Here is a 144,179-nt window from a genome sequence, read left to right on the forward strand (position 1 = left end):
GGGGTGGGGGCGGCGGCCGAGGCTGGCCCGAGGGTCTGCGAGGAGCCGGGGAGCCCACCTGGTTCGCGGGCGTGGGGCGGGGCGGTTCCGCAGGGAGGGAGCTCCCCAAGCCACAGCGTGGAGTGAATCCGGGTAAGTGGGGAGCACGGGGGCCGAGAGGCGGCGTTGGGGACCGCGCGGGGACCCAGCTCCCGGCCCTTCGCCGCGCCTGCCGCCTGCAGACGCAGCCGCGCCGGGGTCTGTGGTTGCGACCTCGGCGTGGGCTTGGGATAGCGGGGAGGGTCCGCGTGGCAAGCTTCGCGGCGCAATGGCCGGGAAAACACGCCGTGGCCAACAGGAACACAGAGCTGAGGTGGGGACAGACAGCGGGGCTGGGAACGGGTTGCTTCACAAATAGAACAGCCTGAGCGCAAATCACCGAGCGCACGGATTTAAAAGGAAAAACAAGGCGCCTCCTGACGCCTCGAACGAGGGCTGCGAGCACGGACCTTTGCTCTCACACTGGCCGCGGAGGCTGCACGGACGGCCCAGACACGTACCTGTCTGCGGGGGGCAGCTAGCAGAGGTCTGACTTCACCTCCCCGCGAGCACTGACGGGGGCTGTCGTTTAATCTCTGCGGTCACAGCACTACACGTCGCGCGTGGCCACTGCTGCGATGGCCGGAGGGCGGGGCTGGGGGTCTTGGCGAGCGTGGGCACGCGGCGTGGGTGTGGGGCGTGGCGGCCCTCGCCGGGGCGGGGCGCGGTTAAGGGGCGCCAGCTGTGAGGCGGGGGCAGCTCGGAAGCAAAGCGAGCTGCCCCCAGGCGCGAGGCGGGGAGGTAGGGCTGGCTGGGGCTGCTGCACGCCTCCGGGCGGTCACCCGGCTGCTCCGCGGCGGCGCGGACCGGCCCCCGACGCTCACGCGCGGCGGGCAGAGGCTCCGGGCCGCCGCGACCCGGGAGGTGAGCTGGCGGCTTTTCCCGACGGGGGCAGCCGCAGGCCCGGCGGTGCGCGGACCGCGGCGCCTCTTCCCGCTCTTTAACCCCTTCTCAACTTCTGAAATGGTTCTCCGAGACCCCAGAGAGGGGTGGGTGTGGAAGGACTCCGAGCTCGCGGCTCGCACCCGCGCTGCGGAAGAGGACAGCACTGGCCACTGGCTCGCGGGGGGGGGGAGCGGGCGGGGTGCCGGACCCAGCGCGTCCGGAGCGGGCTGTGGGGTGGTAGGAGACTCGGAGGGAGGGAAGGGCATGGTGCATTTGTCCCTGAGCCCACTTCACTTTCTGGCTCTGGAATCTGCTAACTTTCCTGCCCTGACCCCCGCGCCAAGGGCTGTAGCCGGAAAAGGGACGCAGGGGTTTCAGCCAAACCATCCAGGACCTAGAAAACATGCAAATCCCCGAAATCCCAGTGCGGCCTGGGACTCATTGACTGGGGCTTGCGAAAGCAGTTGTTCATGTTCCCCCCAATTTTTCCTTTCTTCCAACCCCTCCTTACGACCCCGAGTGGGAGCTCTGAGAGGCTGTAGTCTTCCGTTTTGACTGAAGAACATCGCGCGGCCCCGCGCCTGCCCTCCGCTTTCCGGAGCGGGCTTCATCCAGATTAAAACCAACTCAGGCAAGGCTCCTTGAGGAGTCACTGTGCTTCGCCCCCGCGGGTTAACTGTTGCCGGCTGAGATTCTTTGGGAGCTGGGTGACCGGGGCTAAGAGGAGGGTGGGTACCTGCCCCGGGAGCGTTCGGGGGCGGGTGACGGGCGTTGCGGCGGAGCGGTGTAACCAGCCAGGGGGGAGGCGGGGGTTCCCGCGTTCAGGTGCGGCGGCGCCGCTCCTCCCCTGGGCTCCGCAGCCCCGCGCCGCGGCCAGGTTCGGGGCTCGGGACGCTCAGGAGGGTGAGCGCTCTCGGCGAGTAATGTGCTGCATCTTGATCTTCTAGAACCCGAGCCCTGCGGAGCTCCCGGCGGCCCGGCCCCAAGGCGCTGCGGCCGCGCCGCGCGGCCCTGTCTGCGCGCGCCATGAACACCATCGTCTTCAACAAGCTCAGCGGCGCCGTGCTTTTTGAGGACCGCGGGGCTCCGGAGCGGGAGCGCGGCGGCAGGCCCTACGGCAGCGTCCTGGACAGTACGCACGCTCGCCCCGAGGTGGGCATTACGGACGGCGCGCCCCTCAAGGACAACCTGGGCCTGAGACACCGGAGGACCGGGTATGCGCACCCTCCCGGGGCCCCCGCCCGCTCCGCGAGAGGTGGGGGCGGTGAGAGGCTTGGGCGTGCTGGTGACAACCGGGGCCTGCGCCTTAGGGCCCCCGACTTTTCCGGGAGGAGCGGTCTCCGCCTCCTGGGTTCGCGCATTCACATTTTAAGGGAGTAGTTGCTCAAAGTGTGGGGGGTCGATTCGTCAGAAGGGCTCCAAAGAGGCTCGTTGGAAACTGAGGACACCTGAAACCGCCTCTTAGTCCTCAGATGCCTGGACCTGGGGGCGGGGGTTACGTGCCTCTCTCCCGACCGCGGGTGCTGACGCGCGGCCGCTGGGGAGGCAGAAAGGGCTGAGCGGGATGCACGGGCGCAGAGCAGGGCCAAGCAGTCGGGGCTCCCCCCCCCGCCCCCTCAGGTCAGGCCAGCCCCGCCCCGTGGGCTTCCCCCCTTGTGTCACGACAGGGCCTTGCATCGGCCAAGGTGTTGGGAAGGTCGGCCCTCCGCAGGATGCCCCGGACGCGCGCGCGTCTCGGAGGGGCCCGCCGCGAGCCCGGAGGGGGGGGGGCGCGGGCCTGCCGGGCCGGGTTTCGGTTTAGCGACCTGAGGGGCTGCGGGGGTGGGGTGGGCGGGGGCGAGAGCTCGCGGGCCACCAGCGGCTCCGGCTGCGGAGGAGGGCCGCCTGTAGCCCCGCCACGTCCCGCGGCTCCGGGAGCGCCCCGCGGGGGGAGGGGCGGCCGTCCTGGCCGGTCCACCTGGAAGATTGCATCAGCTGCTTGTTGTTGCTGGTTAGGGAAATAAAGATTAGGTTTCGTCAAAATGTTACTACCAGTCCTCACGGACGGAATTGCATTTCAAAGTGTTTAAAGAGGCAGAAGTCCCGGAGGCTGCGGCGCAGGCGCGCGAGCCTCGCGGAGTGGCTGGGCGCGCGGGCGGCGGCGCGGCGACACCTCGCGGAGCCGCTGGGGAGCGCAGCGCCGAGGCCCGGCTCCCGGCTGCTTCCCGCCCTTCCTCGGAATATGCTTCTCCCGGGGTCTTTTTACGTTACCCCGTGGGACAGACCTTCCATACTTTTAAGCTCGCCCTTTTGTCGTGAAAAGCTCCCTACAGTGTTTTGGGTTTTTTCTTTCCGCTTTTTCGTGTGTGTTTTTGTTTTCGGTTCTGCATTTTTCCTCCACAAACCCCTTCTTGGAAAGCTTCCCCTTTACACGAGGATCAAAGGGTACAGGGGAGAGCTTGAAGAGAACCAGGGCAGCGGGGCGGCCATCACCCCTTGCTTTGATCCCAACGTCCAGTGGGCGACGGGAAGCCCCGAGCGGCGGGCATGAGTCCCTGAAAGAACATTCGAGAGCCGGCCGCAGCCACTACTCATCCCCTGAGGCCAGGGCCCCTGGAGGGCGCGGTGCAGGCGGGCGAGGGACCGTGCCGGCCCTGCTGCGCAGGTCTGTGGCTTGAATAACAAAAGAGCTTCCCTCAGGTCACCTAAACCTCTAACTTCTGGCTTCAGGATTTCCCTCTTTTCCATATAAACCTGGCGGCCTTCGCCGCCCCACGCCCGTCCTGTGCCACCCGGGCGGCCCCGCGCGCCCTGACCCTGTGCGCCTCCCACCCCTGCCTGGCCTCCGCGTCCGGGCGCGCGGGGCCGGGGTCGACCGGGCTGAGCGCGTGCGGACCCGGGGGCCCGGCGGGCGGCGCTCGGCCGGCGCGACTCACCGGGAACCCCTCCTCTCCCGGTGTCCCAGGGCCCGGCAGAATGGCGGGAAGGTGAGGCACAAGCGGCAGGCCCTGCAGGACATGGCGCGGCCCCTCAAGCAGTGGCTGTACAAGCACCGCGACAATCCGTACCCCACCAAGACGGAGAAGATTCTCCTGGCGCTCGGCTCGCAGATGACGCTAGTGCAGGTAATCGGGGCCCACGAGCCCCGACCCTCCCTCGGCGAGGCTGAGCGGCGGCTCTGCGCCTCCCGCCGCTGGGCACGGGTGGGCCGAGACCGGCCGTCCGGACGCTGCCGCCGCTCTGCCTGAGGCTGGTGCGGGGCGGGCCCAGGGCCGGAGCGGTGGTCTGGGGAGTTGCTGCGTCTCCGACCGTCTTCCGGAGGCGTGGCGCAGCAGGGGTCGTGTGGCGCTTGCTAAGGAGGGCAGGGCAAGGGCGAGCGCGGAGCTCATGCACGCGGCGGTGGCTCCAGCGGGCACTACCCCGCAGTGATTTGCGTCGGGGTCGCCCGAGGGCTCGTTAAAACACACGCTGCCGCCGCCCCCCACCCAGCCCGGAGTTCGCAGGCGGTCCTGGCCGGGGACGGTGCTTTGTATTTCTAACACGTTCTTGGGGTGATGCGTAAGCTGCTGGCCGCACCACACTTTGAAAACCAGGCAGAAGGGCACCCCACATTGGGGCCCCATGTTAAAGGTCAAGTTACAGGGTACCTTTCAAGTTGACCGCTCCTGACAGAGCTAGTAGGTGGGCTGGAAGGGCCAGAAGCGGGTTTGGGAGGTTTTTCCTTTTTAAGAGGCACCCTGGGCCTTAGCTAGACTCCACGCGGCTTTGCTGGCGGTATCTTTGTCCTTGGGTTAAGGGGCAGATCTCAGATGGCGGGTACCTGGTCAAGTGCATAGGGGCGGCCTAAGCTTGCTCCATTTCTAGCGAGCAGTCCTGCTGTGCACAGGTTTCCCTCCGTGGCGGCACCTGATGCTCGCAAAACCCGGTGAGGTAGAGCACGTGTTGTCAGCCTTTCGCAGGTGATGCAACCAAGGCAGGAGAAGGCTGTGTTGAGGGGTAGAGGTGGGCCTGGAAACGCCGCGGGTCCATACCACGTGCTCTGGCCGGCACACCAGTTTCCTTTCATAAATGCGGTGACGTGAACTTTCATGCGTGCAGGCAGAGCAGATTCACTCAGAAAGAGGAGAGGAGGTGCTACCTGAGCTGAGAAGTCGCGTCCGTTGCAGTAGCACTGCATCACTGCATTTGTGAAACTTTGGTCGTTCTATGACGGGTATAGTAAGTGAGAACCCCAAAGTAACAGGGAACGTTTAACTACTAGATAACATAAAAATTGCTTTCCAGAGTATTTAAGATTATCATTTTAGGAATTACTAGAAAGTTGGACGAAGCATGAAAATTGACTTGTACTCAGACTTATTAAAACTGTAATAAGCATTTCTCTGCTTGTTTTCAGAATACAGTTGTAGAGAAAAACAAACATCTCTTCTGCTTTATATTACGAGGCAATAGTATTAATGGTGATTTGCTGCGGCGCTGGAGGGGAAAATTAATTTAGTGTTCTTGGCTTAATATCTGTTTAACACAAAACTATGAACTTTCAGTGATTTTCACAGGTAGTTTTTAAATAAGTAATTTCAGCCAGAAAAACTTAAGAAAATAAATGCATACATTCAAATTTGACTTTAAACTGGTATGCTATTTATTTTCAAAATACACTAATTTATAGAGCTATTTAAATAGTTCACTTTGATGTCAACAGTAAAATATTAACTTATTGATTACATAGTTCCATGTTTAATACTTGCCATTCTTTCAGACAGAAAGCAACAAATGTTTATGGCATATTTAGGACATTTTTAGCTACGAAAAGTATTATTTGGCATTAGCAGAGACATTTAAATTTTCACCTGTGGTAGTTTTTCTGAGTTGCAATACAAGTAGCTGTCATCCTAATACAGAATGAAATTATTCTCTACCTGTAATGATAGTTCAAATACAAATAATTCTTTTTGCGTTAAGATCTTGGTAAGACTATTGCATTTTTCTAATTTACATGACGTTTTTGTTCATGTAATGAAAATCTTTCCCATTATATTTTCTCTCACACTAGTCTTCAAATAAAAATGCATGCAAATATGTAATTTTTAAATGGGGCAAAGAAAGGTAATCATTTATAATTATAATTGATACCTATTTAATGATTTCCAAGTTTTATAATAAATGAAGTTGGTTTCTGGAGCTTTAAAGTGATAAATGGAAAAAATCAAACGTATAGAATAACCAAGGGACCCTTATATACCATTCAGGTTGGGTCCACCTCTTCTCCATTAGGCACAACGGAATGTCTGTGTAAGAAAAAATATATATATTTATGAATATAAGGGGTTTGTATAAGTCAGACATTTACTAAACATCCAAAGCAAATTCTGACGCTGTGGAAACCAAATAAATTATGTCAATACATTTCACTTCTGGGGGAAAAATATCGAGCTGTGATCTGAATAAAGCTTTTGAGCCCTGCAAATTAGACCCCTGTTTCATGAATCAGGTTCTCCCAGTGAATAAATTTCTCCTGTGGAGTCAGCCTTCTTGAGAAGAGTGATCATGTCTTATTCATCTTCATCCTCCCGTTTCACCCCAGCCCAGTACTTTCCATATAGTAAACTCTTCATACATGTTTGCAGACTGAATAGGTTCTCACTGGGGAATACTACTGTAATCACCATGTGACTTCCCCAAACATATTGTGGAAAACTGGAGAATGTCTTGAAATCAGACTAAGATATTCTAGTTTTAAAATCCATCTCACTGTAGGGAGCACACAGAGGGCAGCTCGTTAACTTTAATGGTACATGTTCTACAGAACAAGCATATAACTCACCTTATTATTTTTAGTATATCTGGAAATATGTCATATTTTATGTCAATAGACAAATATGGAGGGTTTCCCATATTTCTAGCTCCAGTCTCTATTTCTTGTTTATTATAATACCTCTTGTCTCTGCTTCTCATAATTTATATTAATAAGTTGTCAGCGTAATTGTTTTGTTCCTTAACTACAAGAGTGTCTTTTATTTTTGAACATTTCTTTTGCCCTTCATATTTCCCTTTTGGTTGTGTGTCAAGCTATCAAACCTTTCATAAGCAGTACTTTTGCCTTATTTTGCTACTCTGAAGGGTGTAAAACTTGGTCAGCAATCTCCATTAAGCCTGGGAACAGAATGCTGAAGCTTTAATGAGGGAATTTTTTAGGACCACAGAAGTAACTTTTTCTGATAAACAGAAGATCTAAGGACATTAATCAACACTACATTTTGTTCATTCCTGAAAGATGAGGCAGAGAGAGGTATTTCTGCAGCTTTCTTTTTTTTCTACTCACTAGACTTAGCAACTTGTCTTAATTTATTATAACTGTTTGCATTATTAATCTGCCATCTTCCCACTAAGATATAAGCATTTTTATAAAATTAACAGGAAGATGATATGTGTGTGTGTGTGTTTTCACTTTAACCAACCGAAATACTCCATTTTGCTTGGTTTCTATGACTGACCGTTTTTCAAACATTATAAAAATATACTCTCTACTCTCAAAATATAACCAGAATAACAGTGTGGAATAACAGATATGCGACTGGGGCTTTGTATTACTGTAGGATATGGAGCTTACTCAGGGAATAATTGCCCCTGAAGAAGTTTTTTAAAAGAAGGGCAGATGGGGGCTGTACCTGGTTTCAATTTTTCCCATTGTTTATGTGTATATATTTAAAATATATTTATGTTTTTTTCTGGATTATAATAGTGGAATGATTATTTTTATGATCACATTACAGCGTGCAATGCAAGTGGAGTTTGAGACTACATTTTAGTGATTGGATGTTAATGCTCCCTTTTCTTACAGTAGAAGTTTCCAGTTCCTGTGATACAGCCATGTACCATTTGGTTAAATCTGGGGTGTTGCAAGATTTTGCCCCTGTGTTGACATAGCTTTTGCTTGGTATGGAGTGCTTCTGCTGAGATGTGTGTGTACTTATCAGCTGCAAGAATTATGGCTACTGTTAAATATTCAACAAAATCTCAGATTGGTCCTTCTACGTTATTCCCAGTGTCAAACTACATGGTGTAGAAGTGAGGTGTTCGATATTTCAGTTGAATGACTGAATCTGCGTTGTTAACTCTGTGTGTTCAAAGGTGGACAGATGCCAGAGTATCCCTTTGGGTTTACTATAATGATTGCTCTGCTAGTGTGATGAATGTAAACACGGCTGCGTAGGATGAAAGCTACTGAGCTTTCTCTTCCAGCTTCTAGATATTTCGTTCTCTAAGCTTTCGCTATAAAATGCAGTGTTTTTAAAGCTCTGAGTTTGACGTTAAAATGCTGTTGCAGAACCTGTCCTTGGTAAGGAGGCCTGTTTCATGTAAAATAGAATTTCAAAAGAATTTGAATGATAACCTGAAGGAATCCATAGTAAGTTAAAGGTAGAGAATTTGAGCTGGTGCTTTTTTACCTTCAGTGAAACGGATGGCATTTGCATCACTTCATCAGGAAAAAACTTGTGAGCTGATGCAGATTTGTTCACCAACTATTGTCTGCTGTTTGCATGACTTAACACGAGAAGATATTCAACACCCCTGACTATATCCAGCCCTTAGGTTGTACTGTAAGTTGCTGATAATAAAACACTGGCAGAGTAAATGTATTAGTAGGTTGGGTGCCGGTCAAACTTACGAAATCAGTTTAGAAATAGCCTGTTAGACACCATCAAACCTTTATGGAAAATCTTCTGATGTATAATTAATAAACTCTGTTAAGAACTATGAGTATACAAAACGTAAAAAATGATACGCCTCCTATATATGAAAAGCTAGTTAATGCCACCATGACATTTAAAGGTCCCTATTTTTGTATGTTAGAATTATAAGTATATTGATTGTTTTTAAAATTTGAAGTCCATCGCGTTTTAATAAAAATATGAAGAGTTTCATAAGAATTGGATTTTACACTATGTCGTACTGTGTGTTGCTTGTATTAAGAGTTAAGGTCAGGGACTTCCCTGGCGATCCAGTGGTTAAGACTTCGCCTTCCAATGCAGGGGGTGCGGGTTCGATACCTGGTGGCGGAGCTAAGATCCTACAGGCCTCGCGGCCACAAAACCGAAACATAAAACAGAAGCAATATTGTAACAAATTCAATAAAGACTTTAAAAAAAAGTGTTAAGGTCAGTTAAGATTTAAGATTAGCCTCTGAATTACATGATGTTTAGTAAAGAAAGTAACAAAAAAAGTTTGGGAGTTGGATTCTAATAAATATAAGTGACATAGGCATGGGGGAAGTTGCAGGCTGTCCTCTGTGTGCAAAAGGAACAGAGAAGGACATAAAACACCTCTCTGATTGCTGAAGGGAGTAGTGGTCAGGAGAAGATAGGTTGGTACCAACCATAAAGGAGATGAATGAACACTTTTTAGGGGAGCGTGGATGACATTCACAGATCTTAATTTTCAGAGTTGGCAAGGATGTCAGGAACCGTGAAGTTCTGAAAAGATGAATGAGTTATCTAAACTCACACAGCCTGTTTGGCTAAGTCAGAACAGGAAACCAGGTCTCTTTCCATTATGCCACAGTTAGAGGATGACAGGACATGCGTGAAGGTGTGAAGACGTTAAGTAAGTAATTAAATCATAACGGTGCCTCAACACTTGAATTTGACGATGGTTGTTAAGATCCATTCAAGTGGATAGAATGGAAGATAGGGAAGTTCGAAAAAATTCTGTTCTAAAATTCCCAGTTGGTACTCATGAGGACATGGGCGAACATTTTGGCCATGCCTTGGAGAATAGAGGGAGGTTTGAGAGGAAATGGGCCAGGCATTTCATGCTTCCATAGTGCAGGTTCACCCATGTATCATAGTTAATCACGTGTAGCTCTTCACTTTTAGTCCTTCTGTGTGTGCAGGGCACAAAGTTTATTCATTCCTAGCACTTAATATCATGGCTAAAGCACAGGAGCTACTCAGTATGTGTTTGTTGAATGAACAGTCCCAGAAGTTGTCTGTCTGTAGAGGTTGGAGGAGACAGAGAATTCAAAGTCAGACTAAACCCTAGTAATAATAGCACAGCTTGGCAGGAAGAGGGGTTGGTGGAGTCGAAGGCTTCTGAAGTGCCGTGCTGAGATATTACACCACTGCACATAAATTTGAGGACAGTTATCATTGCTTAAGACACAAAGGGAGGTAACACTGAATATATATTATATATGATATGGTTTGTGCATATATAAACTGGGGAAGACTACCATGTTTTACCCATGGGGAAAAAAAGAAAAAAATCATAGTTTTGGTTTTTTTTTAATGTAGGATTCACCACAGGTTCATTCAATAATTAAGGCTTGAGTAATGTGCAAAAGTTGTGTATTTATAGTATAAATTTAAAAAAGAAAAAATTCCAGTGCAAGCATCACCACACAAGCCATTAATGTACTGTGGAGTCACGTTACGGAAAAAATTGGTAGAAAAACGTAATCCTCTTTCCACTTTTCATCCTTTCCAAGGCAAGTATTGGCCTTTCATGTTTTTAATATATATATTCTGATGATAGCTTGATGTTTATAAAGAAATGTCAAGTGACATTTTAGCCTCTAGAAATCCAGTAGCACCTTAAACAAAAACAATGGAACTAACCTTGTTTTGCAGTGTTCATTTCTTTGCCATCACCTATTTGGAAGCACTAGATTTTTAGCTTAAAGCTGGGTATTATTTGGCTTTTTTCTCTCTCTCTGCTTGTCTGATTGCTCTGTCTCTGACTGTTTTGCCAGCTCCTACCTCCTTAATTGCTGGAGGTTTCCAGGGTTTGGTCCTTGGCCCTCTTTGCATTCTGTCTGCTCTCACAGCTTCAGCTCTCACCTTTGTGCATTTGGCCCAAATCTGATCTTCCTTGCCCTTAGATCTCAGATGCCGTTCTTATTTTCTTGCTGCACATTTCACCTGTATGCTTTTCTAGCATCTCAAACTAAACATTCCCAAACCAAAAGCATCATTTCACCCTCAAACAATTCTACTTTCTCAAATTGGCACTATCTTCTCTTCTTACACAAGTTTGATAACTCAAGGGCATCTCTTTCTTCCTTCTTAGTTACCTACCACAGTGTCTCGGGAATTTGACTTACATTTGTTCCCATGTCTTCTTTGTTGGAAACACACTTCCCTACCCATTATCCCTGACCTAGTCCTTCAAAATCTAGCTGAAATTCTTCATGAAGTCTTGAGTCGCATCAAAGTAACCCCTCCCTCGTTGCGCTCCTGTAACGTTATATTTTAATGCGTCTTGAGCCATTTATCACATTCTTTCCTAATTAGTTATTTGTTTCTTTATTGAAGTAAGTTGGTTTACAATGTGTTAGTTACTGCTGTACAGCAAAGTGATTCAGTTATACACACACACACACACACACACACACGCACACACACACGCACACACACACACACATAGATATTCTTTTTTGTTATATTTTCCATTATGGTTTATCACAGGATATTGCATATACTTCTCTGTGCTCTACAGTAGGACCTTGTTGTTTATCCATCCTGTATATAAAAACTCACATCGGCTCATCCCAAACTCCCAGTCCATCCCTCCCCCAAACCCCTGCCCCTTGGCAACCACCAGTCTGTTCCCCATTAGGTTCATTTGTGTTATATTTTTTATAGGTTATTTGTGTCATATTTTGGATTCCACATATAAATGATATCATATGGTATTTGTCTTTCTTTTTCTGACGTACTTCACTTAGTATGATAATCTCTAGGTCCATCATGTTGATGCAAATGGCATTATTTCATTCTTTTTTATGGCTGAGTAATATTCCATTGTATATATGTACCACATCTTCTTTATCTATTCATCTGTTGATGGACATTTAGCTTACTTTCATGTCTTGGCTGTTGTGAGTAGATACTAGAGTTATTTGTGTACTCTCTTACCTTTCTTACTAGACTGAAAATTTTATGGCAGAGCCCTTCAATATTTTTTTTGTTCCCAGAATACCGTTAGTGCTCATTCTGTGTAGTAAGTGCTCAGCACATTTGTTGAATGAATGAATGGATATAAATGTCCAATACTGTTATGTTAGGAAGATATGTAATGATCAGAGATTATGAGAGAGGCTTAGGTCCTTTCTGGGAAAGTAATTGTAGGATGGGTAATTTTTTTATGGTGTGTTAATTGAGAAATAAAACTTTTTTAGGTGTCAAATTGGTTTGCTAATGCAAGACGTCGGCTTAAGAATACTGTTCGACAGCCAGATTTAAGCTGGGCCTTAAGAATAAAGTTGTACAATAAGTATGTTCAAGGAAACGCTGAGCGGCTGAGTGTAAGCAGTGATGACTCATGTTCTGAAGGTTTGTTAGTATTTTTATCTTGCTTTCTTTGCTCTGCCTTTGTAAGGGGACATTCACTTCCATTGCTGTTTTTAAGGTTGATCCCACAAAACATGATGGTGCCGTAATGGTTCTTTTATTGCATGAGGTGGCTTTACTTTACCATACTGTAAATGAGCAGCCAGACTGGCTGCTTCCTCTTGTTCGTAGATTTATCATGTGTCAGAATAACATTTTTTGTGAAGTTCGCTAAAATTAACATACCAAAGGGAGAGATTATATAGATTCCTGCTTTCCTCTGCCTAAAAATTAATCTTAACTATCAAAGATAATTTTATACACTTTAAATATTCTTCCTATATTTTAAATCACTAAATGTAACAGTTGGGTGGCTGGGGAGAAGCATGTGTAAGTACTACCTGGTGATATTTTTCCCCCTTAGATGGAGAAAACCCTCCACGAAACCACATGAATGAAGAAGGCTATAATAATCCAGTTCACCATCCTGTGATTAAAAGTGAGAGCTCAGTCATAAAAGCTGGAGTGAGGCCAGAGTCACGGGCCAATGAGGACTACGTATCGCCCCCAAAATACAAGAGCAGCTTGTTGAATCGTTACCTTAACGACTCTTTGAGACACGTCATGGTCACAAATGCTGCCATGATGGGAAAGACAAGGCAGAGAAACCATTCAGGATCTTTTAGTTCCAATGAATTTGAGGAGGAATTGGTATCTCCTTCATCGTCAGAAACCGAAGGCAATTTCGTCTATCGCACAGGTAAGTCTGTGCTTTTCGTGATACCTTGTTTGAAACAGAATTAAAGCTGCAGCAGAGGGCTTTCTTTTGACAGGTGTAAAGGCATAATTTTTATTGCTTGTGCATCAGATTATGTACATATGGCCTATAATTCAGTTTGAAAGCTTTCATTTTGTTCTTAATTAGCAGATACGCTTGTTAGTAGATGATGGTTTACTGGGAAGTTTGCATCCTTAATAAAAATTTTTAATCTTAGTGATAAACATTCTTAGAGGAGATATGTATTGGCTTTATGAATAAAGCATAATGGAGGAATATCCCAGATTATAACCAGCCATGCAAATACTCTGTACTCCATCTTTTCTCTTAAGTTCTTTGCTTGCTTATAGTGATGGAAAATGAACACAGAGTAGCATGGGTGCCAAGACGTTTGTGAAGGAAATGTGGCTTAAATTGCTTTGGAAATTTTACTTTTATTCCTGAAACGCACAAGTAGGGCTGTAAGTAGCTTTGAAAGTTTTGCTTTTAGTCCGGAAAGAGTGAATTAATTTCTACGTGTCCACAACTTTCAGATGGAGTGGCAAGTTTGGTAAAATTTTCTGTCTTGACTTCAGTGCTTCGTTACAAAGGATTGTGTGCCCTACATCTGGTGTAGGTAGACTCCGGGTCCTGAAAATGCCAGGCAGTGAGATTTAGAAATGTTACCCCTGGAATTAGTAACTTCAGGGGGCATGCAGCTCAGCCACATTATGTCACAGATAAGAAAGCCCCGACCAAGGAGACGCAGCGAGTTACTCTTCTCCAGATTGGTGGTGGTGTAGCTGAGCCTGCACAAGAGGTTGGAGGAGCCTAACTACTGCCAGACAACTGTTACCGCTACTGTTACACATATTGCCACCAGTCATTTATTGAATAGTTGTGATATGCTAGGTTCTACGCAATACTACACAAGTACTGCTACATTTAGTCCTTATAACATCAAGGAGCTTGATATGTGAACAGTAGAGCTTTATAAAGAAATTTAAAGTTGGTCTGTTTAATATATCCTCAAGGTTATTTAGCCAGATATCTGATTTTTAAGTGTCTACAAATATGTACAAGATCTGTGAGGATTCAGAGGAAATCTCAATACATTTTGGACTTCATCTCATTTTCTGTTTGTATCTCCAACTCCAACAATGAAAACAACTCCAAACACTCAGAAATACATAGCCTTGTAAATAATAAATTGGGTCTAGAAAGGAGTAAAAGATGCAATAAAAGATAATTTAGCCAATAATGAAAAATTTAGAACTATCTACTAATACCTAACTGACAGAACTTGTAAGTAATTCAGAATGTTTTGAGAAAAAGGAAAATAAACCAAGTCATTCAAGTAGAGATAATTGAAAAAGAATAAACAGAAAACAAAAAGTGGTAAAATGGAAGCTGAAAAATAGATAAAAATCAAGAGTTGGCTCTTTGAAGTCAGTAGTAAAAACACTCAAGCAGGGGCTTCCCTGGTGGCGCAGTGGTTGGGAGTCCGCCTGCCGATGCAGGGGACGTGGGTTCGTGCCCCAGTCCGGGAGGATCCTGCGTGCCGCTCCCGTGAGCCATGGCCGCTGAGCCTGCGCGTCCGGAGCCTTGTGCTCTGCAATGGGAGAGGCCCGCGTATGGCAAAAAAAAAACCTCAAGCAAAAATAGACACAAATTGAAGTTGGAAATAAGAAAGGATATAGCAATCATTATATAGTTATTAAACAAAAAATATTTTTAAAAATTATGATAAAGTACTATGCACAATTGTTTGACAGTATACTGTATGCAAATGTATGGATGAAGTGAATTGCTATTATCCACACAAATTAAATTATTAATTCATAATAAGAAAAGGTTTAAATGACCACTAATGCAGGAAAAATTAAGGTTTTTAGTAAACTCAGTTCCCAAAACACTTGATAGATAACTTGGTAGATCCATTGGATTCTTTTCAAACTTTGAAGAAATAATTAATTCCTATGCTTTATACATTTTTCTGGAACATATAAAAGCATGGGAAGTATCCCAACTTTTAAAAATGTAAATGTTATCCTAATCCCAAACCAGATTAAGATAGCATAAAACTCAAAATTTTTATTTGTACTACTGATCCTGACTATGAAACAACATGGGAAATATTGTAAGTTTAAGTGAAAAAATTTTAATTGTGGATACACTGAGTATAATTATGACAAGTGTGTATGGACAAAAACAGGAAAGATAAAAACAATGAAAATTACAATTTGATGAGGGGGTGTAATTGAAGGACCGTTGTTTAAAATTTTTTTTCTTGTAAATTTATGTTGCCCAGTAAAAACAAGGTCACGTGCCTATGAAATTTCCCCAGTGTGTTGGGTCTTCTGAAAATCCATGCTCTTTTCCAAGGTGACAAAATGTAAAGTCAAAGAGGGACTAGCATGCCTGTATATTGATGCTTTTCGAAGTGAAGTAGCTTGGCCATGTATTTTTATTAAAGCATTCCAAATGCACTTGGTCCGTGTCATGGACTATTCACTTGCCAAATTCTAGTTTTAAATCAAACCTATCTTTTAGTTATGCAAGCAATGAGATGGCAGCCTAGACACGTAAACTTCTGGATTTGCGTGCATATGTATAAGCTTAAAAAGAACAGAATACAATTTGGGGGTTTGTGGATGGAGAATGAGGAAAGACTGGTTGGTCTCAAACTGGTCTACTAAATTTCAGACGAAGACAGGAAATGGCTGTCTTCTGTGGGAATTGAGTGACAATGCTGCTGCAGTTGTATCTGGGTTAGCAGTCATGCATAAGTGGTGGAACAGAGAATTTCAGGAAATACTTTCTGAACAACTGCTTTGGTTTTCTCTGGCATACAGGCTATTCTGAATCCCTTCAGTTCCTTCTGGTTGTATCTTATCTTCCTCATCCAAACAGCAACCTTCTAAGTCTGCTCTCAAACACCATCCCCTCCACCACCCTAGTTCTATAGTAGTACAAAGATTTCGGCTTAAAATTTTTTTTTTTTTTCAGAAGAGATCACCTTTAAGTACAAGTTATTGGTTTATCTGTGCTGAGAAATCGTATCTGTTTTTCCATCCATTTTTGTAAGACAGCTGCTATCACATGATGCATTTCCCTAAATATAGGGAGTCAAAAGGCCAAGTGAAAGAAAGAGTTGGTGTTTGGAAGGGTAATGTATCACTGAATTTCATTTCACTTGTTAAACTCTAGCAGGGAGAAGTCTGGTAGATTATAAAGCAGTAATCCTAATTGAAGATGTTATTAGACACCATCCAAGTAGGTACAGACATGTTTTTATTGATTTTATGTGGACATTAAATGTTTCTCTCTAATCTGCAGTCTCCCACAACATGCAGGAAAAAAAGAAAAGATGTTCTTTCTTCAGGGGCATGGTAGACTCTCAGTCAGCATTCTGACAGCAGCAATTATAACATTAGAATTGATCAGAATTATTAAGGTTATTGCTTCTAAATACAGTTAAGTAATACACAAGAACATCTAGTCACAGAGTGTCATCTGTTGAATGAAGTCACCTAAATTAAAATTACAATCCTCTTCGTCATGTTAGGTTAACGGATGGTAATTTTCAGATACTCGATGGAGGGGGTCTGCTCTCTGAGGTGTCAGGATGAGGACCCTAGCATCATACGTGCCTCCGCTCCTGTTGACTCAGTGTTCAAGTTCCCTAGATGGGGCCATCCGTGAAGGAGCCAGCCACCATCTGTAGCATCTTCCAGAGTGAGTCCTCACCAGAGGCTTTCCTAACTTGGATTTGAGTTTAATTTACCCTAAACCAAGCCTATTAAATTTCCTTCTTCAGTGAGGGAGAAAGGAGACATTTCTAAGAAGTATACTTGGTGAGGGGACTGTCAGGCAAGTCTTGAAACAGGAAGTGTGAACTTCCCTGCTCTGTTGCTGGCACGAGGACAAGTTCCTATTCTGTTCTTTCTTTTCGCAGCTCACAAATGACCAACTTATAAATGGCTAGTACACTCTAATGGTTACTCTCTGAGCCCCACTGCTTCCCCACTGCTTTATGAATTTATATAATTCATAAATTTACTCTGCTCCCACGAGGCTGAATGTTTCAACTTCATCTTGTTAAACTGCCTAAAATCCCTGTTAATTATACACATCTGGTATAGAAAAACCATATTGGCGGATAGAACTCTTTTCTATGTTAGTGTGAATTAATCAGATTAGCTTCCCCTCCACTTGACTGAGGGTGAATATCCCTGAAGAAATGGAGATTTTTTTTTTTTTTTTTTTTTTTTTTTTTTGCAGTATGCGGCCTCTCACCGTTGTGGCCTCTCCCATTGCGGAGCACAGGCTCCGGACGCACAGGCTCAGCGGCCATGGCTCACGGGCCCAGCCGCTCCACGGCATGTGGGATCCTCCCAGACCAGGGCACGAACCCGTGTCCCCTGCATCGGCAGGCGGACTCTCAACCACTGAGCCACCAGGGAAGCCCCAGAAATGGAGATTTTGATGGGCAGAAAAAAGTCATTTATTTGGTGCACAGGACTCTTTGGGAGGTGGAGTCCATTTGAATGGCCGGCAAAATGGGGCAAAATGAGGGAACTAGGGATTTTGGTTACTGGGGAAAGACAAACAAGGCAGTAGAAAGTAAATCTGGGAGAATGACAAAAAGCTAAATGCCATTTCCAAATGTTTTTTCTTGGCTAATGATGACCCCGGTGGGTGGTGGAGATGGTCTTTTTTCGTTCTCTTCCTGAACGCTTGTGTACTTTAGAATTTAAACTGGTACTATCAGTAGTAAAAGCCAGGGATGCTCATGAGTTCAGTAAACCATTGGATTAGCCTGGGATTTAACCCTAATTTATAGCACAGTTTCTTTGGCGAAATGGCGCTCTCCATTCTAAACTGCTGACTTCACAGTAAACTTCTGGGGCACAAGTCCTTCATGTACGAGGTTCCCTTTCATGCCTTCATACCGCAAACAAAAACGTTCTAGGCTCGCTGGAGCCCTGGGCCTTACTCATCAAAGAAATCGTAGTTTAAGTGAAGCAGAGGAAAGATTGAAAGAACTGCCTTGTCAGATCCTTTTGAACAGTGAATAACCATTCCTAATTTGTTTCATCAGTTTTAGGTGTTTGTGGGTAGCTTAAAGAAAGCTTCATGGTAGTTGACAGAAGGCTTTGTCAAGAGCCAGCTGTTAAGGATAGCATGGGTTTCTGTGTACATGCTAGTTTCTCTTTGGAATTTTGTTGACCAGTAAGTCGACTTTGGATACTTTCATCTTCTTTTATTTCCCTTTTTGTGTTTGTCACTTCCTTGTTTTTAGTGAAAGATTAAGCTTAGCCCTGCTGGATGATTCCAGACATTCTTTTCCTGGCATGCAAATGACTGTTGATGTACTCCAGCAGAGAATAGTAAAACCCTGTATCACCAGCCCAGTTTGTGACATTTGAAGGATACTTGAAAGGTTATCCAATTTTTTGTCCTGTGTCTTTACTGCAATAATACCTCACCTATCAGATACCATCTGGAAATGAGGTTTTCCACCTAAGTGAAATTTCCAGATAGAAATTTAAGGGCCGATTTTAAAAAGATAGAATTTTCTGCTCTCCTAGACTTACAGTGCGAAGCGCGGCATGTGAGGCGTGCCTGGGCACCGCCCCCTCCCCTAAACCCCCTGCTCCTGTTGCCTTTATGCTCCCACCCTTCGAATCAGTAACTCTAGATTAACCACAGCTGTAAACTTGCTCTCCTGATGCCTTTGAAGAAAGAACGATGTCTTTCTGACAGCCTTTTAAAAAGGGATCTTTCCTAATTACTTACTCCAAAGCAGTAACCTTCGAAATGAGGCTTACGGAAATTCTGAGCTTTGGGGAGGCTCGGGGTAGAATTATAAAAACTTAATAAGCATGATATTCTGAACACTATAGATTATTAAATGTTTATCAGTGATGATGATGGCAGAACATATTCACATGGATTATTTCTGAAATGCACATTAGCTTGGTCTTTGAAAGTACATTTTCTTTATGGATTCACTTGCAAAATTTAAATGAAACTGTGTAAGTGTAAGTGTTCCACCTACTGTTAAAAACTGAGAGATTCATGGCAGACAGAAATAGAAAAAGAGAACACATGTTGGCATAAGCAGTTTGCTGGCTCCTTCAGGGGTTAGTTTTTCATTCACTTTTCTTTGTTTGTTATTTGGTATCATGTGAGAGCCTGAGAAAGTCTATATGTAGAAGCTGAGACTTAACAGCGCCATTCAACAACCTGGCTTACAAACAGATCAAAAATATACGGCAGCCTAGCTTAGAAAAAGTACGCATTTTTAGGGCTGTGTTTGATCCTGAGTTTTTTGTCCCTTTATATTGTGTTCCCTCCATGTGGTGCCTTAGAATGACAGCAACACGTTTCAAATTTGTGTGAATATAGACAGATTGCGTCTGAAATGCAGCTGCATCCTATCTCTTCTTTCATGCACATACTCACTGCCTTGTGTGTATTACAAGCTCTCCGAGGCCCTGAAATGGTATTTTATTCATTTTTATAGTCCTCCTAGCACCTAATGGTGTCTTTCACGTATTTGCTCCGGAACTGTTTCTCAAGTCAACGAGTTAGTGTTTTCGTGATTTAGTCTGCCTCTTCAATCGTGCAAGACATTTTAATGTACATATGTATATGTTGATCTGTGTCTGCGAACATGACAAGGGAAAGGAAATGGTCCTGAATGAGTCGAAATGGGTGAAAAAAAAAAGGCAAATGCAAAAAAAGTTAAAACCAGTAGAAAAAAGTAAACAGAATGAAGCTTAAAACTGAGATGTTTAAGAGAGTTGAAATAAAAACTTAGAAAGTATAAAATGAAACTAAACCAATTTTCAAGTTAAAAGAGTGACTTTCGGGAAAATGCAAGGATGATAAATGGAAAAGTTTAGTTGGTTTAAAGAAAATCCACTGAAGAATAAAAAGTATAGCAGACAGGCAAATAAAAAGAAAGGGGACTTTTATGAACTTGACTTCACTAAGTAATGATACCTATTGTCTACTTATCTAGGTCACTGCCTTGTGGGTGAGATTTAAGAAACAAAGCACAGATTTAGATCCAATGATTTAAGCTCTTCTGCCCCATTCACTCTCGGGGTTGACATGACTACTGTGGCTTTTTAAGAATGACTATTTTTAATCCTACGATAGAATTGGAGAACATCGATGCAGAAATTTTACATTTTCTCTCTTCTCCACATGTAAGAATAAAGATCCCATACGTTTTACCTGTTTTTCTGTTAAAAACAAGTTTATCAACATGACATTTTGATTCTGCAGGGGTATCCCCTATATTTTGGCAGGACTGTCTCCTGGCATTCAGTCTGTTGTAACTGATTTTCCGACACTGCATTTCGACTGGCTGGAGTGGTCAGTCACACCTGGTGCAGTTTCGTAGAAATGCTGGTTCATGTCACTGTATTGAAGACTGTGTCAGTATTTCCATTAGAGACTTTTTTTCATTCCCTAGGGCTTCTAAATAAGTCATAAAAACTCAAGCCAAACTCAAAGCTGGCATAAAAGGACCTTTTTCCCCCTTCTCCTGTGTATAAGGAATATAAGCGCCTAACTCCCACTAATTCTAACTTCAGTCAGGTTTGTAAACTCTTTACACACTGACAAGACCAAATAAGACCCGTTGACACCTCTCCAGCCTGGGCCTGAAATGAATGTCAAAAAGTTGTTACTGTCTGTGAAAATAACAAGACATTCTATTTAATGAGCGTGGAAGTGGTTTCTTTTCTTTCTTTCTTTTTTGGTGCGTCACAGTTAGTTTTTCCCTTCTGCCTCCCAACTTTGTTTCTAAAATTAAACAGGTATTTTTCTATGTCAAAATTCGTCTTGTTGATGTAACAGAATTTTTACTCTGAATAAATATGTGTTTTCTTCTAGTCCTGAAGTTTGGTACTTTTAAATTTTGGAAGCTTGTGCTCTTGTTTTCTATTAGAAATTATATCATTTTATAATTGTGAGTTTTGAGGAAGAAAAATAATAATAATAATTTTCACTTGGTTTTTTTTCCCATTTGAATTTTTTCATGGTTTTCAGTTTAAATGAAGGATGGCATGTTTAAACAGCAGCTGCGTAATGAACCTTTCCTCTCTGTGTTCCCTAATTTATCTTATTTTCATTGTACTAAAGAGGAAAACAGGCAAGGATTTTTATAAATTCAGCATTAAACATTAAAGGATCTTCCAGTTCAATCCCTTAATTTGCAGATTAGGAAATTGCTTTGGGCTCTAGGCATTGAAATTGTTGGGTTTTTTGTATGCAAGGTTACTGGGCTGCTTGGAAATGCGATCCTGACCGTTGGTACAGTACGTCTACGGCTTTTGGCAATTTCACGTACTTAATTGACTTTTATTTTAAAAAGCTTGTCATTAGTGTTGAACTTCTTAGAATTTAGGATAAGTGAGTGTGTGCATTTTTTAAAAAAACTAATCTATTTTAATGGCTGCAGTGGAAAAGACTTCACATATGTTGGTAGATTATAGATTGTAATAGACATCTGGTCTTAACTGTGTTACTAAGGGAAAGAGGAATGGTTTGTAGAAGATCTCTAACAGTTAACTGCTGCTGGGCAAAAGTCTCTTAGTGTGTGTGTGTGTGTGTGTGTGTGTGTGTGTGTGTCTGTGTGTCTGTGTGTCTGTGTCTCTGTCTGTGTGTAGCAGTAGTAGTAGTAGAATTGAACATAGTTGGGAAAAGAAAGTGGCTTTTGAAAATGACCCGTGGTATCTTCCCCCTGCTGTGGGTCTACCCTGGAGACCTTGAGTCATTACCTGAAAGTGGTCTGAAAAAATGTGAGTCACACTAACAACCCAATTGGAAAGTGATTTGGGGAACAAGGTTGGGCTCAGCTTTAAGCACCGACATCACTCATCAGCTTCTCACAGTGTTGAGTCTTTTTCTCAGGCCAGTAAGGTGCTGCAGTGCAAGATAACACTGAGGTGCTTCGGGATCAGATTCACCTGTAGCATTTCCTCAGATCAGACACTTCACTAAATTGCTCTGTAGACGTCACCGTGCCACAGATTGGGCAGCGCCTTGCTGTGTGGCCAGATGGCTCTGTGGGCTTGTGTGGTGTCTTCCACAGTCACCCGACTGCGGATGGGGTTAGACACAGCCTCTTGCCCACTGACTCAGTGCTTTGATATAGTGACCAAGATGGACATCTTTGACGGAAAGCCTGTGTTCCCTTTTTCGTATCATTATATAAAGCAATTTTGCCTTTGATCAGGCTTTATTTAAATGAAGAGAAGAACGTTTGTTAGAATAGTGGTTTTGAGAGGACCAGTTTGGTGAGATGAAATTAAAATGGAAAAACAACGCAAGTGAAAAGGAAACCTTTTAAAGTGCTGAAAAGTAGTCAGACAACCATTCACAAAGTGGGATTTCCAAGAAACAGTTGCTGTTTAAGCTTCCACATAGTTGCCCCTGTATTTAAAATTTAGAACTGATAGCCCGTTGATCGAGCCAGACTCAGGTTACGATGGACAGAGCTCTCAGTATGGCAGAGACATTTGAAGTAAGAATGCCCTGTTCTGCCAGGACTGTCATTACGACACTAAAACGTACCCTTTTGCTGAGGCCAGAATTCAGAGTCGCTGCTTCCAGTTTCTGCACTGATTTAGACAGCAGATGTGTAAAAGGCAGAGTGGTATTCAGGATCACTTGTCACATGGCTTCGGGGCAAGAGGATGGGTATCTGGCAAGAACAGGAACCCGTAAATGTGACTGGGTCTTACATTTCTAAACGCAGAATCCCTGACCAGAAGTTGCTCGGTGCCAAGTGCCTTTGCTGTGATGTCTTCGCCCAGCACAGAGCTAAATGGCTGCTTGAGAAGCCACCAGCCTTCTCCAGTTTGCAGCCAGGCTGACTGTTATCATTGTTTTGCATTTTCTTTTATCGTCTTGGATTGCATTTAGTCTCGCTGTATTTTTTCCTTCTTTACTCCTCTTCTGGGCTGCTAACTCTATCCAGATGGATCAAGGAGTATTTTTACAACTTTGTCAGTAGTGCAGTTGGTCTTTAGTTTTTACTGTGTCTCCTGGGTTCCTTTACTTCAGACCTATTCAGAAATCATGGCACCAGTTCAGATTTACTCCCAACCCACGGGGCCTCCCGTTTATCTAACCTGTGTACTTTTTTCTTCCAGAAGATTTTTTTTTAATTTATATTTTGTTCTTAAAATGTCCTTTAAAAAGTATAAACATAAATCACCTGGAAGAGTAATTCTCCACTATCTTGAAAGGTGTTTGAGGACTATTTCACAGTTGCTATGATTGAAGCAGTAAAATTTTAGTTTATAGTTACAGTAACTTTCCTCTCATTAGGAAAATATTAAAAAGCTCAACTTCACAATTTCATGACATATTACCACCCCCCAAATACTGTTCGTAATCCCTGCCCCCTTACACATGCTCGCTGAAATGCTAATAGGAAGCTCAGAGAAGACACAGAAAAGTGAATGATCTATGTTTGACCTCATTCTCTCAGGTGCTTTAATTAACATGATAGTATAACGGTCTGGGTGGAGGCCCAGTGGAAGCATGACAAGTTTAATGTATATTTTACTATAGTTAAATATCTGCTGTGTTAAACCATCTGTGGTTTGGAAAAAGGACTTTCTGTATCCAGATTTCCTCTCCGTCCTCCCTCTTACCTGACCTGAAATTACCCACTTGTAGATTAAGCCCCAGGACGTTATACCATGGAAAGAGCAGAGAGCATTGCCTTATAAGTCAGGAGCTCTGTATTCAGCCAGAACTGCTAGCAACTGGGTATGTGTTCTAAGGCTGGTGCCTTTATTAACCAAGGCCTTGGTTCCATTAGCCATCACATGAGGGCTGTGATAAGATGGTCCATAAGCACCTTATTACCTCTGATAATCTGAGATTCTGTGAAATTTCTAGGGAGAGAAGGAAGCCCACAGCGTACTGAACGTCAGAGTTAAATACAGACCGTGTTATCTCTGTTAGAAGCAGAACTTGGGCTCTGAGCAACAGGAGAAACAGCTCTCAGGAGTGTTAGGAGCCCCTGGCGGCAGGTAGAGGGCCTGCCTGGGGCGTTGGGCCCTGAGATGGGGAAGGAGGCCAGGAAGGGAGGGGACCTTGGGTTAAACCTGCACGGGGTCTTTCTGTCCTGTGTCATGCTTCTGCATTTTCTTCTACTGCTCTTATTATTTTAATTGTGCACTTACATGCTCAGAATCTACCTGAAATGTTTCTATAAATGGTACGAGGTAGTGATCTGATTTTTTTTCCAGATTGGTAGCCAGCTGTCCTCACACAATGTCCTGAGTGCTTCCACCTTTCCCTACTGATTTGAAATGCTTCCCTTCATGTGTGTGTGTCTATTTCTAGACTGTACTGTATACCATCCAACTTAAAAGATACTCCTCTGTCAGCAGCGTGCTGTTTTCAGGACTGTAGCTTTGCTGTGCATGTTGGCATCTGGCAGGCTGTGCCTACTTTATTTTCACTCTTTTCAAAATGTTCACATCCAGACAATTGAGTACACTTCTCTAGCTGGACTTTGGAATAAGTTTGACAAATTCTATTTTAAAAGTTCCATTGGAAATTAATTGAGGATAGCACTGAGTTTAATATCCTTTTTATATCAGATCTTCCCACTCAGGAACAGTGTTTGTTTCTCCATTTATTATGATCACCTCTCATGATACTCAGCACATTTTTGTATTTTTCTTTACATAGGGTCTGCATGCTTCTCATAAGTTAATTACATCTTTTATTCTCTTGCTCTTATTGTTTCTATTGTGGATGACTTGTCTACTACATTTTGTACTAGCCATCACTAATATATAGAAATCTGTTGGGTTTTATATATTTTCCTTACATCCAGTTGGATTGTCAAAGGACGCACAAGCATATTAACTTCAAATAGTAACTGTTTTAGGCATTTATTCTCCTCTCTCTTTCCCTCCCTCTTTGTTTCCAGCTATTGCACTGCACTGACCAAGTTTTCCAAAACAATGTTGAATGATAGCAGTGATGACAGACATTAAAGGGAATTTTCCTCCTATTTTACCATCAAGTATAATTTTCACGGAAAGCTTCTGGTATAAACGCTTTGTCGAGTTAAGGGATTCTCTTTCCATTCCTAGATTATTTAATAAGGAGTCCCTCCACCCCCAAACACACATAACTAAATAGAGTTATTGCATTTATCAGATGCTGTTTCCACAGTTTTTAAGAGCATCATCTAGTCCTCTTTTAATCTCTCTAGAGTGAATTTCGTAGTGTTCACCTGGCCTTGAATTCTTGGGAGAAGTTCTATTCCATCATGATGTGTCATGCTTTTTGAGAAATTTCTGGATTCAGTTTATTGGCATTTTATTTAGTAATTGTATATCAAAATTCTCAAGTGAGATTTTTGTTTCTTCTCATGCTCTGCTTGCACAGTTTTGATGTTAAAGTTATACTGGTCTTGTGGAATGAGCTGGAAAGCATTTCGTCTTTTTCTACTCTAGAATAGTTTAAATGAAGTATGGATCCGCTCTTCCTGATACCTGAAGGTTTGAAAGAATTCGCATGTAAAGTGATCTTGGCCTGGGGATCCCTGGTCCTCTCCTTTTCCTCTTACATTTTTCATCTTTCTTCTTTATTTTATGAACGGTTTCCTCAACTTCTTCTCCCGGGTCACCAACTTAGTCTTCAGCTGTGCCACTCCCGTTCTGTTAATCAGCCTTTCTATTGCAGTTTTAATTGTGGTGTCTTGTTTTTATTTTCCAAGAACATCTCTTTTTCTTACTGCTCCTTCTTCATAGCAGCCATGATGCCTGTGGAGATGAGAAGTTACCTGAATCTCCGCTCTGCACGTCTTCATGGCCTTCATGCTAGAAGCCCTCTTTAGAGAGGTTTCCTAGGTTGTTTAAAGAACATTTGCAGAAGCTGTGTCCTGGGGCCAGATGACCCAGAGACACCCCACTGACCCAGGGCGGAAGCGTGGCCTCGCTCTCCCCCACTGACCCGGGACGGAAGCGTGGCCTCGCTCTCCCCCACTGACCCGGGACGGAAGCGTGGCCTCGCTCTCCCCCACTGACCCGGGACGGAAGCGTGGCCTCGCTCTCCCCCACTGACCCGGGACGGAAGCGTGGCCTCGCTCTCCCACTGACCCGGGAAGGAAGCGTGGCCTCGCTCTCCCGATGTCTGTCCCTTGACGGGCAACCCTCAGGAGTCCGTTGCTGGCCCACTTGTTCTCCAGCTGGAGTATCTTTTGTTCCTGCTGGGAGCAGCAGCTCGCCCTGTGCCATGGCCTTGCCCTCCTCCTGTTTTGTTTTTTTTTTTTTGGTGTGTTAGTTTCTGCTTTATAACAAAGTGAATCAGTTATACATATACATATGTTACCATATCTCTTCCCTCTTGCGTCTCCCTCCCTCCCACCCTCCCTGCCTCCTCCTGTTTTGAGTGTGGTTCTCTGTTTGGATTTCCCCACCAACTTGATGCTATATGCATTTCATCTTCCATGAATTCCTCAACTCTTCTGATTTGGTGATGGTACCCTTTATTGTTTTCGAGGACTGCTAGGCATTTATTTGTTTTTAATTTACAGTCTGTGATTTTAATGGTATTTTGAGAGAGAAGTAAGTAAAGCTTCTTCAGTATACCATCTTAAAGGGTACTCTGTAGTACAGACTTCCAGCAAATGATTTTATCATAAAAGGTGTTTCCTTTGTTTCTGGCCGTTTTCACTGGGAACTTGCACACATTCAGAATTAGGCATAGATTCTGAGTATCAAAGGAATAACAAAAATAGAGCTGTTATGTACAGAGTGGGATGTGGGAACTCCTGGAAAATTTCTGATGGGTGTCATGTACATAAACATGACACGTTATGATGGGTAAGACTTTCCAAACAGTAGTGCTTGAAATAGCTAAATATAATTTAGTTAAATAAAAAATGCCTCTAATTGTACCACTATGTTATGGTGGTACTTGGCAGCCATGCACCTAATAAATACAACACTTTTGAAATGTGATTAGAATCCAAGTGGGTTTTACTCTGCAGTGAGGCATGTGGCAGGACACGCTAGCACTGACTTTTCGTTTTGTCTTTCCAGTGGAAAACTGAACTTCTTTGTTTGAGTGAGTACTGTTGGGAATTTTTAAGTAAAAACAAGAAGCTAAGAATTCCATTCCTTTTTGCCAATCTTTCCTTCTAGCAAAATTATCAATTAACGGAGCATTAAATAATCATTTGCTTCATATTATTATTCTTACCCTTTCATACTGGGATTATTTTAATAACTTTTAGCTGGTGCTACAGATGTATTTAATTAAAGTTATGCATCAAAATAAAATAATGACATGGGAAGGAAAGGGTTATTATGTTTCAAAAATACATTAATAAAGTACATATTAAAATTTGGATATTCAGGTGATTTTGAAAATGTCAGAATATCTTGTCTTCCCCCAATATCTGTCTTCCTTCTTTCTCTCTCTCTCTCTCTCTCTTTCTTCTCTCCTTCCTTCCTTCCGTCCTCCCTCTCTCCCTCCTTCCCTTTTTCTGTCTCTTAACAATAAAGCCCCTTGTCTTGTTCAGGGCTCTGCTGTCCAGATTCTTTCTGGGTTTGTTTGACTGTGGCTCGTTTGACTGATATTTCACCGTATTTCTGGCTCTGGGCAGTGGTAGACTGACCACAGAATACTCTTCTATGAGTTTGCTTTCTTGCCTCAGGGATATGCTTGATTGTCTAGCTGTCAGCATGTGGACACTGTGCTGATTAAACATTAATGAATTTAAAATGGGCCACTGTTCCCATTATCATTCCTAGAGCAGCACCCTCTCTTGCTGGAGCACCTAACATTCCCAGAGTCCTCTGCTTACAGCGACTTTATCTGATATCTATAACATATCAGTATCTGTTAATCTGGGGAGGAGGGGTTCTTTCCCTGGATCCTGTAGCTGATGCTTTGGCACATCCTCTGAGGCACTAGAATCCTTCTGATGTGGATGAGGTCAAGAGCTTCACGTAGTATCGCTAGTTGATCTCGCCATCGGGCAGCTGCAGAGGCAGGAAGTACCCAAAGACAGTTCTCAGCCGGGCATGACATCATATCCCTTCACAGGGCTTCTCCTGGAATATAGGGATGTGAGGGGTTTTCTCTTCGGTGATCCTGCACACCCTGTTAGAGACGCTAAACGAGCAGCAGCAGCTCCAAGCACTTATTTTAAGACAATATTCAGTGAAGCCCCTGAAACAGAGACAGACAGACAGAGGCCAGAAGACCAGCTTGAGCTCATGGCAGGCACATCCACTGCCAGGAGCGGCAGCTTGTAAGTCGCAGTCAGGAATGGAGTATATGCTGTTTTTTAATTAATTAACCATGACAGGTTCAAAAGTGGTGACTGTGGTTATAAATCAAAGACTGGGTTTATGCTTATATTTTGGTTTTCTATTGCTGCATAACAAATCAGCACAAACTTAGCAACTTAAAACAATGGTAAATATTATCAGTGTTACCTCAGGTCAGCAGGCTGACACTGCACAGACGCACACTGTGCTCAGAGCCTCACTAGGCTGACATCAAGGTGCTGGTCACACTGGGTTCTTACCTGGTGGTACTGGGAAAGAACCCACTCACAAGCATATTTAGGCTGTTGGCAGAATTCATTTCCTTGTGGTCGTAGGACTGAGGTCCCCCTCCCCTTACGTCTCAGCTTCTGGTAGCTGACCCGTTCCTTCTCTCCGGTCCAGCAACAGCATGTTCAGTCCTCCTAGGCTTGAATTTCTCTGCCTTCCCCCTGTGGCCCCAACCAGGAAAAAGCTCTGTGTTTAAGGGGCTCACGTGATTACATTGAGCCCACCCTTCATTTAAGGTCAACTGATGGGTAATCTTAGTTCCATCTGCAGAGTCCCTTTTTAACATGTAACATAACACATTCACAGATGTGACACTAGGGGGGAAAGTTATGGGGGCAAAATTCTGCTTATCCCAGCAGAGATCACACAGCAGGAGGATTTGGATGAGGTTTTGCCCGTTCAACCTCAAATGTTTAGACGATAAGCGTGGTCGTTAGTGTGATCTGTCAGTTATGAAGTATAAGAAAGATGCTGCTGTAAATGCTTTGGGTATGGATAATCTGTAAACTGAGTAATCAAATCTTGTCTAAGTAAATTAGTTGAAATGTAAATAATTATCTACATGTGAGCACACACAAGAAACCCCCCCCACATTATTCTCTTTACACATTTGCTTACTCCTGCTTCTCTGAAGCGTACGTACCTTTTATCTGTAACACGCAGGCAGGCATCAGGCGGCTGACTGTGTTTCTAAGGTAGCTGACTAGGCAGTGGTCTGATGGGTGTTTACTGCACTTACAACAGCTGCTGTTTACTGAGCGCTCACTATATGCCTGGATTGTCCTCTACCTACATGTGTTATTTATTTAGTCCCTGCAGTGATTCCGTGGTATATGTGTTTGAGGATGAGAGAACACACTCAAATAGCAGAATTTGCCCACCTGTGTTGCAGAGCCCGGATTCAGACTCGGATCTGTTTGACTCTAAAGCTTAGCTCTTGACCACCGTCTTTTACCTTTCCCCAAACCTGGGGAAAGGTGCGCAGATGGGGGCTTACCTTTGAGAGGCCTTCCACCTCTGTGTCTCACTCTTCTACCTCCTGGCTCCTTTTCACCTCTCTCCAGAGGAGCCTGTGTCCTTTTGCTGTGCTCAAGCCCCAGCCCATCATGTAGGTACTCTGCTGCCCCTTCAGTCCTCCAGAGTTAGTGGGTATCCGTGTCTCCATCAAACACTGCAGGCCTTCATCTCAGGACAGCTGATACCTGTGACGCCATGAAAAGAGCATGGTCAAAATAGCTTACACCAGGGCACAATAAAGACAATAATAATAGTAACCATAGCTGGTGATTACTGAGCACTTAGCACTAAGGCCTTGCCCTGAGCCCTCGATCCTCATAACCGCCTGGTGAGGCAGATACCATTATTATTCCCATTTCCCACAGGGTATTTTATATGCACAACTTGTAAATCACCAAGTGATTGAAAGTGTGAGAGAGTTTTAAGGGAGCCTCCTTGGCTACTCTGGGCCGCCGTCATGCTTTCTTCACTCCAAAGAGTAGGATCAGCCATGGGGCTCCTTCATCTTCGGTTACAACTTCCAGTCCAGCATTTATTTCGCCTCTTCCTTTGTCTTACTGCACATTCTTTCTTTCTGAGTCCCACTACGGGCATTTGAGGATGGTGCCATTAGGATGGAGCCATCTCTGTAGGGCAGGCGATGCCATTCTGGCCTTAGAATCCCAGGAAGGAGCATAGACCATCTCTGTAGAGAGGAGAGGGAATCCAGGGACATAAAAGTGGCCAGAGGGAGACAAGCGTCTGCCTGAAGCAGCCCTCCTGAGAGCTGTGGAGTCCAAAAATGTGGTGAAACGAGATAAAAGAATCACACAGGACAAGGTGATGGGGTAGGGAGAGCTGTTACTTTGGAAGGGCCAGCAAGTCTGTTGAGCAAACAAGCAGACTGCAGTCAGATTCCCTCCTGCAGCATCCTGAGTGGTCCCAGAGCGCCGAGGGCGTGCGCGGCAGCCCTTTCCTGGAGGCTGGGGTCTAAGCCTGTGCTGACTGCCCTTGCTGGTGCACTTGACTTAAAGTTTCTATTTTAGGCCACTCTGTGTAAATCCACAGAACATAATAGACTTGTGTGTTGAATTTTTAAATAGATACATTCTAAAAATATTAGATTTAAATTGAATCAAGTTTTAAGGGTAGCGCAGACACTTGGTATTTTAAAACAATCCTGCAGTGAATCCTTTTGTTGTATGAACAATGGAACTCAACTTCTGTGTTTCATAAATTTAGATTCCATTAGGCTTTTCTAACATTTAAGAGTAAACAACACTATGAACTGCCTTTTATTAGGTCTGTCATTGTTTCAGCAGTAGTGCCTGTTAAAATATTGCATCCTGGTCATAAAATACAACTGAAATCACTGGAAAATATAATACTGAGTAGATGAACTGTGACTGTCATAGTTTAAAAACCACAAAAATGTTGTCTTTATGTGTGAGTGTAATGCTCCCAGGTTTTGATCTTCCTGTACTAATAAAGATTGTTACTTTAGGAGAACTAATTTTTTTTATTTCAAACGCTTTCTCCAGAATTGGGACTCAATAGCATTCCTTAAAAAAAAAAAAAAAAACCTTTCACTTTTAATCTATAATTAAAGCCAAAGTTTTCTTTTAATTTTAAAAGCTTGTCCTTGAACTAAAATAACATGGAACATTTTAAAACATGGCTCCAAGTTACTGTAGATACATTTTATTTAAACCACAGAGACTGCAGTTAAATTTCTCAGTGCCAGACAGACTGCAAATTATAACTGTAGCAGAAGTGACTATGAATTTCTGGATGTTGTAGTACCAGCAAGGCTGGTTGTTATTCTGGAGCTGTTCCTTCCTTTAGGCTCTGCTCATGAATGACTTAATCCCTATGTAAGATCAAATGTCATGCGTGTTGCCATGCACAGAAGAAACCAGGAAAGCTTCCTTTGTGACTGCACAAGTTCAGCGAGCACCTGCAGAGGGAGCTGGCAGGAGGAAGGAAGAGTCACGAAACAAGTTGGAAAGTGAGGCTAGAGCACGGTGAAACTCCCAAAGTTGGGTCAATGATAAAAGTATCCTTTAAAGCTGAATGCCATCATTTATTATGGCAAGAAAAGGGGATAATATCCATGATGGAACTGTAAAAATATTTTCACTAAGGTCATTTTTGTACTTGCTATTCTGGTATTTGGTTAGCAAATCTAATGCCAGATTAGATCTAATAATATAGTGTGTTACTCTATGTACTGTAGCAAGTGCACGGGCATCTGTCATTTTACTGGGTCCTCACTACAACTCTGTGAGGTACAAATAAGAATGATGATCTCGGCTTTCTCGCAGGATAGGAGGGAGGGACCCACTGGTGCACAGCTACCTAATGGCAGAGCCAGAAAGAGAAGCTGAGTCTCTCAGCTTCTCGTTCAGACTCTTTCCACTCGAGTGTACGGTGTTTTCCATCCTCATTAAGTGTACTCAGATTTTTAAAAAAATAATCATTTGTGGAGTCGTGGCCTCTCCAAAACAGTGACTCTTCACTTATTTGGAGCTGTTCCTCCGCTTTGACAATTGGATAAAAAGCCTTGGATCCTGCTCCAAAGAAACAAGCACTTCCCCACCGCACAGTCCTCTGCAACTGGGATGGCAGCAGGGGTAACTCTGAGCCTTTGGATCTAAATAGGATTCCCCTGGACACGGTTCCTGCTGTGGAAGCTCAGGCCCTTCTGAAGATTTCTGATGATACCTAAGAGTTCTGTCTTTGAAGCATGTCGGGAACGTTTACTTTGCAAAGTGCGTTCAGTTTGTGGTCACACTGCCATCCCACACGTGTGGTCCCTGTTCTGTATCACGTTGATTCAGAGGTGCAATGTGCTCCTTCCTCCCCCACTCTCAGAAGGTGTGTGCGTGCACTGGGCTGTATGGAGAATTTGGAGGGGATGAAGGAGGGCTCTGCATCCCAGCAGTTCACACAGCTTCCCACAGAGCACTGCGTTTCCTCGTTCTTAAGCGTTCCTTGGCCGTTTCGCGTGGGACTCTTCCCTGCCTGCTCTGTCCCACGTGGTCCCCACAGCAGCACAGAATCTCCCAGCTCCAGGCCTTCGCCCTTCCATCCTCTGCTGCTTACCACCTAATTCCCCAGTTGCTCCAAAATCTCCAGGTTCTTCCCACATAGTGTTGTGTAATCCAGCTCTCTCCTGCGTCAGCTACAAACCTCTGTCCCAGGCCTGCTTTGTGCGCTCAACCCTGTCCCGAGGTACTGAGCAAATCAGAAGGGCCTTGACGTTCATAACCTTCACTTTAGAAGACATTTGTGATGTTAAATGGCAACTTACTTTCTTCAGTTATACCTGTTACTTTAGGGGTTTCAAAGATTTCCTAAAACCCCCCTATTTGGAGGTAGCTCTGGGGTTTCTGGGCTTCTTGGGGCTGTGTGAGTGGAGGACTTAGGTGGGCTTGCTCTCTGGGGCAGAGGGAGTGACTACGCACAGAGACCTCCCAGGACCGCTGCAGGGTCGTGTCTAGTTGGGGAGATGGTGTGGAGCCCTCCCAGGAAAAGTGAGAAACGTGGTATAGGAATAGAAAACGGCATAAAATTGTATAATAAGTACATAGTGATTTCAGGAAAGGAGTCTTTTAGATCATTTCTTTCATTTGATTTAAATTTGAAACTGTGTTGTTCTGGGAGATGAATTCTTTCCCTAGTGATGGAGCTCCCCTCCTTGGTCTGTGATTTCAGAGTCCCGCTGCTTGAGGTCTCCCTCTATTTCAGGGTATGCTGGCCTGTATGGTCTTGTTCTTAGTTGTGATTGAGCAGTCCCAAAGATTTTCATCCTACTTGAAAGCAGTGATATGATTGGGCTAGAATTTATCATATTTCTGAAGGAAACTCCCTCTTCAGTACCGTGATATGACTTGGAAATATCACTGGTGAACACAAATGTTAGGAAACTGACGAGAGACCTGGAGCTGGGGAGAGACTAGAGATGTTGTACCCACTGCAGTTCTGAAGTTGCGTTGCAGAGGCAGAAACCCTAAAACTGGACCTGGCACCCTGGCCATGCTTCCTTCCAGCAGTGGGCACCGCCTGTGGTCCCTGATGCCTCAGTCCGCTCCCTGATCAATTAGAGGAAGCCTGGGAGGAAGCAGTATCAGAGTGTTAAACCAAAGAAGCAGCTTCAGACACGTTTTGTCTTATCTAACCAGCTTATCACGATTCGACTGGCCTCTGCAAGTCCTTCCTGCCTTCATAAAAAGACCCAGCCAGGGTTAAAAGGCACTGGGTTCATTGCTTTATTTTAACCACGGACCATTTAAATTTGGGACAATTTGTATATCGATTTCTTTCCTGGGAAGGAAGGGCTATCTTAATATTTGACTCTGTATCAGATAAATATATTTTGATAAAGAGTTAGAGAATCTGATTTTGAAAAAGAATAATCCAGAACAATGATATTAAGTATAAATATGATTACATGCCAGGTATAAGAAGTAATGATGTCAGAGACAGAAAGATAAAAGAAACAATGAACAATAGCAAAGAAAATCGAGAGGAGAAAGATCTAAGAAAACGTCATAGTGCTGTGGGGAAAAGGACCTTTGAAAGTTGATGGAATTGAAAAGGAGAGAGCTGGGGGAAGAGGGGAAACTCGGAGAGTGGCAGGGCAATGACTCTTATTTCTGGATCAGGGTCTGCCTGCTAAGGGTCAAAGGGTTGTCAGACGCCAGGGGTTATTGACCAGTTAGGCTGAATGGACTCTTGAAGGGATTTGTGGATCCCATGTTGAGTAGTGCTGGTTGAGTCTTTCAACTAGTATTCTTTACTTATTGATTACCGTGGGATTTAGTTTAAGACTTTTATAAGTTTGTCCAGTCTTCTCCCAGGGGCCCATGAACAAGATGGGCCTTTAAGGGAAGAAGAATGTATTGAAGTGTGTTGAGCCAGCAGCATCAAGAAGTAGTCCCTTCTCATGCTAATACAGAGACTAGGGTAAACTGGCAAGAGGGGACTCTAATCTGGTCTTTGTGACCAATTAGTAGTGAATCCAGAATAAGAGGTTCCTTTAAGCCAGAGTTTAAGAATAGGAAGCAGAATACATGGTCACAAATCAAGCCCTACCTTATCTTCAACTTTTTCATTGTAGGACGATTCTAGGAATCTCTGCTCTCACAGGAATTCTGTAGGAAACTGCGGACATTTCTGTACTTTTGAAGATTCCTCAGAATTCACTCTGTCACTATGAGATTTAGGGAATAGCTCAGGTGTCCATTCTATGTAGAGTCGCTTAGAACTGTGCTATCCGATAAGACAGCCACTGGCCACGTGAGGTGACAGAGCCCTTGAAATGTGACTAGTCCAAAGTAAGATGTGTTAACACGTATGGTGGGAAAAGCATGGGAAATATCTCATTGGTAATTTTTATATTGTTTCCATGCTGAAATGATAATATTTTGGCTGTATTGAGTTAAAGGAGATATTTTATTATTAAATCTGTGTTTTCTTTTTCCTTTTCCTTTTTCACGCGTGTCTGCTAGACAGTTTAACATTGCTTATGTGGTTTGCATGTGTGGCGTGCAGTATAATCCCGTTGGAAAACAGTGCCTTAGTGGTGGCAGGCGGCAAGTGGGTGAAAGGCCTCCTCGTTACAGCTCGAAGGTGTGGAGTTGACCTTCAGGAAACCCTGCTGTCTTCAGGGTCCTTCATGCGTGTGGCCTAGAGCCATATTCATGTGCCTGCTCACCTTTGTTTTATTTTTGTTACCAGACCTCAGAAATCAGTGTGAAGAACAGAAGTAGTTTGCTGCTCTCCTTAGATTCTGACTTCCCTACACTATATCTCATTCATCTCCAGCTCCAACATACCAGGTGTAGAGTTGGTTTCATGTGTGTGTTAAAGAAGTACAGAAATGCATAGCTGCTGAATGGTGCACAAGAAAAATATAGGTCCTGTAGGTTCAGGTAGATAATCGAAGACCTTGTGACGGTCAGTGAACTGAATGAGGGGAGGAAGCATGTGAAGTTGGGAGCAAAGCTTTTCCTACAGCAGGTGTTAAGTATTTGACAGTGTGCCCCAGTGTCCCCGTCTTTACAGCCAACATGTCTTCGAATTGGTTGGTGTACATGCCATACCAGCTGTTGAATTCTTCAATATTCTCTGGTTGGGAGTATTTCTTAAGCTTTTAAAAATTTTTTCTTTAAATCAATGAAGAGAGGTAATAGTTTCCCTCCTCAGGGAAAGAATGTAGGAAAACATTATTTAGAAATTTTATAAAGGCTGGCATCATCCACTTTCCCATTTTTTTAAGGGCACAAAGTTGCCAATGGTCTAACCTGCTCATTTCTGATAGAATGATGCAGAGGCCAGTTTAATTTAATCTGTACACATATGACATGAGTCACTGTGCTTTCAAGCGAATTTTTAAAAAATAGGATATAAGCTTTCATTTAGAAAAACATGGTTCTTTAAAAAATTAATTTCCCTTGAAAAACAAGTGGATTAACTAGGGGAACATTTAGGGGTAGGGCGGGAAGAAAGTTCTGTTTTCTTTTTTTTTTGAAATTCAAAACCTAAGTTCGTTTTGCAGGTCTAGCCCATATTTAATGCGGTGGTCGCCGGTTGCGGTGGCGTAATTGTCAGAGGGCAGAGAAACGTGGTGCGGAAGCGGGGAGGTGAGCTTCAGATGGCTGGGTCACACGTGCTGGGCTCCTGCATCTTCAGCCTTGGGCATCCTAGGCCTGCTTTCTTTGAGGAATCCCTCCCAATCCTCTGCTCTTTCTTCATCCAGGGTCAGCTGCACACTGCACACAGTAGCACAGCCCACTTTAATTTAATGCTTCCATTTTCATTTCTTTTAAAATCAAAAGAAAAATGAGTATAATAACAGTGAACGTATGATCGGTTTTTTAGGGAGGGAGGAGTCCACAAAGGCAGAAGTCCCTAGAGCCCACAAGTCATAACGCAGCCTTGAGCCCACCCCTTAACTCACCAGGATCTTCCTTCCTGCTTTCCAGCGGGACTGCTATGATGTTCTGACAGTTTAGCATCCTAATAACCTGATGTATTCTGATGTGATACATTCCCCTCTCTCCATCAGTTAGTCAGTCTGTTCGCAAAAAATCTTTGAGAACCCTTTCTGCTACATATTGGATGTAAAACAGTGAACATCACAGACAGCATATTGTGGAAGGCAAGTATTGAACAAAGAAGTGTGCCGGAGGCTACGAAGAAATACAGGATACCATATAATATATAACAGAGGGATTTTGTCCAAGTACATTGTTAAAGTATTTTTTTAATGTATCCTTACAGAGAATCTTTATATATTTAAGAGCAAATATGAATGTAAATTCTTTCTTTCCCCAATTTTTATATAAAATATAGACTATTCAACTCAACAACAAAAAACAAACTCAATTAAAAAATGGAAAAAGGTATCTTTAGGATTTTTTATGTATAGTATTATGCTGTCTGCAAACAGTGACAGTTTTACTTCTTCCTTTCCAATTTGGATTCTTTTTATTTCTTTTCCTCTCTGATAGCTGTGGCTAGGACTTCCAAAACTATGTTGAATAATAGTGGTGAGAGTGGACATCCTTGTCTTGTTCCTGATCTTAGAGGAAAAGCTTTCAGCTTTTCACCGTTAGGTATGATGTGAGCTGTGGGTTTGTCATATGTGGCCTTTATTATGTTGAGGTAGTTCCTTCTGTGCCCACTTTCTGGAGAGTTTTTATCATAAATGGATGTTGAATTTTATCAAAAGCTTTTTCTGCATCTACTGAGATGATCATATGATTTTATTCATCAGAAAGAACACAAATAAAACATATCGGAGAGGATGTGGGGAAAAGGGAGCCCTTTGACAGTGTCTGTGGGAGTGTAAATTGGTGCAGCCACTGTGGAAAACAGTATGGAGGTTCCTCAAAAAAACTAAAACTAGAACTACCATATAACCCAACAATTCCATTCCTGGGTACATATCCCCCCAAAACCAAAAACACTAATTGGAAAAGATCCATGCACCCCAATGTTCACAGCAGCATTATTTACAATTGCCAAGATATGGAAGCAAGTGTCCATCAACAGATGAATGGACAAAGAAGATGTGGTACATGTATACAATGGAATATTACTCAGCCATAAAAAAGAACGGAATTTGGCATTTGTAGCACATGGATGGACTTGGGGGGTATTATGCGATGTAAATAAGCTAGACAGAGAACCACAGATACTGTATGATATCACTTATATGTGAAATCTAAAAACTACAACACACTGATGAATGTAACAGAAGAGAAGCAGAGTCACAGATATAGAGAACAAACTAGTGGTTACCAGTGGGGAGAGGGGAGGGGGGAGGGGCATTAGAGGGGGGGCAGGCAAACTATTAAGTGTAAGATAGGCTCAAGTGTATACTGTACAACACAGGGAATAGAGCCAATATTTTGTAATAACTATTAATAAGTAACCTTTGAAAATTGTATAAAAATTTAAAAAATAAAAATGTTTTTAAAAATGGAAAAAAGACATATTAATTAGACATTTCTCCAAAGAAGATACACAAATGGCTAATAAGAACATGAAAAGATGCTCAACATCACTAATTATTAGAGAAATGCAAATCAAAACTACGTTGAGGTACCACCTCAAACCAGTCAGAATCCTATTATTAAAAAGTCTACAAATAACAAATGCTGGAAAAGGTGTGGAGAAAAGGGAACCGTCCTACACTGTTGGTGGGAATGTAAGTTGTTGCAACCACTATGGAGAATGGTATGGAGGTTCCTTAAAAATCTAAAAATAGTGTTGGCGTATGATCCTGGCAGTCCCACTCCTGGGATTATATCTGGAGAAAACTCTAATTCGAAAAGATACATGCACCCCTGTGTTCATAGCAGCACTATTTACAATAGCCAAGACATGGAAACAACCTAAATGTCCATTGACAGATGAATAGATAAAGAAGATGAGGTGTGTATATATACACAATATGTAATTTTACTCAGCCATAAAAAAGGCAGTCATGCCATTTGCAGCACGTGGATGGACCTAGAGATTATGATACTAAGTGAAGTACATCAGAAAGAGAAAGACAAATATCATATGTCACTTATATGTGGAATCTAAAATATGACACAGATGAACTTATTTGTGAAACAAAAGCACTCACAGACACAGAAAACAAACTTACGGCTACCAGTGGGAAGCGGGGGGAGGGATAAATGAGTTTGGGATTAGCAGACGCAAACTACTGTATACAAAATGGATAAACAACAAGGTCCTACTGTATAGCCCATTGAACTGTATTCAATATCCTGTAATACACCATAATGGAAAATAATATGAAAAAAATCTATATATGTGTATGACTGAATCACTTTGCTGTACATCAGAAACTAACACATTATAAATCAACTAGACTTCAATTAAAAGAAACAAACCCAAGAAGAGATGCCACTTCCCACCAATTAAGATGGCTGTTGTCAAAAAACAGAAATTAACAAGTGTTGGTGAGGATGTGGAAAAACTGATTCTCCCTTTGATTTTTCCCCATGTAGCCTCTGAAAAAAATGTAATTACATTTACTGATATTTCTTTGGCTGCTAGATTTTAAGTGATAGAACTTCCTCACTTCAAAACCCTAAAGGGAGTATCCCAGGTTTTCTTCTGGTATCTCTGTGAGTCTCAATTTGTAGCTTAAATATTTTATTTCTTTGGAATGTATCTTAGCTTGAGAAATGGTATAATATAGTGTGAAGAAAATGTCCAATTTTATTTTTTCCATAGAGCTACCCAGTTATTCTAACACACTTTATTGATTTGACTTTCTCCTCCTTTCCTGGTTGGAAATACTACATTTTAAGTTGAGTCTCTGTTATCTTGCTGGTCTCGATTTTTGTTTCTCCTCATGCTACAATCCCACAGTGTTTTAACTATTGAGGCTTTAGAATATGTTTAAAATCTGGCTATGCTTATTCTTCCTCTGTCTTCTTTTTTCATAGTTTTTCTGGCTATTGTTGCTTGTTTGTTTTCCACTATTAACTTTAGGATCAACTTGTCTCCTCAAAAAAAGTTTTGTTATTTTTATTGGGATTGTGTTACATTTATGAATTAATTATAGAAAATTTGATTTTTTTTAAGATATAGAATCATCTTATGCAGAAGCTTGGTATGTCTGTTCATGTCTCCTTTTGTGGCCATTAGTCGTGTTTAAAATGTTCCAAATAGGTCCTTGAACATTTCTTGTTAAGTTTAGTCCTAGACCCTAATTAGGGTCCTTTCTTCCATCACTTTTTTTAACTTGTTTTTACATGAGAAAGCCATTCCTTTCTGTATGTTAATATTGTACTCTGCTACCACCATGAATTTGCTTATCATTTTTGGTAGTTTTTTCAGTTGACTTTCTTGTGTTTTCCAGTAATACAATTATATTATTTTCAAAGAGTAATGATTCTACTTGCTTTCTGAAATTTTTGCCATGCATTTTTTCTCTGGCTTATTGCTTGAGTTGTATATCACAAGTAATGGTGGTACACATTCTTGTCTTGTTTCTGACCTTCCTGGCAATACTTCTAGTGTTTTCCCATTACTTGTGATGCTGGCTTTTGGGCTTCAGTTATAGTACCTTCAGATTATGGTTTTAGGCTTTAAAGATCTGGGTTCAGATTTTCTTCTCTACCAGTAACTAACTAAGAAACATCAGGTAAATCATCTAACTTTTCTGATTTATATCAGTATCTATAAAATGAGGGAAAGAAAAAATCCCTACCTCACACAGCTATTGATAATAATTGTGAAAGCACTTGATAAATTGTGGGGATAAATGTCCCTTGTAATTCCTGTTTTCTCCTGTACAGAATGCTTCCCTACAGAACACTAGAGAATTGTAGAACTGGATTTCCCTTTGTGGCTCTGAGCTGTTTTGTAATTCCATTCACAACACAGTTCCTACATATACTCCAAGGTTGGAAAGAAATAGTGCTGTTTGAATGATGAGCAAATTCCTTTGCTGACATTTAACCAAAATGTATTCCAAACCTGAAGCTTTTTGGAAGGCTAAGAAAATGTTGGTCACCGTCTTGTAAAAAAGTGAAATAAAAAATGTTTATGTACCTCAGCCCTTCCTGACTGAGCTGGAGTAAGTGCACTGAGGTGGTGTTATTTTGTGGTGTTTCAGTTCTGGGAAAAATGAAACCAAAAAATATAGGAGATTTTTCAAGATTTTTGGTTGTGAAAGCTTTCGTTTTTTGTCTACTTTGGTTAACATTGAGAGGGCCATATAAATTTGATTCAACTGCAGCTCTTCTGCAAACTGATTGCGGCCAGTGATCCGTAACTATAAATGTTGCTTCTGTGTGGAAGTCTGCGTTTTAGAGAATGAACTCAGCGTCCAGAGATACTGGCGGCTGCGCTCCTTTGTCAGACGTAACACGGTCTCCCGATAGCCTTGCCCACGTGTACAGTAACTGGCGTGTGGAGGAGTTTCGTATCCTTTTAAATGAGCTTCTGTATTAGTTTCTGTGCAGAGTTGTGTCTTGGTCCAATCTGATAAGATTTGCAAATGTACTTTTCCTTTGTAAGAAGCCACCCACAAGTAGCTCCCTTCCTCAGAGGCTTTTTGTTCCTTGAAGTGTATCAACTGCTCCTTCCCTCCATGCTTGAAAAGTAAAATGTGGTCATTTGAATGTCCCTTTTGTTTCCTAACACCACTTACCTTCCTCTTTGAGACAGCTCTCAGAGGACCTAGGTATTAAGGTGGTAAAGTTACTTTTTCAAGCTGCAGCAGCCTTCTTCACCGGGTTTGCTGGTACATCTGTGGCTTTGGAGATGCCTCTGGCTTTGTCACGTGGCTGGGCTTCGGAAGAGAGCTTCGTACTCCCTCATTTTCCTGGATTCCCTTCTCTGACTACATGTTGAATTTGAGGAACCTGCCCTTTCTAGAATGATTGTGGATGCAGTTTTGCATTAAAAGCTAATGAGGCCTTAATGGATTTTCTCACAAATACTAGTCTGAAGACACTCCTGTCTCCAGCACACGTTCTGGATTTGTTAGATGATCTTTAAAGGCATGCACATTTGCAAACATAGTCCTTCTTTATTTATATATGCAAAATCATCTTTTGTGAACCGACAAAGCAAACGCATCATGAGAGAAGACAGTGGGAGAATGTGCCGTAAGGTCCATCGGTGGATTCAGTCCTTTCAGGGGAGTTTGGAAACCCAGCTTATTAGGCGTGAGTGGCAGCTGCTCCAATAGCAGCAGTGCCGTCGTTTACATTATTTCACTTCACAAAGTGCTTATCAAAGCAAATTTAGTACATTAGAATAAAAGCCAAAGTAGAGAGCATTAAATGAATCACTCAGAAACTAACCCCATTACAAACAGAGCCAGAACTGCTAGCGGGAGCTGGCACAGCAGAGCATCTGCGGCTCCCTTAACACACCCACCGATTCCAAATGAAGGACCCCATCCCTAGGTTAACTCAATAATAAGACAGGAGTCAGGGGGAAAATGTGTTAGTTTTAGTGGGGGAGCATGCTTCCTAATTGTATAAAGTAAAATGAACAACCTAGAAAATGACAGTATGTGTTCAACGTATCATTTTTCTCAGTAGACAAACTTCAGAGGACAGAAGGCACCTCCTCCTTGCTCACTACTGTATTACCAGCTGTTAGCAAAATGCAGTAAAGATCTGTTGATTGATTGGTTCATTGACTGATCGCTGGGGGATATAATGAGTACTTCCACCTTTGAAACAATCTTAGTTTGGAGAGGAAAGTATGTCTATCTTTTGTTATGTAAATATAACAGCAAGCAAAGTAAATAAGATGGGCCGGAATCAATTCTTAGGTAATCCGGAACAGACTCTGCCGTGGGGATGGTTTACATTTTACTCCAAAAGCAAAATTTTGCATTTAGTGTAAGAAATAGTGGTAAAACACCGAGCTTTTGCTTTCTACCAATAGTGTAAACATTACTCTAACATGTAGTCTCTGGAAATAATTTAGTTAACTCTTATTTTTATACGCATGTTCTGTTCTGGAGACTTGATGCAGAAATACTGATGGAAAGTTTTTTCTCTAAGTGACAGTTTGTTTACAGAAATCCCTTGAAATCTTGACGTTATTGAAAAGTCTGAAATAAATGTTGCCTCGAAATTGCCTGTTACAGAACAGCTCCACACCTCCCAGAGCAGTTCCCCACTTCGTCAGTAAATCACCTAAAACCCATGAAGGTCATGGAGACTGCTCCCTCTGTGAAATGAAATATTTATGTTCCAATCCCCCAAACATATTGCGGATCGTTTTGGTGTTTTAAGTTGAGGGTACGTAGTAAATTATTCCAAAATTATGGAGGCCAAATGTCATTCCCTCCAGAAGTTTGTGTAATATCTATTTATCTGTGGGCAGATGACTGCTCAGGATAATCAGACGCAGACTTTGTCAAGTTTAGTCTAAGTAAACACAGCTGAACATAAGCAAGTTGGACTATAAGGGTTTTTTGAGCTTTGCCAACAGCATATGACCTTGGAGAATGCTGCTTTTTTTTTTTTTTAGTACAGTCTGCTTTCAATGGAAAAGAAGAATTCTTTTTGTTTCAAATTAACAAGTGATGATTAGAAGCTTGTTATGTTCTAATTTTGAGATGCAAGACAAATGAACATCATGCACATACCCAACAAAAAGCTGCCTTCCTGAGGGAGTTATTCCCCCCTTAAGGAGCTGAATTTAAACCTCGAGAGTGGAAGCCAATTAAATGGAGTTTCTTTCTAAAAGAAAACGTTTCTTTGTTGTTGTTTATTTGTATTTTGGTTTTTGTCTCTGTGCCATTTCAACAGATTAAAATTGTGTCTCCAAATATGCCACTAGAAAATGGACTTTACTGACTTATCCATTCTTTAAGAAGCATGTGTCCTCAATAGGAAAGAAACTTTGCATTGTCATTAACGTTCAGTCTTCAGTGGAAATCCTCATTAACCGCGTTATGCTTTTCACAAGTCCTTTTTTTCCTCTTTTTTTTTTTTAAAAAAAATACATGTTTCTTTTCACTTACCTAATACGTTCTTCTTTTAGCCTAGTATGGAATCCGATGTTACATTTTTTAAGGGCACTTTGTGGTTAAAATAAAGTTCCTATTAAATGTTTCATGTCAAAAGGTGGACTTTAAGTGCGAACTTTGGTAAAAGGTGGATTAGTGGAGATTTGCCTTGAAACTTCTAGCTTTTCAGTGTTCTCTGACAGGCAGGGAGCCAGCTACATGCTCTGCTCTCTCTGTTCCTTCGCTTAAGGAAACTATTTCTTTCCTTTTCACCCTTCAGGTGTACATTTCCTTCTGAGAGCAAATGCAGTATGGATAAAGGGTGTGACTAATAAAGTTTTTAAAATAATTCATCTTTCAAGACTTTGGTATTTGACACTTTTTTTAATCACACGCTGGATAGTATTAGCCAGCATATGGGAAGATATTTAGATCTGTGTGCTAAAGCATTATTCGTGTAAGACCCATCCATATTTATTTATTTGTATACCTCTTTTACCTATATGCCGATCGAGTTCCATGTTACGATGACTACTTTGAGGAGATAATATCACAATGTTTCTAAATATGTTGCTACGTAATGCGGCCACGCTGCATCCTCTTCTTGTTCAGGGCGGCGTCCTTCATCCCTGAGCACATCAGCGCCCACATTCGAAGGCCCTCAAAGCACTTCCTACTCTCAGCATGTCACCGTCAGACTCCCGACGGCCCGTGCCCTCCAAGCTGAAACGTGCTCTCCCTCCGTCCTTCCGGACTCAGAGAATCCCCACCCACCCAGTCACGGGAGGCAGCCCCAGAGGCGGTAGAGGCTCCTGCCTCGTGCTCCCAGACCCCACCTACCCTTCAGCAAGGCTGCCCCCGAGAGCGAGCGTCCCCACTGCTGCGTCCTCCACCCCCACTCCTCACCTGTCTGAGTTCCTGCCGCGATCTCACCTTCCACTAAGGCAAGGGGGATCGTTCTGAAATCCAGGTCCAATCGTGTCACTGTTACACATCCTTTCAGGATGGAGTTCACCTTCCTCCTCCTGGCACCCAAACCCAGGAACCCCTCAGCACCCGGCCTTTGCTGATCTCTCACCTGCCCCTTCGCACGCCTCATTCGTTTCAGCTGCACAGAAAGATTTGACACAGGGGTCAGGTGCCGGCATCGCCCTGCCCTTTCATACAGCTGCCCCTTCACCTGGAACACTGCTCCCCACCTTTGCCTCAGTGGCCGCCGCTCATCTTTACCTTGACCGGTCGCTTTCCCGTCTTTACTGTGTCCTGGTGGTCAGATGGTGATGGCGCTGGCTGGGCGCAGGCGTGAATGGAGGAGGGTGCTTGCTGGACGCACTTGCCCGTGGCCTCTTCTCTGCCGCCCCAGAGGATGCCGTCTCACTCAGAGCCCCACTCAGGGTCCCCGGAGCACTAGTCACACGGAGCTCTTGTCATTTACTCAGTGAGTTGCTTGGGGTGAGACCCATCTGTAATTCGTACAGTATGTCCCCTGCATACGAACCTTCAAGTCGCGAGCTTTCAAAGATGCGAACATGTGTTCACGTGTCCGGTCACGTGAGTTAGTTGTCACGTGCGTGCATCCTCTGCAAGTCGTTGTGCTTTTGTGTACTTCACTTACAGGACTGTGTAGACCACAGTAGTGCAGTATCTTTATTTCAAGCCCAGGTTGGCTGGAAGCAGGTGTAAGAGCAGCGGTGAGGTAGCCGGTACTGCTAAGATGTAGCAGCGGCGATGTAGCCGGTACTGCTGAGGTGTAGCAGCGGCGATGTAGCCGGTACTGCTGAGGTGTAGCGGCGGCGATGTAGCTGGTACTGCTGAGGTGGAGCGGCGGCAGTGTAGCTGGCGTTTCTTGTTGCTGACGATCTGCTTCAGCTCTACCATCTCCCACCTGCTCTCCCTCCTCCAGTCGGTAAGTCTTCTGTCCTGTTCACTCGATACCAGCCCCTGCACGCCAGCTGTTGTACTGGACTACTGTCCTTTTCAAGGGACTGTACTGTAAGATAAAAAATGTTTTATTTGTTTGATTTTTATGTGTTACTTGTGTGAAAAGTATTATAGACCTATGACAGCACAGTACTGTAGAGCCACCTGTGTTAGTTGGGTACCTAGGCTAACTTCGTTGGACTTAACAAACGTGCTCTTGGAACAACTTTTTTGTAGGTAGGGGACTTACTGTATTTCTAAGGTCACAGTGCCTGACATTTAGAGTGCATTCAGTAAATGTTTGCTGAACCAACCAATGAACCTGTAGAGCGGTAAATGAAGACACCATGGAGAAGAGCCCATTCTATTGCACTTAAGATTAAAAGATTGGGCTTCTAGTACTAGCCCTATGGTTTACTAAGTTTAGCCTCGGACCTGTCAGTCAGCTTTTCTGAGTCTCAGTTGTAAAATGGGGAAAATGATATAAGTGTGCACAAAAAGGAAATGAGATTAATGCACATTTATGACTTGTGAAATGCTTGATAAATACTGTTGTCACCACTGTGAATTGTGATAAGTTGACCTGGACCTTAATTATGCCCCCAAAAGGGGGGGCAGGGTAAAATGCTGTGTACAAAGTGTAATTTTCCATTTGATACTCAAAAAAATTTGGTTTTTACTTGGATAAGTTCAGCTTCATTGTAGTGTTGTTACCCATTCTCTATGAAAGCACCAGGCAGCCAAAGATGGCACAAAAATTCCAAGGGAAGTTGAGTATCTCTCGCATTCTGCTGTGCAGTGGGAAGAACTTTTTAATAAATGTTGGTCTCCTTGTAAGATGTCGGGAGTACTGAAATAACCCATATATTCTTACTCCAATTGAAGGATACCAAGTACAGCTGTTTAGGATAAAGCAGTGATACAATTAAGGTCTTTTAGGTAATGTATGTTTTAAGTAGTTATTTTTTCCCTTGTGGAATTGTATCAGTCAGTGAGCTCTTCATAGAGCTTTTTTAATAACAAAGATCAGAGACCTGTCTTTTAAGAACTGGGCATTTCCAAAGCTGTTTCCCCAGATGCAAATGCCATATTCTATCTTGAGTAAAGATCTTCACAATTTAAAACTTTCTCCGAGCAATTACGAGTAAGCACGCTAGCATACCTATATGATTGCGTGGATAACACGTGCAAGCTGCCAGGCCAAGAACAGCTGCGTGCGCCAACCCCAAAAATGAGCAGCAAAAGACCGGTTGCTGACCTCATCCTGGAATTTGCCGCGGTGTATGCTCATTCTTACTCTCATCGAAGACTCCATTCTGATGTTTTGCGTATTGTGGCTACTAAGCAACTTAAGTGACCTTCTCCAAGCCGTTGCAACACTGAAGTCTCCACAATATGCAGTCTTGCCCTTTGGGGAATTTTCCACACTGGAGTGTCAGAGACATAACATACCTGCCTGTGACCCAGGGGAGACAATTCAAATGAAAAAACTATTTTGAATTGTTGTGTTATTCATTATCTGTTCCATTTCAGGGTAAATCTTCAACATTGCCTCCTAGTTTGCTGCCACTACAAAGAGTTTGCAATTGTGGAATAATTATAGCTGCTCTTTATTGAGGATGCCTGGCTGCCTGGTGGTTTGCAGTGATTATTACTAATTTCTGCAACAGTCTTCATCATTCCGTATTTTGTGTCTATTTTACAGATGAGAAAAAAAATGAGACGCAGAGATATTAACCGACTTTCCCCAGACCACATGCTAACAAGCAGCAGTGCTGGGATTCAGACCCTGAGCTCTCTGGTTCCAGATCTGCTCTCTTCCATTGCAAGTTACTGTGGGAGGGGAAAGTGTGATTAAGTGAACGTCACCCTTCCCCGTTCACACTGATTAGCAGTGAACAGGTGCCCTCAATTTCTCAATTCAAGATAAACCAAAAAAGGCACTAATCCCATTAAAAGCAGCTGTAGGAATTTGAGTTACTAATTGGGTTATTCTCTTTCTCTGTCTTAATGACTGCTAACATTAGCATGGAATTTCCATTTGAATAATTTTTCAATTAATCATAAACTGGGACTCCCATTTCTCAAGCAGCCTTTTGACAGATGCTTTCAACACTTGCCCCACACAACTCCCATTACCTCCTTTTTTTTCCTCCAGTATAAAAATAATCATCTTTTTTTCATTTCTGGGCCCACTTTCTGCTTTTCCTAGCCCTGCTAATTATTTTTATGATGATGACGATTCTTGTGAATAATTAATTCAGTGCATTTTCATCATTACACATCCTTCGTTTCTTTATGCTTCTCCAGGGGGTCCTATAAATCAGGACAAATACAGATTCCTTTGCCTTTCACTTTGAAAGAAAGGATTTTTGTGCATCCTTTTGTCCAAGTAAGAATCTATTATCTATTACCCAATAAGCTATCTAATAAAATAACTTTTATTTTTTAATTTTTTAAATTAATCTCATGATTGTATTATTTTTTCTAAGAAGATCATTCCATTTTTAAAATTGAAGTATCGTTGATTTACAGTATTTATGTTAGTTTCAGGTGCACAGCATGGTGAGTCAGTATTTGTACAGGTTGCACTCCGTTAAAAGTTATTACAAGATAATGGCCGCATCCCTGAGCGGTACAATAGACCCTTGTCGCTCATCTGTTTTATACACAGCAGTTTCCCCTGCCCCTCCCTCTCCCCACTGGTAGCCACTAGTTTGTTCTCTCTGTCTGTGAGTCTGCTTCTGTCTTGCTGTACACATTTGTTTGTTTTATTTTGTAGATTCCACATATAAGTGATATCATTTAGTATTTGTCTCCTAAAGTAGGCTGAAAATCAGTGGGATAATATATCCAGTTACTTAGAGTTTGGAAAATAAGAGAAATATATTTCCTAAAAAGCCCGACCGACTAACTCTTATTCCCATCTTGTGCTGAGGGCTGTGTGATTAATGCCGCCTGAGGCCTGAATGGAACAATGGCTCACTTCTTCCTCCGTGTTTGTAACGTCCTGTGTTCAGCTCCCATTGTGGTGGCCTGGGAAGGATGGTTTCTCCTCCCTTGTTCAATAGATGCTTTTAGCTCCCCTGGCTTTGGACCCATGTGCAAACCGTATGCGTAATGAGTGGCTCACTCCTGCTGGCTTTAACTGGGTGTGCGTCTAACAGGACAGACCTCTAAAACAACAGAGGATACAGTGAGCATCGCCGTGGAACATCTGTAGTTTCAGGAGCCTTCCCAGTTCTTTAGTTTTTGTGAGTAACTGTTCTGCCCCTGTTGCGTTCCCCTTCTGAGTGTGGATGGAGAGTCACCACTAGGGAGGGGAGAAACCACATGCCTGCGAGAGCTTGGGAATCTTGCAAGGAATTACGATTTTCCTGGCTGTCATTACCCAAAGAAGGGGCAATTTTTTGTGCTTTCATGATGAAAGTATGTAGTTTGTTTACCCTGGAGTGTGAGAGCCAGGCTCTTTTGTGTAGTCCTTTGATTCAAAGCAATGACTATGATCTTCTGCACAGTGCATATTCATCACCTAGTTCTGGTTCTCTAGAGAGAATTTAATATTTAAATCACTTGTGAGTATATATAGTGCATCCCGTCACCAAACCCAAAAGTGTGACTAAGTGGATCTGGTTGGTCCTACGAATGTAATTTTTGATTCTTTTCTCTGTTTTTCTACAGCTTTCTGCTTTTCCCTGTCTCTCTTTTGTTTATTTTAAAATTAGTTTACACAACTGATTGTTAAAATATATTTCTCTCTATAGTCATCAGAAAGTATGTGAAAGGGTAGAAGATATCAGGAATTACAGAAGATTGCTTTTAGTCCAAAACTAATATTGGGTTCATTGTCCGTTTCTCTAAATCAGTCATTTTTAATGATTAAAACAAATATGTTTTCTCTTTTATTTCTGGGTGTCTTATTTACTTTTAAAACAGGCTGTGACATTTACAGGGCATTACCTATGGCAACTGCTTGGCATTTAAATATATTTAAGTCATGTGAACATGCCATTCCTCTGCATTTAAATTTCCATGAAATGGCTTTACAAGAACTTTTCTGTGTGCTGTACTCATGCTTCTTTCTGGTAGTCATCAAGCTCTGGTATTTTTTTTTTATCTAAGACCCTAAGAGTGTTTGCGCTCTCTCTTTACAGTTTCTTTGCTTCACATTTAAGTACTGTATTTTTACTGTCTTGTGATAGAGACACCCCTCCTGAAGATTGCATTGCTTAAGGCTGTAGCGTGGAGCCTGTGTGTCTAATTTGGGTCATCGGTGGCGGGTGGTGGTCCCAGCACAGGAGGGACCCACGTGCTCTGCAGGAAGAAGGGGCTCAGCTCACCCTCCAGCAGACACGGCTGAGGGTCGTCCCTAGTTCTCAGCCTGTCCCTGGGCCTCTGGGTGGCTTCCAGGTGATGGTCACTAGCACTTTGATCCTCTTCAGCCCTTTGGTCCCAGATGCTCTGCCATTTCTGCTCTTGTTCAAAAGCAAAGCCACCAGCAGGCCTAGACAGGACCCTGTCACTGCTCAGTTCAGCATGCTGACCACTGAGCTCTACTGTAGTGATTTTGGTCCTGGGGGTGACCACGCTGTTTGCATGGTGGTTCTGTTCCCCTATCCCTGTTCCTCTAGAGATCATATAGCTCCAGGTACCTCTCAGGGCTGCTTTAAAAATAACAGATTAAAAATAACCAAACACGGTTTATAAACCTCGTCACGATGTGTAACAACACCATGCTCTGTTCTTCCTGAGTCAGGCCTGAACAAAGTATTCTAAGGGCAGCAGAAACTAAGTTTACTTGAGTTTATAAAAGCTTTTTATCCTACCCTAGGAAGAAAAAAAAAATCCACATTAGGTTGAATAATTACTTTTTGATGACCCCCATCTGGATTACTATTTCCCAAAGGAAAATTTAAAAAAATATAAGACTCCCAAAAATAAAAGTCCCCACCATGACAGCAATATAGAGCTGGGCCTACGTGTTTATTTTCAAAACAGAAAACACAGATCTTATAACAGTCTGTTATTACCATAGCTGCTCCAGTTAGAAGAGAATGAGGGTGATTTGATTATTCTGAAGTATTGTGTAATATATTACAATGAAAATCTTGGGTCCTTTTATCCTCAAGTTTGTATTTGTAATGACTCTCCCTGAACTATATACATCACAGCATAGCAAAAACTGTAATACCTGGGGAAAGTAATGCAAGTAAACTTTTGTTACACCATCCCACCCCCAAAAAGGCATATTTTAAGTGGTATTATATTCATGTTTAAGCAAAAATAGACAAAAGCATTTTGAACCTAGAGTCACCCATTTCTGAACGGCATTTTCCTAATACAAATGTTATATCTGCTACTGATACGAAGGTAGAATCAGGAACTTGGTTCATTAAACGCAGCCCCGACGGATCCTACTGAGCCATAGGACCCTCGGCACCCCCAAGGGACCTGGGGTGGCCCCTCAGCGGGTAAAGGTCGACTGACATGCTTCACTTCCCTCAGGGAGTCGTGACGCCAAAGCCCTTCCTGTGCACCAGGCTCTGTTCCACAAGCGTTACACTGGGCACCTCATTTAATCCTCACTGCAAGCCCGGGAAGGAGGGGTTACTCTTATCCCCATTTTATAGGTGAACTTGAGATGCGATGCACATAAATGACTCACCCAACGCCCTGTTTCTAGTGAAACCGCCAGCTATTTTCTTATGGTCCTAAGATACATCCTGTGCCTTAGAGAAATTATTGTACAAAAAGGTGGGTTTGATCTATGAAATGTTTTTGTTTTCTCCCCAAATAGATCAACTTGTTAGGTGAAAGCAACTTATCCCCTACTCTCTTCTAGAAATTTCTTGTATCCTACATTTAGGTGATAGCAGGGAAATAGGATCTATATGCCACTGGAATTTAATGAATGGTTTGGGGTGTCGATTCCTAGTGACTATCTGGTCTTCTCTGGTCAGATCGGGTCATCAGAAGACCTCTAGACTAGGGACACTCGGACCCATAGCCACGGCCCAGGCCCGCAAGGCCTTCTTCCTCATCTTTACGCCTCTCCCTACTTTTCAGCTTCTCCCACCTTCAACAACATTAACAAAAATCTTCCCAATTTTCATTTGAAAGTCCTTCCCCACCCTAGTTTAGACTTCAAATGACTGTTTCTGAAATTAAAAGCAGAAAATCACAGAACCTTTAAATGTAGAAATGTGTGAACATAGAACACTGACATGCCAAGTATAATTTTAACATTTTAAGTGTATTAGGAGCATCAAAATATATCAGAAATGTAGGAGAAAGACTGGTAATACTGTTCATCTTATGTCTAAAATATGCTTCTTTTCTATTAATAAGTACAGCAGACGAACTGTGAGTAGAGAACTGTCACTTGCACCTCTTCTGGAAGATCCAAGGGGTTGGCGAACGTCACCTCTCTTGTTGTGTCATTTCTGGTGTTAATGCATTCAGACAGGTTTAACAGCAAGATCTCCTAGTCTGAAGTGTCATTTCTGGTAATTTAAGGAATTTGAAAAGCATGGCCATAATGTGAGCCAACTCAAAGATACACTTCAGTTCATATATCAAAGCAAAAGTACTTTTTGATTTTTCAGAGATACTGAAGAGCTTGAAAATACATGGATGGAGCCAGACTTTCCAGCCAGTTTCTAGATGATAGCAAATGCACATTTTTCCATTTAAAAGGCCTTTTTTTGCTGAAGAAAGTCGTATTAGTACGTTGTAACCAAACACTATTCAGCTACATATTTATTAAACATTAACCTCCTAGACCTGTGGTGTGGCAGCTGTTATGTAGCCCTTGTGCTATTGCAGAACTTAGAGGATGAGTGTCAGTGTTGGGACACTGGGACAGAATTAAAGTTCAGCTGAGAATCAGAGTAAGACCACCCTGTTTTCAGAACTAGTAGCCCAACTTGCATGTGGAAGGGAACACTTTTATAACCAACTCGCGCCCCTTGCAGCGCACGGGCACACACGGAAGTTACTCGGGTATAGTTAGGAAGTCATTTTCTGAGACTTTGGCTAGAAACCTAGCTTTCATGGATGAAACATCTGGGGTGACATCTCCAATATTCCCCTTGAGAAAATGAAGTAACAAAATCCATTAGACACTTAAAGTTAGTAGATATTCTTTAATGTGGCTCCAGTGTTCTTTGTCTTGGCATGTTATGTACTCTGGCACAAAATAGCATCAGAAAAGCCATTTTGTCTTTGAAGATGATAGATTCTGCACAATTAATGCATTAATCTGTGCTCATGGGCTTTGGCCAGAGTTAAAATATTTCATCCTTACATAATGGTTTTCATATTAAATCTCTGAACAACACTATTTTTTCTGATGAACTAACATTCAGCCCCATATTCTAGATGTAAAAAATACAGTGAGAGGAGAGGTTAATTTTTAGAAATGGTTACAAGGATTTATATAGTTCTTGGTATACATGCTTAAGCTTTCTTCTAAGTGTTCTGGAAAACATGAAATCCTCATAACCTGAGTCTAGTGTGATTAGCCCTGCTTTCCAGGTGTGAAAGTTGGAGCACAGAGTAACTTAGCATTGAGGACCTTTAATATCTTTAGTGGAGAAGATGGAAAGTGGAGTTGAGACATTCTAATTGGGTGGTACTCCGCTTATTTGAAAAGTTACGTTCAAATTACAGATCCCACCTCCTGTGCCTTTAGTCCTCCAGTCCAGACTGAGGAGGTCAGAATAACTGTGCGTTTTACCAGAACAAAGGTTCAGCTGGGAGTTAATAAGGAGCCACCGGCCTCAAGTTCTTTTCCTCCGCATAATCAGAAAAGCCGCAGGACAGCTATGTAGCTCCCTAAATGATAGGGAGCCCATCGACACTTAGAGGTTTAGCCACGGTCATGGGTGCTCCCGGAACAATAAAGATGTTCTGCTGTTGTTAATGGAACTATAACCTATCCTGAAAGCTTTGAGGTGTCAGCTACCCCAGTCTTCACTATTGGTCCAGAAGAGAGGGGTGTGGTTTCTAATTTTTTATTTTCTGGGAGGAGATCGAGAGGAGGACGCATTGACAGAAAGGCAGCTGACGGTGGGGACCCTGCGGATCCAGGACATCTGGGCACTATTAGCTATAGTGAGAGGCCAGCCCACGTGAGAGGTGGCAGGAAGGAAAAGAATCTTTCTCCAGATGGTGGAAGTCATGGCTGGAGGAAACACTGGCTTAATTTTTGGAAAAGATTTTCTTTAAACTCTGAAATAATTTTGGAAGCCACTCATTCTTTAAGGCCTCAGGATAAATAATTTAGTATATTGCAAAGGGAAAAGAAATACCAGCTCCATCCATGAAGATGAGGCGGGTTTCATTTTATAATTTTCACTATTCCGAAAGGCTCCACTAATCCTTCCATGAACGATAGCCTTGATATTCACCAAGTTTTGGTGCAGTCTCTTCCTGTCATGCTGAAGCTTTAACGTGTAATTCACCTTCAGTCCATGGCACTGGAAAAAGCAGTTTAATCATCAACAGATAAGTGTTACAGGTTGTTGGGTAGGTTTCTATCCTTCCTTTTTTTGAGCAAAATCACTTGGGATGATTTATCTTTACTTACTCAAAAGCTCTAACTACCCCAAAGAGAGGATAACCACAGACATTTCCCCTAAAGTGATGCAGCAACGGCTGTCTAGCAGTTACTTAGCAGCAATTCAGTCCTGGTGATGCAAGAGTGATTTTAGGGGTATCACATCTATTAAAATGTCTCTAATTTAAAGTCTGAGGATGAGCTCAGCGGAGCTTTAGATTTCCTATTCTGTGATTTGGACTGATTTTTTGATGTTACAGATTAAATAATAAGGAGGAAAAAAAGTCATTTTTTTGTATCTCTATGGTCTAGAATACTAGCAAAAGGTATAGAAAAGGTGTTTAATGGGCTCTCTGTGTAAATAATGCATTAGACCTTGCCATGGTCTTTGAAGGTGGCTTTATCAACTGAGATTGCTTAAATGATGAAATGCTAGTAATTGTTATTTTAAAGATAACCCCTTCTTGTAACATTCGAGACTCTCAAAATTCAAGTTTAAACCGGGCGAAGCTGGATTTTGAATTCTTTCAAGCCGTTTCTTTTTCACAGGCGAAAATACAAGAAACAAAAAAAGAAAACAAAACAAAAAACATTGCCACATCAGGGGAAGCCAAATGATAGATTATTATCTTGTTTGTTAACAAAGGGGTAAGGGGTAAGGGTAAGGAAGATGTAGAAGTTCAGTGAAAAAGCAAGTTCTAAAACGCATACAGAGACTTCCCTGGTGGCCCAGTGGTTAAGACTTTGCCTTGCAATGCAGGGGATGCGGGTTCGATCCCTGGTGGCGGAGCTAAGATCCCACAGGCCTTGCGGCCAAAAAAACCAAAACATAAAACAGAAGCAATATTGTAACAAATTCAATAAAGACTTTAAAAATGGCCCACATCAAGGGCTTCCCTGGTGGCGCAGTGATTGAGGGTCCGCCTGCCGATGCAGGGGACATGGGTTCGTGCCCCGGTCCGGGAAGATCCCACATGCCGCGGAGCGGCTGGGCCCGTGAGCCATGGCCGCTGAGCCTGTGCTCCGCAACGGGAGAGGCCACAACAGTGAGAGGCCCGCGTACCACACACACACACACACACAAAAATGGTCCACATCAAAAAAATCTTAAAACACGTACAAAGTGACTCCTTTTTAAAAAATGTATATAAACTTGCTTTGGGAGTCAGTGCATCCAAATATTAATTTGAGTTGCCCGTCAGTGCCCTCTATTTTCTCTTCTACACTTTTTCCTGGGTTTTCTGCAGCGAACCTGCATGCCTTTCTTATTAGAGAACAACAACAAATGCTGTTTTTAAAAGTAAAGAAATGTCCAGCCGCGGTGGAACCAGTCTGTAGGGGTGTGTGAGCCCCGCCCAGATCCAGTGTGTGGGGAAGTAGAGAGAGACGGGGTCGACGCTGTCTGGTGTGAGTTCCTGCAAATCTGGAGCGATCGGTATTTCAGAATATTCAGTGAGGCTTTATATCTACCCGACTCACCAGAGTCTCGTGCTTTATCTCAGTTGTTCCAAGTATGTAAATAGCTCCAGAAACTGGTCTCGTGCGCCAGGGTCTCTTGGGACCCCTGAGACCAGAAACACTGAAGCCTGGCTGTCCACATCTGCTGTCTCCAGCAGCGGCTCCCAAACCGACCAAGTGTGAGAAGGCACATTTGTCAAGCGTCTGGAGCTCTCTTTCCATTTTAATTTAGGGAAACATATAATACATGATTTTTAGATTATGTAATTTAAAATACTTGTTTTCTTAATCTTAATTTTATTTACCTTTCAGTGGTGTGAGTAGTATTTTGTGGAACATTTTAAAACAAGCCTTACTGATTAAATTTGAAAAAAAATCTCAGTGCAAAAGATTTGGCCATATTTTTTTCTCTTTTTACGACTAGAATTATTACCTCAGGAATATATATCAGAATGAATATTTCTAAACTGCATTTCTCAAACTTGAATGGACACTTTGCCCACAGGGCTTTGTGCTTGCACATCTCGAGTTGCAGTAGAACTGAATTTTCTTTATAATTGTTTCTCTACTTAACTTTATAAGGAAACACATGTCCAAACTGAGGATAGCCCCATTTTAAGTTTCAACATGGTTTGGGTTTTACAGCATCCAAGATTTTCCTAACGACGCATCTCTTTTTTTCATTCCTTTTCTTTTTTGGTCTTAAAACACGCTCTTTTGGCTGGTTCAGTAAGTTGTTCCTGCCAACCAGTTGCTTTTATGATAATTGACAGCGTAGCTGATTTTTGGAACCTTGGGATCTAAAAAGGCATTTTAGCTCAGACGTGGGACCGGCAGAGCCAAGCTACTTGCAGAGTGAGAGAGGCAGCTGAGCTGGCCTCGGACCCGGGTCTGTGCCTGGGCAGTGACGGCGGGCGGGCGTCGGCTCAGACCCCTTCCTGCTCCTGTCACGTCCTCTCTTGAGCTACTGGGCGCCGCTTCTGGAGGGGGCTGGTGAGAGACCTCCTGTCTGCTGAAGTGGCGTCGAGTGGTGGCCCAGAAACCCACCGCTGCTTAAATACTGACGACTGGCCGAAGAGACACAAAATACTTGAACCAGATAAGTGCCGGTGAGTTTATACTTCAAAGGAAAAGAGCACATGAAAAAGAACATTCCACATTTAGCACATTTAATAGAATGAGCGGATTGTAAATTGTCTGAGTCCCCCTCAAACGACCTCCATTCTCTGAAGCCGCTGGGGCGTCTCCCCAGCTCAGCATCAGGAATAGAGAACAGTCTCCCCAGATTGCCAGATGCTTATACTCCTTTGCTTTCCTACAAAAGTACAAATGTTTCAGAGTACAAGGGCCCCTGTCTGCTGTCTCCCTTCTGCTGGTGCTTCTGGGAACCGCTGCTCTGCAGGAGGTGGCTCTCGGACGCACAGAACCCCGGCGACGTGGGCAGCTCGCCAGCAGCAGCAGAAGCACGCCCTTCCAGCACCGACTGAAGTTTTGCACCAAAACTACCCTCGGCACAGAGATGCCCCCAAAGCAGCGTTTGACCCCCCAGCAGTCAGCTTTTGCTTGTTGGTTTGAAATCTTCGACAACGAACTTCGTTACATGCTGTTTGAACATTTACTACTGATAGAGAAGCAAAGTGTGTCTTCTCTTCATTCCTTTTTATGAAGCCTTTTCTTCTGTTGCTGGGAAAGGAACCTGAATCCATACCAAATGACATTGAACTGAGTGCCCTCTCTGCCTTAGAAATAAATTACAGGATTCATCTTTGCTGCGAGGACATTGTTGACATTCGTGAAACTAATTAAGAATACCCGAACGGGGATCGGGGTCTCTGTGTTTACACTTCAAAGGTATTTTCATAGGCACCAAACTGTAAAGCACATACACCCCAAGAGTAAGCAGAGTTTTATAATTTCACGGTTGGCCGTAGTAAGCTTGTTTCTTGGTGGCAGGATCCTGGTAGGCAGCCATGGGGGCTGCTGCTTGTGGCGTCTGGCTGGCCGCGGGGATGCAGAACACCTTAGTTCACACTTCACCTTAAACAAGCTCTCGTGGACCTTCCCAGGGACCTACGTGTCTTCCTTCCACCTACAGAGTCGGCAGCCACGGGCTTCCTTCCTGTTGTCTGCACTCTGTTGCCCATCCAGGTGGGGAATCGGATGCTGGTCCCCTGTGTACATGCGAGACAGCTTCGTTCGTAAGCCAGAGCATCAGTTACATGGTCTTTTCTGAATTATGTTTTGTTATTTCCCTAATGTTATTTAACCTTCATGGAACTTATTCTGCTTTTGCCAAGTCTTTCCATTGGATAAATATCTCCATAACCTATTGCTTCACTTTGGCAACAGAATTGTTGCAATTTGTGGGCAAAATTGAGCAAAGGCCTAACTCGGTTTTTTTTTTCTCTCTGTAAAATGTCCAATGTTGTTAGCTTTTCTTGTCCTAAACAAAGGCACTGACTTACTCTCTGTTCTGGTAGTGCCTTGTATCTGTCATTATTGAGCAGAGATTTGCAGTTAATAGCACCAAACGGAGAAAGACTTGACAGACAGCAGAGACACTGATGCTGGATAAGCCAAGACACAAAGTGCTTGGAGTTGTGCCCACATGTAGGACGTGATCTGTAAGCGAGGATTACGAGGGTCCTGTGAATTCAAAGTTGTCATTCTTTTCCTTCTGTTTACATAAGCAATATTATAATTCCAAAATTATCAAGCAGCAGAGGTGTAGCTAACCATCCAGGGCTACCTCGTAGGGGCCGAAAGATCCAGAGGCTAGCAGGGCTCCGGAGGGGGACCAACTACGCAGGAATCCAGTTATTTTTCCAAAGATCCCTAATACGAAAGGAGACCAAAGGGACTAACGTTTATTGTTCCATTTGGGGCCAGACACACTTCATCTCACTTACTTTTCGTGACAACCTTGCCGTTTATTCACTACGCGCTTTTGTTGTGTTTGCTTGTCTTCTTTTTCGGCAGGGTAAGGTAGGGTGGCCCTGAGTGAAAGGCTGTGCAAAGAGCTCAAGATGACCGTTACTATCTCCCGGTCTACATTGCCTGGCCTGACTCAGGATGTGTTAACAGCTTTCCCTGACTCTTTTCATCCATCGAGGGCATCAAGGTTTAGCTGCCTTGTCGACACGGTCACGTCCCTGGGAAATGTCGCCCTGCTGGGACTATATCATGATCGTGTTCCTGATCTCCCCCCCAGGCCTCTCCGAGTTCCACGACTCTCTGGGAGCCCAGGGCTGGAGATGAGGCTGCACCGCGGCAAACTAGCTTTGAGCACTGCCAGGGAGTTAGGGGAGGAGAACAAAGGGAGGGAACTGAGGGCAGGAAAAGCCAGCTTTCCAGAGGCGCTGTGAGCAAACTCCCTGTTCCCATGCTTCCTGTGTGGGGTGCAGGGCTTCGTTCTGTAGGTTCTCAATGGTGTTTGTCGCTGGTGGTGGTGGTGCTGGTGGCAGAGGTTTAACCGCTGTATTTCTGGCGTCTCTAAGGCTGCTGGGAGCTCCAGCCCCACTCTGTGTTCTAACCTCCCGTGCCATGCCGCTGCCCCCCTTTACCCTCTGGAATCTTTCCCTCCAGCATGTCTATTTTTGTGTTCCTGATATCTTGCTCTTTTGGCCAGAGGACCTCCCCCAGAGAGGGTTAATCCGGATCAAGAACCCATTTCGTCTTCCTTTATAAGGTGTGGTTTTGATAGACATTCGTGCTCCGAGTGAAGCAGCAAGCCTGGCTCTCATGTCCTGCGGGATGAGGGGTCCGTGTGGAGCTCACAGACCAGTGCCTGCTTATTCCAATCCGCCAGGAGTCCTGCGTTGCTGTCAGCACTGGGTCTGTTATTCATCGGCTAACTCGCCAGAGGGGACTACCTGCCAGTCCTGTTTCTGAGATGAAGGTTTGATTTCCATGAGATCATAGACTGCCGAGCCACAGGCACCCTGAAGATCACCTAGGAGCTCCTTTATTTTATAGTTCAGGAGGCTGTACCCCAGACCTCATGCAGCATCACAATCTGCCCAAAGGCACACGGCCGGCGAGTAGTGGGGTGAGACCAGAACCTGCCCCGGAACGGTCAGCACTTTCTCCCTGTGCCATCGCCCTTCTCACCAAAATGCCCAATCAGTGTCTCAGAACAAACTGACCGCAGATGTTTGTATGTTTATTAGAGCCACTTTTTATTCTTTATTACCTGTTCTCATCTTATTCCTGCTTCTTTGCGAAGAGATTTTTTTTCACACCTTCTTCGTAAAAAAAAAAAAAAAATGTGTAATCAATTTTCAACATGTTTCCTGACGAACTTTCATTCCTCGTAATTAATGATGAAAGGCCTGAGATTCAAAAAGATAGCAGAAAAGAAAAGTAATCAAATGTTTGCTTTTCTTTACAGACACTCTGGAAAATAGATCCAGTAAGGGTGACAGGTGAGCGGTATGTTTTTATTTGCCATTTGTGCTTTTCAGTGGTGGTCTTCTCTACGTGCGCTGCAGTGAGTTTGATCATTTTCTTTCTGTTCTGCTTAAATGTAGTGCAGCTAATAGAAAGGGACCAAGCAAGGACGACACGTACTGGAAGGAGATCAATGCAGCCATGGCCTTAACAAATCTCGCACAGGGAAAAGACAAGCTGCAGGGGACCACCAGCTGCATTATCCAGAAGTCGTCCCACATTGCAGAAGTGAAGACGGTCAAAGTGCCCCTGGTTCAGCAGTTTTAAGAGTTTGTCACCTTTCAGATCGATGGCTGTTCTTCACATCAGTGTTTTTTCATAAACCCTCATCCTAGGGGCTGGAGCAGCAGTGAAGATGACTCCTTTTCAAGCCTCTTCCTATTTTTAATCATCCTAAATATATCATTTAGTTGCTTCTATAAAAGACGTATAAATTATAAGACCTCACTTTAATCAAAAATATTAACTTATTTTATGTTACTCCAAGTATGCATAAAATGTCTGCATTGCTATTACAGTAAGTGCCTTGCTTTCCCGAAAATAAGCTGCAACGTGGGCATAGTAGAGCAGCTGTGCCTCAAAATGACAACACCACAATGCTCGTGAGACTGTGAGTGCCATTCCAGATGGACCTACCCACGCCAGGACTCAAACCATAATTGCTGAAAGCCCTTGAAATGTATTCACTAATTCACATGTTAAAACTTGGAAATCTGTTCAGCCCAAATGAAATGTTCCTTTAAAAAAAAAAAATTCTGAAGTATTTAAAATTGTTCAGTGTGCTTTGCCGAGGGACAGTGAGAATTTTATGCACGTATCTTGCCTGCATATCTGGTTGGTTACAAACTTCCAAAATAAAAGGTTCAGGGATCACATAATGTGTACATTCAAGAAAAATGGCAATGAACGTGATCAGAAAAGAAGTTTTTAAGCACTGCTGGAAAACACCACAATGCTCTTCAGAATTGATTTGGATTTTCTTTTTCTCAAGTTTTGCCGAAGTTTTCAAAAAGTTTATTATCCAAATAACTCGAAATGTTCCCGTATAAAACTAAAACTATAGTTTAGGTTTAAAAACATAATCCTGTTTGCATTAGAGTTCAGTGTTTTTTGTAATGGAAACTGTTTTTCATATGGAATAGCTAAAAACCTCTTATTTGGTCCATTTCAAATTACAGTTGCTGATGGACAACTTATATTGCATTGAGAACAAGGTAATAAAAGAAATGTATCTCGATGTGAATATACATATACACACAAAATTGATTTTTAAATTTAAAACATATGGGAAACAAAACATTGAACAGTCTCTGACTTTTGCCAAATAGGACATTAAGGTGAAATCATGTATTAAAAGAAAGAACATTTTGTTTCTAAATTAGACTATCGTGGAGTGAGAATAATCAATATCAAGAAAGATCTTTTTCAATCAAACGTTAATATTCTAATCAGCTTGGGGAGGCTTGAAATTTGAATAAACAGTAGGGATGCCAAATATAACAGAATATTTGTGCTCAGAGAAGTAAAAAGGATTTGTCTCTTTTATGGCGGGATGTTTTTTCTGAGTATGTAACCTATTTTATAAATTTTTTTTGAAACTGGAAAGCGTTTTTGTGAGTGTGAATGACAGCCAACAGTGCAGCCACGTGGTGACATTTTTCTTTATTTTGCAAAATGCTTTTAAACCAGAGGCTGCTCTAGTTGATACATGGACAGTATCAGTCTTGATATACATTGTAGGACACTTTTTCATGTAACATAACATTTGGGGATTGGGTTTATTTAGTGTAATGAAAATAATTTGATATTAAGATATTTTGTACATATATATATTTTTACTTTGTTTTCTAAATTGCTGTTTGCAGTAAGAGTAAGTGCAAAGCAAGATATGTAAGTTATGACTGTATGATCAGATGAAGTATGAGTTCTTCTGGTTTACAAGATCCTTAAATAGTTACAGATCCATGATAAAACTTTGGAATCTTTATAAAACAATTTTTCGAAAATGTGATCATGTCAGTGAAAACTAAGGACAAGTACTTCACTCTTTTTCATACTATTATAAGTTATTCTGGTATTAAATATTTTAATAAAATTGTTTTTGTTTTTACATATTTCAGTTAGATGAATGGATGCTGGTTGTTTTTTAATTTGAATTAGTCATAATTCATTTTTACCATCTTTTCAAAAAGAATCAACAGATTTGTTCTATGTTATAAACCATGGATGACAAGCCAGTATAGGACAGCTCTTCACATGATTTTCTTTAAATACCAAAGCTTGGAGTCTGGCCTATAAACACATCAAGGCGATTTGACAATTAGCACATCCTGGCATAATAGCTCCAATTGCAATTACTTTTACTTTACTTTTTCTTTTGCTGCTTTCACATTTTCTGGAAATCAAAGTCCCCCCGATCCTTTAAAAGCATCTTCAACAATGCTGAGTCAGCTGCTGAGACTCTAACTCATAATTTATGTTGTAGAGAAATAGAATTACCTCTATTCTTTGTTTTGCCATATGTAATCATTTTAATAAATTTAATAACTGCCAGGAGTTCTTGACAGATTTAAAATAAAAGTTAATTTCTAGACCTCAATGATCATATGAATTTTGTTTTCCTTTGAGAGCTGACCAGGTGGAGAGGGCAGTAGAACACAAGGGTCCATTATATGCCATAATTCTCCTTAGGTTGGTCAGGGATATGATATCGGGGCACTGCATTTGTATTAGGGTTGAATTTCATCACCTTAGACCACCAACCCACCCTTTAAGAGCCGAGGAAAAGTAGGATGCTAACGGTTAAAATACATAACTTTAGAATGAAGATTTTCATTAAAAACCTTCCAGTAGCTAATACAGTACGCATTATTACTGGGTGCTGTGCACTGGAGAGAACCTTGGCTTTGAGGCTAAGCAGATGTACGTTTGCATCCCAGCTCTGCCACTCACTACTGTAGGGTCCAGACTCAGTCACTCTCAGCTTCAGTTTCTTCACCTGCAAAGTGAGAGTAATGAGTTATACCCTGTAGACTTTGCTGCAGGGTTCAGAGATAATATACAATATATAAAGTGCCTACCACAGTGCTTGGCATTTAATAGGTGCCCACTAAATGGAAGGTATTATCACATAATTTTAATTCCCTTATAGAGGGTTTATGTGCAAGAAAGTAGAAATATAAATGGAATATGAGATGTGGGTAGTTTAGTAAAGAGCCTTGAGAAAGGAAAGCTGTCTGATGTGAAAGATTGCAGTGAAATGGTAAAAGTTGGTATCAGAATTAGAACGTCAAGAAAGATCATTTCATTGGCATTAGTCTGAAACTCCTGGAGAAAAGCTTAAAGTAGAACAAAGGTAGGGAAGAACAGACATGCCCGCAGAAGACGCAGCATGTGCGATGCCTTCGTTCCGAACAGCAAGAACTGCGTCCCCCTCTTTTTGTCCTGCTTGATCCTGTTCAGGATGACTAAGAACTCAAGCTGCTGTCTGTACCCTGCCTGCTCCAAGTAGCAATGTTTAGCAAACAGTGGCAACGGCCGTGGTCTGCTTTTAAACTCATCCAGCTCGAAGGCATCACATCGTGCAAATAAACACAGAAAATAAGAGCAAGCGCGCAGACTCTTGCGTCTGGGGCCGCTTAGGTCGGCCACGCCTTGGAAGGCAGTGCGGGGTGGCGGTAGAGCTTGGGCCCGCGCAGCCTGGCTGGGCCTCTTCACTTCTGAGTGACTTTGGGGAGTAAGCATAAGGCTTCTGTACCCAGTGTTTGCATCTATAAAATGTGATCTATGAAATTTACCTACTCCAAAGGTCTGTTATGAGGATGAAGTAAGACAGTGGATAGAAAAGTGCTTTGCCAACTGCATGGTACTGTACAACTGTTAACGATTATTAATGAGTTCCAGATGACTCGGAAAGGCCTAATATCCCATAATTTTTGGCAGAATAAATTGTGGTTTCCGTGACGCATAGAGGACCCCTAGATTTTGAAGACTTGTTATGTGCCCCCACCTTTGGGCCTTCTTGAGTACAGAGTCTTTTGGTCCTGCGCTTCTTCATAACAGTTATGATCAGAATTAGGTCATTGATTGTCACACTGCAGGGACAGAGTCCTGACTTCACCGCTTCCTAGCTTTGAGACCCATCCTAGAGACGAACTAAAAATTTGGTTTGGTTGGTGTGTGCATTGGCCATAATGAACTTTTTTTTAAGGTGAGAAAAACAGATTTCTGAGTTTGGAAAAACAAGCTGATGTGTTGTTACATCTTTACACAGATGACTCCATGGAAATTCATCCCATGTAAAGATTGTCTCAGTAAGTCTTCTGAAACAAATCTCAGCCCAAGTTTCCAGTTTCTGGAAACCTGATCTGCAGTGAGCCTGATTCATGACTTCTAAACAAAAATTTTTAATTCATGTTTTAAAACATTATAAATGTAGCTTGTGCTAGTTGTAGAGACACTGAAGCAGTACAGAGGGACACAGATAAAAAGCCCCATGCCCTATCTCTCCACGATCCCAATCCCACGTCCCAAAGATAACCATGGTTCACAACGTCTTGTGTATGCTTCCAGAAACTCTATGTACATACAACCTTGTGCTTTTTCATCTTGTACTTGGTACTATATTCCTACTGCTTTGCAACATTTTTTACACTCCATCCTATGTGTGTTTACATATACAGTATATATACATATATACTATATGTAGCTTTCCTTATTTTAAATGAATGCATAGGATTTTGGTTCAGGTTATTAAATGTATCCAACAAATACCCCTATGGACTTAAGAGTTATTTCCAATTTTTAGTTATTACAAACTAGTGCTATTCAAAGTGCTGTTTCACATCGAGATAAGGAGCTTTCGTCCAAATACAAATCAATATACTGTTTTCTTAATCAAGAAATTCTTTCTATGAGAAAAGATTGTCACCTGAACTCACAGTGCTCCTAGAAGTGTAGCTGAATTACATCCTGGCCCCTGATCTCCCAGCAGACCAATAACAAGCCATCTGTAGATTATCACTGCTGTGCAGACCGTGTTTCAGTAGCACTGTTATAAATACTGATGCAGTGAACCTTCCTGTGTGTATATGTCTTCAGCCACTTATATGTCTGTGGAAGTAATGTGTCGAATGATAGGTACGTTAAACATTTTGATGGATGTTGACAAATTACCATTTTAAAGTTTTACCATTTTACACTTCTAACAGTAGGGTGTGAGTGTCTGTTTTCTTCCAATTGGTCAAAACACTGAATATTACTAAACTTTTCAATACTTGACAATGTGGTAAATAAAAAATGATATCTCAGCGTTGTCTTAAATTATACTTTTTAAAGATGAGTGATATTGTGCATAAGCTTATTTGCCTTTGGTATTTCTATTCAGTGAACTGCCTGTTTATATCTGTCTGTCTGGTTTCCCTCCCTCCCTTCCTTCCTCCCTCCCTCCCTCCCTCCCTCCCTTCCTTCCTTCCTTCCTTCCTCCCTTCCTTCCTTCCTTCCTTCCTCCCTTCCTTCCTTCCTCCCTTCCTTCCTTCCTTCCTGCCTCCCTTCCTTCCTTCCTTCCTTTCTTCCATTTGTTAGTGATTTGTATGAGCTCTTTGCAAATCTAAAACTTCTAAATCTAAAGTACCTTATCTATAATACAGGTTGCAAATATTTTCCCAGTTTTTAGTATATTTTTTACTTCCCTTATAATATTTTTAAAATTCAGAACTTAAACATCGCATGTGCATATACACAGGGTGTATAAGAGGTACTACATGTATTTGGTCATCACAGAAGCAGTGTAGCTCTAGAGCCAGAATGCTGAGGTTCAAATTCTATCTCTTCTGCTTACTAGCCCTACAATCTTAGACAAAACACTTAACCTCAGTTTCCTCATCTTTAATATGAATCATAATAATACTTACTTCCTAGTGCTGTGAGATTAAATTAGTTATTATATACAAGAGCACTTACAACAATAGTACCTGGTACATAGTTAGTGCCTAGATTGTAAAAAGATTCACCCAATTTTCTATTAGATTTTTGGTTCACTTTTTTCTTTTTTTTATTAGTTATCTAGTTTATACATATTAGTGTATACATGTCAATCCCAATCTCCCAATTCATCCCACCACCACCACCACCCGCCCCGCTTTCCCCCACCAGTGTCCATACGTTTGTTCTCTACATCTGTGTCTCTATTTCTGCCCTGCAAACTGGTTCACCTGTACCATTTTTCTAGGTTCCACATATATTCGTTAATATGCGATATTTGCTTTTCTCTTTCTGACTTAATTCACCCTGTATGACAGTCTCTAGGTCCATCCACATCTCTACAAATGACTGAATTTCATTCCTTTCTATGGCTGAGTAATATTGCATTGTATATATGTGCCACATCTTCTTTAACCATTTATCTGTCGATGAGCATTTACGTTCCTTCCATGACGTGGCTATTGTAAATAGAGCTGCAATGAACATTGTGGTACATGACTCTTTTTGAATTATGGTTTTCTCAGGGTATATGCCCAGTAGTGGGATTGCTGGGTCATATGGTAGCTCTATTTGTAGTTTTTTGAGGAACCTCCATACTGTTCTCCATAGTGGCTGTACCAATTCACATTCCCACCAACAGTGTAGGAGAGTTCCCTTTTCTCCACACCCTCTCCAGCATTTATTGGTTGTAGATTTTTTGATGATGGCCATTCTGATTGGTGTGAGGTGATACTTCATTGTAGTTATGATTTGCATTTCTCTAATGATTAGTGATGTTGAGCATCCTTTCATGTGTTTGTTGGCAATCTGTATATCTTCTTTGGAGAAATGTCTATTTAGGTCTTCTGCCCAATTGTGGATTGGGTTGTTTTTTTGATATTGAGCTGCATGAGCTGCTTGTAAATTTTGGAGATTAATCCTTTGTCAGTTGTTTCATTTGCAAATATTTTCTCCCATTCTGAGGGTTGTCTTTTCATCTTGTTTATGGTTTCCTTTGCTGTGCAAAAGCTTTGCAGTTTCATGAGGTCCCATTTGTTTATTTTTGTTTTTATTTCCATTTCTCTAGGAGGTGGGTCAAAAAGGATCTTGCTGTGATTTATGTCATAGAGTGTTCTGCCTATGTTTTCCTCTAAGAGTTTGATAGTGTCTGGCCTTACATTTAGGTCTTTAATCCATTTTGAGTTTGTTTTTGTGTATGGTGTTAGGGAGTGTTCTAATTTCATTCTTTTACATGTAGCTGTCCAGTTTTCCCAGCACCACTTATTGAAGAGGCTGTCTTTTCTCCATTGTATATTCTTGCCTACTTTATCAAAAATAAGGGGACCATATGTGCATGGGTTTATCTCTGGGCTTTCTATCCTGTTCCATTGATCTATATTTCTGTTTTTGTGCCAGTACCATACTGTCTTGATTACTGTACCTTTGTAGTATAGTCTGAAGTCAGGGAGCCTGATTCCTCCAGCTCCGTTTTTCTTTCTCAAGATTGCTTTGGCTATTTGGTGTCTTTTGTGTCTCCATACAAATTGTGAAATCTTTTTTATTGTAGTTCTGTGAAAAATGTCCTTGGTAGTTTGATAGGGATTGCATTGAATCTGTAGATTGCTTCAGGTAGTATAGTCATTTTCACAATGTTTATTCTTCCAATCCAAGAACATGGTATATCTCTCCATCTGTTTGTATCAGCTTTAATTTCTTTCATCAGTGTCTTATAGTTTTCTGCATACAGGTCTTTTGTCTCCTTAGGTAGGTTTATTCCTAGGTATTTTATTCTTTTTGTTGCAATGGTAAATGGGAGTGTTTCCTTAATTTCTCTTTCAGAGTTTTCATTATTAATGTATAGGAATGCAAAAGATTTCTGTGCATTAATTTTGTATCTTGCTACTTTACCAAATTCATTGATTAGCTCTAGTAGTCTTCTGGTAGCACCTTTGGAATTCTCTATGTATAGTATCATGTCATCTGCAAACAGTGACAGCTTTACTTCTTCTTTTCCGATTTGGATTCCTTTTATTTCTCTTTCTTCTCTGATTGCTGTGGCTAAAACTTCCAAAACTATTTTAATAACAGTGGTGCGAGTGGACAACCTTGACTTGTTCTGATCTTAGTGGAAATGGTTTCAGTTTTTCACCACTGAGAACGATGTTGGTGGTGTGTTTGTCATATATGGCCTTTATTATGTTGAGGTAAGTTCCCTCTATGCCTACTTTCTGGAGGGTTTTTATCATAAATGGGTGTTGAATTTTGTCAAAAGCTTTTTCTGAATCTATTGAGAAGATCATATGGTTTTTCTCCTTCAGTTTGTTAATATGGTTTATCACATCGATTGATTTACATATATTGAAGAATCCTTGCATTCCTCTGGGATAAACCCCACTTGATCATGGTGTATGATTCTTTTAATGTGCTGTTGGATTCTGTTTGCTAGTATTTTGTTGAGGATTTTTGCATCTATGTTCATCAGTGATATTGGCTTGTAGTTTTCTTTCTTTGTGATATCTTTGTCTGGTTTTGGTATCAGGGTGATGGTGGCCTCATAGAATGAGTTTGGGAGTATTCCTCCCTCTGCTGTATTTTGGAAGACTTTGAGAAGGATAGATGTTAGCTCTTCTCTAAATGTTTGATAGAGTTCGCCTGTGAAGCCATCTGGCCCTGGGCTTTTGTTTGTTGGAAGATTTTTAATCACAGTCTCAATTTCAGTGCTTGTGACTGGTCTGTTTATATTTTCTATTTCATCCTGGTTAAGTCTCAGAAGGTTGTGGTTTTCTAAGAATTTGTCCATTTCTTCCAGGTTGTCTATTTTATTGGCTATAGTTGCTTATAGTAATATCTCATGATCCTTTGTATTTCTGCAGTGTCAGTTATTACCTTTCCTTTTTCATTTCTAATTCTATTGATTTGAGTCTTCTCTCTTTTATTCTTGATGAGTCTGGCTAATAGTGTGTCAATTTTGTTTATCTTCTCAAAGAACCAGGTTTTAGTTTTATTGATCTTTGTTATCATTTCCTTCATTTCTTTTTCATTTATTTCTGATCTAATCTTTATGATTTCTTTCCTTCTGCTAACATTGGGGGGTTTTTTTTGTTGATGTTCTTCTTTCTCTAATTGCTTTAGGTGCAAGGTTAGGTTGTTTATTTGAGGTTTTTCTTGTTTCTTGAGGTAGGATTGTATTGCTATAAACTTCCCTCTTAGAACTGCTTTTGCTACATCCCATAGGTTTTGGGTCATCGTGTTTTCATTGTCATTTGTTTCTAGGTAGTTTTTGATTTCCTCTTTGATTTCTTCAGTGATCTCTTCGTTATTAAGTAGTCCCATTTGTTTATTTTTGTTTTTATTTCCATTTCTCTAGGAGGTGAGTCAAAAAAGATCTTGCTGTGATTTATGTCAAAGAGTGTTCTTCCTATGTTTTCCTGTAAGAGTTCTACAGTGTCCCGCCTTACATTTAGGTCTTTAATCCATTTTGAGTTTATGTTTGTGTATGGTATTAGGGAGTGTTCCAATTTCATTCTTTGACATGTAGCTGCCCAGTTTTCCCAGCACTACTTATTGAAGAGACTATCTTTTCTCCATTGTGTATCCTTGTCTTCTTTGTCATAGATTAGTTGACCATAGGTGTGTGGGTTTATCTCTGGGCTTTCTGCCTGTTCCATTGATCTATATTTATGTTTTTGTGCCAGTACCATATTGTCTTGATTACTGTAGCTTCATAGTGTAGTCTGAAGTCTTGGAGTCTGATTCCTCCAGCTCTGTTTTCTTTCCCTCAAGACTGCTTTGGCTTCTCAGGGTCTTTTGTGTCTCCATACAAATTTTAAGATTTTTTGTTCTAGTTCTGTAAAAAATGGCTTTGGTAATTTGATAGGGATTGCATTTAATCTGTAGATTGCTTTGTGTAGTATAGTCATTTTCACAATATTGATTCTTCCAGTCCAAGAACAAGGTATATCTCTCCATCTGTTTGTGTCATCTTTGATTTCTTTCATCAGTGTCTTATAGATTTGTGAGTACAGGTCTTTTACCTACTTAGGTAGGTTTAGTCCTAGGTATTTTATTCTTTTTGTTGCAATGGAGAATGGGATTGTTTCCTTAATATCTCATTCCGATCTTTCATCATTAGTGTATAGGAATGCAAGAGATTTCTGTGCAATAATTTTGTATCCTGAAATTTTACCAAATTCATCGATTAGCTCTAGTAGTTTTCTGGTGGCAACTTTAGGATTATCTATGTATAGTATATTGTCATCTGCAAACAGTCACAGTTTTACTTCTTCTTTTCCAATTTGTATTCCTTTTATTATTTTTTTTTATCTGATTGCCATGGCTAGGAATTCCAAAACTATGTTGAATAAGAATGGCAAGAGTAGAAATCCTTGTCTTGTACCTGGTCTTAGAGGAAATGCTTTCAGTTTTTCACCATTGAGAACGATGTTAGCTGTGGGTTTGTCATATGGCCTTTATTATGTTGAGGTAGGTTCTGTCTATGGCCACTTTCTGGAGTTTTTATCACAAATGGGTGTTGAATTTTGTCAAAAGCTTTTTCTGCATCTATTGAGATGATCGTATGGTTTTTATTCTTCAGTTTGTTAATATGGTGTATCACATTGATTGATTTGCATATATTGAAGAATCCTTGCATCCCTGGGATAAATCCCACTTGATCATGGTGTATGATCCTTTTAATGTGTTGTTGGATTCTGTTTGCTAGTACTCTTTTGAGGTTTTTGCATCTATATTCATCAGTGATATTGGTCTTTAATTTTTCCTTTTTTGTAGTATCTTTGTCTGATTTTGGTATCAGGGTGATTGTGGCCTCATAGAATAAGCTTGGGATTGTTCCTCCCTCTGCATTTTTTTTGGAAAAGTTTGAGAAGAATAGGTGTTAGCTCTTCTCTAAATGTTGGATAGAATTCATCTGTGAAGCCATCTGGTCCTGGACTTTAGTTTGTTGGAAGATTTTTCATCACAGTTTTAATTTCATTACTTGTGATTGGTCTGTTTATAGTTTCTATTTCTTCCTGGTTCAGTCTTGGAAGCTTATGCCTTTCTAAGAATTTGTCCGTTTCTTCCAGGTTGTCCATTTTATTGGCATAGAGTTGCTTGTAGTAGTCTCTTAGGATGCTTTATATTTCTGCGGTATCCATTGTAACTTCTCCTTTTTCATTTCTAATTTTATTGATTTCATTACTCTCCCTCTTTCTTAATGAGTCTGGCTAAAGGTTTATCAATTTTGTTTATCTTCTCAAAGAACCAGTTTTAAATTCATTGATCTTTGGTATTGTTTTCTTTGTTTCTGTTTCACTTATTTCTTCTCTGATCTTTATGACTTTTTCCCTTCTACTAAGTTTGGGTTTTGTTTGTTCTTCTTTCTCTAGTCCCTTTAGGTGTAAGTTTTGATTGTTTATTTCAGATTTTTCTTGTTTCTTGAGGTAGGGTTGCATTGCTATAAACTTCCCTCATGGAACTGCTTTGGCTGCATCCCATAGGTTTTGGATCATCGTATTTTCATTGTCATTTGTCTCTAGGTATTTTTTGATTTCCTCTTTGATTTCATCAATGATCTCTTGGTTATTTAGTACCGCATTGTTTAGCCTCCATGTGTTTGTGTTTTTTATGTTTTTTTTTCCCTGTAATTGATTTCTAATTTCATAGCATGGTGGTCAAGATGCTTGATATGATTTAAATTTTCTTAAATTTACTGAGGCTTGATTTGTGACCCATGATGTGATCTATCCTGGAGAATGTTCCATGTGCACTTGAGAAGAAAGTGTAATCTGCTGTTTTTGGATGGAGTGTCCTATAAATATCAATTAAATCTATCTGGTCTATTGTGTCATTTAAAGCTTGTGTTTCCTTATTAATTTTCTGTTATAGCTGTTAGCATTTGCCTTATTTACTGAGGACCTCCTATGTTGAGTGCATATATATTTATAATTGTTATATCTTCTTCTTGGATTGATCCCTTGGTCATTATGTAGTGTCCTTCCTTGTCTCTTGTAACATTATTTTAAAGTCTATTTTATCTGATACGAGTATTGCTACTCCAGCTTTGATTTCCATTTGCATGGTATATCTTTTTCTGTCCCCTCACTTTCAGTCTGTATGTGTCCCTAGGTCTGAAGTGGCTCTCTTGTAAACAGCATATATATGGGTCTTGTTTTTGTATCCATTCAGTGAGCCTTCGTCTTTTGGTTGGAGCGTTTAATCCATTCACATTTAAGGTAATTGTCGATATGTATGTTCCTATTACCTTTTTCTTAATTGTTTTGGGTTTTTTTTTTTTTTGTAGGTCTTTTTCTTCTCTTGTGTTTCCCACTTAGAGAATTTCCTTTAGCATTTGTTGTAGAACTGGTTTGGTGGTACTGAATTCTCTGAGCTTTTGCTTGTCTGTAAAGCTTTTGACTTCTCTGTCGAATCTGAATGAGATCCTTGCCGGGTAGAGTAATCTTGGTTTTAGGTTCTTCCCTTTCATCACTTTACATATATGGTGCTACTCCCTTCTGGCTTGTAGAGTTTCTGCTGAGAAATCAGCTATTAACCATATGGGAATTCCTTTATATGTTATTTGTTGTTTTTCCCTTGTTGCTTTTAATAATTTTTCTGTGTCTTTAATTCTTGTCAATTTGATTACTATGTGTCTCGGTGTGTTTCTCCTTGGCATTATTCTGCCTGGCGCACTCTGCACTTCCTGGACTTGGATGGCTATTTCCTTTCCCATGTTAGGGAAGTTTTCGACTATAATGTCTTCAATTTTTTTTTCAGGTCCTTTCTCTCTCTCTTCTCCTTCTGGGCCCCCTATAATGCGAATGTTGGTGTGTTTAATGTTGTCCAGAGGTCTCTTAGCTGTCTTCATTTCTTTTCATTCCTTTTTCTTTATTCTGTTCCATGGCAGTGATTTCCACCATTCTGTCTTCCCAGTCATTTATCCATCGTTCTATCTCAGTTACTCTGCTATTCATTCCTTCTAGTGTATTTTTCATTTTATTTATTGTATTGTTCATCTCTGTTTGTTTGTTCTGTAATTTTTCTAGGTCTTTGTTAAACATTTCTTTTTTTTGACATTTTAAATGTAGGTTTTAAAAAACATCTTTATTGAAGTATAATTGCTTTATAATGTTGTGTTAGTTTCTGCTGTATAACAAAGTGGATCAGCTATACGTATACATATATCCCCATATCCCCTCCCTCTTGTGCCTTCCTCCCACCCTCCATATCCCACCCGTCTAGGTGGTCACAAAGTACCCTGTGCTATGTGGCTGCTTCCCACTAGCTATCTATTTTACATTTGGTAGTGTATATATGTCAGGGCTACTCTCTCACTTCGCCCCAGCTTACCCTTCCCCCTCCCCATGTCCTCAAGTCCATTCTCTATGTCTGTGTCTTTATTCTTCTCCTGCCCCTAGGTTCATTAGAACCAATTTTTTTTTTTTTTAGATTCCATATATATATGTTTGCATATGGTATTTGTTTTCCTGTTAAACATTTCTTGTATCTTTTTGATCTCTGCCTCCCTTCTTTAACCGAGGTCCTGGACCATCTTCAGTATCATTATTCTGAATTCTTTTTTTGGAAGGTTGCCTATCTCTACTTCATTTAGTTGTTTTTCTGGTGTTTTATCTTGTTCATTTATCTGGTACATAGTCCTCTGCATTTTCATTTTGTCTATCTTTCTCTGAATGTGGTTTCTGTTCCACAGGCTGCAGGACTGTAGTTCTTCTTGCTTCTGCTATCTGCCCTCTGGTGGATGAGTCTATTTAAGGGGCTTGTGCAAGCTTCCTGACGGGAGGGACTGGTGGTGAGTAGAGCTGTGTGTTGCTCTGCTGAGCTTTAATTCGCTTGTCTACTAATGGGTGGGGCTGAGTTCCCTCCCTGTTGGTTGTCTGGCCTGAGGTGACCCAGCACTGGAGCCCACAGGCTCTTTGGTGGGGCTAACGATGCACTCTGGGAGGGCTCACGCCAAGGAGTACTTCCCAGAACTTCTGCTGCCAGTGTCCTTGTCCCCATGGTGAGCCACAGCCACCCCCTGCCTCTGCAGGAGATGCTCCAACACTAGCAGGTAGGTCTGGTTCAGTCTCCTATGGGGTCACTGCTCCTTCCCCCTGGGTCCTGACGCACACACTACTTTGTGTGTGCCCTCCACAAGTGGAGTCTCTGTTTCCCCCAGTCCTATTGCAGTCCTTCAATCAAATCCCACTAGCCTTCAAAGTCTGATTCTCTGGGAATTCCTCCTCCCGTTGCCAGACCCTGAGGTTGGGAAGCCTGACGTGGGGCTCAGAACCTTCACTCCAGTGGGTGGACTTCTGTGGTATAAGTGTTCTCCAGTCTGTGAGTCACCCACCCAGCAGTTAGGGGATTTGATTTTATTGTGATTGTGCCCCTCCTACCATCTCATCGTGGCTTCTCCTTTGTCTGGATGTGGGGTATCTTTTTGGTGAGTTCCAGTGTCTTCCTCCAAACTCTGGAACTCCACACTCCCATACTCTGGAAGCTTCCCTTTGGATGTGCTGCATCTCCCCTTCCGTGCAGGTCCTTTTGGTTCATTTTTGTATGTTTAAGTCTTGGCCATTTATTTTGGCATTAAACCTGAGCTGGGCACTCCTAAAAATTAAATACTTATGTATAAATCTAACAAAATATGTACAAGATCTCTATGAGGAAAACCACAAAACTCTGATGAACAAAATCAAAGATCAAAGAAGAACTAAAAAAATTGTTCCATGTTAATGGTTGGAAAGACTCAATATTGTCAAGATGTCAGTTCTTCCCACTTTGATGTATAGATTCAATGCAATCCCCAGCAAAATCTCACCAAGTTGTGGATGTCAACAAACTGATTCTAAAGTTTACATGTAGAGGCAAAAGTTCCAGAATAGCCAACAATATTGAAGAAGAACACAGTGGGAAGATTGATACTACCTGACTCCATGACTTGCTATAAAGCTCCATCAGGGCAGTGTGGTGCTGATTAAAGAACAGACAAGTTCAACAGTGCAACAGAATAGAGAGCCCAGAAATAGACTCACACAAATACAGCTAACTGATATTTGACAAAGTAGCAAAGGCAATATAATGGAGAAAAGATAGTCTTTTCAACAAATTGTGCTAGAATAACTGGACATCCACATGCGAAAGAAAAAAAAGAATCTAGACACAGTCCTTTCACTAATTCACAAAAATTAATTCAAAATGGATCACAGATCCATTTACATAAAACGTAAAACTACAGAACTCCTAGAAGATAACACAGGAGAAAACCTTGATGATCTTGGGTATGGTGATGACTTTTTAGATACATCAACAAAGGCATAGTACGTGAAAGAAACAATTGATAAACTGTGCTTCATTAAAATGAAAAACTTCTGAAACACAATGCCAAGAGAATAAGACAAGCCACAGACTGGGAGAAAGTATTTGCAAACAACACATGTGATAAAGGTCTCTTATCCAAAGTATACAGAGAACTCTTAAATTCAATAAGAAAACAAGGGGGCTTCTGTGGTGGCGCAGTGGTTGAGAGTCTGCCTACCGATGCAGGGGACACGGGTTTGTGCCCCGGTCCGGGAAGATCCCACATGCCGCGGAGCTGCTAGGCCCGTGAGCCATGGCTGCTGAGCCTGCGCGTCCGGAGCCTGTGCTCCACAACGAGAGAGGCCACAACAGTGAGAGGTCCGTGTACTGCAAAAAAAAAAAAAAAAAAAAAAAAGAAAAAAAAGGAAACAACCTGATTTTAAAATGGGCCAAAGATCTTAACAGACACCTCACTAAAGAAGATATACCGATGGCAAATGAGCATATTGAAAGATGCTTCACATCATATGTTATCAGAGAAATGCAAATTAAAACCACAATGAGATGCCACTACACACCTATCAGAATGGCCAAAACCAGAACACTGACACCACCAAATGCTGGTGCGGATGGGGAGCAACAGGAACTCTCATCCATTGCTGGTGGGAATGCAAAATGGTGCAGCCACTCTGGAAGAGAGTTGGGCAGTTCCTTGCAAAACTAAACATACTCTTACCACATGAACCAGTAATCGTGCTCCTTGGTATTTATCCAAAGGAGTTGAAACCTTGTCCACACAAAAACCTGCACATGGATGTTTACAGCAGCTTTATTCACAACTGCCCAAACTTGGAAGCAACCAAGACATCTTTTAGCAATTTAATAGATAAATAACCTGTGGCATAACCAGACAATGGAATATGATTCAGCACTAAAAGCAAATGAACCATCAAGCTACAAAAAGACCTGCAAGAACCTTAGATGCGTGTCTAAGTGAGAGAAGCCAACCTGAAAAGGCTGCACGCTGTGTAATTCCTACTGTATGACACTCAGGGAGAAGCAAGACTATGGAGACAGAATAAAGATCAGAGGTTTCCAGGGGTTCAGGGATAGGGCAGGATGAGCAGGTAGGGCACAGATGACTTTTTAGGGCATGATACCATAGTGATGGATACATATCACTATACATTTGTCCAAACCTATAGAATGTACAACACCAAGAGTGAACCCTAATGTAATCTATGCACCTTGGGTGATAATGATGTAGGTTCATTGTAGGTTCGTCAATTGTAGGTTCATCAGTTGTAACCAATGTACCACTCTGGTGGAGGATGTTAAAAATAGGGGAGGCTATGCATGTGTGGGGGGCAGGGAGAATATCGGCAATCTCTGTACCTTCCCCTCAGTTTTGCTGTGAACTTAAAAGTGCTCTGAAAAGATAAAGTCTTAATTTAAATAAATAAATAAATAAGTGAACTAGATATCTAGCTCTCCCCCAAAATACCCCCACTCCTGCAAAAGAAAATCTAGCTGTTGTCTCAAAACTATTTACTAGATAATCCACTAATCTAAATATTTGCTTCTCAACTCTTTATTCAGTCTTTTACTACAGTAGTGAGTATAGAATCCTTCATTACTATTCTTTTTTCTCAGAATTTTCCTGGCTCTTATCTCATCTTAACTTTTTTTTTGTTTTTGTTTTTGTTTTGTTTTGTTTTTTTGCGTTACGCGGGCCTCTCACTGTTGTGGCCCCTCCCGTTGCAGAGCACAGGCTCCAGACGTGTAGGCTCAGCGGCCATGGCTCATGGGCCCAGCCGCTCCGCGGCATGTGGGATCTTTCCAAACTGGGGCACAAACCCGTGTCCCCTGCATCGGCAGGCAGACTCTCAACCACTGCGCCACCAGGGAAGCCCCATCTTAACTTTTAAAGATATACATGGTGAATTATTTTATCAGATTCCCCCCCACCAATTGTGTTGGTATTTGTTGATCACATGAAAATATAGATGAATTTACACTTTGCAATATTGAATTTTATTGTCCAATTTTCTTCTTTCATTTGTTTTTTTTTTAATAATTAATTAATTAATTAATTTTTGGCTGTGTTGGGTCTTCGTTGCTGTGCGCAGGCTTTCTCTAGTTGCGGCGAGAGGGGGCTACCCTTCATTGCGGTGTATGGGCTTCTCATTGAGGTGGCTTCTCTTGTTGTGGAGCATGGGCTCTAGGCATGCGGGCTCAGTAGTTGTGGCTTGCGGGCTCTAGAGTGCAGGTTCAGTATTTGTGGCACACGGGCTTAGTTGTGGGATCATCATGTGGGATCGTCCCGCACCAGGGCTTGAACCTGTGTCCCCTGTATTGGCAGGTGGATTCTTAACCATTCTTAACCAGAAGGAAGTCCCTTTTCTTTCATTTGATTCTCAACAACTGTATTTTTCTTCATATGTCTTATTAATTTATTCACTGGTGTTTATTTTTGTGTTGCAGTGTAAATGGGATTTTTCCATTTTTATGTAATCTTAATTATCATTTGTTTGCAGGCAAACTATTGATTTTTAAACATTATTTCTGTTAGCTAGCCACCTTAATTAGAAAATTTCAAATTAGTTTTCCAGATGTTTCACTTTGATTTCCAGGTATACAATCATATTTTTCCAAACAATAAAAATTTACTGACCCTGATATTTGTACTCTACTTTTCTTAACCTTCTGGCATTGACTAACATTTCCAGAATAATTTTTAATGGTGGGGTGGCAGCCCCCGGTGTATTTTTTCTTACATTAATGGGATCATTTCTAGTGTTTAAATATTGTATATAATAATATACACTGGGTTGAGATAGTTATTCTTTTTAATATTTTAAGACAATATTCTCTCATTCTTGATTTACTAAAAGATTTTATTATAAATGGATGTTGAATTTTTTCTAAGCATTTTAATTAAATTGTAGCATAGAAAACTTTACAAACCATAGATGTACAATTCAATGAACTTTTACAAAGGGAATATAATTGCATGACCAACACCCAGATCAAGATAAAGAACAGAAAGTATTCCAGAAGCCCCCCAAAGGTAAATATTTTTATGACTTTTGTCCATTTCTGAAATTTAAACAAATGGAATCACAGAATTACACTGTTGTTTCTGTCTTCTTTTAGTCAATATTGTGTTTGTGAGATTCATCCATCCTGTTGCATATAGCAGCAGTTCACTCTTTTTATTGCTATACACTATTGCACCAATATGTGAATATACCACAAATTATTAATATATCCTACTGATAATAGACATTTGTATTGTTTTCCATTTTGAGGGCCGTGACAAATAATGCTACTATAAGCATTCTTGTACATTTCTTTTGGTAACTTTATATATTTTTTGCTAGGTAGGAGTGAACTTGTTGAGTTATGTTCAGTTTTAGTGGATATTATCAAACAGTTTTCTATAGTAGCAACACCAGTCTGCATCTCTACAAGCAGGACATCAGAGACCTAGTTGCTCTACAAAGTTTTTGAAGCAAATTGTTTTAAGTGTTTTAGCCATTAGGGTAGAGTTGCAGAGGCATCTCATTGTGGTTTGAAGTTGTGTTTTTAATATGAAAATAAAATAATATTAACTATATCAATATTATATAACACTAATATTTAATTTGTGTTTCAATATGTATTGACTATTTGGATATTGCGGAGTGCCTGTTCAAGTTTTTTGCCCATGTTTAAATTGGAATGTCTGTTTTTTTCTTAGTGATTTTCAAGTGTTCTTTAACACATTCCAGATGTGAATACTTTATCAGATATATAAGTGTGTGTAGCAAATATCTTTCAGGAAAAAAAACGTTGTATGATGCTACAACTGAATCTCCTTGAGCATATCTGTTTGTTTATCTTCAATCTGTAGTAGTTCTCATCCAACAGTTGCTTCAGTAGACACTGCCTGCTCTGGATATTATTTTTATTATTCCTCAATCTGGCTGCTCAATCACCAATTTTTCATTGCATGCTCAACACTTTCTTCAATTAGAAGCCCAGGTCCATCTTAAGCAGTGGAAAGCTTATGACAGGGGGTGGGGCAGACATTTTCAGCCCTTGGGATCAGGAGGTCACCCAGTGGCAAACTGTCATCCCCTGCTAAGTCGCCCAGAGGCATCCCTTCTGCTCACCAGGCTGCATAATTCTGCAAAAAGTAGGAAGAACTCAGCCAATTGCTCAGGAATCTCACAGCACTTCGAGGGTCAGGACCTCACCCCGTCTAGTTGTCTTCTTCTCGGAGATCTCTGTATGTTCACCAGCCAGGCTTTCTCCATGAGCTAGAGCTTGCCGCTCACCTTGGGGTTCTCCTCTCCAACACTTCAGGTTCTACTCTGGACAGAGGAAACAAAGAAACGACCCCCTCCCTCCCTTCCTCCCCTCCTCTCCCTCCCTCTTTCCTTTCTTTCCCTCTCCCCTTGTCCTCCTCCTGCCTCTCCCCCTCTCCCCTCCAAGGGCCAAGTCCTTGCTCAACCCCATGGCCTCTGACTGGGAACTCAAGCTTAGCCTCCGTGAGGAGCTCATCTGAAGCTGGCAGCAAGAAGCACGCTTGGGCTGCCATTTTCCGAATCCCTATTCCTTGAGCTGCACACGTTAAGTACTCTCTGTTGGATCCTCAGTATGAAAAATAAAGCAACTTCCTCTCATTCGCACGCGCCATTTAAACAGTTTTCTTAAGTTTATGTTGTCAGTATCTATGCTACTTATTCTCTGAAACCGTAACTCCCACAGTTACCGAAATAGGTTGAATGCTGACTGTGAGTCCTTTCATATACTACTTCCTCTTCCTGAGTTCTCTGCTTTGATTTATCTTTTGGTTGGATGGATTTGGTCATTTATTTTCATTCAAAAATGAGCTCATGGGGGCTTCCCTGGTGGCGCAGTGGTTGAGAGTCCGCCTGCCAATGCAGGGGACACGGGTTTGTGACCTGGTCCGGGAAGATCCCACATAACGTGGAGCAGCTGGGCCCGTGAGCCATGGCCGCTGAGCCTGCGCGTCTGCAACGGGAGAGGCCACAACAGTGAGAGGCCCGCGTACCGCCAAAAAAAAAAAAAAAAAAAAAAAAAAATGAGCTCATGAATGCTGTATTCCCCAGGTTGAAGCTGTCTTCTGTTCCCTTACACATTCATGATAACCTAGATAAGAATACAAGTCTGGAGTCTTACTCTTGCCCTTGGAAATCTTGTTATTTCTCCACTACTAAGTGACAAATTGGATATTATCGTGAGGAACTCTGATCCCAGCCTCATTTCCCCTGATACATTACTTGTAGTTTTTTTTTTTTTTTTTGGCCTGAATGCCCGTACACGTCTTTGTTCACACCTAAAGTTGAGTGACTTAATGAGAATGTATTCAATATCTGAAGTATTCTAGAGCATTCTCTGTCTTTTAAATCTCCAAACTGAAATCAAACTTATTTCAGGAAAAAAATCTTAAATCTGAATTATTTCTTTTTTTACTTTTTTAAAAATAGGGAGGGCTTCCCTGGTGGCGCAGTGGTTGAGAGTCCGCCTGTTGATGCAGGGGTTGCTAGTTCGTGCCCCGGTCCGGGAGGATCCCGCGTGCCGCGGAGCGGCTGGGCCCGTGAGCCGTGGCCGCTGGGCCTGTGCGTCCGGAGCCTGTGCTCCGCGGCGGGAGGGGCCACAGCGGTGAGAGGCCCGCATACCGCAAAAAAAAAAAAAAAAAAAAAAAATAGGGAAAAAAGATTCCGTATACTCCCCATAGTTGTCTTTATTTTTATTAATTAATTAATTTATTTATGGCAACACAGCTTGGCTTGTGGCATCTTAGTTCTCCAACCAGGGATTGAACCCAGGCCCTCAGCTGTGAAAGCACAGAATCCTAACCACTGGACAGCCAGGGAATCCCCCTGAATTATTTCTTAAGTTACCTTTTTCTGTTATCGTCTTCAAAATTACCATTTTGCCTCATACATTTATTCAAATATATGTACCATGCTATTCCAGGTACTTTCCTAGGTGTTGAGTATCAGTAATGTATACTAACAGAGTATAGCAGAATTATAGTTAAATCCCCTGTATCCATCTTTCATACCTATTTTTAGCAGTGTCAAATTATCCTTTGGTTGTCTTCACATCTCTGTATTGTTTTTTTTTTTAAATTATCTTCTATTTTCTTTCCTGCTCTCAGGGACTCACTTTTCATGTCCTTATTATTCTCTCCTCTGTGACAGTTATATCATTCATATCTTTTTTTCACTGGTATGGATCTCATTTATTTAAAACAGTATTTCTCACCTTTCTCAAATGAAGACTGCAAAAAATAAAAGCAGTGCTTTATTGAGCTGTCGTTAACCTGGGAGCAGTGCTGCTGCGTGTTCATTTATATCTTTTTGAACTTACTTTTCAGGACGTATTTCCTTTTTAGCTCCTTTGAGTATGTAAAGTAGTATTTGTCACACATGTTCTACTTTTCCTGGAAAATTATTTTCATGCAGGTTCTTCGTTTGCTTTTTGCTCGTTATGTTTGCTTTTTTCCTTTTGGGGAATAACATTCAGGTCCCACTTTTTGTCTTTTATACTTATTGCTACTCTTTGCCGGTTACTGAAATGGGTCTAGTGCTGGCTGTGAGCCCTTTCGTACACTACTTCCCCTTCCTGAGTTCTCTGCTTTGATTTACCCGTTGTTCAGGAAGAGCTGTTGGGACGGGGCAGACACAGGGTCCCTGGCAGCTGCAGTCCACGTATGTGTTCAGAGCAACACCCTCCTCCCGTTTTTACCAAATCTGCTCCATGTCTGTGGAGAGGGCATAACTCCTCTACCCGGGAGGGGCAGGAATTGAAGACGCTCATAGTGAAATATTACTCACAGATTACTTTGTTCAAATGACCCAGGTCAGCAATTGCAAACTGGCTCATTGTTTTCTCTCTTTTTACAGGCCTGTCTCACTTCTAGTCCATTTCTTGAGAGGAGAAAGTAAGTCTTGCAGTTAGGAAACTAAATGCCCCTTGGGATTTACCCCTTTTCCTGTGGCCTGCTTAAGACTCAAGCCCTTGTCTTCCTAAGTAAGGGATTATTCATTGGCTATTTTAGCATTTTGTTTCACTTACTTTTAGAGCAACCCACAGCCCGCTTGAGACGTAGAGAGGCATGCATCAACTCTTACATTACCCCTCAGTGTGGTCCAAGTGTCACTGCACACAACACGTAGTCTTCATCTTCCGTGGCTGGGTCCAAGCCACGTTTCATCAAAGGTGAAACTTTGCCCTCTGCTCTTCTTGTTGGTACTTGTGGGAGCCCTGGCAGAGGAGTCAAATAAACATAACTTTGTACTGTCGTCTTCTACCAGAAGCCTCAGGGGAAATTGCATTCTCATTATTTTTCTTTATTGTAGTCTTAAAAATTCCTGTTCTGATATTTCAGTTTTACTTTTTTGGTAAAGTTTTTTTGTACCTTCGCTAGATTTGTAGCACTCTCCAACACTACCCACACCCCACTCTCCGCTTTCTGCCTGACAGTATCGTGCTACCTGCAAATGATTTCTTCCTTTAAACAGCCTCGGTCTTGCCTTGCCTAGTGTGTCACAAGACCCCCTGAGGTCAATATGAACGGAGTGGCTATGAAGAAGTGATAACCTCTACTTCCTGTTCACTTTCTCACAGGCAGTTAAGCTTGAATGTGTGCTATAAAATCTCTTTACCCAACACGCCCAACCATTTATCACTACAGTCTTAACTACCTCTGCTTTTGGATATGTAAACTCCCCAAAGGACTGTCAATTTAACCATAACTACCTAACAACTGCCAAGCGCCACTTTATGAGCTGCTGTTGAGAGTTTAGCTATTTAAGGCTGATTTTTAAAAATTTTTATTGGCACCTCATGGCATTTGCTTGATTTACTGTGCTGCAAATAACCACAAATTAGGAACATTTCTTTACTTTAAGGTGTAGGCAAAGATTAAAATGGATACTGAATCATCTCTTCTCCATATTATTAACTCCTTACTGGGTCACTCTTCCAAGTTTGCCCAACTGGAAAAGGTCAAATGTGGTCAGTTCTTGACGGAGACCTCTGTGGGTTCCCTAAGCCAGCAACTCTTTTCTCCCCCAGCCTGAGCTCCAAGCAGCTGTTTCTCCACCAGCCCCCGTGTCTTTTCTTAAGGCAAAGGCTTTGATGACACGTGTGGCTTCACACGTCTCATCGAGGACCCTGTGTTTTTTGCAAAGGTATCCAAAGTGGGAAAAATTCAATGGTTAAAAAAGAGACATTGAACATTATTTAGCCGTAAAAAGGAGTGAAATTCTGACACATGCTACAACACGGATGAACTTTGAAGACACTGAGTAACGTAAGCCAAACACTGATGGACAAATATTGTTTGCTTGCCCTTAAGGGACCTGGGATAAGTGAATTCATGGGGACAGAAAGCACATGATAGGTTAACCAGGGGCTGGGGGAAGGGCAACGGGGATTTACTGCTTAATGGTTACGGGGTTTCTTTTTGGGGTGGTGATGGTTGTACAACATTGTGAACACAATTAATGTCAACTGTGCATTTTAAAATGGTTTACATGACATTTTAAAAAGACATACACTTCTTTAAAATGAGACGTGAGGACGTCATTTCAGGACTTCCACCTCCTCCACACTCACCCCTTCTGCGGGGACCGGGAGGGTTCTGCCCTTCTCTTCACTCAGAGCTGAAGCCCCGGGGCCTCTGTCTTGGTGGCGCTCTCTCCATCGCCCTCCGCCCTTTCTCCCGTCCTGGCTCTCCCTCCCGGAGAGGCCCCACCTGACTCCTCTCTCCCACCCTGCCCCTCTCTGAAGACTCTCTGCTCACTTCTGAGGCTGGGTGACCCTCCCTGCTGGAGTCCTCCGCGTGGGAAGGCGGGTGTGACAATTCCAACCAAGGCCAGCCAAGATCTGACAAAACGCACTCACCCAATTCTGTACCGGAGCGAGGACCTTTGGGCAGAGGCCATCACGGCTCCTGTCCCTCTGGAGCCACGTGAGCGGCGCGAGAGACGGAAGGGCACCCAGAGCAGCCGCCTCCTGAGTGTGGCCACGAAGAGCCACAGCCTCGGCCCTGCCGGCCCCCTGGGGACCAGGCCAAATCACTGGAGCCGTTGTTCCAAATCACCGAGTGGGCTGGTGACCAGTTTGACTTGTGCCCCAGCCCTAAATCCTTCAAGCCAGGGGCGCTAGTTTGCTGCGGTTTCACTGCCAGAAGCAGGGGCAGGTCCAGGCCCGTGGAAGGGCAGGGCCTCAGGAGCAGCTGTGGGGCACGGGTCAGCCAAGACAAACAGTGCCCAGAAGGACCTCTCCTCTCTCCAAACCACGACAGAGGCAGCGGCAGATGCTCCTGCAGAAGCCCAGGCCAGGGGCCAACTCTGCCGGAGGAGGAAAGACAGGAAGCCATCTCAAAGCCGCAGTGACAAGGACAGAGGTAGGTAGGGTGGGAGACCTGCGCAGAAGCCCAGGCACAACCGAAATCAGGGGGAAATCCTCATTAATTCAAGAAAGCAGTCACCGAGTGAACTGATGCTTAGTGAATTTGCTTTTGGGTAACTGGAGTGTCTAGCCCAGCAATTCTCAGTTAGAACCAACGCTGGTTCTTATAAAGTTGATTTTCAGATTTCTCGAAAAACAGAATTTGTCACATAACCACAGCAGGAGAGAAATAATATGCCAAAATATTTATTAAATATTAAAGTTCTTTTACTTAGTGATGACCAATAGGTCCCAGGGAACACAGGAAGTAGAGTTTTATTGCATACGTCTGCTTACATTCGTTAAGAGTCGTCAGAGGAACTTTCGCATGAGCAGGTGAAGGTGGCAAGAAGCGGCCGAGCTTCTGAGGCAGTGTGGCCGCCGGAGCCGCAAACGTACAGGAGCATCAAGGGGGCTGTGTGTCAGCCTAAGAAAAACACCGTTAGGAAGGAGACCTGCTGCTGAAAGCTCCACCGTCATATATCACGCACCCCAAAGCCAAATACACTGGAAGGGTGTGTTTATCCAGTGTCTGGAATTTTCCAGACTTTTGCCATTGGCCAACGGAGAAACAGCCTCAGCTTCGAGCTGGCTCATTAAGACCTTTCAGAAAGGAGCCAGTGGATTTTAGCATCTCACCCCAGAGGGAAGGCTCCTGATCACATTAAACCAGAGCGGAGCTGACGGCTTCCTGCACTGCCCTCTCAGTTCAGAGCGCAACAGCACTGAAGAACCTGGGATTACATTCCACTTTCTTTTCTGCCATTGTTGTGCCCCCAAGTAGCCTACACAGCAGGCTGTTTCTCTAACTGGACGCCACTCTTCTCTTTCGCGTTCTCACTTTTCTTTAATTGTCTGCCCATCCTCCTTTTCCTCCTTTTTCCTTGGCATGTTTGTCTCGGAGTTGAAGTCAGTGCTCTGGTGGTCAAAGCAAACATAACACACACACTATGCAAAACCCCAGCAGCTCAAGTGTGAAAACTTCTTTCTGGAAACTCTGCCTTACTGTATCTGGATATCTTGTAGAATGAAAATGACAGGATCGTGTTGTGTTTTAATATGGTTTTACTGTTGAATCTACAGGGCTTAGATTGCACCCCCGTTGCTAGGTGGAGTCTCACTGGAAAGATGGAGCGATTCCTGGGCCAACTTCTTTGGGAAAGAAGCTTGAGCCTCAGAAAGGAAACTGGGACTAAGAGCGCGGACCCAGTTAGGTGTAGAAGAGGGTTCAGCTTTTCTTGGTCTGGTATCACAGGGTCTAATATCTAGGGGACCGCTCCTAAATGGTAGTTGCTAAACATAGCATTTTCAGACTGACACCTAGAAAAGAAAGTCTCAAAACAAGGCTGGATGTGATGCTCTGGTATCCCACATGTGGCTGTGACCTTTGGGTCGCAAGCTCTACTTTGCAAAGCAAACAGACTGCCACTGCTTTCAGTATTTTCTACATTTATTCCCTTTGGTTACCCCCAACCGTGATTAGAGAATTTTTCTCAGGGAGTCAAGGAAAAAATCTCTTTGCCAACGCTTAGGTCTGAGTATCTTAAGGATTCAGTGAGTCCCTGAGGCTGCATGACCCTACAGAGGAAGGTCTATGCCAGGGGCAGACTTGGGGTTTCTCCCCAAAATGAGAGTCCCCTTCTGACAGTGACTTGGTTCATTATGGAAGTTAGTGTTTCTTTTGCCTTCTCCTGTCCGATCCACTTAATGATCTCCTTCTTCCTTCTCCAGATACTTCCAGCCAGTTACTAATTTTTGCTCAACAGAGTAAACTCTGCCCCACAGAATCTGCAATTAGGGTATGTTGCCACTAGGTGGTGGAGTACTGCAACTTTTCCTGGAAACCAGTAGTTTTAAAACCCTGGTCCTGACCAGCTATGTCAAAAATGAACTGAGATCATTTTTTTTTAAAAAAAATACAGATTCTCAGGCCCTGTCCCAGACCTACTCAATAAAATCTCTGAGAACAGGATTCATGAATTTGTGTTTGTTTGTTTAATTGTTCTCAGGTGAATCTGATTCACAATTGGTTTTTAGAATTCCTGGCACAAACTATGACACATTTTCATATTTTGCTTAGGATCCAACTTCAAAAAAAAAAAAATTTAACCAAGGTCCCTCCCCTTTATAATAAATTTTCCATCTTGCATTTACCAAAATATAAAACTTTTCACTAAGTTTACAAAGATGGCCTCTAAAACTACTTTCTCAGAATATTTTTTCCTTCTTTTCTCTTCGTTTTGAGAAATATTTTAAGCTTGTCTTCCATATTACCAACTTGATATCATTCCGGGAGAGGAATTCGGATCTTTCATTTAACCTTGTATTTCATAGCATTCTTCCTTACCCCGTTTAGCTTTTTCAGGAAATCTTAGCTTGAGGACCAATTTCAGTCCTATTTCACAGGGTCCACATTTTCTTAAATTTTATTGGGAGTCTTGACTTCCTTTTTCTGCAATAAAGCTTTCATAAAGTTAAGTTCCCTCTGCCTTTGGACTGCTGTGTTTTTCTTATCAGAGTTTCTTCCTAGGCCCGTATGAATCCGAGTTCAGTCAGGAGAACATAAGCATTCTGGACGTTTCGGACAGGGAAGCTACCGACGGAGCCTCGGCCCGGAGGTGACGGAGGAGGTGAGCGGTCACACAGGGAGGCTGCGGGGGCACCGGGACGGAGAGGCGGGAGCGGCGGGGCGGGTGGAGGCCGGAGCCCGGCCGTCCGGGGAAGCTGGGGCCTCGGCCGCCGGACTCCGGGGGGCGGGGCGACGCCGGGGGAAGTGGGGTGAGGGCGGGAGCGGCGTCCAGCGTGCTGGGGGCCCTCCGGGCCTGCGGTGCTTCCCCCGCTCCCACCCTCCGGCCTCTCCGCGGCACCTGCCGAGACCCAGCAGCGCCGGAGGCGGAGCTGGTGGCGGCGCGGGTCTGCGAGCGCCGCCTGCCCGTTCTTGGCCGCCCTGGTTTCCGTTCTCCTCTTTGGTGGACGGCGAGGGGCTGGCAGCTGTGTGCCATCCTGCCCAGGGCCGGGGCCAGAGGACTCGGGACGGGGGGCCCCTTCTGCGTGTGGCCAGCGCCCCTTGCCCGGGGGCCCAGAGGACAGTCGTGGACTTTGAGAACCTCTCCGCTGGCTTCCTGCGAGGCCGCCGCCACCGGGGACGCCGGGCGGCTCGGCGGACACGGTTCCCGCCCCGCTAGGAAGATGGGCGCGTAAGGAGGATAGAGGCGGGCGGCGTGGCCAGGCTGCTGCTGGACACGGAGGCCCAGGGGACGGCCGGCCTGTAAGGTGGAGGCCTGAGATCCGGAGAGAACCAGGGGCAGCCTCGGGTCTGCATGGCGGCGGAGGAGCAGCAACGCGGGTGTTCCGAGAGGCCTGAGAGCTGTGGCACCAGGGCGTTCAGACGGTGCGGGAGGGAAACGGGCCTCCAGCGGGCGCAGGCCAGCCTCACAGGAGTGGTGGAGCCCGACACCCTCGGGCTACAGTAAATACAGTAGTTTAGAGACCCGAGACCAGTTGGAAGGTCAAGGCATCCTATGCTGGGCGGGGCAAGAGGGGATGGAGAGAAATGGATGGTTCAGGAGAAACTGCAGCACCCTCTGGTTGACTGGGTGTGGTGTCCGGGAGAGAAGCCGAGAGGGCGATCCCGAGGGCTTTGTGGCTTGGGTGACAGGAAGAATTAAAGGCGGACGGAGCTAGCGAACAGTGGATGCAAACCAGGCCAGTGGGATTACGAGGGAAGGTCTGATTACTTCCCCCCTCCCCCGCCCTTTTTTTTTTTTTTAACTTAATGAGTTTGAGACGCTTGTGGAAAATCTGCTTAAGCTATATGTTTCTGGAGTGCAGACATTACATACAAATTGTAAGAATGCTTGTGGATCTAGATAATTTTGAAGTTCCAACTAACAATATTTCATTACTCTATAGACCGCAATGTGTGATGCAAGGGGCAAATAATACTGAAGATGCTCTGTCTCTGCTTGGAAATGATTCCAGATCATGACAGTGACAGTTTTCATGAGAGCATGCCTTGTGGTGACCTATTCAAAGTTCTACAGGTCAACAGATCCACCTAGACTCAGATCGATTTGAAACACACTGAAAGGGCAGCTGAAGCATCGGCCCACACGCACAGAAGTCCCTCGTGGAACTGGCTGGTTCTCAGGAAGCTCTGGCTCCCAATGATCAAGTAGGACACACAAGTCTGTCTCTCTGAGCAAACATGGCCAAGTCAGGAACTGCAAAATTTGGTCTCTATCAAAAAAGTCCCCGGACAGCCTGAAACTCATTTCGAACCGTTTCAGGGAGGACCCTTTCGAGGAGCATGACTGGCCTCGCACAGCACATTTAAAATAACGACCTTCCATGAAGCTGTGAACACGAGGGAAAACATTTCTCCCAAATGTTTGTAACCAACTTCCAACAGAGCATTGCCTTATGCAGCTGCCCTGGCTGAAACACTGCTTTCATTCCATGAGGAGCTATGGGACCTCCTGCAGACAGAGGCAGGCTCCCAGGGCACGGCCCTTTGCAGCTTTTTTAGGAGCAAGATGGAGTGAGAATTCTCCACGTCATTTGTAATATTCTTTGGCTCTGTTTCATTAAAACATGTACTAGAATGAAAATAATGGTAAGATGAATATGGGTTTACTATTGAAATGCCATTCTTCCTTTAAAAAATTAATTATGAGCACTTACTAGATGCCAGGCACTGTTATGGGTGCTGGTGATAAGAACTTAACTGTAAGGTGTGTCTGTTCTCATGAAGGTCACATTCTGATATGGAGAGACAGAGAGTTAGCAAGAAGCTACACGTGAACAAGCGAACGTCAGCTTGTGCTGGGTTGTATGAAGACCTGCGTCGAGGGGTACGGAAGAAAGTGAGGGGCTGGGGCGTGTGTGCAATTGAAAGAGCAGTCAGCATTTCACTGAGGGGAGTATTTCATGATGTGAAAATTATATAAAGTTCAAAATTTAGCATCCATAAAGTTTCTGTGGAACTTGGCCATGTTTATGTGTTGTCTATTGCTAATTTGTGCTTATAACAGCAAAGTTGAGTCATTGCAATAGAGATAGTATGGCCTGTAGAGCCAATTTCACTTTACTTTTCTTTTTTTATATTTTTACCTTTACTGTGTTGTTCTTTACAGAAATAGTTTTCTGATCTGGTCTAGATTTAGGAAAACAAGAAGGCAATGTTAAGAATGCAGATATTTAAATGTTAAAATCAAGAGTGTTGTGTCTTTTAGTGTTATGTTATGAATAGCACAAAAATTGGGAAAAATATTCTCCCAGTATTCAAAACCTATTGTCCAATTCAACAAATAAATCTCTCACATCTTTACCAAACAAGTAAAGATCTGGCATACTTCTATGTTGCTTCACTTTTTTCTTAATCAAGATAAACAAAATTATCAACTGACTTTCATGATGTGAGTGATTTCTTTGCTGAATCAGACAGTAATCAAGCATTATTCATAGCCTGATTTTATTGACACTATTGCTAGAAATAGTATAAAAACAGAGAGTGGAGGACTGACGTCAGGGAGGATGGTAGAGTAGGAATCTCCAGAAATCCACTTCTCCACCCCATGACAATTGTCCTCTCTGAATCTGCCTGATGTAACTATTTTGGAACTCTTGAGTCCATTCAAAAGCTTTCAGCTTCCAGGGGAGGCCTGGCCTGTAAACTGAGGTTAATTTCAGTCAATGTCAGCTCTCAGTAGGGTGATGGCTACCAAGGTCCCAGCCCCCAGCCCCATAGCAGGCAGCCATGCCAACATTCCTGAAGTAGCTCCTGGGAACCAGAGTAGCCAAGAAGGACCTTGTCCCTCAGATATTGGGGGCCTGTGTTCTGATCTCTGATTGCTGTTTCTGATCATAAAGTTGCAGACCCAGAAGTGGGCGACCACCGTTGCAAGACACATCCATTGACAGCAGTGTCTTCCAATGGATTTAAAGAAACAGAGCCTATTTCTCTCCCCTTTATTTTCTCCTTTTTCCCTTTTGGGAGCCTGACATTTAAGGATTAGGACATTTAAAAGCAACCACATGTGTGGGGCAATTTATAAAGTCACTACACATGCCCAAGGGAAAGACACAGGCTCAGAAAAAAATCTGAGGAGGTCTTAAGTTTATGCCTCAGGCTATTCCCAGGCAGAGATACCCTATGAGAATGTGTTTAAGCAAACCCTGGGGAAGGAGGAGAATCTTATTTCCAGAGTTACCACATTATAAAATTCAAATGTTCAGTTTTAAATAAAAAATTATAATACACTCAAGGAAACAGGAAAATATGGCCCATTCAAGGGGGAAAAAAAAAAGAAAATACCTATGAGGAAGATCAGATGGCCAACTTACCAGAAGAAGACTTTAAAACACTGTCTTAAAGATTCTCAAAGAGCTATAAACTAAGATATAGACAAATTCAAGAAACTGATGTATGAACAAAATGTAAATATCAAAGACATAGAAAACAAAACAAGAAGGATTTTGGAGCTGAAAATTGCAATAACTGAAATGAAAAATTCACTAGACAGATTCAAAAGCAGATTTGAACAGGCAGTAGAAAGATAAGTGAATTTAAAGAAAAAAACCCCAAAATATCAAGTCTGAGAAACACAAAGAAAAGAGACTGAAGAAAAGTGAACAGAGCCCAAGGGACCTGCAGGATGTATCAAGCAGACTGACACATGCACTGTGGGAGTCTCACAAGGAGAAGAGAGAGAGAGGGGCAGAGAGATTATTTGAAGAAGTAGTGGCCAAAAACTTCCTGAATATGATGCAAGATATGAATCTACAAACCCAAGAAGCTCGAAGCTGGATGAATTGCAGGTATGATAAACTTAAAAGAGACCCCCAGAGAGACACATTATGATCAAACTGTGAAAAGAGGAAGAGATAATCTTGAAGATTCAAGAGAGAAGTGACTTGTCACATGCAAGGCATCCTCATAGATTTAAAAAGATAAATATTATACAAAGTTTCTTCTCCAGCCATAATGAGATGAAATTAGAAATCACTAACAAAAGGAAAAGTGGAAAATTCACAAATATGTGGAAATTAAATAACACACTCTTAAATAACTAATGAGCCAAAGATGAAATAACCAGGGAAATTAGAAAATATTTAGAGATGAATGAAAACAAAATCACAACATATCAAAACTTACTGGATATAGCAAAAGCAGGGCTAAGAAGGAAATATATAGCTGTAAAAACTTACATTTAAAAAGAAGATTCCAGGGCTTCCCTGGTGGCGCAGTGGTTGAGAGTCTGCCTGCCGATGCAGGGGACACGGGTTCGTGCCCCGGTCTGGGAAGATCCCACATGCCGCGGAGCAGCTGGGCCCGTGAGCCATGGACACTGAGCCTGCGCGTCCGGAGCCTGTGCTCCGCAATGGGAGAGGCCACAACAGTGAGAGGCCCGTGTACCGCAAAAAAAAAAAAAAAAAAAAAAAGAAGATTCCAAATCAACAACCTGCTTTTATACCTTAAGCAACTAGAAAAGAACAAACTAAACCCAAAGCCAATGGAAGGAAGGAAATAATCAAGGTTAGAACAGAGATAAAATAGAGACTAGAAAAAAATAGAAAAAATTAACAAAACCAAATGTCTTTTTCATTGACGAGATCAACAAAATTGATATAACTTTAACTAGAGGACTAATTACACAAAGAGATTAGGCTAAAAATACTAAAATCAGAAATTAAAGTGAGGATAATACTACTGATTCTACAGAAATAAAAAGAATTATAAGAAAGTACTATGAACAATTGTATGCCAACAAATTGGATAACCTAGATGAAATGGACAAATTCTTACAAACACAGAACCTAACAATACTAATTCAGGACAAATAGAATATCTGCACAGACCTATAACATGTAAGTATGGAAACAGAATCAGTAATCAAAACTTCCCAACATAGAAAAGCCCTGAACCAGATGCTTCACTAATGAATTATACCAAACATTATAAAAAAAAAAAAAAAGAAAGAACAACAATCCTTCTCAAATGCTTCCCAAACACTGAAGAGGCAGAAACACTTCCTAACTCGTTCTATGAGGCCAGCATTACTCTGATACCAAACACAGACAAAGACACTACAGACAAAACAAAACAAAACAAAAAACTGCAGACCTATATCCCTGATGAGTACTAATGCAACAATCTTCAAAAATATACTAGCAAACCAAATCCAGCAACATATTTAAAAAATTATACACCATGACTAAGTGGGATTTATTCCTGAGACATAAGGGTACTTAAACATACAAAAATATCACACTGGTCAGAATGGCCATCATCAAAAATTCTACAAACAGTAAATGCTGGAGCGGGTTTGGAGAAAAGGGAACCCTCCTACATGGTTGGTGGGAATCTAAATTGGTGCAGCCGCTATGGAAAACAGTATGGAGGTTCCTTAAAAAACTAAAAACAGAGCTACCATATGACCCAGCAATCCCACTCTGGGGCATATATCTGGAGAAAACCATAATTCGAAAGGATGCATGCACCCCAGTGTTCACTGCAGCACTATTTACAATAGCCAAGACATGGAAGCAACCTAAATGTCCATCAACAGAGGAATGGATAAAGAAGATGTGGTACATATATACAAATGGAATATTACTCAGCCATAAAAAGGAATGAAATAATGTCATTTGCAGTGACATGGGTGGACCTAGAGATTATCATACAGAGTGAAGTAAGTCAGAAAGAGAAAGACAAATATCATATAATATCGCTTATATGTGAAATCTAGAAAAAATGGTACAGATGAACTTATTTGCAAAGCAGAAATAGAGTCACAGATGTATTAATAGAAAACAAACTTATGGTTACCAAGGGGTAAGGAGGCATGGGATGAATTGGGAGATTGGGATTGACATATATACACTACTATGTATGAAGCAGAGAGCTAGTGGGAACCTAAAGTATAGCACAGGGAACTCTACTCAGTGCTCTGTGGGGACATAAAAGGGAAGGAAATCTAAAAAAGAGGGGATATATGTATACCTAGAGCTGATTCACTTTGTTGTACAGCAGACACTAACACAACATTGTAAAGCAACTCTAATAAAAATTTTTTTAAAAAACATAAATTAATCAGTGTGATACAACACATTAACAGAATGGAAGGAAAAAATCCACATGATTATCTCCATTCATGCAGAAAAAAATTGGAAAAGTGCAACCCTTTAATGATAGAAACACTCAGCATACTAGGAATGGAAGGAAGTTACCTCAACACATCAGCTTTTCCTTGGAAGTAAAGCAGAATCAAGTTTCTCTCACCTCCACTGCTACCAGGGTTTGCACCCTGGGTTTGCACCCTGGTGCAAACCTCCACCCTGTCTCATCTACAGAAGCTTCATAGCTGGTCTCCTTGCTTCTTCCCTTGTCTGTTCTCAAAATGGAACCAAAATGATCCTGTTAAAGTTTAAGTCACGTCGTGTCCCCTCTCTTCACAGATTCCTCCCGTGGCTTCCCATCTCACATGAGGAAAAAGCTCGAGTCTTCATCATAAGCTACATGAGCCCCGCAGCCTCTCCGAGGCACCTCGTGCTGCCCTCCCCTCACTCGGCACCCCTAGCCACTCTGGCAGTCACCTTCTTGCCTCACGGCCACCCCTCGTGGTCCCCTCTATTGAAATTCTCCCTTCTCATGTCCTCCAGGTCTTTACTCAAGTGTCTCAAGTATCTCCTCAGCGAGAGCTCCCTGGCCGCCCCGTCTAAAATGTCAACCACCTCCCTCCATCCTGGCGTTTCCGAGCCTCATCCCTGCTTCAGTTCTAGTCTTAGCATTCACCACTAGCTCACTATCTAGTGTGCATCCACTAGATTGTAAGCAACATGAAAGCAGGATTGGGGGCTCTGTTTGGCTTTATCTCTCTGTAGCTATATCCTTAGCACTTGAACAGTGCCTGGCACCTGGTGCTCAGTAGCTATTTGTTGCATAAATGTAATACATGGCAACTGCCCTTAAGTGGGTGCTTGTGTGTTTGGACCCAGCATGGAACATTTCCACTACAGCCTGGGTTTTGTGATTCAAAGTAATATCATGCCGGCCAGCTGGTAGGGACCATTCAGCAGTCATTTTGAAAGGAATAATCATTTCCAAACTCAAACTTTCTTCAGAGGCTGCAAGTGAGGGCAAAGATGAGGTGATATTGGTTGTATTCAAGATTCCTATTTTTGAATATATTTTTACCTGTATTGGGATTAGAGGAATCGGTGATGGGCAGCCTGCAGCAGAGAGAAGGCCCGTGAGCAAGACACAGGAGGACCCTTATGTGAGGCGAAAAGGTGGGGCAAGGGCCGGAGAGAAGTGAGAGCAAAGGGCCAGGAGCGATCCAACCTTTGGCTTCGTGGTGTAACCCAGACAGAACCGAAACCCACTTGGCTTGGCTTCAGCACATACATTCTGATTCAAAGAACCACACTCTGCTGAAAAATATAAATGAAATCAGTTCCAAATTTACTTAGGGAGGAATTGCCAAGACGTAGAGAGAACTGCACTTCTAATGCGCAGCCAGTCGTGGGGCGTCTCCTCTGTGCCCCTACTCTCAGCACTCACCCCAGAGGCGGCCGTCGCCCAGAAGCCTCTGGTAGCCTCGCCTCGGCCCCCAGCACGGCTCCTCTCCCTCCTCTCTCTGTCCACCCTCCCTTCCAGCTCCAGTTTTCTTTCTCATGAATAATCTCGTCCTTTCCAACGTACACCCCGCGTCCTGGCTCGTCCAGTTGTGTGTCTGTCTCACCCATTGCCTCAATTCCACATCATGCACTCTGAGCTGACAAAGCTAGATTCTCAAGACAGGCAGGAGGGGTTCTGGAAAGGCTGTGACCACAAAACATTAATAATTTTCTTCCCTGTCACAGTAGAACAAAGTCTCTTTTCCCTCCCTGGATTTCAAGTATCTTAAAATATCTGATTTCAAAAGAAGGGGGAGGAAGAGCCCTTGGAAAGACAGAAATACTAGTGAAAAGAGAAATCCCTCTTGTTGGGGGTTTCAGCCAAGTGAGCTAAAAAGCCAGGTTCTTCTTAACCGTCCATGCCACAAGATGTAAACGAATCTATTTACTCAGCAAAATATTTCCTTATTACATTTTGAGTAATTTCCCATTGAAAACAAACAGTGCATGTCAAGAAGCTCCAAAGTCCCTCAGGCCCTCGAGGCTGGAACGGCCTCATCCCAGTCTCTTTCCTCTTCCTTCAAGGGAGAAAGGCAAGTTTATTTTTACTTTTGTCTTTCTATTTTGACTTACCAAGCGCCACTACTCAACTGAGCTTTGAAAAAGACAGACAAAAGCAGCGGCCACCTTAGTTGAGAGTGACTACAGAACATTTGAGCTGAGAGGGGCTTCGCTGGCAACTCGTTTGATGTTCTCTGTTTTCTTTGCTCAGGGGGCGGGGACAGTCGCGGTCACCGACTTTGACACAGCGCGCCCAGCTTTCGCCAACTCTTCATTAATAAACCGCTGAAAAGGAAATAAAGTCACTTTCCTTTCCTTTTTCTAATGATTACCAACACAATTCATGGGACAATCTACTCTTTCTCTACTGATGTAAAATGCCACTTTTGTCATCTGCGGAGGTCTCATAATTTAATTCTACTCTGTTATACTGAACTGTCCTTTCTGGCAGCAGAGCCTCACTCTTTTAATTCCTGTAAATTTATGATTAATTTTAATAGCTTACATGATAAGTAAGGTATTATCTTTTATATTTTTTATTCCAGGTGAAATTTAGGATCATCTGACTGATTTTGTTAAAAAATATTAGGATTTATGTATTAAAATAGGGAGCATTTAACATAATTACAATTTGTTAAAAAATATTTCTCTTTAAAAATTTTGCTGTTTTCTGCATATAGATATAATCCAGGTGTCACGTGCCCTCCACACGTTGTTAAACATTCAGATTGAACTGTCTTAAACCTTCCCCCAAATGGAGTGGAACCCAGAGTCGGTGGACCCTCGAGGACAGGTTGGGCTATTGGTTAAAAGCTCTCCAGGTGATGTGCAAAATCTTCAGAACCGATAGCCTGCGCTCCTCTGCTGACTGGATGACTCAGTTGGGTCCTGCTGAAGGCCAGTTGCTTGGGCTTCAAGAACACAGGGATCTTGCAAGGAAGGGTGAGAGCAGTCTTTTCATTTGGGCTGGGCAGTTTCCTCAGAGAGGAATCAACTAACCTTCTGCCAGACGGTTCAGGCTGGCTGTTAGTTTTCTGAGACCCAAGTGGAGGAAAGGGGCCAAGGTCTCACCACTGAGGACGTCAACTTTCATCTGATCCTCTGTTTTCAGCATGGCCCCTCACTCTCACTTCTCTGCGGTATGGGGTATCCTCAAGTTTGGAACCTGTCGGATGGACCGTCTCCAAAGAGAAAACTTTCAGACTTCTACTGAAAATGGGGAGAAGCGGTGACGTGACAGTGTGAGGTCAGGGAAAGGATCCAGGAGTCTATCTGCTCAACATAAGGACTTTTAACCAGTCTTCCTGATCTCAGCCACTTGCTATACTCTTGTCTTCCTGAGCTTTTCTGGAGCCATGTGTGGAAACTCTCACTTCCTGTTGGTTTCTCTGCCCTATAGGCTTAGATTTCAACTTTCTCTCTACTTTGTTAAGTCAGTCACCATTTTCCTGCTTCCAAAATGTTGATATATATATTGTCTTCTATCCTTTACTTCTTGTCCTTGTGGATTTAAACCTTTCGAATATTCTTTTACAGTCATTTCAGGGGGATTTCAAGAGAGGGTGGAACCCGTGCTTTCAATACACCATGTTTCCGTTATGTATTTTTAAAACTTTTCCTATCATTTTTTTTGAGATGTGTCTTTTGAAAACGGCATATAGTTGCATTTTTAAACTCATTTTGAGTCTGTTATTCTTTCTTTTTTTTTTTTTTTTTGAGGTATGATTTACATAAACAGCTGAAGGCTGCTCACTGACGGCACTCCCAGCGGCTGGAGCAAAAAATCCTTCCCTGAAGGGGTCTGGGCAGTACCTCCTCGTGTCTGCCATATCCTCCTTGTCAGTAACTCCCAAGGAAAACATCATTCTCACTTCTATTACCATAGATTAGTTGTGCTTAATTTTTAATTTCATTTAAATGGAATCACAGGGCATGTACTCTTTTCATTCTCGTTTATTTTGTTCAACAATATGTCTGTGAGATTCATCATCTTGCTACATGTTGCAAAAGTCATTCTTTTTCATTGCTATATAGTATTCAATTTAAAACCCATACTACAATTTCTTTATCGACTCTTTCATTAACGGAAGTTTGGGTTGTTTCCATTATGGCTATTATTAAAAATGTTACTATTAACATTCTTATACATGTCTATTTCATGTCTTATATACATCCTATTATAGAGGACATAAAAACTAAATGCTCTTGGCATGTATCCCAAGAGCAGAATTGTTGGATCATAGGATATACCCATGTTTACCTTTAACAGATATTGCTAAATAGTTTTCTTAAGTGGTATGTACTGTCAGTTTGTTGATTTCATTTCCATTGTATCTTTGCTATCTATGTCATTGATTTGTGCTTCAGCTTTATTTTTCCTTCCATATACTTAGGATTTAATTTGCTTTTTACTTTGTAATTTCCTAAGATGGAGAGTTCAATCATTGATTTCCAACCTTCCTTTTTCTAATATATTCATTTAAAACTAGAAATTTCTCTTTGGTCAGAAACTGCATTCCACAAGTTTTGATATGCCAAATTTTTATTATTATTGAGATCAGAATGTCTCATAACTATTACTGTGATTTCTTTTTTGATACATGTGTTATTGAAGTTGGAGGTTTTCTACTTATGTTTCTGTTATTGATTTCAAGTTTAATTCTACTGTGGTCAAAGAGCATTTCCTCTATGTTCTCAGTCCTTTGAAATTTTCTGACTTACTCTATGATCCAGCATATGGTCTATTTTGGTAAATGTTCCACATAAACTTGAAAAGAATGTGTTTTGCAGTTGTTGGGTGTGATGCTCTCTACAGTATTTGTCAATTGGGTTCAGATCTTCCATGTTTTTATTAGTTTTTTCTCTATGTATTACTATCAATTATGATCAGTTACTGAGAATGATGTATTAAAGTCTCCAAACTATAATTGTGGATTATCAATTTCTGCTTTTAGTTCTATCAACTTTTGCTTGGTATCTTTTATAACTATTAGGTATATACAGGCTTTAAATTATTATGCCTTCTTGATGAATTGGCTCTTTTATCATGGATGTCCGTCTGTCCTTATTAACATTTCTTACCTCAAATCCCACTGTTTGCTATTAATAGAACTACATCTATTCATATAGTGTTAGTGAATCGTTAGTGTTTTGTATGAAATACAAAACATTAGTGTTTGTATGGAATCTGGTTGTGGTTAGGGTTTGTATGGAATCTCTCTTTTGTCTTCCTATTTTTCCATCTTCCTGTGTCCTTACAAATAAAGTCTCTTGTAAACAGTCTTCTATTTAAAATGTGTCTCTTGTAAACAACACATAGCTTCTTTTTTAAAAACCGAATTGGAAAATGAGTTCAGCAAAAAATATAGCTGGTAATTGCCAGATGACCTCAGAACTGGAATTCCAATTCATCTAGTTCTGTTTCCACAACTGTCCTTTGTCTTTGAATATATAATTTTGGAAAATCTCAGGATTTTTCTAGTTAATGTAGTGAGGACATTGGGTGGCTATGACCTACTCTATTCTGCCATAAACTGCAAGTCCTGAGTCTTTGTCATTTAGTAGCAAGTTTAACTACTCACATAACTCTTTTACTTGCTCTAACTTCTTATATCTTATTTCATGCTTTGTGGCTATTTTTCATTTTACTTTTTGATAGATTTATCTTTTTAACTCTAATACTGTAGACACTGTGTATACAGATATCACATGACTTCTTGATATTTGAAAACAGTACAAAACCATTGACCCTTGCTACCACATTCAATGAGAAATCTAACATCCTATCCACGATTTGGGCACGTTTATAGACACTTACATTTTCATGACAAATTTTGCTTCTGATTGTCTGTGTCTTCCACATTCGACATGTCTTGAGCACTTTCCTTGGCTGTGCAATACCCACAGCTTTGTCCTGGCCCAGATGTTTCTCTATTCCCTTTCGCTTTATTCCCCCCATCAACCTCTCCACCCCTCCAAACTTTATACTAAACTTTTAATTACTTCCAAACCTTCTGCAAAGCTTTTACTGAAGACTTGAGGTGATGAAGGGATGACCAAACTTCTTTGGTCATCCTGACATTATAGATTCCTTACGAACCACCTTCCCCCACAGGGGCCTGTTCCGTCACCATGTAAAGCTGACACTGGACATTTACCTTTGCATAGGTAATATTTGAGCTCTCCACCCCTAGCCAAGCCTACCCACATTTGTAGATCCCAAAACTCATTAACATGCTAGAAAAAGGATGCTCATTTTATGGATCTCATGCTCACCAGCACCCAAATATTTGCCTGTGATTTTAAGTTTCAGCCTTTGCCCCAAATTGTCATTCTATGTGGAAAGGACCAATGGAAAGGCTTATTTTTCCCTTTGACATGACTTACACTATAATTTTTTTTTTTAACCTCTCTCTATTCCTATGTTTGTTCTATAGGAGGTTGCCTTTCAATAATATTTGAGCCAAAATTCTTGGTCACATCAAGCAAAAAGAAATCACATCTGGGCTTCCCTGGTGGCGCAGTGGTTGAGAGTCCGCCTGCCAATGCAGGGGACGTGGGTTCGTGCCCAGGTCCGGGAGGATCCCACATGCCGCGGAGCGGCTGGGCCCGTGAGCCATGGCCTCTGAGCCTGCGCATCTGGAGCCTGTGCTCCACAACGGGAGACACCATAATAGTGAGAGGCCCGCGTAACGCAAAAAAAGAAAAAAAAAAAAAGAAATCACATCTACTCATTGCCCCTCCCTCATGTAAAATAAGACACTTAATAGCCTTTTATGTCATATGCCCTAGCTCCAAACTGCTTTTGAAATAATCTAAGCTTTTTGATCCAAATTACTAATTTTTTACATTATATATATTACCTTTCAAGTAACTTTTATTAATCTGCCTAGGAGTTGCTGTCTAAAAATATTAGGATCAACTCTCCCTCCATTCACTGCTCTTTTCTGTCATACTTGCTTTTGCAGAAACCATGTAAACACTGATGCAGATTTCTCTTTTATATATTTATTTGGTTATTTCAATGGGAATTTGGAAGGGAGGGAAAATTATCAATTCCTGCATGCTTAAATGCAGGGGAGGTTATCTGCATCTTGAACTAGAAATCCATTTGTTTACTTTTACTGAAGCAAGGTCTCCTACTAAAACTCATTCCTTAGATGATATCATGTCCAATTTTTAAAGTTATATTCACACTCCCTTCCCCAATCCTACATAATCCTTCAATTTTCTCCTTCCACAATGACCCTTCCCTTACACTTTTAGGCCACCATCCTGATACTTGCCTAGTAAGAGTTTATTCAAAGAATACAAATTAATTTTCATATTCACCCCAGTCTGTTTTTATTTTAAAATGCCTACTGCATTTTTACTGCATAACACAGACGTTATTTCTAAAATTCTGTTTAAAATTGATTTTTCTTGGTAAATTAAATGCACTAGCAGAGCTGTTATTTAAAGAAAGATTTCGGTGAATCATTTTGCAAAGTAAATAATTTTTATGCAATATGAATAAACTCCTATCCCAACTTATTTCCACTCCTCTTCCCACTAACAACAATAACAACAAAAAAATCTGTTTTGTAAATTTGGAATGCTGAATAGTAAATAGGGTTTACCGTATTTCATTTAAAAACCAAATACAAACATCTACAGCCTCCGTCCGCACTAAGGCTCTCTCATACCCGTATAAATAATTATGCATCCTCTTTATTTGAGAACGTGCTATTTGACTGCTTTCACTTTCTCTTTTTTCTTCTCCCCCCACCCACACTGTGCAGATGCTTAATGGGAACTGAGAGACAAGAAAGATTAGAGAGAAATAATGTTTTTCTTTGTAAACGTTAAAAAACTCTTAATTTTTCTTCCTGGGCCCAAAGCTCCTTCAGCTTTCTTCTGTCATTATTATTGGCCTTCAGAGATAAAACAAATGTGCTAAATAGCATGGACCCACTGGCGGATTTTTGTGTTTGCTGCTTTCGCAGGCAATGAAGCCGGCAGCCTAGGATAATCAATTCATTTGCTCGAGTTTAACTTTTTGGCAAAAACCACCACTCCAACATGAATGTCCATTCCCATTTCAGGAATTTCTTTGCATGGGACCTTTCCCAGCACTGCACTCTTGATGAGTTAGTGATGATGACTGTAATGGGGACGAAGTTTCCAAAAATGAGAAAACCTTGCAGTGAAAGATAAGCTTTTGCAGTTGTCCAAGAAACACAATAAAGTGCTGTTACCGAGCGGCGGTGCTCACTAACGGACCTGCTTCTGATGATTAAGGGAGAGAGCTCAGTGGGCTTCATGCTGAAGTAATTAGCAGAATTTCTGATTATATTCTGACAAGTTCAATACAGAGTTGTTTGGTTAGTTTCTACAGTCGCAACACACATGGAGAACACATGTGGCATGGACTGGAGTTCCTGCTACTTTAGAGGTATTGATAAAATATTTTTAAAAATGTAATTCACACGCCTGTAACATTCCTCAACCTTACGGGATGTGAACCTACCTCCCAGTCAAAGGGCAAAGTCTTTGCCAAGCACCCCAGTGCTACCCAGCTGTCTGTACCACCCCAAAGCAGCACCACCCTGCCCCGGCCCCGACCTTGGCCTCAACCCAGGCCACTGCTGGGACCTGGCGCAGCACAGGAAAGCTTTGCATTCCAGAGACGGAAAACACCAAGCTGGGCCTGCTCTCATTCTCTTCCCTTCCAGCTCTTCCAAGGCTTCTGTGCTCCTGGAACCCGAGGACCAGGCTGCCAGCAGAATCCAGTGTTAAATCTTAGAAGGCAATATATAAATGACCAATGAACACAGAGTAAACACAAACACCAAGTCCTTGTGATTCCTCTTCTGAATTCATCTGTCATCACGATCAATCTCTTAACCCTGGCCACCATCACCTCTACCTTGGATGAAGGCAATAATCTCCTAAAATATCATTCTTTTCTCCAAAACGTTCTTCTACTGCGGCCAAAGTCATATTTCTACCATGCAAATGTGATTGTGTTTCTTCCCTCCTCAAAGGCCTTCACCGCCTCCTTGGGCCTTCAAAGTTGAATTCAAATTCTTTGGCATGGCTTGAATGAGGTGACTATATCATTTTGGGGTCCAAACCAATCACTACTGAGAGAGAAGGAGGGGAGAGGGTGGCTGTTATGCTGGGATAGCAGGTGTAAGTGGAGACTACCCCAGGGTACATGGGGACATCTGGTCACCCAGAGCACAAGGGATCTTCAGGAGCTGATCCCAGCTAATCTCTCCTCCCTCACTCCACTCTTTTCCCATTTTTGCACATGCTGTTCTCATTGCGTTGAATTCTGTTCTCCTTACCACCTACCCCTTCACCTGGTGGTCCTCCAGGACCCTGCTGAGGCTCTTCTTCTAGGAAGCCTTCCTCAAACTTTGAAGACCAAGTGCTCCCTTTTGGGTACTTCTCTTCCCCTGTGCTAACTACAGCCTTAGCAGAGACCACACCCTATTGTTTCCTTGGCTTTCTCCCCCTGTTGATTGCTAAGCTCCTTGAGAGCAGAGATCCTGGTATTGGTTGGCTCTCGATAGGTATGGACTGAGTGTTTGTGTCCTCCCAAAATTCCTATCCTGAAATCCTAATCCCCAAGTAGATAGTATTAGGAGGTGGGGCCTTTGGGAAGTGATTAGGCTGTGAGAGTGGATCCCTCATGAATGGGATTAGTGCCCACATAATAGGGACCTCTTTCACTCCTTCCATCATGTGAGGAAAGAGAGAAGACCAAGAATCAAGGTCCTCACCAGACACCAAATCTGCTGGTGCCTTGATGGTGGACTTCCAGCCTCCAGAACTGTGAGAAACGAATTTCTGTTGTTTACAAGACACCTAGTCTTTGATGTTCTGCTACAGCAGGCTAAGGCACCACATAAAACTCCAAGGGCCGCTGCAGTTGAGAAGCTAGCAGTCTGCAGAGATTCTGGGGCAACGGTGTTCGCGCTGTACTCCGGGCGGCGCTGGGAGCCTGAGGAAGGCTCTGGGTACACAGCACATCCCTGGCTTCAACTCACTCTGCCCTGAAGTTCTGGCACAAAATAAACCATTATCGTCTTTAGGGACTGACAAGAAAACTAATTTAGGATATAATGATGAGAGGAAGAGAGCAGCGCCTGGCAGGGAGCTGAGTGAGGCTTCTGGGTGCTGATCACACAGACATGTTCAGCATGAGAAGGGGCACTGACCTGAGGGACACACTTCCCTGCACACACCTTATAAGAAGTTCTCAAGTAGGATGAATACTTTCTAAATCCCGTCTCCAAAGGGGATCCCTCGGGAATCTTAGGACGTCGACTCTAGCAAGTCCCGCCTCCATGCTGCCCCCTAGCCACGGCACGGCTCTGCAAAGCCTTCCGTGGGCTTAAAGGGATCTGACCACCGCCGCAGCATTATGGCTTGGCGACCGAGCGCCACAGCCCAGCAAATCGAAAGGAACCGCTTGCTAATTGCCTGGGTGCACGTTCAACGTGTCTAAGGTATGCTTTCATTTTTGTTAATGGCGCATGTGTTTCCAATGAACATTCCAAATGTGTGTTCGAGCCCTCCGCCCTTTGGGGGATGTTCACAAACAGCCTCCAGTATACCCTGCATATGTGCGTGCTCACATTCCATTTGAAACACACACTGGCCAGACATGCATATTTATGGCTGCGCCTCTGTCTTCAGCCTCTCCGCCCCCCTCCTCTCCCAGTCCCCTGCCCCCGATTTCCATTTTTGCTTTCCTGGAAGCAGACTTGTCCAGGAACGCCTGGGATTTTCACTGGCCCGTCCCCGTGGTTCTAATATGACCCGGGCTGCCGACATCCAGTGGCTGCCTGGCTTCATCACAGACGTATATCCTGCCTGGTTATGCTGGACCCTGTCCCTCCTAAAGGGAGCCCTGCCCAGAGCTGCCCAAGTGACCCCAGCCAGAGGGAAGGGTCACAGCTGCTGCCCCGTGGTGAGCAGAGGCCCTGCGGTGCCTGGACCGCTCTGCTCGGGCTTCGAGGGGCGAGGCAAGGGCCCGACCACCCAGGGCAGCCGAGCAGCCTCACGCCCTGCGAGCCCGTCCCCGCCCCTTCCTCCACCGTAGAGGCCTAGCCGGCACTCATTTCCTGACAGAAAGCTCAACTTGAACTGTGAAACAGAAGCCATTTTAAAAGAAACCGACTCCGCGTTTTATTATTTTTCCAGAGAAAACAGGTTCCGCCTTGGCCGGGCCTCGGAGCCGCGCGGGACGCGCCTCCGCCCATCCCCCCCGCCGTTCGGGGGCGCGTGGGCCACGAGGGGCTTTATTTCAGAGGAAATCCTTCCCTTTGAATCCGAGACTGAGGGAGGGAGAGAGAGACTATAAGAAGGAAAAAAAGGTTGGTTTTAATATGTGAAGCTGGTGCCCCTGGGGGAAACTTTAATTCTTGTCAAATGTTTCGGGAGAACGCAAAAGGGAAACTTGCCACGTTTGCACATGCCTTTCACGGCTCTCCAGCTCCGAGTCTCCGTGCAAAGCCTCTCGCATCCAAGGAGATGCTAGAGGGAAGGAGCCCCCCCCACCCCCCGATGGCCTGAGAAAGGGAAATGAAGGGATGCCCAGCAAGGGACAAAGCGGCTGTGCAGCCGCAGTCAGCACCACGTGCCTGGGGGGGTCTCAGCGGGAGGCGACCGAAGCAGGAGCAAGGCGAGGAGCGGGGCTGGCGGGCGTTCAGGGGCGAAGCAGCCCCTTCGCAAGATGGACAAGGCTGAGAAAACGCTTCTCATCCACCTGCCCTTCTTCACAGCCTCTGCAGGTCTAGGGGGTCTGCGTGTCAGGAGACCCTGGAGCGCCAGAAAAGGGTGTTAGAAGACAGGGCCCTCCACTGATCCCGAGGGGCCATGTAAGTGGAGCCATGGTTAGAGTCACCAAAAACCCATTTCCCAGCCCTAGTTTCTCAAATCCAACGCCCTTGGGACGAAACAGTCAGGATTCTAATTCTAACTGATTACTCTGGGGGCACTTCTGGGCATAGCTGGGGTTTTGGAGAGGAAGGGGAGACGGTGGGGAGAGCAGGCAACTCCAGAGATGAGATGGACACCCTGCAGACATTTCTCCTGCAAAAATAAAATCACCCTGCAGGTTGGTCAATATTCTGCAGATAAACAAAGGCTGTGACAGCCCCAGAGTTTAAACTGAGATGGACTGTGAAATGAGATCTTATTAGATCCCCTGCCCAAGACACACATGGAGCCTTCAGCCTCGGGGGACTTCAGAAGCGTTTGGGGGCACAGGACTCTGGGCATGGTCCCCAGGGACGGCTGGCTTCTCTTGGGCTCTCAGGTCCATTCAGGTGATCTCTATCACCTCCCACATCATTGCCCTGACCTCTGGAACGAGGTAAGATCTTGTCCCTCCCATAACTTCCTTCTCACAATGTCATTTTTCTGTGTTTAAAACCCGTCTTCCTAGTTGGACTGGTGACTTTCCAGGGGCGGAGCTCTGCCGTGTTGCTCACCTCTGAATCCCCAGTGCCCACCTTAGGCTGGCACACGGCAGAAACTTAACAGCTCTTTGCTGAGTGAATGAATGAATGAATGAATGAACCCTCCCGCTTGCTGCTAGTGAAGGAGAGTGCTGGGAAGGGAGATGCGAAAAAAGAAGAGGTGGAGGTTTTTAAACCCCTAACTGGCCTAATTTGGTTTAGCGCAGTTTAGGAAAGAGCTTGGAAGGCATAAATCCCTTGGGGCCATCCCCAATACTGCCTAAGAGAAGCATGGCCTGGGGACCCATGGGGGTTCCCACTGCGCAACAGGAGCGCCTGTCTGCCATGCTGGGGGCAGGCTTTGGGGAGCTGGTTGCACAGCGCGAGTTGCCAGACACACAAACAAGCAGATTGTGAGAAGGCCAGCTTTATAGAACAAGCAGCAGCTCTCGGGGGATGTGACGACGCCAGTCCCTGGTGTGAGCACACATTCCCCGGCCCCATTCTTTTGGGTTGAGGCACAGAAGGCTGCCATTAAAATACAGGTGTTATCTTGGAGGACACGCTAACAGGAATTTAGGAAACGAGTTAGGTAAGTTCTTTCATGGTCCATGAAAAGCATCTTGGTACTTAGAACAAGGAAGGAAATGGATCCAAAAGGGAAACGAAGAAGAATGCCAGCAGCAAAGGCAGCAAAGCAAATAGGTGCCTGAGAACGTTATTTAGAAAAGAAAGCTTCTACCCACATGGCTGACACAGGTTCCTATTCTAGGTTTAGTTCCAGTGTTTACAGCGTCTCTAGGCTGATAGGTGCGGAAACTGTAGTGGACATGCTATGCAATGATTTCAGCAAAACGTGTGACAGAACATCCAACAATATTTTTATAGAAAGTGTGGTGAAGCACGCGCTGGATAAGAAGTTTAGCTGGATCTGAAATGGATAAATTACTGGATCTGAAGCGTGATTAACAGCCTGATAACATCTAGAGAGTTGTTTCTAGACTTTAACTTTTTAATCAGTCATTTTTATGGGGAAAATATCAATGTTCCAAGTGAATAACATCAAGAGAGAGAGCTGGTATTATAGACAGACTCATGATTCAAAATGCCATCAACAATCTCAAATATTGGCTAAAATTGATGGAATGAACCTTAACACAGAAGGAAGATGGATAATGTCTTATATTTAATCTCCAAAATAAATCACAGAAAAACAGGATGGAGGAGACTCAGGTTGGTATGAGCTCATAAGAAAAAAACCAGAGGGCTAAGAACAACTAGAATGTAAGTGGAGGAGAAAGAGAAAAAAACAAGAGAAATGACTGAAGAAATAGGATGTGCTACCTGGAAAAGAAATTTTGGGGACGTGTGAGTGTTCTCTTCAAATATTTAAAGGACAGTCTATCAAGAAGAGGAGGGGGTTGCAGAAAGAAATCAGGGTGACAGACTTGTTCAACAAGAGAACGGAGAACCTCCGAGGAACTGGTGAGGCTGCCTTGTGAAGCAGTGAGCTAAGCTCCCTGTGCTGCAAGACCAGACCAGATCCAGCGCTTCTGCTGACAGACATCTTTGCAGCCAGAGATCTTGCAGTGGATGGTAAATCAAACTGGATGATTCCTCGGGTCTCCTCTCTTGCATAGCCTCTGATTCTAGGAGCACCGAGGAAGCCTTTATTTACAGCACTGAATTATACACAAGTACCAAGCACTACAACAGACCCTCCTGATAAGAATGCACATCCTAGGAAACAGGGAATAGAGAACAAAGCACTAAAACAAAGCCCAAGTGGACAGGAGGTTTTGTGCATGTAGTTTGGGGGTGGGTGTTCCAACCTGTGGACAAGGATGGGTTTGAAATAAAAGACAGCAAAGGTGGAGGTTCCATAGCCCACAGTGGGAACTGTTCAGTGGAAAGGTGGTGGAGCATCTTAAAAGTTCCTCTCAGACTTTTGATTGTGGGTCCCTTTTTTTTTTTTTTTTAATCCCTTTCCCTGCCTCTTGGCGAGGACACATATCGTTAGGTCGCTGAGTTTTCCTTGTGAATCACTCACAGAACAAGCAGTCGCTCTGCCATGTAGTAAAATATTTTTCCACTTAAGGACACAAAAGAATTTGTTGTGAACACAGAGAACCCTGACATGCTGTCCTCTCGCCAGCAGTCCCAGAAATTGTCTGCAAGAAGAGTCTGAGGAAGGAGGAGAGAAAGGGCTGTCTCCAGACTCTTAACGCACAGGGCTCCCCCAGGCAGGTCTTATTCAATCCGTCTGGCTGGTCTCATGAAACATTCTATTCTGTACCTTCTGGGCTGTTGAAGATGCAGAGTGGAGATTTATAACAACAGTTGTTCAATCCAGCCCAACTGGCTTGGCACAGGGAGGAGCTATGTTTTTCAGAACAGCTTTTCGACATTCCTACATGAGTTGAGATGCATGAAAATTTCAGTTTTGAAACAACCAGATGTTTTTGTCAGGAAAGAAATAGATGACCTCAAGGAGGCCGGGAGGATAAACTCAGGGCTCGGGGAAGAAAATGGTACCGCGGGGAGCTCATGTCTTTCTCATAGCCCCTACCAGCCACACCATGATTACCTACTTGTGCCAAAGCCAGACCCCACTCAGCATTTTCCTTCCCACTGGGGCTGCAGTGCTAGGAGTTAAAGACACAGCCCTCCATGTTCCACCGCAGACACGGGGAGTGGGTGGGTCCACGGCTGGGAGCACACCTCTCAAGGCGGAAGTAGCCCACATGAAGCAGATACACAGTGAGCTGCAGAAGGTAGCAGAAACAGCACCAAGCTTAAAAGAGGGGCTCTGGGTTCTCAGCCACTGATTTGGTTATTTCCTGGAGCTCCAGCCTCATCTTCTGTCAAACGAGGGGCTGGGAACAGATAAGCCCTAGAGCCTTTTGCAGCCCCCTTGATTTAGGAAATCTCTTCCGTACAAACAGATGATACATTGAGATTGATTGTGAGGAAATAACTTCCCTATTACCAGTTACCAGCTAAAAGATAGAAAGGGTTTTATCTCAATAAAGATGGCATTTCCTAATTTGAAAAGCAAATCACTTCAGTACATTCATGAATTGCACCTATATTATAGTGACCACAGTCACAGACTTTTCAAAATTGTCTGGATTTCAAATATTTTCACCTGCTATCTTACCACGAGTTCCGATTTTCTGTTAAGAAACCATGGTCAGGGACTTATAAATACTGGTGGGGAAATGGAGAAAGGAAGAAAGGCACAGAGCTCATATTTCATGTGACTCTTTTTATCCCGCACGTGGGGTTTTCTTGTTACTTCTTCACATCCTTTCTGTAAGTCCTTTTTTGGGTTCTCGAGCAAGAGAAGCCCAGGAGTGACACACCTCTGCCTCCCTGGTCTCCAGGAGCTCCGCGTCCTCGGTGTGTCTAAGACATTGGGCTACACCAGGTGTCTGTCTGCTGCTACGGTCAAGAGCTAAGCCCTCTGGGCACCTTAACTGGTGCTCCTCGGTGGTCTGCCACCTGCTACTATTTCCACTCTTGTTACCTCTCTCCTCTGTTTTTAGAAAACCCTGCTTGGTCATGGGGAGGCCTTGACCCGGCCAGAGAGCTCTGAGGGTACCTGTCTTCCTCTGTGCTCACCGCACATCCACCCCCAGCGCTGCCCTTTGCCCGATGAGCCCCAGCTCCCCGGGCAGCTCCCCTTGCTTTCCGGGTGCTACCAGCACCTGGGTGACTGGTCTAGCGCTGCTCTCGTCAAGCTACTCCCTCTCCTATAGCCGTGCCAGCACGCCTCTCTCTTCTTCGGAGAGAGCCGGGAGAAACCATTACAAACGTGTTCGAAATTACACATCCCCACTCTCCTTGACAGAGAAGCTTTGCAAACCTCATTACAAGAGCTGGAGAAAATTCCACGGGACATTTCTGGGTTCATGGTTATTATTTTGCATGCGTTGTGGAGCTAATAGAGTGTGACCTTGGACATCCGTGGTCCAAGGGAAGACGGTCGCCCATGTCCAGAAGCTATCCTACCAGCGCAGCAGAGACGGCTACCATTTTGGCTACTCGCCCCCATTCGCTCTACTTGCAGACTTCTTGAAAGACAGGAGAGCCAAGGAGACAAAGATAAAGTGGAAAGGAATACATGTGGGCGGGTTTGGGAATGAGTCCTCTCACTTCCCTCCTCTTTGTCCCCCTCCCTCCTTGCTTTTCAGATGGTGGATGGACTGATTAGGATTAGATTATTATTTTTCAGTTTTTCTCTGACTCTGTGAAACTGAGCTCTACCAGAGCTGGACTTAGACTTGTAAATACTCTTCTAGAGAAGCCTTGCTAAGTGGAAGCAGCCTGTTCAGTTCACTTTTCTCCTCTGGTTACCACCGATGACCTCCAGACATCTCAGTTTTACATAATTCTCCAGCAAGTAAAGCCACCTCTCCATTGCCTCTGTTGGAAAGAACGTCATGCCTTGACCTGCTCCCTTGCTGGTGTGTGAGCCTGACAACGTGCGAATCAGCCCAGCTCAGATAAGGAAAACTCCAGATACAGACCTCATGGTTTTATATCTTCTCCAGAAGATCTGAGTGCCTGGTGAATGTATTGCTAAACAGACACATTAGAAGTGAAGTTCTCTACCACTTCATTGAAACCAATCTTTTGCTATAAAAACAATGGATTTGCATCAAGCAAAATGTGAAAAAACACCATCTGACCTCAGGCCATGTAAATAACTTCAACAAGCAAAAGCTAAACCATACTGAGCCCATCTAACAAGAAACATATATTGAGAAATCTAGCATGTGGGAGAACTTCAGCAGATTTTTGAAAATCCAGCAAAAATGGGAACTGAACAGCTCAGATACACCTGATTTCCAGTGTCTTATACATTCCGGAAGCAAAGAATGGAAGGCTTATGGAATGCAATGAAAGTAACTTCACCTTGAGCCAAGAGTTTAGAGAACCAGTGCCATCCCTTTTCTCCTACCCTCCCGCTCCCTCAGTTCTTGAATTGAGGTACCATTGTTAACAAGCCAGCCATCCGCTACAAGATGAACACCACAGTTGTCTTTCCATTCATTCCCTGAAGAAACTGGAAGAGAAAAAATATATTCTTATCCTATTGGATAAAAATATCTCTTGATAAATAAGTGCTGGATTCTTAACAGGACATTGTACAACCAACACCAAAAGTATTCTTTCTTCTGCAAAACTTTAAGCACAATTTCAGGTCAAAGAGTTAAGAAACAATTTCCAAAAAACAATTCGGAAACTACATCCATCTGTCTAAAAAGACCTCGTTTCCAAAACCCTGTTGTTAAGCTTTTTGTTTCCCTGAAAATGCTTTTCTTTTCATCTCAACTTTTACCTAAAGCAAGGACCAAGATTTACTTACAGGAATAGCTCAGAAAATTTTTTTATCTCACAGTCCTTTTTCTTCTTGATTTCTAAGCATTGCTACCCACAAAGCAGGATCTTTCTGTCTGTGATAATTACTGCGTGCAAAGTTCTGATCCTTTTATGTGAAAATGTGTGTTTTTTAGATTAACATCAACTTTACATTCAGTCAATTGTTCAGAGTTCGAAGGCTTTAAACAGTCATCTTCATCCTTCCATTGCTGCCATGGAGACGTAAGCACCTAGCATGCAACCCCATGTCTCCTAAAAGGGACATTTGCTCTTTGTATTTAAGAGGTACATGGGGCACTGGGTGTCCTGAGAGTTTGGAACCATCTGGTACATGGCACAGAGCACATTCCAGGTGGTGGACTCTAGCACGCCATCCTCCGTCCAACTGGAGGGTGGCAGTTGGCTAATGAGGAACTCATGTATCAGTCTAGCAGCTGGAACTTGAACTCTTGGTCCAGAGAAGTAGTGTTTTCTAACTGGCCATAACTGAAGTCTCTCTATGACTCAGGGCAGTAAGTCCTTTTCTTGAAATGTACAAGTAATCAAGGCATGGAGGTGTTAAGAACAAGACAGCAGCCCCAAATGGAGCCACTTATGCTACACCCCACATCACCCCCACTGAGACTTATTTACAGTTCTAGCCTCTCCCAGAAATGGAATGTGAAACCAGTCCAATCAGGTTTCACCTGGTCAGCGCTAGGCCTGATCGACCCCTGCCATCCCCTAAAGGAAAGTGACCTTTCCACAATGAACCCACTTTTCTGCCTCCCTGTTTCCACTCCCTTCTCCTTTCATTTCACTTTGAATGTATTGATATTTGCCAAACAGAAACAGACTCACAGGCACAGAAAACAAACTTGAGGTTACCAAAGGAGAAGGGAAGTGGGGAGGGACACATTAGTGGCATGGGGTTAAGAGAGACAAACTACTATGTATAAATAGATAGGCAGCTAAGATATACTGTACAGCACAGGGAAATATACCCATTACCTTGTAATAACCTATAGTGGAATATAATCTGCAAAAATACTGAATCACTGTGCTGTACACCTGAAACTAACACAATATTGTAAATCAATTATACTTCGATTAAAAAAAAAAAGGTCTTTCATTTCTCTCTGCTAGATTGGATGCCGCCCGATTCACTGAATCAAGCCAGTAAGATCTTGAAAACTTATTCCGTTGAGTTCTGTTTTCCAAGAGAGGACAGGGTTGGGTCACCTCTGGGCTTCATTCACTTTGAGGCTGAGACAGCTAAAAAGAAGAACCACCGCACAGAAGCAGAGCCCTAAGAACGGGGTAAGGAACAACTGCTTTTCCCAGGCGAGAACATGTAAAGCCTCAAGCAGCTCTTAAAACTTTAGGCCGTACTTAGCTTTGTTTCAGTGCGCTCGGCTCTGGGCAAGGTAAGAGGGGCAGAGGAACTGACCGAGCTTCCGACGGCTCCTGCCGCCACCATTTTCAGAAGCTGATTTAAATAAAGCGGAAACTCGCAGAAGATGTCTCCCTGGAAGTGCCCACAGAGTTTAAGGAGAAACAGAAACGTACCTGGCAGAGCCTGGCTGGGTCTGATTTGTCTGCGGAACCCTCCTGAGAAGTGAGCGGCTCAAGCACGCTGTCTACCTGGGATGACGACCTCGTGTGCGGGCGCGTGCGCGGGCGTGTGTGTGCGGGCGCATGCGCGGGGGTGTGTGCGGGCGCATGCGCCATGAGCGGCAGCCATGACGCCGCGCTGGGCTAACCTAGGAAGACCGGCACACGCAGGAATCATCGCCGTCTGACGAGAAGGGACAAAGGCATGTAGGAAAGGACACGTTTGAGGTGGGAACGTGAACAACTGGGGGGCGGGGGGGATGTGAGCGGGGACAGCAAATGCGAGTTGAAAATAGTGTATTTGGTGAGGAGAACTTCTTAATACTTTCCAAAAAACCCACAAAACCCCAAGCGAAGAGCAAAACAGGTAAGAAAGAGGGAGAAAAGGGGGAAAGTCCGCGAACTCAGGTGTAAAAAGCTTTGTGGCGCTGAACCCCGCGGGGCCCGGCCGGGCGGCCCCCCAGCCCCACGCGGTTCCCCTTCTCTCGCCGTGTCCTCCGCGTGGAGCCGAGCTGGTTCCCGGGTTAGCTCCGGGCAACGGGGGGAAACGCTCTGTGGCGCTTCGGGTCGCCGCGCTGCCCGGGAGCCCCGGGCCTCCACCAGAGCAGCGCGCAGGCGCGCCCGTCCGGTCCCGAGGCTCCCCTTCGCAGCGCGGACGCGGGGCAGCGGGGCTCTGACGGCCACCCTCCCCCACCCCCCGGCAGGTGCGTCAGTTCTCGCTCTTTGGCGGCCGCTCACCCACCCGCTCCCTGTCGCCCAGCCGCTGTGCCCGGGCAGCGGGAGGCGGCGGGCGCGGCTCAGGAGCCCGGGCAGCGCGCGGGGCGGCGCGCGAGGCCGGCCCACCGGCACGTTCGGCAGCCCCGCGACGCCGCGCAGACGGGGAAGAGGGAGGCGGGCCTGTGCAGGCGGCCCGGAGGGAGGCCGGTCCCGTGGGTCGCGCGGGCCGCGGCGAGGACCTGGGTTTGTCCCGAGTCCTGGGACGTCACCGGCGGGCTTGCAGGGAGCAGGACGCCGCCGGCCTCAGCTGGCGCCTGAAGAGAATCGCTGACCCGCCTACCGGGTTCGCGGGAACGTGTGATGAGAACAGGAACACCCCAGTTCGGGCGGCGACGACTCACGACGGCGGGCTTCCTGCTCTGGTGAGCGGGGTCTTCGGACGTCCCCCCGTGGCAGCCCCTCGCTTCGTCCGAAGGGACCCCTGGACAAGCCGGGCAGAAACCCTGAGGGCTGGAGCGACCCTCCAGGAAGCCGGCAGCCCGTCGCGGCGACAGGCTCCCCACCGCGGCTTGGCAGTAAAGCTTAGGACGGAGCACGTGGGGAGGAAGAGGGGGAAGGGTGGCCTCTCCAGTTCCAGCAAGGCCGGCTTTACCGATGTTGGCAAACGGAGTGACCCTCCTCAGCGAGGAAGCTCATTTCAGCCCGGTTCACCCAGCCGGGCTGGTGGGCAGCCACAGCAAGTGTCCTAGACCAGCGGCCCCCAACCTCTTTGGCCCCAGGGACCGGTTTCGCGGAAGACGACTCTTGCACGGACGGGCTGGGGACAGTTCGGGCGGGAACGGGAGCGGTGGTTCAGGGGGTCACGCGGGCGACGGGGGACGCCGACGGAGCTTCGCTTGCCTGCCCGCCGCTCACGTGCCGAACAGGCTGCAGACACACAGCACTGCCTCTCAGGAAAGAAGAGCGCTGCCACCCCCCGGAGCGAGTGAGGGCGCCCCCCGGGAAAGCAGCCCGTTCACTTCAGGCTGAGACTGTACTACGTGTTAACGTGGATTTACCTTCCTGTTCCATGACACGCCAAGGCCTGTTTAGAAATTTAGAGATTACCGCAAGCGAGGCTTCGGTACGTGGCAAAAGTGGGAGCCAGTCGGAGGTCCATGCCCCGCCTCCTGGGGCAGTGCCCACCTCATGGAAGCTGCCGCCCGGAAGGTTCTCAGGTAATGAAAGGACCGGCTGCCTCTGGAGCTTTTAAGAGGAGACATATGGAAAGTCTGAAAAGAAATGTCTGCAGCTTCCATTAAAGGCGTGCTCTTCCGAGGGCATCCCATGCGCTCCCAGTTCCGTGGAGGAGCCCCTGGTGACCAGAGTTCGTTCACAAGGGCGTCAGGAGGAGGTAGGTGGTACTCTGGTCTTGAAGAATGAGTACGATTTGGGTGGGTGCTGTGCTCGGAAGTGTTTGTGTCTCCCCAAAATTCATATGTGGTAATTCTGACCCCCAAAGGGAATGGCATTGGGGGGGCGGGCTTTGTGAGGTGCTTAAATCATTAGGGTGGAGCCCTCACGCATGGAGTCAGCGCTCTTACACAGGAGGCGCCAGAGAAATCGCTAGCCCGTTGCGCCATGTGAGGAGAAGTCTGCTGCTGTGCTGCCGCCCTGATCTCAGCCTTCCAGCTCCCAGAGCTGCGAGAAACAGGTTTCTATCGTTTAATTAGCTAACTAAAATGAAATTTAGAAATTATAATGTTTCAAAATATTTTATCAATTAAGCTATTTTGCTTTCCCCTAACAGTGTTCTGATTAAAAAAAAAAAAAAATCCAACCCTCTGACACGTTGACCTGACAACGTTGATGCTACCCTCAGGGTGCCCTGCTTCCCAGTGTGAGAGGTGACACTCTAGGGCCATCAGTGCCGCCACTGCCACCCCATGCCCCAAGAATCGGGTGCACACACCAAAAAGGTGTAAATGGAAGTCGGGCCTGGGTGGGGAGGGAGGAAGGGAGGAGCTAAGAATCCTGCCTGGGTTCCAGAATATGCCTGGATTTTCAGATGGCACTCAAGTCCTTTACTGCACCCCTAACCCTACAGGGTGAACCTCTATTCTTCCTGCAACCCTTGGGACTTGGGCTGATTCCAAGTTCTACAGCTGTTGCGCCACCCATCAGACCAACCTCTTTCCTTGCTTACTTTTGAAGAAATGCCATAAGCTGTGCATTCGCAGAAGGAAACCAAAAGGTCTTACATCATCCTATGTTGGTTCAGATGTATTGCTCATGAAGTTCACGTCAGTTTTTCTGTTTTGAAAAATCACCATGCTCGTAGCCAAATCAGCCATCAGCTGTTATCTTTTTAAAATTTCAAATACTGAAGTATTCTTGTTTTCCTGAAATGTCTTAAAAAGGTTATTTCCAGGCTGACACTCTGCTTGCCAGCTTTTATTTAGAAGCACATTTTTCACATATTCACTTCAATTCTCTAAAAGAGAAGAGGACCAAGAAAGTAAATAAAGCAGTGGCCGAGGTTACTACCCATCCATCAATCCCTGGGCCCTGATTAAGCCCAAGCCATGAAAACATAGCCTTTGAAGGCAGTGGCACCTGCCAGACCCTCTTTCAAAAGGGACCCTTGTTGCCCTTGAGGGTTTAGAATTGAAAAGGAAAGCTCTTCAAAGCCATCAGAAAGTGAAAATCTAAGTGCATCCACGTAGCACAAGAGTGTCAGAATTTATAATTAGGGGTCATAAATCTTTTTGCCATGGAGCAAAAATAAATAAGCATGCGAGAGCCAAATCGAAAGGCAGTGGGCGTTCACACACTCCTAGTGTCAGCTTTAATTTATTTCTCTACTTGGAAAGGGGAGACTTTGAAAGCTGGCTGCCAGTCTGGAGGGAGCCCCCTCAACTCTTCTTCTGGCCCAGACAAATGTCTGAACGTTGAGGGGAGACATCCAAAGAATAACACAGGAAGCTTTTGACTTCTTACATTGAAAAAGAGCTCTTCAGAAGGTAGGGGGGTGGTTGGGGGAGAGAAAACAGAAAGAGAAGAAACCTCTTCTCTAGGAATCTCTTTTGTGTAATTCAGAATACTCAGCACGTTAAAACCAAATACCAGGACTTCCCTGGTGGCACAGTGGTTAAGAATCCTCCTGCCAATGCAGGGGACACGAGTTCGAGCCCTGGTCCAGGAAGATCCCACATGCTGCAGAGCAACTAAGCTCATGCGCCGCAACCACTGAGCCTGTGTTCTAGAGCCCGCGAGCCACAACTACTGAGCCCACACACCACAACTACTGAAGCCCACACAGTAGGCTGAAGCCCACACAGCCACTACTGAAGCCCACACAGCCCGCTCTAGGGCCTGTGCTTCACAACAAGAGAAGCCACCACAATGAGAAGCCCTTGCACCACAACGAAGAGTAGCCCCCGCTCACTGCAAGTAGAGAAAGCCTGCATGCAGCAATGGAGACCCAATGCAGCCAAAAATAAATAAATTTATATTAAAAAAACCCAAAACCAACAAACAAGTGAAAAAGAAAAGTCTGATTTACAGTATGCTGTTGGATGCACCTAGAAGGGGCTTTGGAAAGACATTCACAGACCATTTTAACTGTATTGAGAACTCTACTAGGACAACAAGTATATGTATGTAAATATGTACATATGTATTCACACAGTGCAGAGGGCACATAATCATTTCCCTTGCGAATGGAAACGACGTCATTACAGCATTAAAACTGGAGGGGATCGATAGTAATAGAATTTCCTGAGAGCTCCACGTGGAGAAAGGTCAAGGAAAACAGCACCTGTGGAACCAATTACTTGTCATCAGACTCAGTGGCATGAAAATACACCCATTCCCTCTCTTCTGCTGTCACTCACTTGAAGGCATCAAAACAGAAAGCTTCTTGTGAGCAAAGTAAAAGAGCCACTCCAGGAAGATTGCAGAAGTTCTCTGGGAAGATGTCTTCTGCAGCAACCTTTCGAGATTAGCACTATGCTAACAAGTTTATGAGCTGAGTCAGTGTCACACATGAAGCTGCCAGACTCCTGAGTCACCCCTGAGCTTTCGTGTTTCAGTTTCCCTTGTCTATTAAATAAGAAGACGTTTCTGTCCTAGTGAATCATTTTTATGTTTACGATGTAATGAATTAAGAGATTGAAAACACTCTTAAAGTATGAAGTGCCTTAAACATACGAGAAATGCATTGCTCCCAGATTACTGGGCAGAGAACACAGGGCACAGAGTCACCCACACAGGAGAGAAGGCTTTGCTATCTTCTCATGGTGGCCAGCGTGGGGTGGAAGTTGGTACGTGGAGCAAGGAGCAGGTGACTCTGTGCTAGACTTGCATGAAGCCAGCTGGATTGGAAGGCGGGAGCTCACGGGCAGCGGTGGGCTTGTTTGATAGACCTCTCCACGTAGGAGACTCAGAAGAAGTCTGACTTGCTAAAATTGCAACCTCACTTTCCAGACCTGTCTGTCTTCCATCATCAAGAAGAGCTGAGGAGTTAACCAGCATTGGGAATTAGTCTTTGGGGAGGAAAATACCTGGTCTTACGCTAGACTTTGCATCGTTGCAGGAGGCAAAACCCACCAGTTTATCTAAGGCCTACGTAGAATGCCAGTGCCATAGAGAACAGGGCACCTGTAACACTACTTGGCCGTGCTAAGTCGTGGCTCCCATGAAGAGTCTCTCAAGGACCAAGGGTCAGTTGAAAGGACCATCTTGAACTCTTCTGGCAAAGGAAGCAGGCATCTGCATGTAGTAACTAAGGGCTTAGGTTCTAGCCAGTCCCCCCACCCATTTCACCACCCTTCCCCTATACTCAGTCTGTCCCTAAGCTTAATCAGCAGTTAACCAGCTTAACCAGTGGCCTACTGCTTAAAAGTTTTATTTCATCTGAGAAGCCCACACTTCAGTATTTGTAAAATATTGTGGAATAAATAATCTGCTATTCCAGGAAGCATGAACTAATCCAGGGGTACAATAACATTAAGAAATTCATCTTCTTTCTGCCGATGTCCTCCCCTTTAAGCTGGTCCCCGTGGTCACCTAATTCCACCAAGAAGAAAAAATCATTCCCTCTGTTCAGTAGGTTCATTTCTTACGGGTCTCCCTCACTCCTCCTGTACCCTTTATTTCTTACCACAAAACCCTAGGGGGGGGGGCATCAAGCAATAGACATTTATTTTTGCTCAAGTTCTCTGGGTCCACTGGGCATCTTTGCTGATCCAGGCAGGCATGGCTGACTTCAGCTGGGCTCATGTGGTCAGTCGGCAGGTCAGCGGGGGCAGCTGGGAGGAGCCACCTCTGCCCCACATGGCCTCTCGTCCGTCCTTCACCCAGATAGCCCGGCTGGTTCGTACGGCTACTGGGCAGGAGCACACAAAGCCTCTTTAGGCTGGTACCTTATTCTTCTAGAGCATTCTGATAGCTAAAACAAATCACAAAAGTTGGCCCAGATTCCAGAGGTGTAGAAACAGGCTCCGTGTCTTGGTGGGAGGAGGTCACTTCTAAATCACACTGCAAAGTGTATGGATCCAGGGAGTGGAGAGTTGGGGCTATTTTTATCATCAGCTTTACCTTTAATAGATGGGACAAATAAGCCTTATGTTCCACATAAGAAGAGAATGATAACTATTTCTGTGCTTTTGCACAGATGTTTGTCCTGTCTAAATTCAAAGGTAATAATTTATTGAGTATGGAAGTCTCCAACAGCAAGTCCCCAAAGGAAGATTGCTATATTTTTTTTTATGAGGGGAGTTTTCTGAGGGACTTTAGCCTCCTAGTGACTAAAAATCCTTTCATTAACTGGGACAGGTTGTAGACAAGAAGAAGAAAAAAACCCTTAATTTCAGGTTTAAAGTTTGGGGCCTTTTTTTTAATCCTTTAAGGAAACGCAAAATCCTTAAGGAAAAGCAACTTTGCCAAAAGAGAATGGACTTCCCACAATGTCTGTTAACAGTGGAGGGTAAGATTTCGAGCTTCTTGGTTGATGTAAGCCTGTCTGTTCAGACTTCTGACAGCTTCCTGATAACACAGACCTGGCAGGTTTTCATATACGCGTCCACGCTGTTAATGTGCATATATGTCTTTTAGGTGTCTGGATCCAATTTGACAGCCTTTTGGATCTCATGTAGCATAACTGTCTATTCACTGATGTAATAATTTTAGGAGATTGGAGAGCCAGGGTTGAAAATGGTCTTGCCAAAGCCAAGGGAAATCTGGTCTGGGGAGAGGGCTTTCTGCGGTCCCTTTTGCAGGGAGACCTGCCTGAAACAGAGGTTGGGGTCACTTCCCACTTCCTTTTATTGGAATGGGCTAGCCCTATGGTAAAGAGATTGTTGGTCACTCTGTGTCCAGTCCCTTTGCCATGTGACTTTTTGTTCTTCCTTCTAAGTGCAGTGTTCTTCTTCCCTTGATTTTGGGCTCTGCTATGTTGCTTGCTTTGTCCAGCAGGCTATTAGCAACATGATGCAAGCAGAGGCTTGCTTTCTTGAGCCTCTGTCATGAGAAGAACATGCCTTGGGTAACTGAACAGTCCCAGGAAAACGAGAAACACCTGGAAGATGCTTGAACTGCTGAAATCATCCAAGCTGCCCCATTTGGCCTAAATTTGAAGCAGCACCAGCTGACCAGATACATGATCCAGAAGAAAAGTTTATTTTTTTATGCCACCACGTTTTGGGATGGCATGTTATGTGGCAGTGTTTCACAATAGCTCACTGATACTAGCCCCCATGGAAAGTAGAACAGGTTATAAATTACAAGTGGAAACCTGACATTTGGTGTGTAATACAGGGTACTTACGGCTGCAAAATTTGGGAATTGTATTTTATCAATGTGACTTGATTGGTCCTCACTGACATTCAGTTGGCACCCAAGATTCCCTCGGTAACTGAGATACCAAATGGATAAACTGGATAAAAGAAAATTAGATATTTCATTTTTTCCCCATTTTTACTACAGAATTACCGTACCCCAAAGAGAATAATGAGCCGTTATACAACCATTGCCCAGCTTCAACAATTATCAGCATTTTACAAAATTTGTTTTCTTGAAAATTAGCTCTTTTCAATTCCAGAACCACTAGAATTTAATTGGGTGAGTCTCTAGAGTCACTTAAAGTAGAAAAGACTCTCTCTTAGGATCGCTTGGGTTCTTAAATTTGAGTTCAGGAGCTTCTTACGTCTTCAGAAATTTATGCAAAAGTTTGTGTATGTAAATGTTTCGGGGGAGGATGTCCCTGGTTTCCATCAGATTCAAAAGATACGATCTGCTTTTCTGCACAAATACCAGCCATTTTTGCCTGTTCTCACCCAACCTTGCCAGATGCCAGCATCTCGCACCCTCTGCAGGCAGAAGGTAAAGCATCAAATCACCTCAGCCCCAGGAGAATGGCTCCCTCCCTAGATGGGCAGAATCGTTGATTTGCTTATGCAGGCACAGAACTAAGGCAAAGTGTCAGCTTTAATTTTAGTAGCACTACAAGTCACAATCCTTTAAATATCAGGAAGAACAACTCTGCCTTTCAATGGAAATGTCTTGGGTGGCTTAAGGGTTCATCTTCTAAATCTCAGCTGTCTTAACAATTTCGGATGCGGCCGCCAGCAGCCGCATCAGTGGAGAGGAAGCACCTCCGGGCAGGTAGACCAAGCCCAGGGCTGTGGTTCTTGCAGTTTGGAGAACGTACAAATCACCTGGAAGACTTTAAAATCCAAGTTTCTGGGTCCCTTTCCAGACCTACCAAATTGGAGTCTCTGTGAAATCTGCGTTTTTAACAAGTTCCCGTGATTGGTAGCAACTGGTCCACAGACCAGTCCACTGGAGAAGCACGGCCTGAGGGGCACCCAGGTCCAGAGTAACCATCTGAAGCTTAAAATAAGTCTTCCTGTCTTGAATTCATATTTCATTTCAGTCTGTAAATGGGGGAGGATTTAAAAAAAATAAATTGGGAAAAAAAATCCTCTAAATTCTCTACCAGCCTAGAAATCTGATTTCCAAGATTTCCAATTTCCTTTAGGGCCTGTGCACCTCTACTATTTTGTAAGTGCAACTGCTGTTGCACTGGGCTGATCCTAAAGGTTTAGGCTCTGCAGGAATTCTCATCAACCCAAACTGGGGAGAGCAGGCCAGGGACAGGGGCCACCAAAAGTTATTCATGCTACACAGGTGGCAGTGGCAGGCATGGGACATATAGTCGAGCACGACTTGAATTTCTAAACCAGTTCTTCCCAGGAGAAATATCACAAAAGCAATGGGAGCTCCAGAAATTATCTTCAAGTACAAAAGAGAACAAGAGCATGAGTACAGAGCTCCAAGGGACAGTAATAGTTGGTCCTCCCCCTCCGTGTTCAACATCAAGGCCACTGGTGCAATGTGGGTTTCATTAATGGCTCAAAGACAATATTTCACAGAGTTATAGGTTCAAGATGTTATTGAAAAACCCATGTTGTGCTTTTTATCCCCACCTACCCTCTCCCCCAGGGTTTTCTTAGATCATTAAACTTTTTTAAACGTGGTTCCATCCAAGTGGTCATATTTCTAAGGATCTGGGGCAATGCACACCAGGGCCAGTGAAACCCAAAATGGTTTGGTAGAAGGATGATGCCATTTCCTCTGCCTCTTGGGGCTACAGGGGGGGAAGCTGTCAACCCGTTAAGTACATAAGCAGGATCGTGTGGGTGGCCCCAGAGAGAGACACCTGTTTTGCTACTAAGTGCAGGATCACAAACACAATTTTTCCTTAATACTATCCTGTCTGAAGCTCCGCCAGCACTGCAAGGCCAAGGAAATTTCTAGAGAAATTTAGAGCAAGATCTCACAAGGTCTTAAAGGCGTAACCTTGGGAAAGAGCCACTGCCTTAAAAGAAAAAGTCTATGGACTTTCTTTTTCACAGATGCAGACTATTCCATGTATGGCTACACTATTTACTGGTGGACATTCAAGTTCTTTCCAGTCTCTTTTCCTATTGTAAACAAGGCAGCAATAGATAAGTAAATATATGCTAATGTAAATTAAAATGCTGCTTTGATTTCCACAGGATGGATTCCTACAATCACTGTGAATGGGTTAAGAGTGTTTATGAGCATGGACATTTGGTATTTTAATAAATATTATTATGTTATTTTCAAAAATTACAATAACAAGTCTTCCACCAGGAGTAAAGTGCCTGTTTTCTCACATTTCTGTGATCACAGGTTATTTCTCCTCTCCTTCCTCTCCTCTGATAGGCATAAAATGATCTTATTGTTCTTTTTATCTGCATTTCTGTGTGTCAGGTTGACCATATTTGTATATGTCTACTGGTCATTTCATAGATATTTTCTCTTTTGTGAATGCCTGCTCTCATCCATATTAGGTTCATTTTCTTATGAATCTGCAAAAGCTGAATAACATTAACACTTGGTCTTTTGCATATGTTAATAATGTTTATTCCCAGAATTGTTTGTCTTTTAATTTTGCTCTTGAACTTGTCCTTTGACACAGAGAGATTTTTTAATTTTTAGGTAGTCAATTCTTCATGGATTCTGGCTTATGCCACCCAAAGTTATAAAATATGTGTCTTAAATTTTCTTTTAAAATATTTACTGTTAAAAAGGTAAAAAACTTTAACCCATCCATCTTAAATTCATTTTTGTGTGTATTATGTGAGGTTTGGGTCTTGGCTTATTTCTTCTGATATGTAAGGCCAATCACTACAATGTTGTCTGTAAACATCACACTAGCCTCTGGTGAGCCAGGATGCCATGGGGTCATATATTAAATTCCATGGATCTGTTTCTAAACTCTCTTTTTAAAATTCCTGTGCCTGTGCTACACTGTTTTGTTTACAGTACCTTCATAGTAAAATTTAATAGTCTCTTACTTTTTCTAAAGATTTTGGGGCAACTTTAGCATATTGATTTTTACACAAAAACTTTGTCTATTAAAAAACTGCCTACTGAAATTCTGATTGAAATTACATCTTATGTGATTAAGTCTTCCCATCCAGAAATATCTGAGATTAAGATCTTTCCATTTATTCAGATCTTGTCTAATGTCCTCTAATACTGTCTTATAATTGTCTTCATTTGGGTTATTAGTCCACAATTAGGACTCTGCTGCTAATATGAATGAAATTTTGCCATGCAGGCAATAATAATCCTCCTTATTCACAGATTCCATATTTGCAAACTCACCTACTCACTAAAATGTATTAGTAATCTCCAATCAATATGGCTGTGCTTTCTCCATCATTCACAGACATATGCAAAGAGGCAAAAAATTTGAGTCACCTGATGCTCAAGTTCCCAGCTGACGTTGAACAAAGCAACACTTTGTAAACAATTGTCCTTGTCATGGTATATTTAGTGCCATGCTTTTGTATTTTTGTGCTTTTTGTTGATGATTTTGCTGTTTAAAATGACACCTAAGCATAGTGCTGAAGTGTCATCCAATGTGCCAAGGTGCAAAAAGGCCATGATGTGCCTTAAAGAGAAAATCTGTGTATTAGAAAAGCTTCATTCAGGCATGAGTTATAAGCATGAGTTGGTTGTGAGTTCAGTGTTAATGAATCAACGATATATATTAAACAAGGTTTCTCTAAACATAAACACACATAAAACAAGTTTATGCACCGATCAGTTGACAAAATGTTATGATCAGAGTCTCACAGGAACCTGACCATGTATTTCTCCTAGGAGTTCAGTATTAACTAATTCAGTGTTATGACAGTTTTATAGAAAATAACAAGAACTGGCTGTATGTCTTTACTTGTTATCCTTATATCAGATTTTGATATTAAGATAAAGCCAGCTTCATTAAATTAATTAACAAGCTTTGCATCCTTTAATATGGTCTAGAGTAGTTTAAATATATAAATTCTTTTCTTTAGGGCAATCTGTATTCAAGGCTGAATACTCACTCCCTCTTCTATTTTCCAGCCCAATTACATCCACCCATATTGTCAGAGGTTCTTCAATGATATGGAGATAATCCATTATGTATTTGTATTAAATACCTTATTATTTTAGTTAAATAGTAAATTTCCAATAATATAGTGTTGCTTCAAATTTGAATATAAACCCCATCCCATTATGAATTTCCTCCTGACAAATTAAAATTTGAAGATTAAATCCTAAAGAGATCAAAATCCAAAATTCTTGTTATAGCCCAAAAGAAAATATCTAAAAGTTTTTGCCCTTGTGTGTTAAAAGTCCAGAGAAATAGAAGTTTAACATTCTTCTTCCTCCCTAATGTCTGATTTTGCTATCACTAGACGGTCCTCAGTGCCTGGGTAGAGTGAGTGTTGGTCAGCAGCTGCAGACTGGGATGTCCTCTGGAAGGTGTGGCTCACCTCATACCACAGGTTGAACTAGGCTCTCATATACCCTGCCTTTGAAAAGCCCAACGTGTTCAATGAAAGGTAAGAATATCACAACATTGGCTTTATTTTCTTTAATTAATTTTTATTGGAGTATAATTGCTTTACAATGTTAGTTCCTGCTGTGCAGCAAAGTGAATCAGTTATACGTATACATATATGCACTCTTTTTTAGATTTCCTTCCCATTTAGAGCAGCTCAGAGCACTGAGTAGAGTTCCCTGTGCTATACAGTAGGTTGTCATTAGTTATCTACTTTATACATAGTATCAATAGTGTATATGTGTCAATCCCAATCTCCCACTTCATCCCAACAGCCCCCCACTTCCCCCTTTGGCAACCATAACTTTGTTCTTTACATCTGTAACTATATTTCTGTGTTGCAAATAAGTTCATCTATACCATTTTTCTAGATTCCATATATAAGCAATATTATACAATTTTTGTTTTTCTCTCTCTGACTTACTTCACTCTGTATGACAATCTCTAGGTCCACCCACGTCTCTGCAAATGGCACTATTTCGTTCCTTTTCATGGCTGAGTAATATTCCATCATATATATGTACCACATCTTTTTTTTTTCTTTTCTTTTGTGATACGCGGGCCTCTCACCATTGTGGCCCTCTCCCGTTGCGGAGCACAGACTCCGGACGTGCAGGCTCAGCGGCCATGGCTCACGGGCCCAGCTGCTCCACGGCATGTTGGATCCTCCCGGACCAGGGCACGAACCTATGTCCCCTGCATCAGCAGGCAGACTCTCAACCATTGCACCACCAGGGAAGCCCCACCACATCTTTATTCATTCCTCTGCTGATGGACACTTAGGTTGCTTCCATATCCTGGCTATTGTAAATAGTGCTACAGTGAACACTAGGATGCATGCATCCTTTCAGATTCTGGTTTTCTCCAGGTATGTGCCCAGGAGTGGAATTGCTGGGTCATACGGTAGCTCTATTTTTGGTTTTTGAAGGAACCTCCGTACTGTTCTCCACAGTGGCTGTATCAATTTACATTCCCACCAACAATGTAGGAGAGTTCCTTTTTCTCCATGCCCTCTCCAGCATTTATTGTTTGTAGATTATTTGATGATGGCCATTCTGGTATGAGGTTATACCTCATTGTAGTTTTGATATGCATTTCTCTAATAATTAGTGATGTTGAGCAGCTTTTCATGTGTTTGTTGGCCATCTGTATGTCTTCTTTGGAGAAATCTCTATCTAGGTCTTACACCCATTTTTGGATTGGGTTGTTTGGTTTTTTGATATTGAGCTGCGTGAGCTGTTTGTATATTTTGGAAATTAGTCCCTTGTCAGTTGCTCATTTGCAAATATTTTCTCCCATTCTGAGGGTTGTCTTTTTGTTTTGTTTATGATTTCTTTTGCTGTGCAAAAGTTATGTCCCATTTGTTTATTTTTGTTTTTATTTTCATTACTCTAGGAGGTGGGTCATAAAAGATCTTGCTGTGATTTATGTCAGTGTTCTGCCTATATTTTCTTCTAAGAGTTTTATAGTATCCGGCCTTACATTTAGGTCTTTAATCCATTTTGAGTTTAATTCTGTGTATGGTGTTAGGGAATGTTCTAATTTCATTCTTTTACATGTACCTGTCCAGTTTTCCCAGCACCACTTATTGAAGAGGCTGTCTTTTCTCCATTGTATGTTCCTGCCTCTGTTGTCATAGATTAGGTGACCATATGTGCATGGGTTTATCTCTGGGATTTCTATCCTGTTTCATTGAGCTATATTTCTGTTTTTCTGCCAGTACCGTACTGTCTTGATTACTGTAGCTTTGAAGTATAGTCTGAAGTCAAGGAGCTAATTCTTCCAGCTCCATTTTTTTTCCTCAAGATTGCTTTTGCGGGACTCCCCTGGCAGTCCGGTGATTAAGACTGTACGCTTCCACTGCAGGGGGCATGGGTTCAATCCCTGGTTGGGAAACTAAGACCCTGCATGGAATGCGGTGTTGCTTAAACATAAAATTAAAAAAAAATTTAAGAAAAAAATCTAGAACAAAAATTGCTTTTGCTATTCAGAGTCTTTTGTATTTCCACACTAAATGTAAATTTTTTTGTCTTAGTTCTATGAAAAATGCCATTGGTAATTTGATAGGGATTGCACTGAATCTGTAGATTGCTTTGGGTAGTAGAGTCATTTTCAGAGTACTGATTCTTCCAATCCAAGAACATGGTATATCTCTCCATCTGTTTGTGTCATCTTTGAGTTCTTTCATCAGTATCTTATAGTTTTCTGAGTACAGATCTTTTGCCTCCTTAGGTAGGTTTATTCGTAGGTAATTTATTCTTTTTGATGCAGTGGTAAATGGGCATGGTAAATGGTAAATGGGTAAATGGGTAACATCTTTAGGATGTTCTATGTATAGTATCATGTCATCTGCAAACAGTGACAGTTTTACTTCTTCTTTTGCAATTTGGATTCCTTTTATTTCATTTTCTTCTCTGATAGCCGTGGCTAGGACTTCCAAAACTGTGTTGAATAATAGTGGTGAGAGTGGACATCCTTGTCTTCTTCCTAATCTTAGAGGAAATTCTTTCAGTTTTTCACCACTGAGAATGATGTTTGCTTTGGGTTTGTCATATATGGCCTTTATTATGTTGAGTTAGATTCCCTCATAAGTTCACTTTCTGGAGTGGTTTTATTATAAATGGGTGTTGAAATTCATCAAAAGCTTTTTCTGCATCTACTGAGATGATCACATGGTTTCTATTCTTCAGTTTGTTAATGGTGTATCTCATTGATTGATTTGCATATAATGAAGAATCCTTGCATCCCTGGGATAAAGCTCCCTTGATCATGGTGTATGGTCCTTTTAATGTGTTGTTGGATTTGGTTTGCTAGTATTTTGTTTAGGATTTTGGCATCTATGTCCATCAGTGATATTGGTCTTGCAATTGTGTTTTGTGATATCTTTGTCTGGTTTTGGCATCAGTGTGATGGTAGCCTCGAAAATGAGCATGGTAATGTTCCTTCCTCTGCAATTGTTTTGGAACAGTGTCAGAAGGGTTAGCTCTTCTCTAAATGTTTGATAGAATTCACCTGTGAAGCCATCTGATCCTAGACTTTTGTTTGCTGGAAGATTTTTAATCACAGTTTCAAATTCATTACTTGTGATTTCTCTGTTCATATTTTCTATTTCTTCCTGGTTCAGACTTGGAGGGTTGTACATTTCCAAGAATTTGTCCATTTGTTCTAGGTTGTGCATTTTATTGGTCTATAGTTGCTTCTAGTAATCTCTTATGATCCTTTCTATTTCTGTGGTGTACGTTATAACTTCTTTTTCATTTCTAATTTTATTGATTTTGGTCCTCTCCATTTTTTTCTTAATGAGTCTGACTAAAAGTTCGTCAATTTTGTTTATCTTCTCAAAGAACCAATTTTTACTTTCATTGATCTTTGCTGTTGTTTTCTTCATCTCTATTTATTTCTCCTCTGATCTTTATGATTTCTTTCCGTCTACTAACTTTGGGTTTTTTTTGTTGTTCTTTCTCTAGTTGCTTTAGGTGTAAGGATAGGTTGTTTATTTGAGATTTTTCTTGTTTCTTGAGGTAGAATTGTATTGCTGTAAACTTCCCCCTTAGAACTGCTTTTGCTGCATCCCATAGGTTTTGGATTGTCGTGTTTTTGTTGGCATTTGTCTCTAGGTATTTTTTGATTTCCTCTTTGGTTTCTTCAGTGATCCATTGATTATTTAGTAACATATTGTTTATCCTCCATGTGTTTGTGTTTTTTACAGTTCTTTTCCTGTAATTAATTTCTAATCTCATAGTGTTGTGGTCAGAAAAGATGCTTGATGTGTTTTCAGTTTTCTTAAATTTACTGAGTCTTGATGTGTGACCCAAGATGTGATCTATCCTGGAGAACGTTCTGTGTGCACTTGAGAAGAAAGTGTATTCTGCTGCTTTCAGATGGAATGTCCTATAAATAACAATTAAGTCTCTCTGGCCTAATGTGTCATTTAAGGCTTGTGTTTCCTTATTTATTTTCTGTCTAGATGATCTATCCATTGGTGTAAATGGGGTGTTAAAGTTCCCCACTATTATTGTGTTACCGTCGATTTCCCCTTTTATGGCTGTTAGCATTTGCCTTATATATTGAGGTGCAACTATGCTGGGTGCTTATATATTTACAATTGTTATGTCTTCTTCTTGGATTGATCTTTTGGTCATTATGTAGTATCTTTCCTTGTCTCTTGTAACAGTCTTTATTTTAAAGTCTATTTTATCTGATATGAGTATTGCTACTCCAGCTTTCTTTTGATTTCGATTTGCATGGAATATCTTTTTCCATCCCCCACTTCCAGTCTGTACATGTCCCTAGGTCTGAAGTGGGTCTCTTGTAGACAGCATATATATGGGTCTTGTTTTTTTATCCATTCAGCCAGTCTGTGTCTTTTGGTTGGAGCATTTAATCCATTTACATTCAAGGCAATTATCGATATGTATGTTCCTATTACCATTTTCTTAATTGATTTGCGTTTGTTTTTGTTATGTATTCTTCTTCTCTTGTGTTTCCCACCTAGAGAAGTTCCTTTAGCATTTGTTGTAAAGCTGGTTTGGTGGTGTTGAATTCTCTCAGCTTTTGTTTGCCTGTAAAGCTTTTGATTTCTCCATTGAATCTGAATGAGATCCTTGCTGGGTAGAGTCATCTTGGTTGTAGGTTTTTCCCTTTCATCACTTTAAATATATCCTGCCTTTCTCCTGGCCTGCAGAATTTCTGGTGAAAAATCAGCTGATAACCTTATGGGGATTCCCTGGTAGATTATTTATTGCTTTTCCCTTTCTGCTTTTAATATTTTTTCTTTGTATTTGGTTTTTGTTAGTTTGATTAATATGTGTCTTGGTGTGTTTCTCCTTGGGTTTATCCTGTATGGGACTCTCTGTGCTTCCTGGGCTTAACTGACTATTTCCTTTCCCATGGTAGGGAAGTTTTCCACTATAATCTCTTCACGTATTTTCTCAGACCCTTTCTCTTTCTCTCCTTCTTCTGGAACCACTATAATTCGAATGTTGTTGCGTTTAATGTTGTCCCAGAAGTCTCTGATTCTGTCCTTATTTCTTTTCATTCTTTTTTCTTTATTCTGCTCCATGGCAGTAATTTCCACCATTCTGTCTTCCAGCTCACTTATCCATTCTTCTGCCTCAGTTACTCTATCACTGATTCCTTCTAGTGTATTTTTCATTTCCCTTATTGTGTTGTTCATCACTCTTTGCTTGTTCTGTAGTTCTTCTAGGTCTTTGTTAAATAGTTTTATATCTTCTCAATCCATGCCTCTATTTTGTTTCCAAGATCTTGGATTGCGTTTACTATCATTACTCTGAATTCTTTTTTAGGTAGATATCCTATTTCCTCTTCATTTATTTGGTCTTGTAGGTTTTTACCTTGCTCCTTCATCTGTAACATATTTCTCTGTCGTCTCATTTCTGCTGATGGGTGGGGCTGTGTTCCTGTCTTGCTGGTTGTTTGGTCCTAGGCATCCAGCACCGGAGCTTGCAGGCAGCTGGGTGAAGCTGGGTCTTGGTGCTGCGTTGGGGACCTCCAGGAGAACTCAAGCTGATTAATATTTCCTGTGGCCAGGAATTCTCTGGCAATCCAGTGGCCTAAACTCAGCACTCCCACCACAGGGGTCAGGCCCAATCCCTGGCCATGGAACCAAGACCCCGCAAGCCACGTGGCATGGCAAAAAAAAAAAAAGAAAGTACATAAACCCCAAGACAAATAACAAAAACAAATAAAAACAAAAACAAAACAAAGCAAAAAACAAGAAAACAAACAAAAAAATCCACAAAACCAAAACAAATAATAAAAACAAAACAAAGAAAAACAAGACAACAAAACAAAAAACAAACTAAACAAGAAGCAAAGAGAACAGAAACAAACACACAAAAATGACCAAAAAAGATAAAAACAAAACACAACAAAAAACAATAAGAACAAACAAAACAAACAAAAAGTAGCAAAAAAGAAAAACAGAAAACAAACAAAAAAAGAACAAAACAAGAAAAAATAAAAATAGAAAAGTAAAAATATATTAAAGAATAAAAATAAGACAACAATAACAAAACACAACACAACAACAACAACAACAAAAAAAAGAAATTTCCTGGGGCCTCTGCAAGCAGTGCCCATGATTCCACAGTGAGCTACAGCCAACCACTGCCTCCCCAGGGCGCCCTCCAAAGCCTTTCTTTTTCCCAAGCTCTAGGTATGTCTCTGGATCCGCTGTGTCAGCCCCACTTCTGTGTGTGTTTCTTCCACCAGTTTCTGCTCCTGAAGCTGCCCCAAAGCACATATGCCATTTCAGGCCAGCAGGGGCACAGGCATCAATGTGGGTGGCCGCTGGCGCCCGCATAACCAGAGGTGGCTTTGGTAGGGCAGTACGCAGGCCCACTGGGGCATTGGCTTTAAAGCTGCCAAATTTAGGAAGCAAGCCAACTGCAGACCCTAAGTACAATTATCCCAGAGAAAATCATGTTCCCAGAACCTAGTGCTTGTTGCCAAAGCCCAAAGCAAAAACTTATTTGTGTCTGAAGAGGGAAAGAATGGAGAAAATTTTGATTCAATACACCAAATAGTATGGTTAGTCTACGTCAGTTGACCAGTGTTTACAACCTGGGAGTTTAAACTCCATTGGAAAAAAAAAAAATTTCTAGCAAGAGGGTAAGTTTGGCACCATGCATTAACATACTTAGGGGAGAAAGCCACCTATATATACTGTATCCCCTTTCAAAAGTGGCATTTTAAGAAATGCTATGCTCTTACTAATGTTTTTGTAATGATGCAGTCCCAGGCACTGAGTTTTATTATGGAACCTTCATTCCTCATCCAACATATTCAGTCGTCTTCATTTCTAATTTTCCCTTTGGGCCACTCAATGTTGGGATGAGTGTGGCTCTGTCCAGGGTCATACTTGGCATTCTCGAGTGAACAGGCATTTTCTCTTTTCTTTTCTTTTCTTTTCTTCTATTTTCTTTTCTTCTCTTCTCTTTTCTTTTCTTTTCTTTCCCTTCTTTCCTTCCTTCCTTCCTTCCTTCCTTCCTTCCTTCCTTCCTTCCCCCCTCCCCCTCCCCCTCCTTTTCTTTCTTTTCCCCGGGCTCCAGTATTTATTGTTCCAGGAAGTTAACTGGAAGGTAAGCTAAAAAGAATTTTGCTGGGAAGACTTGCACAACATTTACACAAACCCATTTCCTAGAATGTGCTCTGAGAAAAGAAGACTGCATGGGAGAATAAGTAAGAGAAACATTTCATTTGCCTCTCTGTGTAGGAGTGAACAGGCATTTTCAATGCTGTGCTACAGTGACTCTGTGCAGAAGCCTTTGAAACTTCTGGGGTGGTTTCTCTTTCATTCCCCATGTGCTTCAGCTGGAAGATCAAAGCTGGTTCTGATAACTGGACTCCTAGAACCCTAGTGAAAATCATTCTTCTACTGTAGGCTGCTCCTTAATACAATAAGCTGTGCAGTTTGCAGTTATACATGTTAAAAGCATGTATAATTGATGGATCATGTATAGAGTAGCCAGCTAAATATTCTCAGCTAAAGTATTCTCAGCTAAATATGAATTTCTGATAAACAGATACGTCTGAGCATATCCCAAATACTGTGTGAAATGTATCTAAATACTAAATTTTTGTTGTTTTTTATTTGAAATTCAGATTTAATTGGGCATCCTGTATTTACATTTGCTCAGTCTGGCAACCCAAATCTTGAGCTAACTGGACACCATGTGGTGGGGATGACTCTTCAACCCAAGGACAGGCACTTAAGCCAAAGGTTGTCCCTTCCACACTTTCTTCCTTGGCACTGAATGGACGATGCCTTTTGGAGCAAACTGGTCTGCTTAGCTAGGTGCTTCTTAGCTAGGCTTGGAAACCACATCAAGCTGGAATCTCACTAGTGCCCTGTGGCATAGGTGGAATGCAGCTCCCTTGCAGTTTAAGAGTGCTAAATATTGTTCCCACCACCAGGAGGTGGGAACAATAGGAGGTCTGACCCCACCTCAGTCTTTCCTGAAAACCCTTGTTTCACTGAGAATCAAGGTCATGCTGCACCAGCCTTAGCATTAAACCCTTCCCGTGAAGATGGTGGACTAGGAGGATGCAGGATTCCTGTCTCTGCACAACTAGGGCACCTACCAGGCACTGGTGGGGGGCCACAGACACCTAAGGGGACAGGAGAAACCCCTGAGCAACCGGCTGCACCACAGCTTGCAGGATCTAGGTACCCAGGCCAGGGGTTGGGCCTGAGCTCCAGCAGTGGGAGCGCCAAGTCCCAACCACTGGACTGACAGAGAAACTCAGACCCCAGGGAATATTAATCAGAGCAAGGTCTCCCAGAGGTCCTCATCTTGGCACCAAGACCTGGCTCTACCCAACTACCTGCAAACTACAGTGCTGGAGGCCTCAGGCCAAACAGCCAGTAAGACAGGAATAAAGCCCCACCCATCAAAAAAATAAGATAACAAAATATATATATATGTAACAGATGAAGGAGCAAGGTAAAAACCTACAAGACCAAATAAATGAAGAGGAAATACCAACCTACCTGAAAAAGAATTCAGAGTAATGATAGTAAAGATGATCCAAAATCTCAGAAGTAGAATGGAGGCATGGATTGAGAAATTACAAAAATGTTTAAAGAAAGACCTAGAAGAACAAAAGAAAAAACAAACACTGACAAACAACACAAAAACTGAAATGAAAAATACACTAGAAGGGATCAATAGTAGAATAACTAAGGCAGAAGAGCAAATAAGTGAGCTGGAAGATAGAATGGTGCAAATAACTGCTGAGGAGCAGAATAAAGAAAAAAGAATGAAAAGAATTCAGAGACCTCTGGGACAATATTAAACCAACATTCGAATTATAGGGGTCCCAGAAGAAGAAGAGAAAGAGTAAGGGTCTGAGAAAATATTTGAAGAGATTATAGTCAAAAACGTCCCTAACATGGGCAAAGAAATAGCCACCCAAGTCCAGGAAGCACAGAGTCCCATACAGTATAAATCCAAGGGGAAACATACCAAGACACATATTAATCAAACTAACAAATATTAAATTCAAAGAAAAAAATATTAAAAACAGCAAGGAAAAAGCAACAAATAACATACAAGGGAATCCCCATAAAGTTATCAGCTGATTTTTCACTAGAAAAATCACTCTCTGCAGGCCAGAAGAGAGTGGCAGGATATATTTAAACTGATGAAAGGGAAAAACTTACAGCCAAGCTTACTCTACCCAGCAAGGATCTCATTCAGATTCAATGGAGAAATCAAAAGCTTTACAGACAAGCAAAAGCTGAGAGAATTCAGCACCACCAAACCAGCTTTACAACAAATGCTAAAGGAACTTCTCTAGGTGGGAAACACAAAAGAAGAAGAAAACATACAAAAACAAACACAAATCAATTAAGAAAATGGTAATAGGAACATACATATCGATAATCGCCTTGAAAGTAAATGGATTAAATGCTCCAACCAAAAGACACAGACTGGCTGAATGGATAAAGAAACAAGACCCATATATATGCTGTCTACAAGAGACCCATTTCAGACCAAGGGACACATACAGACTGAAAGTGAAGGGATGGAAAAAGATATTCCATTCAAATGGAAATCAAAAGAAAGCTGGAGGGCTTCCCTGGTGGCGCAGTGGTTGAGAGTCCGCCTGCCGTTGCAGGAGACACGGGTTCGTGCCCCGGTCTGGGAAGATCCCACATGCCGTGGAGCGGCTGGGCCCGTGAGCCATGGCCGCTGATCCTGTGTGTCTGGAGCCTGTGCTCCGCAACGGGAGAGGCCACAACAGAGAGAGGCCCGCGTACCGCAAAAACAAAAACAAAAAGCTGGAGTACCAATACTCATATCAGACAAAATATAAAGACTGTTATAAGGGACAAGGAAAGATACTACATAATGACCAAAGAATCAATCCAAGAAGAAGACATAACAATTGTAAATATATAAGCACCCAGCATAGTTGCATCTCAATATATAAGGCAAATGCTAACAGCTATAAAAGGGGAAATCGACAGTAACACAATAATAGTGGGGAACTTTAACACCCCACTTACACCAATGGATAGATCATCTAGACAGAAAATAAGGAAACACAAGCCTTAAATGACACATTAGACCAGATAGACTTAATTGTTATTTATAGGACATTCCATCTGAAAGCAGCAGAATACACTTTCTTCTCAAGTGCACACAGAACGTTCTCCAGGATAGATCACATCTTGGGTCACACATCAAGACTCAGTAAATTTAAGAAAACTGAAGACATAGCAAGCATCTTTTCTGACAGCAACACTATGAGATTAGAAATTAATTACAGGAAAAGAACTGTAAAAAACACAAACACATGGAGGATAAACAATATGTTACTAAATAATGGATCACTGAAGAAATGAAACAAGAAATGTAAAAATAGCTAGAAACAAATGACAACGAAAACATGTTGATCCAAAACCTATGGGATGCAGCAAAAGCAGTTCTAAGGGAGAAGTTTATAGCAATACAATCCTACCTCAAGAAAGAAGAAAAATCTCAAATAAACAATCCAACTGTATACCTAAAGCAACTAGACAAAGAAGAACAAAGAAAACCCAAAGTTAGTAGAAGGAAAGAAATCATAGTTCATAGCGGAAATAAATGAAATAGAAATGAAGAAAAGAATAGCAAAGGTCAATAAAACAAAAAGTTGGTTCTTTGAGAAGATAAACAAAATTGATAAACCTTTAGCCAGACTAATCAAGAAAAAAAAGAGAGGACTCAAATCAATAAAATTAGAAATGAAAAAGGAGAAATTACAACTGACACCACAGAAATACAAAGGATTATAAGAGACTACTACAAGCAACTATATGCCAATAAAATGGACAACCTGGAAGAAACGGACAAATTCTTGGAAAGGTACAACTTTCCAAGATTGAACCAGGAAGAAGTGGAAAACATAAACAGACCAATTACAAGTAATGAAATTGGAACTGTAATTAAAAATCTTCCAACAAACAGAAGTCCAGGACCAGATGGCTTCACAGGTGAATTCTATCAAACATATAGAGAAGCATTAACACCTACCCTTCTCAAACTCTTCCAAAAAATTGCAGAGGGAGGAACACTCCCAAACTCATTCTACGAGGCCACCATCACCCTGATACCAAAACCAGACAAAGATATCACACACAAAAAAGAAAATTACAGACCAATAGCACTGATGAACATAGACACAAAAATCCTCAACAGAATACTAGCAAACAGAATCCAACAACACATCAGAAAGATTATACACCCTGATCCAGTGGGATTTATCCCAGGGATGCAAGGATTCTTCAACATATGCAAATCAGTCAATGTGATACAGCATATTAACAAATTAAAGAATAAAAACCATATGATCATCTCAATAGTTGAAGAAAAAGCTTTTGACAAAATTCAGTACCCATTTATGATAAAAATTCTCCAGAAATTGGGCATAGATGGAACCTACAAGGCCATATATGACAAACCCACAGCAAACATCATTCTCAATGGTGGAAAATCCAAAAGCATTTCTTCTAAGATCAGGAACAAAACAAGGATGTCCACTATCACCACTGTTATTCAACAAAGTATTGGAAGTCCTAGCCATGGCTATCAGAGAAGAAAAAGAAATAAAAGGAGTACAAATTGGAAAAGAAGAAGAAAAACTGTTACTGTTTGCAGATGACATGATACTATATATAGAAAATCCTATAGATACCACCAGAAAACTACTAGAACTAATCAATGAATTTGGTAAGGTTGCAGGGTAAAAAATTAATGCACAGAAATCTCTTGCATTCCTATACACTAACAATGAAAGATCAGAAAGAGAAATTAAGGAAACAATCCCATTTACCATCACCACAAAGAGAATAAAATACCTAGGAATAAACCTACCTAAGGAGGCAAAAGACCTGTATGCAAAAAACTGTAAGACACTGATGAAAGAAATCAAAGACGACACAAACAGATGGAGAGGTATACCTTGTTCTTGGATTGGAAGAATCAATATTGTGAAAATGACTATACTACCCAAAGCAATCTACAGATTCAGATTCAGTGCAATCCCTATCAAATTACCAATGACGTTTTTCACAGAATTAGAACAAAAAATTTCACAATTTTTATGGAAACACAAAAGACCCCGAATAGCCAAAGCAATCTTGAGAAAGTAAAACAGAGCTGGAGGAATCAGGCTCCCTGACTTCAGACTATACTACAAAGCTACAGTAATCAAGACAGTATGGTACTGGCACAAAAACAGAAATACAGATCGGTGGAACAGGATAGAAAGCCCAGAGATAAACCCACGCACATATGGTCACCTAATCTATGACAAAGGAGGCAGGAATATACAATGGAGAAAAGACAGTCTCTTCAATAGTTGGTGCTGGGAAAACTGAGCAGCTGCATGTAAAAGAATGAAATTAGAGCACTCCCTAACACCATGCACAAAAACAAACTCAAAATGCATTAGAGACCTAAATGTAAGGCCAGACACTGTAGAACTCTTAGAGGAAAACAGGAAAAACTCTCTATGACATAAATCACAGCAAGGTCTTTTTTTTTTTGATGATTTTTAAATTTTGCATTCCATATATTATCCAGTCTCACATGCTCACAGGATCAGCAAATAAAATAGCCACCTTGTCTCCCAGGTCTGAAAATGGCAAGACAGCCACAGCTGCAGCCAAAGGCAATGCACTGATGTGCTCACGAAACAAAAAATTGCACAATTTTCCTTCATTTTTCTTAAACTAATGGCTGACACTAAGGCTCACTGCTGGAGAACGGAAACCCTTTTCTTCTTTATGCCTCAAGCTAAAATGTTAAACTTATCGGACAGGGCGGACAAGGTCTCTTCAATAATTAATTGCATACACACACGAAAAATCCTTTATATTGCATAAATATTTCGTTACACAGGGTACAAAAATACTTTCACTTTTTGGTTGGTTTTGAAGTTTGGAAATAATGAGGAGCCATGGCAAGGGTGGGGTGCGCCGTGGAGAGGTAAGCGAAATTGGGCAGAGAAAGGCTTTTCCTAATGGCTGTTGGCCCATCTGAGAGGGAGGAAGCAGAGGACCCCGATTTGAAATGACCAAGAAAACGCTGTCTTGGCTGGTTGGTCCTTCCTGTTCAGCCTGGAAGTGTGTGGATGATGGAGGGCACCAGCCGCCGGGCGGAACTGGCTGCAGGACTTGGTCCACACTGAAGCAGGGTGGGTGCAGGAGAGGGGGTGAGGGGAGAGGGGCAGGGAATGATGAACCCTTAGTGGGCAGGACTTGTTGCTATGGTGACAAAATGTGAGAACAAACTGTACACTCACATATATACCAGTTTAAGTGTCTTAATTCATGCCAGGAAAACATGCAAAATTAAATGCCTCATTTCTTTGAGGCGGGGCTGTGGAAACAAATTTGGACTGGGGGTCAGGCCTTGCTGAGTCCCAACGAGACCTCCGAGCTGGGTCTGGGTGTCCTGATGAGAAGGCCCCTGAATCCTGCTGTGAGGCCTTGGAGAGGGGCTTTGGGGCAGGACAGGGCTGAGGAAAAGGAGAGAAAGGAAACCAAAATAGTCCACTGAGTTGGGCTTAAAACTCAGTCTTTGGAGGGAAGCAGCAGCTCTGCAGGGGCCGCCTGGGGGCAGTGGAAGCTCAGGGTGGCTTCCTCCCCACTGGGGCGGGGGCTTCGAGCCGTGGTGACCAGACTGAAGAACTAACAGAACTGACGATATTTCCATTCTTGCTGGGTGGTATCAGAGGAAGGGTACCAGTGCACCTGACCATGTAGGGCGGCAGCGGCAGCAGCAGTGGTGGCTGGGTAGGTACACGTAGCATGTGAGATGGCTGGGGTCAGCTCTGTGGTGTACAGAGGGTAGGGGGCCCAGGCATCTAGGGATGCGGGAATCAGAGTGGCCCCCATCAGGTCATAGGGGTATTGTGCGATGAAGTGTGCTCCTAGGGCGGGGTGAGCATTGGTGGGATTTGGTGTAGCCATTAGCTTGTTCTTGGCCACCTTGGTGTTGGCTTTGGCAAACTCTCGCCTCAGGGTCTGCGGGTTCTCGGGGTCAAAGCGAATACCATTCAATGCATTCTTGGCTGCTTCTTTTCCTGCCCGGCTGTCAAAGATCACAGAACCAACAGGCTGTCTCCATGTGAGCTTGATCAGGGACCCTTCATACCCCTGAATGGCCTGAAGAGCAGGTAGAGTTCTCTGGGTTTAATATGCACAGGGAGCCCACGTCCGGACCTCCTCCTCCTCCGGGGTGCCGCTGGAGCCCGAGCCCGTGCTGGTGCTGTGCTCGCCGCCTGGCTTCGGGCTGCTCATGCTGCAGGGGTGGAGCGGAGGTGGGAAGGGGCGAGGGGAGCTGGGCGCTTCGGGGTGAGGGGCTGTGGGGGGGCAGCCGCAGCGTTGGACTGGGTCACATCAAGTTTGGCGGGTGCAAGAGGTGGGGAGGGGGTGAGGCACTGGGAACCGGAACCCACAGCACGATCTTTTACGACCCACCTCCTAGATCAATGAAAATAAAAATAAGTGAATATGACATAAGTTAACTTAAAAGCTTTTGCACAGAAAAGGAAACCATAAACAAGATGAAAAGACAACCCTCAGAATGAGAGAAAATATTTGCAAACGAAGCAACGGACAAAGGATTAATCTCCAAAATATACAAGCAGTTCATGCAGCTCAATACCCAAAAAAATCAAACAAGCCAATCAAAACATGGGCAGAAGACCTAAGTAGACATTTCCCCAAAAAGACATACAGATGGCCAAGAGGCACATGAAAAGCTGCTCAACATCACTAATCATTAGAGAAATGCAAATGAAAACTACAATGAGGTGTCACCTCACACTGGTCAGAAGGGCCATCATCAAAAAGTCTAGAAACAACAAATGCTGGAGAGGCTGTGGAGAAAAGGGAGCCTCCTGCACTGCTGGTGGGAATGTGAACTGACACAGCCACTGTGGAGAACAGCATGGAGGTTCCTTAAAAAACTACAAATAGAACTACCATACGACCCAGCAATCCACTACTGGGCATATACCCTGAGAAAACCATAATTCAAAAAGACACATGCACCTCAATGTTCATTGCAGCACTATTTACAATAGCCAGGACATGGGAACAAGTTAAATGTCCATCAAAGATGAATGGATAAAGAAGATGTGGTACCTATATATGATGGAATATTACTCAGCCATAAAAGGAAATGAGATTGGGTCATTTGCAGAGATGTGGATGGACCTAGAGTCTGTCATACAGAGTGAAGAAAGAAAGAAAGAAAACCAGATATCGTATATTAACACATATATGTGGAATGTGGATAAATGGTACAGATGAACCTATTTGCAGGGCAGGAATAGAAATACAGATGTAGAGAACGGACATGCAGACACGGGTGGAAGCGGAGGGCAGGATGAACTGGGAGATTAGATTTGACATAAGTACACCACCATGTGTAAAACAGAGAGCTAGTGGGAACCTGCTGTATAGCTCAGGGAGCTCAGCACGGTGTTCTGTGACAACCTAGATGGGTGGGATGGGTGGGGAGGGAGGTCCAAGAGGGAGGGGCTATATGTGTACATCTGGCTGATTCACTTCACTGTACAGCAGAAACTAACACAACACTGTAAAGCAACTCGACCCCAATAAAAACAAACGAAAAGAGAAAAACCCCTTCCTGTCACAGAAGCCTCCACAGCACCCTCTGGCTCAGGCTCACCAGCCCACACAGCAGCCGCACTAGGGAATCTCAGCCCTGACTGATGCTGTGCAACTGCTCGTCTGCATAAAAAGCGTCCCTTGTGTGTGGATGAAACCACTCTAAGTGCAGTAACCCGCAACAGGGTGATGCCACTTGACAGCCTCTTGAAGAACTTGAGTGTTAAACATCTCAGTCTGTACTAACATTGACCTAATAGGACTTACAGAGTCAGAACAGAAAGGAAAGGAAAAAGTATGACTTCACTCTAGAAGAAATAGAAGTTCAAGTTCTGTACACGTATGCAAGAAATGCTCAATTTCATTTATAAATATTTTTTAAACTAAAGGAAGGAGATAGAGTTTGAGGCCTGTATATCTGGCAAAAATTAAAAGATTGATAGCACTTGATGTCATCAAGGGTGAGAGAAAATGGCTATTATCATATATCTTGGTGAGGGTAAATTTGTATGGCCTTGTGGGATGGTAAAAATTGCATAAAAGTAGTACTTTATAATAAAGGAAAATTACAAGAGTCCAAATGTCAATGACTAGGGAGTAATGATAATGGCACAGTCTTAGGGAAAGTGGGATGAGAGCGATGAGTATGTAATGACAAGGAAATGCCTGTGATACGTGTGTATTCCCATTTCATTGCTTAGTTTATCTGGATTTATAGACAGCTAGATAGATAGATAGATAATATATGTTCCACTTGGCTGCTAAGTTACCTAGAGTACTGAGGACAAGTAAAAGCAGTCTTGCCCAAATTTCAACCAAATGTAAGTCCCAATCAGCTCGAACCCTGCAAGTCAGTTTCTTAATGATAACATAGGACAATTTGGGGGGTCATGGGCCACCCATCCTTCTACTCTTGGTCTTCCTTGAATAGGGAACAATTCACTGCGAGCCTGAGCTCTTTCCCACAGGAGGTGAGGTAACCAGGTTTGGTGGGGCCTGAATGTATACAATTTGACGGTCTCCTCATTCAAAAATTAAAATATCTTACTTGTGCAAGTGTTTAAACTCATATGACGATGTGAATCCACTGCCCTGGCACCTCCCAGGACCCGGGCAGAGACAGAGGCCTGAGAGGCCCAGAGTTCAAGGGTGTGGCTGGAGCTCAGTCAAAGGGGAGCCCAGTCTGGGAGCATCCTCCAGGTGCGCAGTTAGGTGGCCAGCGCTCAGCTGCGACACCCCTCCGTGGGGAAAGGGAGAGCTTGATCCCCACCCCAAGCCAGGTCAGGGTGGCTCTGTGGAGAACGCTTGAAGAGACTGGCGGTGTCTGCTTCCCAGCTGGAAGAGTCTGAAGGCAGGAGGCGTCCGGGGCAGACTGCGCGGCACCCAGACGGTGGAGGCTGCAGTGGGCAGTAGTCTGCACTCTCGCTGCCTGGGGAATTCGAGTTCCCCGGGATGCTTGGCGGGCAATTGAGCATGTGCCATCTTGAAAGGCCCGCAACCAGGGGACTTTCAGGCCAGACGAGGAGACCTTGAGAAAGAGGCGGGGTATTGTGCTGGGCAAGCGGGAAACAGGACGAAGATGGAAGGGGCCAGCCAGAGAGCGCCAGGAAATAATACAGGGCAGAGGCCCCTACTGGGCATCTCTGCAGAGTTTACTAAGATGCTCCAGAAGAGCCAGCGTCTGGAGGTCTGCCTGACAGAGGGCAACCCGCTGTTGCAGAGAGAACTGTAAACAGCACCGTCTGGATGAAGAGGACTTTGCCTTTTTCCTCTAACCCTTTTCCTCCTTCCTTGTCCTGCCTCCACTTAGGAGAGCATGAGTGAGGGGAGGAGAAGTGTGAGGCCAGCAGGAGCATTAGTGAAGGCGCCGCCCCACTGCGGGTTCCGCAGCCCAGCTTCGGGCCGAAGAGCAGGAGAGGCTCGCGGCTGGAGGTGAGGCTGAAGCTTTTACGTTATACTGGATTGGACTGACAGTGTCTGGAAATGTGGCCGTTCTCACGGCCAAGAGTGAGCTGAAAAGCAGGGAAATGAGTCGTCACTGATGAGCAGAGCAAAGGGAGGTCACAGAGAGTTGGTTTAAAGGCAGTGGTGAGAAAAGAAAGTGTTGTTTCCTGATTGTACCCTCATTCTGTTCAGCCCACTAAGTCAGTCAGTTACACAGAATATAGTGCTCATTCGATTAAAAAAAAATCTTGTAAGACTGGTTATGATGGAGGATGCGCCCACTTTATCATAGTAACATTGCACTAAGACATGGTGATTCATAACAGAACTTGCAGCTCACGATCATGACACGTGGTCCCCTCAACTCACATTCATAGTCTGGACCACTGTCAACAAAATATTTACAAAGTTCCCTTTCATTCATTCCCTATCTTTCCATCTTTTCCTCAGAAAGGCAACCAGAATTTATAATCATAATTGACACTGATTTCTTTATGGTTTGCTTTCAGCTGAATGACATGGGTGAGACTGAGGGTCTCTAGGGCAACAGAAACGTGTGATTGCAGGCTCTGGTGCTGGCCAAAACTTCAGGAGAACAATCCCAAATTTTGTTACCAACATATATAATTTCCAAATATCTATAAACATTTAAAACGCAGGAATAGATTCTGCTTTCCTTTTAGCAGAGTTTACATAAACTTCCCCATTTAGTAACAATGTGCCTTGACTCTCTTAAAATTTTCTTACATTTTGCTTTTCATATCGCTGTGAAATGATTTCAGCATCCATCCAAGTAGATGCCATTTTCTAAAGCTGATATATTTGTCCCCCTTCAGTGCCACCCCCAAAACATCTAAAGACATCACTGTTCCCTGCCAAGACACTTTCATCCAGCAAATAATCGTTTGCCTAATTTTTAAGAGCCAGTCTGGACATTAGAGATGTAATAGCAACAAGACAAAGTTCTTGCTTTTATGGAACTTCCATTATAGTGGACAGTTAATCACGATAAATTGAGAGATAATAGTAGTCAGTACTCTCCAGAGAAACAGA

The 144,179-nt window shown here is 42.8% G+C and overlaps 1 protein-coding gene and 1 pseudogene across 2 annotated transcripts; one reads left to right on the forward strand and one right to left on the reverse strand.

The window, feature by feature from the left end:
- Positions 1 to 1,989: 1,989 nt before the first annotated feature.
- Positions 1,990 to 60,319, forward strand: MKX (mohawk homeobox; the record flags this gene model as incomplete). The annotated part of the gene is made up of 6 exons (XM_082851225.1): positions 1,990 to 2,177; positions 3,908 to 4,067; positions 12,122 to 12,275; positions 12,697 to 13,032; positions 59,994 to 60,027; positions 60,133 to 60,319. The coding sequence occupies 6 exons, from the start codon at positions 1,990 to 1,992 to the stop codon at positions 60,317 to 60,319; spliced, it is 1,059 nt and encodes a 352-aa protein (XP_082707351.1).
- Positions 60,320 to 139,232: 78,913 nt separating this feature from the next.
- LOC309958190 (RNA-binding protein with multiple splicing 2-like) lies at positions 139,233 to 139,844 on the reverse strand (annotated as a pseudogene). The gene has a single exon. The product of its transcript is annotated as an RNA-binding protein with multiple splicing 2-like (transcript).
- Positions 139,845 to 144,179: the final 4,335 nt, after the last annotated feature.

This window comes from Leucopleurus acutus (assembly GCF_964270905.1).
Source record: "Leucopleurus acutus genome assembly, chromosome: 1".
Taxonomy (NCBI): domain Eukaryota; kingdom Metazoa; phylum Chordata; class Mammalia; order Artiodactyla; family Delphinidae; genus Leucopleurus; species Leucopleurus acutus.